Source organism: Sebastes fasciatus, chromosome 4 (assembly GCF_043250625.1).
Source record: "Sebastes fasciatus isolate fSebFas1 chromosome 4, fSebFas1.pri, whole genome shotgun sequence".
NCBI classification, from domain to species: domain Eukaryota; kingdom Metazoa; phylum Chordata; class Actinopteri; order Perciformes; family Sebastidae; genus Sebastes; species Sebastes fasciatus.
In genome coordinates, this window is record NC_133798.1 from 35,428,030 (window position 1) to 35,572,208 (window position 144,179).

A 144,179-nucleotide genomic window follows, 5' to 3' on the forward strand; every position below is an offset into this window, starting at 1 on the left:
CTTAAAGGATAATTCCAGGGTGGCGTCTGAAATTCCACACTAACATGCTATTTAGTGCGCTAAAATAGTATGTGAGATTTTTTTTGTATGTCCTTAGTATGAAACCAATAGTACGTGAATTGCATACTATTTCTGGTGAAATATTACAGTATGCAACTTATGGACACTATGGCGGCATAAATATCCCACAGTTCAATGCGGTAGTGACGACATCATTCATGACAGATGTTGACGGACAGCTCTGTAACGTCAATAGTAGTAAGTGTATCACTTAGCGAGGCATATTATATATTTTAAATTAATTCAGACTTTGATTGTCACAAACAGGTGTTTTGGTCACACGAGGTTGGCATGGGTTACCATGGTTACACATCTCCAACCGGCAAGGAGGCTCTCAGGGACGACGAAAATTACTGCTCAGTGCGTCTGAAAAGATACTTACTGCTGATTATACACACAAAAGTATGTTGAACTATAGTACACATATTGGCTATGTAGTGAATAGTATGCGATTTCGGATACTGGAGCCCAGTTCACAACAACTTGGATCTAACTTTTCGCTGTCGTTCCTAACCGTAATAATGGCACGGTACTCACCAAAGTTATTTGCGAAGATCTGGGAACTTGGCGACATCGCTAAAAAGTCATTTGGGGAACAAACATGAACCTTTTTGGTAGCGAAAACAAAGACGAGTGCTAAAATACCCACACATCACAGCTTACTGACAAACCCTCTGCTGGTTCAACTTTGACTTGCTGTGCAATGAACCGATCATTAGCAACATGTTTCCCTGAACTCTTTAATACCACTACTTCTTTTTTTTGTTTGGGTACAAATTGAACAAACGAGATATAACCAAGCGGCAACCTCCGGTGCTGAGAAGCCAATGCGGAAGTATGAAAAACTGTAGTTCATCGAATGGCCATTTGAGGCTGGCACCAAAAGCAAGTCAATCCCCATAGACCCCCGTGTTAAAATGCCCAACTTTACAGCAGAAATACACATGTTTACTGCCTGGTTAGGCTGTGTCATCACTGCCAGAGCCACCCACTTTGAGCTTCACAACGGCTCTTCAGAAACGTATGGATGACGTCACAGAGACTACGACCATATTTCATACAGTCTATGGATATAACATGTAAACTGTTGAGCTTTAGAGGTGCTGGTATAGGCATCTGATGAATTTAAGTCCAGTATTCACTCTCTTTTAGCTCTCTCTCCACCAACGTCTAAGGAGAATTTCTGGCTATTTAGCTGCTACATGCTCCACTATGTTCACCAGCTAGTTGCTAACTTTGTCTGTTTATAGTTCAGTGCTACACAGATAGCATACAGAGGGTTTAATTTAATTTTTTCCAAAGTAAAGCTACCTTCTGCATCTGGAAACTATGCTGATGAGACGCTACAGAGCTGAGGTGGACTGGAGAGTCGGGAGATAATGCTCTGTGGGTTTATCACTTCAAGCGACTCCTTTCACATACAATTAGCCACGTGGTCCATTATTTACATGAAAATATTGATTATAGCCGCATTAAAGAGTGATTTAATAACAGACTAAAGACCAGGACACTATTGAAAAGTGATCTCAGTGATGCAAAAGAATGTGAAAGCATCTTTCTTGTGGACATGAACATTTAAAAGGAAAAGCACTCACACACACACTCAAACACACACAGTACAGATGGCAACAGGTTGTTCACAACGACACACGTTAATCCCTCTTCCAGCTGTCTGTGTGTGTCCTTCTGACTGAAAGGCCTCTCTCTTTCTCCGGGACCGACTGCAGCGACAGGCCTGTTTGAGTCTCACCCTTCCGGCCCCAGTTCAACACATTACACTGCTCTCCTGACCCCCAACATATGGCCCCGGAGACCCACCTACAAACCTTCTCTCTCTGACAGCTGTGTGTAATCACAGACTGAATGTAACATGTGGTCTCAATGAATCTCAGAGGATATACTTGCACAGTGCATGCACAAAATATCAGTTTGGTTTGGTTTCAGATTGTTGTGATCATCATAATAAACTCAAACCAAGTACCAGTAACCAGTAAACCCTCAACATCTGTTGTTTTACTGTTGCATGCAAACATTGTAATCCTCTGATTTATTGCCATTTGCTCAAACTCTGACTCCAGTAGATACACATTTAGTGCTTTTTATGGACACATATTTGCCCATAATGTCAACAAGATGATCCAAGAACTACATATAATCTACATATAACTTTATTTGATCTGTCTGACAGGTAGACTATGAATGTATATCTCAGATAAGAGCGATTTGATCACAGACACAGTTTTAAAAACGTTAAAAAAAATTGTAGTGGCAGACAAGTAGACAGGAATAATCTTTAAATCTGTTTTTCATGGATTAATTTACACTGAAATTCCGGTTAAAAGCCGTATACTGTAAGCAGGTCACTCAGTGCAAGTTGATGTCACCAGTGAGTTCCTACATGAAAGCTTTAACATTTGCAGCTCGGGCATTTTCTGGCACACATCAAAGTGACATGTTGTACAGCTGAAACTGCGGTTTTATTGGAATAAATACATGAATGCCACCCACAGAAATGACTCAACTGAAAGACATCACATCGCCAACACTGTTTGATTCACAAGACATCTGAGAACTGCAGCCAGCAACTACACAGATCGCATCAGTCGCCTGCGATTGCAAAAGCACTCTCTTCATATTTTTAATAATATCTCTATAAGGGATGCATGTAGCAACTTACTTTAAAAACTGTCCTGCAGTGCACCACTCAGTCGTTACAACAAGCATTCACTTGTAGTTATAATCCACCCAGGTGCTTGGTAATCCATCATGGAAACACTGTGTTATTTTGGACACTTTGGAAAAACATTAAAAGCGATAATTCCATGTTTTATGAACTTATTTATCTAATGCCTACTAAACAAACAACTCTTTAATATGACATGTTTTGGTGAATGAGATTTCCGGCAGACATGTTGACTCTCTCTCCTCCAATCACAAGCTGTGTTATCAGGTGATGAACCGGTGTGCAAAACACTGAGCCAATGACTGTCGCGCATCACCGATTTACAAAGGTGATTGGAGGGATGCTGCTGTGTTTAGAGCATTTAGAAATAAACTGGAACAGGAAGCAACCGTCAAAGAGTAAATAGATACTTCAAGATAGTTATCTGAAGTGTATTGAGCTACGTGAAGAGCCAGCAACACATTGTACCTATCTTTTACTTTTCTTTTAGAGTTTTGTGAATAAGCTATATCTTTAAATCAAATTTTTAACAATGTGGTTTTGTGCTATTTGCCTCATTTATTATACAGGTACAGTGGGGTCACATTTTCTGACGACAGCCGTCAGAAATGGTGACCTCATGTGTTTATGGCTCTCTGCAGTCACCGGTTCAACTTGTGATAAAAATGTAGCCTAAATAGTTCTGTTTGTCTGTGTAATAGAGTTTTTATTTTCGTTTTGTTTTTCACCTGAGGCCTTTGGGCTACAAATGTGAAGATAGTAAACTTTTGCACATAATTGTTTTTTTTACAGAAAATTAATAAATTATTGAAACATTCAAATTCTGTTTAACTTTTTCTTATGACATTTCTCTCTCTCTCTCTCAAAACCCAACCGTTCGAGGCAGATGGCCGCCCACCCAGAGCCGGGTTCTGCCCAATGTTTCTACCCGTTAAAGGGGATTTTTTTCTTGCCTATGCCGCACCTAGTGCATGCTCATGAGGGATCTCTTGTTGGGTCTCTAAATTATAGAGTACCGTCTTGAGATAACTTCTGTTGTGATTTGACGCTATGTAAATATAAATTGAATTATTTACATATTCAAATAGCCCGTGTTGTGCTGAAAAAAATTATATCAATTACTTGCTTGTGCCTTATAGTACTGAATTTATATATTAAGAGAGTCGAGGCCCCAGTAATAGGAAAGATACGGCTCAGTCCCCAGAGGCTGCACCAACTATGCAGGCTAAACAATGTCGGCAAAATGAGATCAAATGGAACAAACTTGCGGATAGCTGCATCAATTAGGAGGGAAGTTGACTCCGTGGAGGATTAACTTTGACAGCAGCGATGCACAAATCAGGCAGAGAGGTTTTATTTTCAGGTCGTGACTTCTGCACTGACGTGAGAGATATGAAGGTAAGGTGAGAACAGCGTGCACCGAAACACCACGTTTGTCCTTTTTCAATGCCACTTACTGCATGTCGAGAGCTGATGGAGTCTGTAGATAATGTAAAGTCCAAAGCAAACAGGCATTTCTCTTCCACTGAGGCCGACTCGCCCGTCAATAAGAGCCAAAGCCAATGTCAACACAACCCAGCTCAGTCTTATATTGAAGGTTAACAAGCAAACCGAAACTCAAAGAGGCTGCAAATAATGCTGACTTAATTGCTTGATGCTTTGCTTGTAAAGTCACTTGGCTTATCTAGAACATTTTCTGTACGGTGACGTTTGTGACAGATGAGGTGAAACCTCTGACAGAGGCGATATCTTTTTTGGAAAATTTATTTCAAATGAATTACCAAACAATTGTCTTTAGCAATTATGACTCCCTTTGTTGGCTCTAAATCCAGATTTCTTCACTGATATGTTGAGAACTGCAGCAAACTTTAAAAGCCAAAACCATCAGATGTGATACTTTGTCTATTCCTTGATTTTCAAAGTTGAGGAGTTCAAGCATTTATCTTAACGGCATCTTAAGAATGGTTCCTCCTCCTCCCTGCCTTGTGTGTTTTCATTCCTGTTGGTCTTCAGGGAGCGAGGAGGATAACATCCGCCAATCAGCGGCTCAGTCTTTCTATCTGGGCCAAACACATGCGTTAAGAAACACATCTCCATCCAAAATCTGAAGCAGGAACCCAGTGAGAGGCCTGTTGTTAGAAAGAAACGTCTAACTAAAGCACATCTGTGGGAGTGGGCAGTGGGAGGTGTCCATTCAGTATCAGGAGAAGGAAACACCACAAACACTCCTTCAATGTCAGAACATGAAGTCCTGCTCCAAGTTGTTTTTAACTCCTCTTAATAAAAGCTTTTACAAGGCACGACAACAAGATAGAGAGCTATTCCCAATGGCTAATGTTTGATCTTCAGGTCAGGAGTTCACATCACAGATAATAACTCACACTTATGCTGGTGAAGTCAAGGAAAAGAAAGATGCATTTAGGCTTTGACATACTTATAGTGTTGAACTAAAATCTACTTTACATCTGTGCTGTATAGAATCCAATAGGTTTGCTATATTACAATAACTATCAGTTTTATCTTTGCTTTATTCAATTAAACTTCAGCTAAGGAAATTTGCTACTTTTAGTTTACTTTCAGTTTCAATTTAGGCATCTGTGGCAAATAAGACAATCAGCTTTGTTTAATTAGCTTTTCTGTTTTTGTCAATTTGTTTATTAGGTTCGTGTTAGCAATAGTTTACTCTTTAAGCACAGTGAAATACAATATCCCTGTTGTATTCATTTCAACATATATTGAACTTGAGACTTGACATCAGCGACTGCTCAGAGACCATGACATAAACAGACACATGTGGAGGAACAGCTGTGCCAAGCAGCTTATGAAACCTGCAGGATGAGCGGCTCGGAGTAGAGTGGAGGCCGACCGGTAACACCGGGAGAAGACAGGAGAGCAGGAAAATGTAAAAAACTGAGAGAAACACTGAAAGCAAAGGCCATTCACTGGAAAGAATGACGGATGGAGAGAACCTTGTTAAATTCTGACGAATGGCTGCAAGAACTGTTCTGGTTTCTTCAAGGGACTGTTTGCACCCTAACACCACCTGGTGGTCCAAAACAGGTATAGCATCTGTTAAAAGCAGACAACAAAAGGTTGACAAAAAAGAAGTTTCCCTGGGAAAAATGCAGCACTATCTTTTATTATAAATAGCTAAAGCATAGAAAATGCTGTGAATTTCTCTTGAAAACTGTATTTTAATACATCTCTTCTAATAAAATGAGTGTCTTGTCTCTAATGTCCAAATAACATTGTGTTTTAAAAGTAAATACCCATACATTATAATGAATTCAACAGCATGTATAGTGTCATTATGTTGTGCTGAAAGGTACCATAAAATAAAATGTTTACAACACCAAGTTTTCCTTTGAAAAAACTTGTTCTGAAAGTAAATAAAATATAAAGTGTGACTCTAAACATGCTATAATATTAACCACTGCATGGACAGCAACTAATAAAGCAGACAGCCTTTTCTTTTGTTACAATTTTCCAGCTAATACTGTGTTAGTAAGGATTTCTTGATATTTTCAAAACAAAGGTTAAAACATGCTTCACAATAAAAGCCTTTAGCACGAAATATCAAACACACAGGCACAAGAGCAAAAAATAGAATTAAAACAGAAATGGCAAAAACATCTGTTTAGCAAAACAAGAGCATATGCTATTTTGTCAATAGATTTGGCAGATCTAATCATGAACTATTCCAAAGTTTCTTGGCAAAAACAGCAAATGCACCGTCTCCCTTCATTTGAAGTCAAGATCTGGAAACATCCAGTTTCACATTGGTTAACCGACATGAGAGACTTTAAATATATATGGGCAGAAAAATTCAGAACTTCACCTTGTTGTTTAGTAAGAACTAAAATGTCATATTTAGTTTTAAACTTCACTGGGAGGCAATGACGACAGACCAACACTGGAAGTAATGTGCTCCCTGTACTTTGTCTGTTTTAGAAGACAGACTCCTGCATTTTGAACCATCAGAAGAAACTCCAGCTCAAGAGTATAATGAATTACAGTAATCTAGGCACAAAAACATGGACTCATTTCTCAGCACTTTCAAGTGATGAAACATGTCTGCGTTTTGAAACATTTCTTAATTGGACAAAAAAGCGAATTAAGAAATGTTTAAAGAATTAAACAAGCTTTGAACAGTAGAACAACAAAGCCACCGACTGAAAACAATGCAGGGTTTGTTGCATGAACGTTTTTTATTTCCATTAGTGCCGAGAACAAGCTCAGAGGCATTCTGCAGCAATAGACATTTCTCTTGTTCCAGAATCTAAACATCACTTTGTATTATCATTATTTTTAAAGGCACCTGCAGTTTACATATTACAGTTTAATCTCTGACAAAGCACTTAACTTGATGTATGGGGAGTGACAGAAATAATAAATAAGGAAAAAAGAGGGGTGGTGATGAAACTCTGCCATGAACTCAGCCTTCGGTAAGAAGAAAACAGAAGAGTGACAGAGTGGAGTGATGGACACCTGCACAAACACACACAAAGAGACACACAAACAGACACACAGGCATAATTTGTAGTTGATCAATCTAATTAAATGTAGTTACATGTACATATACCTTTGACGCAAAACATGATATATATATTTTGAGACGTTAATAAAGCCCAAAAGCCTTACTCAAAAACCAAATATTTACACATAAAACTGGTAAGATGTGGATGTGATGTCCCGAAGGAGAAACCAATACTTTTATTTCAGCTATCTGTAAGAGATGTCACTGGAAATACACAGTCTCCTGAAACACATCACTACCTGAGTTCTGTGCTGTCTGTACAATCTATACCCACATTTCTAGCTCTCAAAAAACTACAAAAATATAAGATCAATAGACGATTAATACCGCAAAGAAACTATTGTATATTCAGTATATGACTAACAAAGAATAAGGTGTCATCGGTATATAGTTTGAGAAAAGAAATGTACAGCAAATAGTCAAACACTTTTTAGAAAAAAAATAGTTGTCTTTCTTTTCTTTAGTGGATACCGACGACACCTCATGACTAACAAAGAATAAGGTGTCATCGGTATACGGTTTGAGAAAAGAAATATACAGCAATAGTCAAACACTTTTTAGAAAAAGAAAATTGTTGAGTATTTCTCTTCTTTAGTGGATCAAAAAGAAAACCTCATTGTACACTTTCTACTTTACCTAAGTACTTCATTCAACAACAAGATAACTGTCACAGGTCAGAGTGATAATAAAGACGTCCAAAGAGGAACAAAAAGAGTCAGATTTACAGTAAACCTCTTCTTAGTTTCAACATACAAAACAACTCTAAAGAATAAAAAGAACCTCATGATTTCAATATATGACAGTCTGTATATTTAGCTTAGATATGGAATGCTTAAAATCAAAAATAGCTGTGAAAACTGAAAAACAAAAGTATTCATTTTCTTCATCAATGTAACCTAAACAGTGGAGCATTTTATTCATTATCCCCATCCCAGCACCAACCAGTTTTTATGATTTCTTAATTGCAGACTTGGAAACTGGAAACATCCCAGTTTCAGATGACCTCACTTCTTCCTGTCAGCCAATACGGATGTGTTGAAGACCAGTACTACCAAAATACCTCCTGCCTGTGGTCTACAAACTGTACTGCGTAGTTTTGCGGTCAGTGCTGTGCCAGTCCAGTGAATATTTACAAGCACTTTGGAAGCATGCAAAAATAATAACATATGAGAGATGATGACATAACTCTGAGCTAAATTCAATCAAACCTGTGCAACTTGTCGCAACAAGTTTTTCATTTTAAAGTTTTTTAGTATTAAACCATCTTCTTTACACACAAAAGTAAAACTACTGAAATGTTATCGTGTGATGACATTAAAGTAATAGTTTGACATTTTGGGAACTAAGATTATTTATTCTCTTACCGAGAGTTAGATGAGAAGATAGATACCAGTCTCATATCTGTCTCTTAAATATGAAGCCAGGAGACAGTTAGCTTAGCATAGCATAATTGGAGACAGGGGAAACAGCTAGCTTGTTTCAGCGAGCCAGGTTCAGGAAGTCACTGCGTCCAGTCAAACATAACCCCCCATAAAACCACAACTCCTTGTTTTTACATTATTGTTTTTGTTTGGATTATACAAAAGAGATATAACATGTTGACTAGTGAGCTTCAGCAACATGTTCACACTCCCAACTCGTCAAACAGCAGCTTGGTCAGTGGTCATACGCGTCAAACTATGACACTCTAAGTACCCCTCTAGCATCAGTTTTCATGAGTTAATTTCCCCTCATTACATGCATGCACACTTTTCAAAATAAACTTCCATTTTCACAGGAAACAACTTCAGAGATCGTGGTTTGGGTTAAAATAAGTATGTTTTTTACATTATTAAGTAGGCTATGTTACGTATGCGACGTAGTAACGTTGCGAAAGTTCTGTGTTTGTTTAACCCATCCATCGCCCCGCGACCGCCACCCCTGGTGGAATTGATCACCCTTCATACAACGTAACCTGACTTCCTCCTTTCCCGCCATAACTACGACCATGTAGAGTGTTCTAGTATGCGTAGGGCCACTGACCAAGCTGCCATATTTGATGAATTGGGAGGGAGAACGGGCTGGCTTTCGAGGCGCTGGTAAGTGGATATTTTTTTTTACCTTTGGATCAAAACAGCCTAGCTGGTCCCCCTTTTTCATTAGATTTTCATGTTTAACAGACAAATATTAGAGTGTTATCAATCTTATAATCTAACTCTCGGAGAAAAAAAGTGAATTCACATATTTTCCAAAATGTTGTACTATTCCTTTATACTGAATTTAGCCCTGAGAAACATAATACAACGGTACCTTAAAAACATTGAAATATAAAAGAGAAAACACAAAGAGGCATCTTCTCAATAATACAGCATACATTTACCTCATCATCTATGTACAAGGCTTATCAACTTTCCTGATGAACCAAAAACTAAAATCGAACCACCACAAAGACTTGAAATCACCTATCCACTCAAATGAATAATATTGGCCTATGATATCATATGGAATACAATGACAGAGCACACCCAAGATACTTTTTGCAAACACATGGCATGTTTATGTCTTCATTTGTGCCCTTTGACAAAGAGGAATGATAAAACTAAAATAAATAGACATGGCCTGAGCCTCCTTTGATAAGAAACTGCCTCTTTCTTTGCCAATAAGTATTCAGTGTTTCATTGCCTGAGAATTTGTCCACAGTTATGTTGAGATAAGTAAATAACCAAAAAATAATTTTCATTTAAACTGGTGTGGCAAGAGGTCTTTAATACTGAGAGGAATGATTTGAGGAGACTTCCAAACACTTGAGGATCACCTCCCTCTGTGTCTTATCTCAAAGTGTCTCAGACCCAGTACTGGTTCTTTTTCAAGGCCGGGTTCGTTGTCCGACAGTGCTGCAACAACTCCGGATCTGCGTCTTTGCCGTCCATGTTGGACATGGGGATGTTATTGGCCGGGTCAGTTTTGCGAAAGGTTTCTGCGCTTGCCACCTCTCCGTTTTTGGGCTTGATTGCTGCCGTCTGGACGTCGTGCTTGCCTGTCTTGTTTTTACGGATCAGGTAGTAGGCCAAGATGGCCGCCAGCAGCACGAGGAGAAGGATTACCAGGATCGGAATGAGAATAGACCAGAAGTTGCTGCGGCGGGAAACATATGGTTTCCCGTGGGAGCTAGTGCCAGAAGATGTTGTGGTGGGGGCATCTCCGTTGGGCCAGTCAGTGTTGCCCCCCCAGCGGGGGCTAGCTGGAGTGGAACGAGGGGACCCAGCCCCAGGGAGGGCATTGCTGTCCTTCGATGCTTCTGAGGGAATCCTCAACAGAGTGACAGGGTAGACCCCAGAGGCATTGTAGGGGCCCGTCTGGAAGGAAAGCACACATTCTGCAGGAGGAACCCCATGGGCTTTGAGCAGGAAGCGGGCCTCATCCTGACTGACACCACCTCGTGATCCAGAGGCGCCATTTAGGATTTCCATAGCTACACGGCCCTCATCCAGCTCCTTCTGGCTGAATGTGTCCACCGGCTGACCTGCACCAGGACCTCCAGACCTCACAAAACGAGCCCCCTGGGGCTGTTGGATGACAGTGAAAGTAGGGGAGGTTCTGGTCTTGTTTGCCAGGGGAGTTGCATCCAGGAGCTTCCTGTCCAGTTGAACAAGAGCACCTTGAGGTAAGAGAGGATCCTGAGCGATGTTGGCCAGAGGCTGGACCGTGATGTTGAGGACAGAGGAGACATTAGCAGCCCTGCTACGGGCTACAAATGCAACACTGTCTCGAGGGGAAGTGGACTTAACAAAGCGGACACTGACTCGGCCTTCTTTGATCTGTTTCTGGGTGAAGGCGGATGTAGGCTGCCGGTCTACCATGACAGCTGCATACTTGGGTACACTTGTGATCTTGTAAAGGATGTCTTCCTCAACAGGGCCCCCGGTAGTGGCCTTCAACATCTCCTCAGTCACCAGGGTCTCATCATCGCCTTGCTTCACCTTGATCTCAGGGGCTTTGTCAAGAATCAGGGTGTGAGCGAGGATGCCGATGTGGAGCGTGTGCGGCTCCGTTTGGTGTTCTCCGTCTGACACAATGAATTCCATAGAGCCATCGGCGAGGCTGCCATAGCTGACGAAGCCCACCTGCCCACGATTGACCATCTCCTGTGTGAACTCAGAGATGGGGTCCATTGTGGTTAGGTCAACCAGGCGACCGTTGCTAGGGGCTTTGGTCACTTTGAAGTGCACCTCATCTGGCGGGCTGTCCTCGTCCTGAGTGTTCAGATGCTTCTGGGTCAAAATTGTCACGGAGCTTTGAAGAACCTCCAAGAGCATGTCTATAGTGACTAGTTCGGGGGTGTCAGAGCCCCGCCGTTTGATTGACACATTAAATACCTCCTCCAGGACCACGGCTTCGGCAGGTGAGGCCACACTCTGACCCTCAGACTTTAGACGGGCTCTGAAAGAGAAGCTGTCAAAGGAAGCCCCTGAGTCATCATGGAGATACTCCAGCTTTCCTTGAGTTACATCTTCCTGCATGAAGGATGGGGCATTACGGGGAAGGTCCTGACCACCAAGGGTGATACGACCGTGGTCAGGGAAACGCTTCATCTCAAAAACCACATCGACATCGCCTCGCTTATCTTCAGGTAGGATAGCAAGAAGGTTGGAGGCGTCAAGAATTGAATCATCAAAGGCTTTCCTCTGGCCTTGCACAATTTCCAAACCTGAGCAGAAACAATGAAAACAAACAGATGTTTTATGTGTTATCAAATCCAGTTTTCAAAGAGAGTTTATGTTCAGTTCTGTCGATATTTAATTATGCAGGTCAGGACATTTATGCTGTTAGCACATTAGGAAAGAGACGTGGAGCAGGGGGCTTGTTGTTTAGGCAGCAAAAGAAGCAGGGGTGACAAGTCCCTTTATGACTTTGGATTATTCAGGCAATAAAGAGTTTATAGTACATAATACGAAATTTATTCTTAAACTGTATAAAAAACCAAAGCTGCAAATTCCCATCTTAATGGCAGATTAATCAGGAATGTACATCAATGTGAGTTTGACCAGAATGGACATGTTTTTACCATGGAATGATTTGCAGATATTTTGGATTCAAGAATGACTCAATTGTGACTGCTGGGTCTTAAATAAAACAATATATTCGAAATAAAATCTCTTCAAAACATTGCAAACTTGGGAAAATAAAAACACTTTAGAATTTGTGACATTTGCATGAAAAACAGACATGTTGAATTAAAGTATTAGAGTTTTAGTTGATCCCATGTGGAGGACAAGTCACATGACTGCAGTTCTTCCCATCAATAGAGAGCTGCAGGAATGAGTCCTAAAACACGGAAATGAGTTCGCCATTTTAGCACTTCTGGTTCCCTCATCTCGAGTCAATGAGTTTTTTGTTAATGGGTTTTTGGTTGGATGCATGAAATAAGGTCTGTGGTTAACACAAGCTGAAAAGATTTTAACGTTTTGTTACACAACATAAAATACGTCCGTAAATACCCCACACGTTGTTGGGGATATTAATTGTCATCACGCCGGCCTATAAAAATACGTCATCCCTGCAGCACTCTATCTAGGGTACAACTCACAGCCTTGCAAATGTATGTATCCTCTATGTTAACCTACATAAAACTATACAACCTTAAAGTGATACTCCACCCAAACTGTACCGTATCAGGGGAACAGGGTGTTGCTGTAACAGCTAATGTGTGCTCAGTCAGTCTGCACTGTATGAATAAAGGTTAAATAAATACGTATCTGACGTATCTGTTTAAATAAACCACGGCTGCAGCTGGTGAAAACGATATCTCCACATTGTAACTCTGGAGCTGTTATTTTAGGCGGAGCCCTCTTTAATGGTTTAGCCACTCGTCTTTGCATCTCAGCATCTGCGGAAATCTTTATGCAATAACTACGATTGTGTTAAAGTATTTCAAAGCCATGTTAAAAGTCCATATAAATGAAAAACGCAACTGCTTTATTTGAGCTGGATTTAGTCTCTTCCTTGTGTGTTTGGTGACTGTATTTCCTGTTTGTAGTGTTTTATTTCTATCTGTAACTGGTGTGCTGTCTTGGCCAGGCCTCCCTCGGAAAAAGAGATTTCTATCTCAAGCGCCTTCCTGGTTAAATAAAGGTTAAAAGAAAAGTTGAATTAGTGGTAATTTATTTAAATTTTGATATAAGATGTTACCTTTGTTCTTCCACAGCTGTGAGGAGATGTTGCTGTGAGCAGCATAGTAAGAGATGGTGATGGGCAGGATGTGACGGACATCCGGGGCTGGTTGGGACGACAGCGTAAGATCTATGGAGTCCCTCACCACCCAGAAAGGATCCTCAGGTATCTGGTGCTCATAGTAGACCGCTCCGGACTCCAGCTGTGTGTCGGGGGAAACAAAATCAGGAGATGATGAGCTGTTATCTCTTAATATCGCAATTTGCATGTTTTACCATATCGAATAAGATGATCATATTTGGAAAAATAAGATAAAATATAATAGAGACAGCCAAGTTAACTTTATTATATCCTGGCACGTCTTTTGGAAAAAAATAAAATATTATTCAGTATCAGTAAAATACCTAATAGGACACATAAATTGAGTATTTTGGTCAAGCATCTACTATCAACAACTATAGGATTTGATCTGTCAATATCTCGTCAATATGAGCTTGATTTTTGACCTGCCGCTTGTCACTTTTTAGTGACTTTTTATTTGGTTTGAATTGAGTGATTTGGAAGACAAAGACATTTTAGTTTGGTAAAGTATTTTATAGTTCTTTTTCCCAATGACGTTTGTAAGAACCACAGCAAGCTGGGAGCTCGAATGGCTGCAGCAGTGGTTTGGCTCAGCTGTACTGGGATCCGGGTTTGGTAACTGGAATGTGACGGCCTGAGTTTGCTCTCTGAGGTCACTGTGTCCTAAACTCTACTCTTTTCTTACACACACACTCACTCAAGCAAGAAAGAGTCTATTCATGCATGTGCACACACACAAACACACACCGCTGAATAACTCAAATCATCAGATCGTGTTTTCAGCTCGACGTAGTGTTAGATTTTTCTGTCACACTCTGAACAGGGCAGTTTGCAGGGAAAGAATTTGTTCTCATGCTCATCCGAGCACGGTCAGATGTCAGGAATGGAAATCAGATGAGAACGAGAACACACTGCCACAATCGCAGACAAACACTGGGCCTATACGGTGCATGAAGAGTGGTGGTACTACATGATCAAGTTGTGTATCCCATAATCATAAAACAAATCCAGCAAATGCTGAAAATTACAATCCATAATGTTCTTATTTTATTTCTATTGTTTATTTTTACAGGGACAGCGCACAATTAAAACTAATTGCACCAGGATTAGCTAAAGGCTAATTTGCATCTGTTGTCCCTGGACCCACATGATAAATAATACACTACATAAAACAACACAATACAGAAAAGTCCATTAGTTTGAGATGGAAATAATAGATTTGCACGATAAATACAATAAATACTGTACAAGGCAATCATTAGTGGTGACACTTTTGTGCTGACTTTAGCCAAAGCTTGAGGCTGGTTTTAAATACTGCAAAGCTTCCAGAGTCTCTAATGTTTGTGGGTAAGGAATTCCACTTCCCCAAGAGTTTAAGAAAGCAGATTGACCCAAGTCTGTCTTTCTGAACTTTTATTTTTTTTTATTTTTTAGATTTTTAGATTTTTTAAAACACAATCTGGATATTTGGTTATGTAATTTTAGTAAAGTGAAATAGAAGTGCCTCTTTGCTTTACAGACAAGTAAAATAAATAAAAAAATCGTACTCAATAAACAAAGTAACTCTGAAATCAGGGGCCACACCTCGATGAAGGGTTTTGTAAACCATTAAAAACCTACGGTATTTTATTATACTGCAGGACCCAGAGTGCCTGGAGTTTTCTTTTTCCATGTATTCTGAATATTTACTCTGAGGTTACTTTGCCAACTGTACAGTAAAAATTAAATAGGCTGTAATAAATCCCCTGAAATCTCCTCATTTGCTATGTATCATTCTTTGCCTGTGCTCCAAGTGTATATTTAAATCCTCTCCAACCCTATCCACTACAACTTAAAGTCAGCAATCTCTGTGTAAATAATAATAATAATAAAAAATCACACTCAATGAACAAAGGAACTCTTGATCCTGATGAAGTGTTTTGTTGAAAAAACACGTAGGTGTAAAGCATTAAAAACCTAAGGCATTGTATTACAACCCAGGACTCAGAGTGCCTGGAATTTACAATCTCAATATTTACTTCTGAGTTTACTTTGCCAACTGTACAGTCAAAATAAAAAATGCTGTAATAAATCCCCTGATATTTGTTAGGTATCATTCTTTGTGTCTATTTAAATCCTCTCCAACCCTGTCCACTACACACAGTAATTTTGACAGAGATAGATGTATTTAAGTATAATACAATGAAATGCAAGACTGCAGTCACCCCGTCTTAACATACAATCAAGGGTAAAATCTCAAAAAGCTAAAAGCTTATTAGAATGGATGCTCATGGTAATGGTGACCCTAAACAACACAACACCACAAAGTCATGTTCAACGAGGCCCCCTGCTGGTGAAGAACAGGAACATGCTGATGCTTCATATTGCACACATGCACAAAGTGGACTGCAGTTATAGATGGTCTGTTGATGTTTAGTACAAACTTAAGTCATCATGGAAAACAACTACAGTGTGTGTGAAGCAGAACTCAATTAACAGTTAATAATCTCTGTTGTGTGCACAGTTGCTGAACATTTAAGTACATTTCTATTAGCTACCAGGCAGTTTAATGGTCTCTCAAAAAGGAAAAACACTTTCTTTGGTATGTGATTTAGGTGAGATTGAGGAAGGTGAGGACATCATTTACAGTCATACATTTTCTGTCATGTAAACAAACACTAAGTTACGTTTGTTTTAGTCTTGAGTGAGCTTTACTATCGAGTTTATGGCATTGATTTTTCTGATATAAATAAAAGTCAATGCTGAGTAAAATATAAGACATTACAGTTTAATTCTGAGCAGACCATTTTAAAAGTGTTGAGGCGAGTCAAGAGCTGCAACCCCAAGAATTTAAATTACTTAATTTCCACCTCTGGGAGACGGGGTGAGATCTGCGGCACCAGTTTGTGTTTGAAAGGAGGATTAGCTGCGTTTTTATGCATTAAAGCAGCATTATGACTTCTTATATGTCTGTGTGATGGTCTATACAGCAGACGACTGGAGTGCCTTTAACGGCTACGACTGCTTAGTAACGGAAACCTGCTATTAATGTTAAACCTCAAAGAGGAGAGGATTTATTTGAAAAGAAGAAAATAAATAGTTGAACTTACAGTGCTCCCTTCATGCAACTGATTATTAAAGAAAAGTTCCATCAAAAGATGCTTATTATAAGATTTTTCATTATTTTTCTTCCTTTAATGTGTCTTACTGTTTACTAATAATTTATTATTATCATTTAAGTTTAATGTAGAACATTCATTTTAAGAAGGGAGAAAGGGAAACTAATTAAATGTCTCATAAAAGAAATACATCCCAGAAAGACACACATTTAGCGTCACACATGGATAAAGTAATTACCTGTGTTTGTGAGAAGCGGGTAATTTCCTCATACTGGTTCCTGTCATTGGCCAGGATGAGTCTCCCCAAACGAGGTGGGCGGATTAGAGAGTAGCTTATCTCATTTCCATCCTCATTAGTTATAGCCCCCAGATTGGCACTGGTGATAGACTGTCTTGTTCCTGTGAAAACACACACACACACGGTCCTCTGATGTTGAAAATGGCCTCTTGGAAGTGTAGTTGAGCTTGTAAAATTAGAGTATAGAATTGCCTAAAACTTTAGCGGTTACAGTAATTCATGCACATCACTGTGTGGAAGAATTTCCTGATGGCGAGAGTTTCATTCCAAAATTTTACTCAAGCTTTCAAAAAATGTGAAAACTCATCTCCTGTGTCATGCATGAAAGTAAAGTTTATTATGAATAGAGCTGAGGTTATTGTCTGTGCTGACAAATCGTTTCACTTCTCAAAAGTTTCATCTGGAGAAGTTATGATATTTTTTAACCACTGAAAATAAAGTGACATTTTATTTCCAAACTATTTAAACTGACTTGAGACAAAACAGCTTCTCTTTGGTGCACTGGAACACTTTAGATCAAGTTTGGACTGTAAAAGGAAGAGTAAGCTTAAAGGCACAATGAGTAGGATTTTCCTAAAAAACTAAAAACTAAAAATAATCCCTCTCAGTCATCACTTATGACCCACTAGAAGTGTGTGGCGGTGTACGTATCTGCAGAGACCCTGCAGCCCTCAGCCTAGATTTTCTTATTTTGCTGTGTTCGGGACGTTTCTGGGCATCAACCTCTATAAAAACGTAGCAATCAGGTGCCAGATCGTAAGCACGCATCCAAGAGGAAGCTATGAAAACAGCAGACACAGCGCCAAAAAACGCAAATATAGTGAGGCGAAACGCCAAGCGGACAAAGATCGTTTCAAAACGAGAGTGAATCTGGGGTCGGCTTTCACCTGCTGGCGGCACCGTGACCCTCGTTCCCTCTTTTAAAATGATATGTCACTTTTGTAAGACACAAAAAGACAATTTTTTTCTGTTATGAATGAAATGAAACGAGTGAAATGCACTCTTGTTGAATTCAATACACTCGGTCAGCTACAAGCTTCGTTTGTCCGTTATGGCAAGTAGCTTCAAGCTTGTAGAGGTTAATGTAAACATAGATACCGTGTAACTGACATTAATCAGTGTGTTTGCTGGCTTTATGACTTTATTCTACTAGTTATACTTGAACATGTTTCAGATACACATAATAACTGTTTTTAAAACAACTGCCTCTGGAGAATCTTGACAAAATGAAGCGAATTCATTGTGCCGTTATTATTATTTATTATCTTGTAATTACCACTTCTGGATCTGAATCTATATCATAAGATCAAAACTAACATCCCAGACCAACTCTGCATTAAATGTAAGAAGGATAGACGCACACTATATCAATGTTCATGGAAATGTCCTGTTATCAAAGATATTTGTAGTAGTTAACTTGGTATATTTCCTACTGTTTGTAACTTATGGAGTGAGAGGAAAAAGAGGTTATATTTTTGTTATCTGCACGCCCAATATTAAATTGCTGTGATTTGGAAAATCCACTAAAACACAGGACAAACTGTACATCATTTTTAGTTTCTTTTTTGACCATGTTTTTTTTATGTCCGACATAGATACAAAACAGAAAAATAAAATGTTTTTTTAAAAAGAAAAGACCTGTTATTATATTGCAGCAATGACTGGGTTGAACGAGTGACCACACACCCGTCACCGTGGTAATCTTTCCATCACTGCCGTCTTTAGAGCTTAAAATCTGAAGGATTTTGGCATCTTACCTGGAAACACCATGAGCTCTTCCTGCGTTACCATGGTGATGGTGAGAGGCCTGGCTGTGACAACAAATTGGTAGAGAGGCGACGTGTGCTCTCCGTCTGTCACTGTGAAACTGAAACCACCAGACTCCTCACCTGGGGGGAGCAGAAGAGGTTGGATGTGACTTACGGTGGATTATATTTCAATTCACAATATAATACTTATTTATATCTACTACTTATTGTTTATTATATTACTAATTATACAAGCACAATGTGATCTAAAACTTGCTATACTGCACTTTTGTAGCCTTGACGAAAATTACACTTTTATTTAAAACAACAAAGGGACAAACAAAGATTACTCTAAAGTACGTTTACTGCCTCATAACACAAAATGTCTCTGGCAGTTTAATAGGGTTGTTGATCATAACCATAGACTATATATAAAGATAGACGACATGACAGCTCCCCAAAAGTGAAGCCAAAACATCTGGATCGCCCCCTGGTGGCTGGCTGCAGTATAGCTCATAAATCCCGCCTCCTCCATGTTAGCAGATGGGACATGAGCCAAACTAAAAAGTCCAAGTACACGTCAAATACATTTTTCCCAAAGATGTTTTTTTGTCATTTTAGGTAGTTCTTATCATGTTGATGTTTGTTCAAGTGTTCATTTTCTGATAAGTCTGGTTTTAATTAGCTATTTGATGCTATAAAAAGGGAGTGAGACGTCATGATTGACAGCTGTAGTCGCGAAGCTGGATGTTCGGGAATTATACGAGAGAGGAGATGTAACATTTATATATTATGGTTAGTTGTTGTGTCTTTCTAGCCAAACAGCTACCGTGGAGCTAACGTAGCAGCTAAGTGGCTAAGCCGTGCTCGGCTTGTGATTGGCTTGGGCTCCAGAGCCTGATCACTACTGCAGAGACTGTGGCTCCACATGATGTCAAATTCTCAAGTTGGCATCTCCTGTATCCGGTATATTTTGGCTTCACTTTTGTACAGTGGGAGGAAGTGGAGACGCATCGTCCATCAGTGACTTCTGCTTAGACACTTGTGTAGAACGCGATAAGTTTAAACAATGTTGTTGTAATATCAGCATTTATCTAAGATAGAAGCCAACTAATATACAATACACTAATGCAAGAAAAAAACAACACTGTAGTGGCCTCACCCTCGTGAATGAAGATGACCTCCCCTTTGTTGATGTGAGCCTGCGTGAAATTTAGGACGCCCCCCTCGGGCGCCTCTTTCAACGCCACCATCCCACTGGTCGGGTTCTCGACGTGGTAAACCAGCTGCTCTGCAGGGGTATCGGCATCCTCTGTGTTCAGCATGCTGGAGGTGATATCGGCTTCCTCTCCAGCAAGAACCTGTCACATATCAAAGACAGAAAGAGAGAGATAGAGATGAAAAGACATCACAGATTACCCAGCCTGAGTTATGTTTGGACGATTGGATGTTTGGATTCAAGGGATCAGGAGGTTATTTGAAAATTATTAGAGATCGATTAGTGTATAATGTGTAGTGTAATCTCTTTTAAATCACTTCTTAAAACCCATTTTTATAGACTTGCTTTTATGTAATGTCGTCCTTTCATCATCTTGTTATTGTTTTTTTTTATTTTTATTTTTTATTTGTATACCCTTTTCTCTTATCTCCCTAAAAAGTGCCTACAGAGCATTAGAGCTCGGACCTCTCGCCTCAGAGACAATTTTTACCCTCAGGCGGTCAGACTACTAACAGTAGCGCTAAATGAATGCAGAGCTGTTGATTGGTTAATGGATGTTTTTATGGTTTTTAGGTTGTTTTATAATTTTATTCTCAGGTATTGTCTTATTTATTGTAGTATTTATCAAGTGTACTATTTATAGATTTTAAGGGCTGAGAGAGAGCCAGGGTAAAATGCATTTAATTGCATTTCACTGTACACTGTACTTTTAAATGCATATGACAAATAAACTTGAAACTTGTATTTATTTAATTGATATGTTTTTTTATTGTTTTTATCTATTGTATGGTTTTATCTGTGTTTACATTTTACCTTAGTCTTGGCTTTCTGTTGTCATATTGCCTTTTATCCTGTATCCTGCTTTTGCTTGCTGTGTCTGTCAAAGCACTTTGTAAACTCACTTTTTAAAGGAGCTATATAAATAGAGTTATTATTATTATTATTATTATAAAAGACAATATGATGCTGTACATTAATGTACATCTGAAGTCATTTCCAAAGTAAAAGAAACAAAGAAAAAGAAACCAGCAAAAAAGGAAGAAAAGAAATAAACAAATGAAGAAGAAAATAAGCACAAAAGCCGTCTTACAAACAGCCACCTCCAAAGAAACAATTTAAAAGGTTAATTATTTCTCCGTGGCAGTCTAGACGCTCCTGTTATCACAAGATGGAGCACAGCAGCGCGGGCTGAATGACTCTCCCTGGGTGGAGGGGCTTTAATGGACTCCTAATGGTCGGCTGGCTGAAAGGAGCATTAATTGAAAGAAATGGACCAGATCCCCAGAAAGACATTCTTAAATAGCTGGAACCAGTTGGGAGAGTTGAGAGCTGAGGGTTTGCCCCGCAGTAAGAGGCACGTATCGATCTGGAAAGCCATTCGCCCTCTGACACCTCTCTCGCTCGCGCTTTCTCAAAGACTTCAAGATGAAGAGTGAGAAGCCTTCCGGCAGGAGGATGAGGAGAGCGAAAGACTCTGGATATGAAACCTTCAGGTGTCAATCACTGAGAGTCAGTTATATTTAGAAGTTCATTTACGCTATGTGGCACGTATACGCACACATCATCCATGTAGAACACACACTGTACGTCAAGAGTTGAAGGTGGTGTAATTAACTTTTTTGGTGAGTTCAGTTCGTCTTACTAATTCCCTAAGCTAACTTTAATGACTTTCAGTGACCTTGGAGAGTGGGCACGAACTTTTGGCATTCACTCGTGGGTTGCAAAGAGTGAAAAAGAGAGAGAAATAACATAGTTAAAGCATGAGAGCGAGAGGTTTTCCAGCTGTGAAACTGCGAGTTAAAACTTAAAATTCAACCTGTCTAAAGTCTGTGTTGCATTCTGGTCTACTGAGGATATTACCCACTGAGAAATAAGAAATATCTCTACCTCGTCTATGTAGATTTCTCTCCAGATTAATGCTGCTGCAAGCTGCTTAGTCATATTACTGCTTACTGTCTATGCACAGTTTTTCATGGGAATTTTTTAAAATGCACCACCAACTGTCGCCAAATAAGCAAGAAAGCAAGAAAGGCATCTGGTACTTTAACTGCAGCTGTTTTCAACAGCGATTAAGTGATTTAGGGTGAGCTCTCTTGGTAATTTACTGTAATAGCAGCATAAATACTTAATTTAGTATTTAAGTTCACACTCTAGGCTATATAATACAAAAATAGATCAAGACACGTACGATTTAGTTGAAAACAATATAGCACGGGGCACCCCGGTCGCTCAACTGGTAGAGCAATCCTCTCTCCCCCCTTTCATGACCATCACTATCACTATCAAATTAAGCCAGAAATAATCTTAAAATAATAAATATAAGAAACCAACATAGCATCAAGGCAGCGAGGAAGTGTAGCAAAAATCACGTCTAAAAAGAGCCAACCGAGAGGCCTGCCTGAGTTCTAACTGACGACTGATGACGTCTGTATTCCAGCTCTTGGAGCAAAATACTTTTCAGCCATTAATATCTATGTCCACATTTAAAAATGTGTCTACACAATTACAGATGTATGTACACATTTACAGATTTATGTACACATTTACAAATTTGTCTGCACATTTACTAATCTCAATACACTTGCAAATCTGAATACAGATTTAGAGATTATTTTACACATTTACAAATCTGATTACACACGCGCGCGCACGCGCGCACACACACACGCACGCGCACACACACACACGGATTGCGATACAGTTACACAACTCTCCACACATTTGGAAAGAGGCCCTATAGATGTATAGCGTGTTTTAGCTGGTATAATGTTTAGCATGTCCACCTTGGTTTAGTTTATTAGCATGCTGATTAGCACTAAACCTAAAGCTGAGGCTAATGGGAATGTCATTAGTTTTTCAGGTATTTGGTTGTAAAATAAAGTGAACGAATTAAAATTTTGACCAGGTGATGGAAGTCCACAGTAAGTTCAATTCATCCTGAGGGGGACTTGGATGTTTGCACCACATTTCATGGCAATCCAGCAAATATTTGTCGAATTATTTACTCAAAAAGATGTTAATCTTATGGTGGCGCTAGAGGAAAAGTCAGTGGATAGCTGTTAGGATTTCTTTCTCATCCAACTGGAGCGACTCTGTTAATGTGGCTAAAAAACCTGTGCTTCATTTCTTTTTTTCTCCACACTTTCAAAGTGAGTTAAATTCTCTGAGACTTTATTCCTTATAATGCAATCACTGTCTCTTTGAGTCCTCTATGTCATCTCTGGTATTTTAAACCCATCAAGACTGTTTCAATAAAACAAATGTGTATGATTTAGTTGCCTTGCAGTCCACTGCTCATAACATCCCACTCAGTTGACACTCCATCAAAGATCCATCATAACACACAGCATCGACAGTTCACAGCCATAATCCTCCGTAACACACTTTGTGCTTCTTTTGCTGGTAGATTGCATCTTTGTTCCTTTCCAATGATAACTTCAATACCTGGTGATGACTTCACAGACAAGTAGGAAGTGAAATCAACAGTACTGTTCGTGTTTATAGCACAATTTCTGCTGCTGCAGTCTTTTATAGCGACTGCAGAGGTAATGAAAGTAGGCTCTCATATTATGAAAGTCTTGACTCTGAATTTCATGTGTGTGTGTTTGCTGAGTTTGCATACAAAAAAACACAAGTAAGACATAAACAATATGCAAACCAATTACACTTTGTGGCCTCCCGTACCCTAATTCAGCAGTTGTATGACATGATCATCACATGTCGCTTGGGTTTATTTATATCTTTACTTATATCTTGGTAATGTATCCCACCTAAAATATGTCTGTATGCATACATTAGGCCTACATAAGACATACATTTCCACACTTTGTACATATATTCGGTTAATAAGATTTATTTGTATAGCTATTGCTACAAAAATAATTGTAGACAAATATAATATTGCATACATTCTCCAATAATTTTATTAATGATCTGCTGGCCTACAGATTAGATTAAATAATATCCAGCAACGTTTTCTTACCATTAAGCTAGCGATGTGTTTACACCATGCATGAGGTGCACACCCAGACTCATCAGGAGGTGGCGGTACACGATAAGAAGTAAGTGTACTCATGTGGTACTCAGTACTACCCATTTCAGGCACTGGTGGCCTCTGGTTAGATCTAGTAGTATATCCGCTGTTTTGCTTTACAGCACAAACAGGATGAGGATCTTCTACTGTGACTCTGTACAAACTTGATCACGCAGGATGAGCACTGATTTACAGATCAAAATACATCTAGATGTCTAAATTAACCAGACTAAATCTGGCTGAAAGGTAGACATTTTTATACGCCATCAGCATTTACAGTAAATGACTGTAATCAAATTTAGCCCTGAATATAATTTACACACTGAATTTAGTCATTTATATGCCTACTGGGCTGCCTTGGGTGCCGGGGTGTAGAGAGCACAGGTGCTGATGTTTAGATGTAAGCAGCTAAATTTGGGATAATCCCTGGACCATCAGCTTGGAGGGGATTGAGGCCCGCTGCAGACGCCGGGGACCCCCAGCTACAACCCCTAAAGTACAACCCCGACATCTAAAGAGTTCAGCAGGAATTTGTGAAACACTGATTGATACCAGAAGTCAGCAGCTCATCCCTGTGGTTCCACTAGGACTGCTGCACACCCCGCAGAGACTCGTTACCTCCGGGGACAATAACCTTTCATGTGTCAGACACCTCCATGACAGAATGGGGGTAACCTGCCTGGATGAGCTCGGTAGGTGGCGTGTCACCTTCAGACGAAGAGAGTCTCATCACACTACTGGAAATGATGGTTCTGCATCACTTCAAGCCACTGATAGGGTGGCGAGGATATTTCGGGTAGAGCTGACAGCAGCATCATACCAGCCCACATCAACAAACAGGGCAGCATTTTATCCACTCCGCTGTCGAAGCCTGCAGAGAACCTGCGATATCAGGCCTCGGAGAATCTTTACCTCCTCAAGGCAGTTTACATCTCAGGGATGCAGAAAGCAGAGCCTGATAGTTTGTCCGGGAGCACGCCCCTGGTGGGGGATGCAGACTCAACCCAAACATTTTGAGCCAAATCTGGACTCAGTTAGGGAGTAGATCTGTTTGCCTCAAGGCAGGACACCCACTGGTACCATAAACAAGACAGACGCTCATTGCTTTCCCTTCCCTCTGTTTTATCCCTCTCCTTATCGAGAGAGACACGAGAAGCTAATATGATATGCAGAGATGACTCAGCTGATAACAGCGCCACCCACCTGGCCAATTTCTCAGCATTAAGGAGCCCTGTTGCATCCAAAACTAGTGTTACTATACCTCATCATCATTCCCCCACCGCTACTGACAGAGATGATGCCGTCGAAGACTGAGAGTGGGAACAATCTCCTTTCAAGAGGCAACAGAAAAACAGAAAATATGGTCTTCATTTTGAGAAACATTTGCTCTGATAGTACCACAGCCTCGAGACAAAAAGCTTCTAGTCATCTCTACCAGGGTTTCATTTGTTTACAATAACTTTATCAAAACATTGAACTGGATTTTTTTTAAAGATTCACAAACTAAATCAGGTTCTCTGTGAGATTCCTGAAAGAGAGTAACTTCATAGCAGTGGTCAACCTCGGGTCTGAAAAGTGAAGCCAATCCTGAAGTGTTTTAAACTTCTATTTCTCTAAGAAGTCTGATTGTATAGAAGTCTATGAGAAAATGAGCCTACTTCTCACTTGATTTATTACCTCAGTAAACATTTTAACATGAGTTTATGGTCGCTAGTTTCAAGTCTACTTCAATACAGCATGATGTTCATTTAGGAAATTATGGTCTCATTTAGAGTCAAATAGACCATAAAGCAGGTGATGCTTTAGGGCGTTTATAGTCGCTACCATGTCGTTGTCCGGTCTGGGAGTTGTCCGTGTTTTCGTTTTACAACTTTAACCCTTTCACAGTGTGTTTTCAGTTCATTAAAGTTAATTGTTACATTTTTGGTCGCCTGAAAATGTCTGTGGACTGCTGTTTGAAGCAGCTGGTTGTTTTTGGCAACCAGAAATGACACTCGAGGGTGGAGCTAAGTACAACCGAACGCTGAATAAGACATTTTTAGGTGACCAAAATGTTACAATTAACTTTCATGAACTGAAAACACACTGTGAAAGGGTTAAAGTTCTTGCACAAAGATGGGGACAACTCCCAGACCGGACAACGCCATGGTAGCGACCTGTCAATCACAAGGTAGCCACGCCCTAAAGCATCCCCTGCTTTATGGTCTATTTGACTCTAAATGGGACCATCATTTACTAAATGAACATCATGCTGTACTGAAGAAGACTTGAAACTATAGCGATTGAGACCATAAACTCATGTTCACAATGTTTACTGAGGTAATAAATCAAGTGAGAAGTAGGCTCATTTTCTCATAGACTTCTATACAATCAGACTTCTTTTTGCAACCAGAGGAGTCGCCTCCTGCTGGTTATTAGACATTGGCTTCACTTTTCAGACCCCGGAGGTTGCCCACTGGCTTAGAGGATGTGGCAAATGACATCTATTTCTACTTATGAATTACTTTTGTACAAATAATTTGTCAATAATGAATTTACATACAAGCTGAAGACAAAGAAATATATAAAACAGCCTTAATTATAGTCTCAACACCCATACTGTAGATATGATCTCCGGTGGAATAGACCTGCAGAGTTACAGTAAAATGCCTTTGACTGTTTTTGTCTCTTGTCGCTATGATAAATTACTTTTCATTTATTAATAAATTGTGCATTTTTTAACAGAAAATGTGTTGAATATCTCAGAGCAGCTGATGACGATGAGACAGTGCTTTATTATTTTGACACACATGATTATACTAGTGTGTTATGTCTATGATGAAGATGATAATAATCCCCATGCATGCAACACTCATTACCTATTGTGCTGAAACACAACTTTGCACACCAGACTGTCATTGGTAGAAATATAAAATATTTCCCAAGCACAAAACAGAATTTACACTGTTAAATAAAACAGCCTTCTTAAATAATAAAAAGGTGTCAATATTCAAAATGAGGTCACATAGGTTCAAGAATTTGTCAGTACTAGTTCTGATCGTTTTTTTTTATAGTGCAGAACCCAACCCTTTCCACTAGATGGCCCCGTCAGCCCACTCTACACTGCAGCGAGGCACCAGGCAATCTAGGGCAGGTAATCTGAAAATGGCCCTGCAAATTGATGGTTTATATAACAATCAATGCATTTAGCACCTAAGAGGATGGGCTGCAGATTCAATTTGATTGGACACAATGGCTGATATTTCATTTGGAGGCAGTAATGAAGGAGCTGCTGCCATAGGCGTACGGCTTAGTTTGCCGATGACTCAACAGGATACCACCATCTTTTAAATGTTTGAGACTCTGAGGGGCGCCAGATGTCTGAAGCCGTATCCCCAAATAGCCTGGGCATCCGAAATATTGGCTGATTTTGTAAGTACACGGGGACACCAGAGTGTTTTCAGCTCTGTATTGGGGAGTGGGGAAAGTAAAGGCAACAACAAGACAGATGTCAATGCCTAAACTGTAGTCGAAAAAAAAGGGAGAGAGTTTCCATTTTGAGATCAGCTCTCCATCTGCAGCTCTGTTATTTCTCTCTGAGACACAGATTTGTGTAACTACCCAAATACCTGGTCCTGGTGTGACATCTCTCCTGCTCTTTGTTTGGATAAAACAAAAATACTGTGCTTCATCTATCACTCACTGGTCATGTGCACAACATGTGAAAGACTCAGATGAGAGAAGACAGTAGATAGATAGAGAGATACACAGACAGACAGACCGACTGACCCAGAGGGACAACTATTCTGAGATACAGCCGGTCAAGTAGAACCAGACAGAGACGAGTGTAAACCTTAATGAAGACCAGCTGTATCCTATAGACCGGGCCAACTGGGATCAATGGTGAGCTTGAACAGAGCCCGATCACGGCCATATTAGTCATCATGCCTGATCATCTGCTGCAGAGGTCACTACACTCACACGTACACTTCCTGCTTTAAATCAACCCAAGTGCTGCTGCTGCTGCTGCTGCTGCTGCTGCTGGGCCAGCCCTGGCTCAGTGTGGGGAGACATCCACATATCATTATGTTACACTCTGCAGCCGCAGCAGAGGAGGCACAGGGATTGGATGCCGCCCTCACTCTGCCAGAGAGCCGCGGTCTCGTCGACCATCTTGGTTTTCCAAAAATACGGGTTGCCAGGGAGACGCGGAGCCGCAGGCAGAGCAGGGAGGGCTGAATGACACAGTTGGTTTCCAGCTCTGTGAGCTGATTACTGCTGGCTTTTTCCAACTGCCTGCCTACTCGTACAGTAGAATCTACTTAATCGATGCTTCAGAACTTTTTCTTTCATGGCTGAATCAGCTAGAGAGCGTGTCCCAAACACACTCGAAAACTGTGATTCAATTACACGAAGAAGCTATTGAATGAACACCTTTCTTTTTTTACAACAAACGGTACTGATTGTGATGTTTTTTTTTAGTGATAGAGCGTTAAGAGAGGAAATATAAGTGAGATCTATCCACAATGTAGGAACAGTACAGTGAGGCAGTCTAACACTTTTCTTTTCAACTTGATATATTAAATGTATTTTTGTCTCTGTACTTCCACTTTTAGATGGGTAATTTGACAGAGCTTTCATTGTGTACTTGTTTTAAGATGTGAGTGGGTTGGATGGTTAACCACTCCCGTCACTGGCCTATTGATATACTGTAGAGCGTGGTTTCCACTTTTATACTGACAAAGATTCAACTGGGATTGAAACGTTATCTATTTCAATAAATATGCAATTTGGAGTCAAAAAGTTATCAGAATTAACAAATCTATTAATTACAGCTTACTTCTAAATCAGTATGCTGTAATTTTACTTGGTAGCCAATCACAATTTAACCTTCGTTAGTCTGGTGGCACAGAATCCAAACACATAATGTGAATAGGTAAAGGGGACATATCATGAAAAACTCACTCTTTCAGTGCTGCTGCTCATATATATTTGGGTATCTGGAGTTCCTACCAACCCACAAACTGTGAAATCAGACAGCCCAGTCAGTTTTTTGTGGGCTGTCTATAGCGGAAAACATGTGATTCAAGAAGCCATTCAGATTTGTCTCCCCTTCCTGGGGGCTTTTCTCAAACCGGACACTCCCCACTCCCACTGAACTCAGTTTGTAGTCACACTCGCAGCTGAATGAAGCACCCTTCTGTAAGGTGGAGGAGGGTATAGATACAGTACAGTGGCAAGCTTTGGGACGAACTTCCCTCTCTCCAACTGTGGTAACGTTTCATAAACATGGTATCGTATCAAGCGGAGGGGATGTGCAAAGGTTCACAGTATTAAGAATAAAAAGAATATGCAATATACAGATAAAGTAAAAACTTGCTTCTGTGTTGGCATTTCTTTTCTTTTTGTAAACATCTTCTCATTTTTAAATCAGATGTTTACGTGCTTGGTTTTTGCAACAGTCCCTGTAAATATATAACACTTTACAATCAAATTAACACGTCTAACGTTTTCTAAATTTGATCCTAACTACAGTGTAACATTGTCTGGCAATATTAAATATATATCTTAGTTTGAGCAGTTTATGTTTGTACGGGTAGTTGCACGGAACTCACATTTGTGTGGAGCGTGTTCCATGACGAACACAAAATGCCATGGCCAATAAAGTCGGAATAGATGCAGGCTCGCTGTTGGAGGGTTATATAACCCACTTCCACTCCCCGCTAATTGGTTTGGGATGACACTTAATATGACGGACCCGCCACGCGAACATGCAAACGGAGTGGAAGTGGGTAGGGAGAGGATGTAGGGGGGTGGTTTGAGGAAGTCCTCGTGTCAGTAACAGGCTCATTAGTATATATCGCCCACAGCTTGAGAACTATCTTTGCAAAGGTGCACCGTATTTTTCTCACCTGCCAATCAGAGCAGACTGGGCTTCTTAAAGAGACAGGCGCTATAACGGAGCATTTCGGACAGAGGGTGACTACAGGTATATTAAGACAGACAGTAGGAGAAAGATAATGTGTTTTTGAACATTAAAGCATGTAAACATGTTTTATCAGAAACCCAAAATACAAGTATGAACCTCTAAATGAGCATAATATGTTTCCTTTAAATGCTGAGTTTAAATGAACAAATGTGTTTTGCACAACTATGTTAATCAGGCATGGGCAACAATTAAAATCAATTAGTTTTATCTTTTAATTGTGATAATAATACCCTCAAGTTAGAGTGATACACAATTGTATTGTAGAAATAAAACAATGAGAAATTAGAAAATAATAACTAAAGGCAATTACAGACTGAAATATTCTTCCATATTAGACATATTTTATATTCTAAAATGTCATAATTTTATGAAAGTTGACTATTCAGTATGGAATTTTGCACATAATGCAATAACGGATATCTTTGAGATACAGGGATAATACTGTGATAATAATATGTATGTTCCCTCCGTTCTTGTGCAAACTGCAATATCAGCAAATTTGGGAGTCATTAAAATGCACAGATACTGTATACAGTACCTGAAACTCTGCTTGACACTCCATTGAGTGCATACAGTAGTGAATCACTGCCCTCTTATACTTATGTGATTCATTTGCAACACTTTGGAGCAGTCAAGCTGAGGATATGCTAATCTACTTCTATTTTATGGCTCTTTATGAAAACAAATACGCTGTGGAGGCCACTGCTGTTCCGATGCAGCATGCATCATCATCTGTGAGGTCAGGATCCTTCAGTGTCTCGGTAAAACATTCACTGCATTTATTGTACTCGCAGCATGAAGTGAATTTAATTCTCACTTCATACAGGATTCATGACAGCAGACTGTAACGCTGCAGCTGAAGCTATACAGTATAGATGTGAGAAAGTTCATACGGAGTTCAGAGTTTATTAATTCTTAAAACTTTTAGATTTTATATCAGCTTGGACCTCTAATGGAAAATATTCCTTCCAACACAAGGTCTTTTGATTGTTTGGACTTCTAAATTAGCAGTTAATCATTAAATTCACATACTACTTTGTCAGAAAATCAAACAAAATCAAGAAGAGGAAGAAGCATAAAGCAGAAAAGCTTAAAGGGATAGTTCGGGTGTTTTGAAGTAGGGTTGTATGCATAGGTTGGGGGTTCATAAAAAAAAAAAGCGCCGCAGAACAGCTGATTCATAAAGTTGAAATGAAGAGTTATACGATACATCCCTATTTTTCTACAAAACCTAAATAAGTAGGCAGCTGGCTGGAGGGAGATCGGCTGAATGTTTCTCACTTGCTGTTGGCTATATTGTAGCCTGTCATTTCCAGTAAATATCACAATATTAAACGTGTGTTTTCTGTTTAAAAACTAGGCAACAAACATAGGAGGAGTGCAAGTATTACCCATCTTTTAAGTGTTTAAGCCTATGTCTCCTGTCTGATCTCGAGCGCACAGCCGATAGGTACATGCTTTATTTACATGACGTAGCAGAAGTGCATATTTAACGGATTCAGGGAGCATCCAGTGTTAATATTTATATATATATCACTTTCAGTTCTGTTCCCCGTCGGAAAGGAGAAGGAAAGGGCCGTCTGATGGCAAGATAAAGCGGTGTAAACATTCTAAATATAGCGTACACTTAAATGGATATTGATTTTTGTTCTTTTAGTTGGCTAAAATATGTTTTTCTGCTGTCCCTGTCCACAGCACTGTATTGCTTTGCTACGGTGTCGGTGGTCCTGTCTGTTTCTCCAAACTGGGGGCATGCCGACCGTCATCTATTGTAGGTAATACACCTACTATGGATAAGTACCTCAAACAACCCCACTTCAAAACACCCAAGCTATCCCTTTAAAGCACTGCGAGGTAGTTTTTATAAAATGACCCCTTTTCATCATGTCAGAATCTCTTTAACCATTATAAAGCCATTCATCTGCCGTTCTTTCATATGTTGTGTGGCTTGGGTATCAGACCAATCATGCAAAGTCTGGAGCAGGTGTGGGAACACAAACAGCCTGTCAATCACATGCACAAGTTGGACTAGTTCCAGCATATTACCAGAGAGGAAGCAAACACACCCTACACAAAGGTAACATGAAATAAACTAGAACTGACATAAACCCTCAGGGAAGCAAGTTATTTCCTCCACAGTTTCGTCTATTTAGAATAAAATACTCCCTTGTTTTGAAAGGTCACAATAAAAAAGTTTGTTCTTTCCTCCTTCACACAAAGTGCCGCTTATGGTCAGCTTGGATCAGGTGAAATGTGCTAAGGGAAAAATGTATCCAACAAACTGAAACTTTACTTTTTTTTTATCGATTTTCCTGCAGCAACAACATTGAGTATGTTAGAGGGAAGCTCAAAGTAACAGAAAAAAAAACACTTTCAAAGAGCAAAACATTACCTCCAGTCCCGTGTTACGTGTCAGTTTTGGCGGCTCATCGTTGACTGGTATGACAGTCACCGAGATGGTGACAGGGAGGCTCCGCCGCTCAATCTCATAAGCCGAGGCAGAGAGTGTAAAACTGTCCTCGGTACTCTCGGTGCTGTCATGCATGTAGTAGACGTGTCCAAGTTTCAACTGCGGGAGACAAAAAGGATCCAGTTGTCACTCAACTCTGAATCAGACCTGAATGGTGGGAAACAACATAAAATAGGCAGAGCCTGGGTGGGCCTAAAAGGTGGAATACAATTTTATGGCTGTGTCTCTTAACGCCCATATCCAAAGAACACTGCTTTTGAGAAACCACAAAGCCATCATATCCTGGTTAACCTGAAGAAACACAAAATGATGACACTGTTTCCTTCTGAAATTCTTAATTTTTTTATTCAAATATTTTGTTTCACAAAATGATCATCTTCCCCTGACACAGGGAACTCCAATATATTTACTCATAATAGTCAGTTTACTGATCATTTTGGGTACTACTCAGCCTGTGAAAACATAATGTATAATGCCTTCTGTGGCTCCGGGGGATCTAATTATTTCAGCTTTGGCTACAACTTTTATAACAGAAAGCCTGTGTTACAAAGTGGAGCTTGAAACGTGGGCGAGACAGGAAGTATCTAACAAAAAGATGCCGTTGGGACTAAAAGTCGAACTATTTTCACCAATGTCTTATAAATCTGCCTCGTTAGTCCTCCAACTTCATGGAGAGCAGTAATAACCCAATTATATCCCTTTCCATCCCATATCTCTTATACAGCGTTCGTAGCTATACCTACAAAGAGTAATGCACTGTAATTCGTATATATCCCACAAAATCAACTTGTATGTAATCCATGTGATCATGAACCAGGAAGTATACAGAGCAACAAAATGCAACATAGCAAAAAGGGCGAGATGGATGGATGGGTCAAAAAACACCAGACATTTGCCCAGGAGGCCGGTGTTCGTACCTCGGGTGAAACCAAAAGTCAACGTTGATTTATTTTTCACGTAACTTCTGTACTTAAGTAATGCCACTTTCTGAGTTATTTTAACACAAACTATGATCTTTTCCAAAACCTAACTAAGTCGTTTTATTGCCTAAACATAACCAAGTTGTTTCCTGTGAAGACTGAAGTTTAGTTTGAAAAGACTGTATGCATTTAACGGGCGGGAAAGTGCATCACGTGTTGCTGAAAAATCGTAGGAAAAACGCACACAAATGAGTTGCATCTCCATATACAGTACATGAGGATTATTCTTTAAAGTAAAAGTTGGTCCACTCGAATTGTTAACTTGCTTGATCTTTTTTGGGCATTTCACCACATCACAGTATTACCCAATATAATCACAGATAATGTGAGCATGTACGTAAATGTGTTTTTTTTCGTTTTCTTGCCTCGATTCAGTTAGCCTAGCTTAGCATAAAGACTGGTCTTTTGTTGTTATTTGTGAGGAATAACCATCGGGGTATAACCATAGACTGTATATAAGAAGTGGATGTAGTCAACGTAACGTCATCCATTGGTTTGTGGACTGCCGTTTGGAAACCTCGAGTTCTGCATTTTAGCCGTCGCCATCTTGTTTTTTTGCAACCAGAAGCGACACGAGAGGTTGGAGCTAAGTACAACCGAACGCTGAATAAGACATTTTTAGGCGACCAAAATGTTAATACTGACTTTCATGAACTGGAAACACACTGTGAAAGAGTTAAAGTTCTAAGATGAAAACATGGACAACACTGTGGTAGCGGCCTGTCAATCACAGGGTAGCCACGCCCTAAAGCATCCCCTGATTTATGGTCTATTTGACTCTAAATGGGACCATAAGTTACTAAATGAACATCATGCTGTACTAGAGAAGATTTGAAACTAGCGACCGAGACCATAAACTCATGATTACAATGTTTACTGAAGTAATAAATCAAGTGAGAAGTAGGCTTATTTTCTCATAGACTTCTATACAATCAGACTTCTTTTTGCAACCAGAGGAGTCGCCTCCTGCTGGCTATTAGAAAGAATGCATGTTTAAGGCACTGGCTTCACTTTTCAGACCCGGAGGTTGCCCACTTGATATAACGTGTTATTGAACTTTAGAAGTGCTGGTAAGCAGATTTCTCTGTCCTCTCTCAGGCTAGCTGTTTCAACCTGCTTCCAGTGTTTGTGCTAAGCTAAGCTAAGATAACTCTCTCCAGACTGTAGCCTAGTATTAAACAGACAGATCCCAAATTGTCAAACAATTCCTTTTAGGGTCTATGTTTCTATGAGATGACAAAACATAATACGGTTCTGTTCTAACAGACCTATATTTCTGTACGGTATATCTTTTGTTGTCCTTGACAGATAATATATGTTTTCAAAGTTTGGAGATTAAGGCTATAATCAGGTCCTAAAGTCTGGCAGCAGCACATGAACAAGGAGAATCTCCCTTGTGGGACGAAACCTTGAGGGACACCAGATGCACAAAGGAATCAGTCATCCAGTGTCAAGTGAGTAGATGGAAAACAGCACCTGCGGCCGGGCTAAGCCAACTCTGCTGCCTTTCTGCATACAGAGGAGGAATCTCAGCACCCAGCATCCTGGGTTATTGTTTCTCAGTCCTGTAGTCGTATCTGGATCACATAATCTGCCTACACGTAACATTTTCCTCTGATACTTGATGACAAATTTACTGGATCCTTCTCTGCAAAGAGGACAGTTGGAACTTTGTCTTGACAAAAGCCGCTTCAGAGGGCAGGAAGTGCCAAATGGGTCCCATATGACGGGCATCCTTCTGGAATAACAACCCCCATCATCATTACTGATCGGGGAAAGTCAGGGGAGACAATCAGTCTGCTCGCTGGCACAATAAACAGTGGGGGGTTGTTGGACATGTGGCATTCAGATTTACTTCAGAGATTGATACAGGTGTTATTTTATTGTCAGTTTTGATTGATGTAAAATCTCAAGTTCTGTGTGCCTACTGTATTTTGGAAAATAAGCAATATAAACCATAGAAACTTGCACCACTTTGTACCGAAAACATTTTGTACTTTGTGAAAAATAAAAGACGCCTGTGTGGACTTTAATAGGCTTTCCACAGATGGGAGACCTAATTGAGACCCGATGGAGAGCCGAGCCTGATTAAAGCCAAAAGAAGTATCGGAGCAAAGTGTTTCAGATTTCCCATATTTCCTCAAGTTGGATCCCACTCAACGCTGCATATGTTGCTGAATGTGTGCATGACTTGATTGTTCAAAGCTGGAGTAAATCATAGTCAGCGGTTGGCGAAATGCCTTACATCGTCTGACACAGATTCAATGTTTATGTGACACATCTGGGCCACATGGCACACAGAAGAGTGACTTTACATTCTTGAGATCTTCTGTTGTTCATGTAGACACTCTCAAACATGCTCAGTTTTTCTCACGATGTCACTGGACACTAACCTCAGTGATCTACCCCATCTGATGACTTTATCGCAAAATTACTACACACACCAGTTAGTCCAGTGCCCAGACAGCTTTAAAACTTTGGGGGGAAAAAAAGCCTAGAATGCAGAAAAGTACACACACATCCAACTTCAATTTTGAAACAATTACGGTCTGGTTTAAATGCTGCGCAGACTGAGGCTTGGACATTTATCCTTCAATGTGGAACTCATTTGGGAGAGCTGCCTGTGTTTCATTCTCTGAGTATAACAGTAAAAGAAAACAGAAATAGAACACACATAAAAAAAAGCAGTAGAAAGAAAAGCTTTTTTTTCTCTGTGACATTTCCATAGCGGCACATGATGATATCTATGTTCATTTTTGCTACCAACGTAACCGTTGCTACGCACCAGACCCATTCGAGTTGCTCATTGGGATCTTTGAGAGACAGTATGAGTGAGTCTGGCAGTAGCAAAGTGCGGGACGCTTGTGTGCACTCGCACATTATTATAGGAATATACCGGGCCAGTTTATTTTGGCTTCAGGCGGTCCAAAGGCATCGTCAGTTTTTCCACAATGCTTCAGCAAAGTAGAGAGGAGTGGAGGCAGGCCGGGGCTAGAGCTATAAGATATGTGTCTAACTAGCTCCAGTAAACTATGTGGTCCATTCAGAATGCATGAGGTTTTTTTTTTTTTCACCGGTAACTACTCATGCATTTTTAATATTTTCCTAAAGCTGGGGCTCTGAACCACAGGGAAACAGACCAGATAGCTGTGCTGCAGCAGCTCCCAGATTCTCCCTCCTCCTCTCTCTATCTGGCACAACACAACAAATCCAAAACAGCATGAGAAGTAACCGGGGGAAAGTTTCATGGTGAAGCCTTGCTGTGGTAATCCTCCTCAACAGCCACCGTGATCTAGTCGTGAAAGGAAGATGTTATTCTCCCTGGAGTTTTTAAAGACAGGATCAAATACGGATTATTGGGGTTTTTGGGGTCTTCTGAGAAGTTTTTGGTCCCAGACTGACAAAAATATAAAAATCTCTGTCCACAGTTCAAGTGCTTTGAAGAAATGATTTATCAAATCTTCTTAATCCTTACAATGTTTGTTAGAGGATCAAATGCTTTTGGTGGGTTTGGCAATGCATGTGGTACACATGTGTTAACAATTTGGTGAAACCGACCATTTTGGTAAATAAAAAGCCTTGCGTTTTATTTTACAAGGTTCCGCCAGTAAGAAGGGCAAAAACAAATGTCAGAGTTTTGAGTGGAAAACAGCGAGGGGAAACCAAATGGAAAAACACAATTCTTAAGGATTTAATATGTTCATATTTCTGTAGGTACTCCTCTATATGCTACAGTAGTTTCTGATGATGCTGGTGTGTCAAAAGAAATTCTCTGCAAACATGCAATTTGGATGGATTTGTATAAAATGGTACATGCATGCACCAAATATAATGTATTTCACAATAATGCATAAATAGGAGAGGACTTTACCCAGCGGATAATCAATATCACGCTTTCATATCATTTATCAGCTCATTTACGCTACACAGGAACAACGACAATACGTGTCACTCTCTACGCGAACCGTACATCTCGCCCGATCGGTACTGCGCATGTGCAACGCTCAACAGAGATGAGAAAGAAGCGGAAATGGCCAACGGATCACTCGTTGGCTACTGTTTTATACCGTTACTGCGCTTAAACAATTTATTAAAGCAATTGTTATCTATTCCTCGATTTATTTATTTAAGTTCTTTTTTTTCAATTACTGACTGTCAAACTAAAAAGAAAGAAAGCTCTGAAAGTTCTATTGGTGAGTAATGAAACTTCATTTGATTGTTGATTAAAAAGTCTTTGAGACTTAGCGAGGGAAGCGATCATACAAGAGTTTAAACCGATGATGATATACTGTACAAGACAAAATGCTGTATTATTTGAATGAGGAGCCAGGCAGATGCAATTATTTAGAGATCTTTGGTGATATTTTTTTGTTGGAATATGTATCTGAATTTCTGTATTTCTTTCATCACATCATTACGTACCTCTTCCCATGTGAAGTACGGAAGTTCGTCTCCATCCAGGTAACGGATGTCCCCATGCTGCGGTGGCTCCTCCACAACAAAGTCGATGTTTGCCGAGCTGTAGAAGGGATGCGAGATGTTGACAATCTCTGCGTTGATCACCCTGCTGAGGCCTTCCTTCACTGTGAAGTTGAAGGTAATGAGGGGGATGAGCCGGGGCACGATGTTCACAGAGACGTGCAGGTCCTCCACCGAGGTAAAACCGTTACTGACATCAACGGTGAAGGCGTCATTGCCCTGAAACAGATGGATGTTCAAATAAGTTATTGATATCCTAAAATAGACTCCTCAGAGGCTGAGGTTGTCTTTTTGTCTGATTTTAACCTCAGTGGGAATATGAAAGAGAACAAGCTGCCAGATCTGATTTACTACAGCACAGCAGGATTAATGAAATCACAATGAACCTGGATGGATGCAGACACATAGAGAATGCGTCCCTGATCAATGTCCTCTTGAGAGAAGGAGTGAATGTAGTCGAGGACAGGCGAGGCGGTACTGTCCGAGCTGTTTGTCATCTTGACCACGTGGCCGAGGCGAGGAGGCGCTTTAATGGTGAACACCATTTCTGTGGGAAGAATATCAGCTTGATCCACCTAAAAGGCAAAAGCGCACACTGTTAATTTAGTACTTAACATCCTAATATGTCATGTTTTTTTGTATAATGTTCATCTAAATGTGGTTTGTGTGTAGTGCAATGATTAAGCTTTCTGGCTAATTAAAGGGCGGGTCCATTATTATTATTATTTTTATTCTGTAGCCTCCTAGTGGTGTCCCTTAAGTATTCAAACCTGAACATTCAAATTTTGTTTGTAAAGTATGTATGTTTTAGCGTCAAAATGCGATTTTCCAGAGCCCCTCTAAAACCTTTTTCCCAAATAACCTGATGTAGGTTTCTGCATACGCTAAGCAATGTAGTGCTGCGTGGACGCCACGTTAGTTGGGATCCAAAAGTCACACCATAACACAAACAAACTACCCGATCGATGCAGCGGTAGACCAGCAACTCCTGTGTCCTGCAATGTAAAATTACTGTTTTTGTGAGAATGGAGTCTGGTCTGGAGGTGTTGAAGACAGTGATATAATGGTTCCCTGTCAGAAAGGGCTGTCCTGACGGCGAGGTAGAGCTGTGAAAATATTCTAAATATAGCGTACACTTAAACTGATATTGATTTTTTTAGCTGGCTAAAATATGTTTTTCTGCTGCTCCTGTCCACAGCCGCTTTATCGCGTCGTTAGACAGCACTTTCCGAGGTAATCAGTTATTAAAAATAATAATTTTACCTTGCAGAATACAGGAGTATACAAACAGTCCCCTCAAAAAAATTCTGAACTAACCCTTTCAGTTGTTTCCGAATTTAGCACAGCTAATTGTTCACATTGTTCATAACCTTATTGATTAGCTTACTTTGTAACCCAAATCACTGCTTTTTGCTAACGGCGGAGAGAGAGGAAATAGAGGAACTACTCACAGCTGACAAAAATACCAGAAGGTTGTGCAACTACCCCAGTTACAGTTGGTAAAACAAATCAAATAAACTAATAAAACTTTGAAAAACTGTTTTGGCAGTGGTGTTTTAAAGTTGGAGTTATAGCTATTAGTCATCTGGAGTCTCAGTTCCTTTTAACACAAGAACAGTATTGTAAGTTAATGTCAGTACACCACATTATTTGTTGTATGTTAACTACCAAAATAGGGCACACTGTGAACTTTATAACTACTGGTATAAATATAGCATATTGTTTCTTATTGGAACACTGTGACTGTATGGTGAACAGAAACTTTAAAAAAGACATTTGTGACATTTGGTAACATTTAAAGTCATGCCGCAGATTTACACACAGGCAGATTTATGGTCATCCCACTGCGAGAGATTTAATAAACTCTCTGGAGCCTGAAGCCGGGGAGTGTTTAGCAGTCATGCTTGCGTTTCAGAAGATCATACTATTTTCCATTTCATAGTAAGGACATACATTGGAGAAGCTCCCAGAAGCCAAGTCAATATTTTACCTGTTGTAAAGGCCATTCTGTCAAGGCTTTGTTCAATACATATTTCAGCAGTATGTGTACCAGGTGTCTGGGCTCTTCTCCAGTCAATACTGCAGACTTAAAATGTGTGCACTATGGTGAAATTAAAGTTTAAAAGAAAGATTTTACTTTCAGAAATGCCCCTAATTATATTCTTAAAGTCAAGATATATATACAGAGAATGTGTTATGAATGGGCCGACAATTTAAACCTCATTAATTGCATTCATGATGAAGTGCGGGGCAGACTCATCTTATAAATTACAGTGGGCTTCAGGAAGCTCCTCAGGGGATACTTAGTGCTCTGTTTTCCACACTTAATAGACTGTAATTTAGTACATAAACTAGATTAAAAGCAGCAACTGCACAGTCATATTTAGCCCTGCTTTCATGTGGTTATAACTTAGATTAGAGACAGGGTTGCAAAGCAGGGCGGCATGCTCGAATGAGTCATGTGGAAGATCTATTTCACAAAGAGAAAATAAACTTGAAAAAGACAAAGAAAATCTGTCACAACATCACCGCCAAGTTGTATAAATATTAAACTCCGTCTTGATGAAGAAAGACAAATGAGTGCTTTATAGATTAGATGTCAGCCAAGCAAATTAATAATAGATTGGTGAACTGTAGCTCTATAAAAATCTTCTACTTAGGAAAAAACAAATCAGTGTTGCTCAACATACTGTAATGAACATTACCTTGAGATTATCTGAATTGATTATGGTGTGCTCTCCCTCATAGGAAATGATGACCTCATTGGTGACCACCTCCGGCTCAGAGAGGTAACCTTGCTTGAATATTTTAATCCTGAATGTGCCCTCTTCAGAATGTCCTCTTGCTTGGGCGGTGAAGCTGAAGGAGTCCTTGGACCTCAGACTTTCATAATTGTGCTCATACGAGACAACGCCTTTTTTCAGGTCCTCCTGGGTGAACTCTGAAGCCTCGATCCCGCTCACAATAATCCTGCCATCGCTGGGCGCCGATGTGACCTCGAACTTGATCTCGCTGTCGTCTCTGATGTCCATGTTGGAGTCGGCGCTCAGCAGGGTGGTGTTAAGGGTCTTGGTGCTTCCGTGGTCGATGACAATGATCGTGTTGTTTACTACTCGCAGGTAGGGCTCGCCTGCCTGGATGTCAAGCAGCGCGGTGGTCTTGTGGAAGCCGTCTGACACCTGCAGCGAGAAGCGCTCCCGGTCTGCTCCGTGGTGAATGAAGAGGATCTTCTTATCTCGCAGGTCGGCTTGCGTGAAACGGAAAAGGGGCTGCGAGGGATTAGATGTAGAGACGATGTTGCCTGAGAGGATTCCCTCGCGAGCAAAGACAATTTGGGTGTCGTTGAAACCTGTGTCGTCGTCCTTATACTGGATGACATCAGTTGTTAGCAGACGCTGGCCGTGGCGGACTATATTGAGCTCTTTGTCCACAACCCTCATAGGAGCATGCTCATTCTTGGACTGGATGGATATTCTGAAAATGCCGTTCACCGTTTCCTCATTGTTTGAGTTTTCTGCTCCTTGATCGTATGCTGAAAAATGGAACTCGTCGCTGCTTGTCTTGGAGCCATCGTGCTTGTAAATGAGCCTTTCAAACTGGAGGTCTTCATTGCTGAATACTCTTATTGCCCCCTCAAATCTAGGCTGCCCGGATGGGGAGTCCCTTATCAGTCGCCCATACTTTGGCTCCTGTGTGACTCGGTACACAAAATCTGTAGAACCTGGAGAATGCATCCAAAGGTAGTGTTTGTTCAGAGCATCCTCACCGCCCTGCAAGACCACGAGCCTCTCATTGGTCAAAACAGGAGCATCTGCATTGGCGAGGATGGTAATTGGGAAGGTGTACAGAGGGGAGTACTGATCGTCAGCAAACACTCTGAACTGGAACTGGTCTATACTATCCACTGCTCTTTGCACACGTGATCTGTAGCTAACAGCGCTGTCCAAAATGTCCTTCTGTGTGAAGATGTCCCCCTCAGCCAACGCTCTGTCTGACAACTGGAGACTACCGAGTGTTGGAGGCTTGACAATAACGTATTTTACAGTTTGTGGATCTGTGTTTTTCCCTCTTACTTCGGCTTGAAGCTCTGCGAGTCCGATTGTTTGCTCTTCGCCTGCCTCCATCTCCAGTGGGACCAGGTTGGAAACTTTCACTTGTGCAGGGACGATCTTGACCAAGAAGGTGTTGTTCCAGATCGAGAACTGCCCCAAGTGGACGTCAAACTGAATCCGCTCGCTCACAACGTCTTCTTGGTCAGTCGAGTCCGTGCTGACGTATCTGAGGTGGTCTCGATCCAGATCGAATTGATGGAAAGTTGTAACCTGCTTGTACATTCCATCGCTTGTCATTATCTGTAGTTCTCCAAATGTCAAAGGTTGCGTGATGTTATACATGATATCTCCATTGCGAGGATGAGCAATGACAGCCAGATTTTGAACACCAATGGACGCGTTGCTTCCTTGAGACAAGAGAAGGCCAGTGTTGGTGACAACAGTCATATGTGGCTGTGCCACAGATAACTTAAAAGTAGTGGAATGGCTTACTGACTCTCCGTCAGACACCTCCAAGGTAATTCCAGCAGCACTACCCCCTCTGTGTATGAAATAGATATTTCCATCTTTCAATTCCCTGCAGGTGAACTCTGAGATGCTCCTTCCTGGCCGCTGACCGTTTTCTAAGTAACCAACTTCCATCGAAGGCTCTGAGGTTACAGTTATTACTAATTCATCACAGCGGGTGTCAGAATCTGTGATTTTTATAAGGCTGGGACTCAAACGAGTTCTGCCGTTTTCTGTTATGGTGATTTCTCCTCCACCAAGTTGTGGTATGTCATTGACGGGAAGGATTTCAACCGGGAGGACGTAGTCCTGAGGAGTTTTTAAGCACTCTGGAAGGTAACCGTTACTTTCAGCAACCACCTGCAGCTGAATTTGATCTGCATGCCTTTCATTTCCATCATGCATATACTTGATTTTGTCATTGACAAGATCAAGAAGAGTGAACTTTTGTGTGCGTCTTGTGTTAGTGTTCACATCAACCAAGCCATACCAGGGGTCATTCTGGAGAGTGAAGATTATCTGAGACTGACGCACTCCTGCAGCACTGAGGTCAAATGTAGGACTTAGGTTGTTGACAGAAAGTAAAGCTTCCCCACCTTCAGGCACGAGCAACGGGGCGACATCGAGAAGTTTCGTGACATTTTTGAACATGTCCGGTGTGTCGTCTGTTGGGTAGCAATGCTGATCGATGACATCCATGTCGACATATCGGATGCGAACAGGTGGAGAAGTCGTGGTTGCGTCGGTGTCATAGTAACTTGAGTAGTCGTAGTCCTCTCCTTCACATTTAACATGAACATCTTTGGTCACCAAAGCGTCCTGCAGGCTTCGATCCTTCTGATTTACTTTGATTTCCCCCAAACAACCGATGAAGGATTCGGCTGTCATTTCCTCCTCTGCACGACTTAAGGAGCCGCTCTCACGAAAGACTTCCTTCATCTTCCCCTGGATGCCTCCTAAATACAAGTTTCCAACCAAGTCCAGATTTTGTGACGAGTCAAGAGGGAGGGAGGAAGACTGGCTGTCTACATTAAGGACAAAAGAATCCTGACTGACTTGGACCTTAACTCTATGCCACTGATCATCATCCAGCTGCACCTGGGTATTGTCCAGTACCGCCAAGCCATTCCCGAGGTCCAGCATACCTTTGAGATAGCCTTTCACAACACCAACAGCAATAAAGTCTGAATCTCGGCCAGGGTGGAAAGCCAGTAACGCATCCTCGATGGTGGTTTTCATTAGGATTTCCAAGACCCTTGGAGCGCCACTAGCCCCGCTCCAGGTGGGGTAGGACACAAAGGAGTCAGGAGTGCTGAAACTAGTTGCCTCCCCATCACCAGCCTCAAACTCACTGCTGCAGGATTCCTTCGTGTCGTGGCATTGTTTAAACGCCATGCCCAGAATATCAAACTGGTGGGATTCAAATTTGACCTGAGAAATGCAGCCGCGGAAAGGGGGAATGTAGTTGCTGAGGTAGGAGGCATCCAAGTCTCCTGTCCCTCCGAGCCAAATGCCCAGGTCTATGTTGAGCTGTTCGCTGTCGTCATCCACGGGAACATATGTCGGGAAGAGCTCATCAATCGTCATGGTGAGTTTGCCGTCTTGCAGCGTGAGTGAGATTTTGTGGTCCAGGAGGTTGTTCAGCTGTACTCCTTGGGATGAGGTCAGCGTCACCTCGCCAGCCCCCATGTTCATCCGAGCCTAAGGGAAAACAAAAACATTTAATATATTATATTAAACTTACAATACATTTCAACTTTTGTACATGCATATTGTGGCATATGGAGTATTTATTCTTGTGTATTTGATTGGTAGAGTCATTATATAACAAATAGGCAGCACATGGATTAATGTATCCTCATACACAGGAAACAACTTGATTAGGTTTAGGCCACAAATCTACTTAGTTAGGTTTAGGAAAAGGTCGTGGTTTGGGTTAAAATTACTCCGGAAATGGTCTCCTGGGCAAAAGTCTGGTGTTTTTTTTACCCACCCATCCATCCCCGGCCTCCTGCCTATGTGGCATTTGTTGTGTTGACGAACTTATTTTGTGGGATATATACAATTTACAGTGTATCACTTTTTGTATTTTTTGTACAGCTACGAACGGTGTATGAGAACAGCTTGAATGGATGGGATTCAGGGCTAATGTTTACAGAGAATGCCTTCATGTTTGTTCAATCCTGTCAGTATTTATGAAGAAACTCTCTCTTGAATGCAGAATCCAAATATCCTTATCCATGCTCATGACCATTTCTGGATCCTCTCACTTACCATTTATGGGGGGCTAATTCTTTGACTCAAAACATTTAAGTTTAAGCTTAATTGTATTGTATAACATTTATGATCTTGGTAGTGTACCCCGAAAAATTCCTCAGGTATGCTCACAGTGTTGACTAAGCTATACTTTAAAAGTTTCACTGATAACATCAGAGAGTTTTGCTTAAATAAAGTTTAATGACATGATTCAAATGCTTGACAGATAAGGCTATTTCATTTTTATAAGGCTTTGAGTCTATTTGCTCAGTGCATCTCACATCACTCTGAGGAACAGAATGAAGAAAGGTAATATTTCCTTTTATTACACATACCCTGAGATTTCACCTCATGAAAATACAGAGCTTATTGTGCTTTCTGGGAGAAAATCGATATGAATCTCTGTGATAGCACACCTGGTGCTAATTCTGCTGTTTCTCAATGCTGTCAAACAATTAATTATAGATGTAAAATGTCATGGTTTTCATTCCAGTGGTACGACTAGAGAAGGCAACAGAACAATCAAATCAACTTTAGGTTGTTTTCAGGATGGCACCTATGAAATGTGTCATAGTCTCGAAGCTGAATGGCTCTCAAAACAACATTTAATGTCACACTCTTCACTATCTATTGTAAGACTTTTGAATGCATTCAAAACCTATGAGATATTTTGCAGCTAAGATGCCCCAAAGTAAGTAATTTCATATGTGATGTCTTGGGGATTATAGTAGCGAATGAATCAATAAGTTATTATCTAACTGAAATAATAACATTGGTGCCATTTTTATGTTATTGAGCATTTTCACTGCTTTATTTAATGCTTCACCAAAACAACACAGAACAAGATGCTATACACCTACTGCACTGGTAAGTGAGTTCACAATAATGGAAATAGTTTGCCTTGACATTGAATTTACATACATATTTAGCACTCTAGTTAAAACATGTAATGTATGGACGTACATCTGTATGAAAACTAACACTGCATGTGTTTTTAACCCATGATTATGCTAATTGTTGAAGTGTTTTTCCTAATACCGGTACTTGCTTTTCCTGTGATAAAAAACATGAGCAACACCACTTACTTAGTTTTCTTCTACAATTAACACTGAATCTGTTTGTGTATTTAAGGCCATTCTTTCAAACTATATATTTCTTCAAGTCATGCAGGTTTTGGAAGGAGTTGTTGGAAACACTTTATTATAACCATCATTTATACAGTATATGGTAAATTGATTGATTAAACTTAGTTCATAGTTATTTTACTGTTAACAAACAATGAAATGATAATGAATAATGTTTATGCTATAATTTCTGTTATTTTATCATAAATTTGGGTAATATGAAATAATTAGTTTGTACGTTACATATTTTATTACAGCTGATAGGAGACGATGACAATTACATTCAAAACATCTATAAACATTACATTGATAGATTGACCAGAAAGTATTATAGACAAAGTACTATCTATCTATCTATCTATCTATCTATCTATCTATCTATCTATCTATCTATCTATCTATCTATCTATCTATCTATCTATCTATCTATCTATCTATCTATCTATCTATCTATCTATCTATCTATCTATCTATCTATCTAATGTTTATAGATGCTTTACAAAGTGTTTATTAACCATTATAAAAAGGTATTATAATCATCAGTTGAAACTTTATAATAGCCAAATAATGTTTATAAACAGTTTACAAACCAATTATTAACCATTAAAAAAGTGTTACAAATATCTGGTCTATCTATATATCTAATGTTTATAGATGTTTTACAAACAATTTCTTAAAGGTTTACAAATCCTTTTGGAATCATTTTATAATGTGTGCAACAATAAACTGTTATTATGACATAAATTATAGGATAATTATTAAACATTAAAATGATAATTTCATGGTTTGTTAACAGTAAAATAACGATTAACTAAATTTTAATTAACTATCCATTTTCCATTTATAAATGATGGTTATCATAAAGTGTTCCCGTTGCTGTTTTAGCCCAAAAAGACAGACATTGTTGTCTAATGAGCAAATTTAGTGATCATATTTTAACTTCTATTTTATTTTCATTCAAGTAATTCTAAACTATGACAAAACAAAGTGATGCAACTGTGCTCACACTTATTATTTCAATCTTGGGCACAGCGTCTAAAAACATTTGAGTTTGTTAACTGTTCACCTGTATTTTCCCGTTCTGGAGCTCAAGAAACAGGTAGTCCTCCATTCCTGCAGCCAGCAGCAGCAGGCCACTTCGCCGACTCGTCTTGATCTGTAGTGACAGGTGGAAGGTGGAGACATCTTGGAAGGCTTGTAAACTGCAGTAGCTGTCCCCAAAGTAGGATTCTGTGAAGAGTGAAAATAGGACATTGCATATAAAAGATAGGAAAGAGGCATCGAGTCGGCTTAGAAGTCAAAGGAATGCTGCATAACTGCAACAATCAGTGACTTTCACACACATACACATATTTTCTTTGACTGTGCACTTTTGAATAAAAACAAAAATGCCACCTTTGTCCATTTGTCATTTCAACATAACATAGCCTGATCTCCCAATTTGCATTCTCTACACTGTGGCAACATAACATGTATCACTACATTGGGATAACACAAAGAGACACCTGCATATGAAGCTATAAACTCATCCTACAGCTGCTGGATGGCAACTCTGAATTCCAATGTGCAAGTTTGGAGAAACCAATTACTGTATATGAGCATTTTTCTGAGAGTCACGTTACAGTGCAACTTGCTCAGGACCGATTTCTATATTATCAGGTGTCCTCCAGCTGTTACTGGCTGAAGAGGAGCTCCTCTGGCCTCAAAGGGATTCTCTCACTGAGACATCAGTCATTACCCCTGCGGAGGTTTTCCGGGCATATAGAGTCTTGGGGTGCAGGATTTCCCAGGCTTGAGCTGTCTCGTTTCCAACGTTATGCAAATTCAGCCACCTGTCGCGGACTGTGCTCAGCGAGGCCCTCGACAAAATGTAAACCGTGGAGGAAGTCAATTATTTCCCAGTGCACATGCTCTGAAATTAAACTGGACCGCCTCCAAGACCCCGTTTCCTCAGCATTGGTTTTCCATGGCTTTAGCCAAGAGATGTAGAAAGGGGGCTTTCCATTAGACACCCACTCGCCCTCGCAAGGCACAAGAGACAGAAAGTCATTGGAACACAGCGAAGAAGGCAGTCGTCTGATCACACAATGTTGGAATAGTGAAGCAGAGACAGACATTGCTGTGCAAAAGTTAGAACATTCCTACGAGATCATGTGGACCAAAATATTTCCTCAAAATCAACAGTAGCATCCAGCGGCCTAGCAGGGCGGTGGGCTTGATGCCACGAGGCAAAAAAATCTCACAGAATAACTTCTCAGACACAACTGAGTCAGAGAAAATAAGACACCAAACATTCACATTCATAGCTATAAATGGAAAAAGTATTTCCTCAAGACTCTGTTCGGAGGTATCCATGTGAGAGCAAATGTGTGTGTGTGTGTGCCTTTAAAAGGGCAGCTTGCGTCTGTGTTGCATCTACATTAATGCCACGCTGCCAACTTCAAAACACCGAAGGCTACATTTGTCCTTTGGTTTCTCATCCTGTAAATGAACCCCTCCAGATCTGCAGCAAACACTGGAAATGTGAACAAAGACAATCATTTTGATGTCAGCAAGGACGAAAAGCAAAGCTTTTATCACGATGCCCATGCTTTTTGTGATTTCACTAAGAGGCGTTTGCTTTTGGTTCCAAGGCTGCTCTGTCATGAACAAAGACAGTGATGAACGGTCTCAGCACAGGGCCAAATACACAGAGACATTCGATTATACACTGCCGCACAGCACAGGCCTCCTGCAGCCAGAGAAAACACCATGCTGGTGGCTCTAAGAAATAAATATCACAGGAAATTGTTTCTGACATTATCGCATTTTTGCACTTTGCAATCCATATTGTGTGCGTTCTAACAAATGAACTGAAAGACATTAGAGAAAACTATCAAAACTTAGGATTTTTCCTGGCAATTCAAAACGAGATTGGAGACGAACATGCAAATATCATTTGTATTACTGATTCGAATGAAATTATCACAGTTACACATCATTCATTTTCAAAATGTCACTTTTCGGAGGCTATTGTCAGCTGGTACCGTCTGTGCCGGAGGCTATTACGGTTCAGTTCAGAGAGTTTCCAGTAAGGCGAAGGTATTCCAAATGAAAGACTAGTGCTAATTGCACGGGAGCCTTCAGGCTGAAACTGAAAAATGGGGGGAACAGAATCTTTTCTTACAGGCAATTGCATTAACAAAGAAAATCGCAATGAGCTCCATGGTTCTTAAACCCGAGCTTTTGTTGGATTGTTCACTGAGCATGGGGATAAAAAGCTGAAGGAGAGAGCGATGCCAAGACAATTCTGCCTGGGGATTTTCTGGTTCGAATTCAGCTCGCTGCTGTTGCCTTCAGGAAGAGGAGCACATTTTCTAATGATACACACAATAGCCCTACTCTCTACAGTGTACCTGGACCTGGAATTCATTAGTTCCCCGGCTAAGCCGTGTAAAGCTCTGTCTAGAGCAGGCTTCATGTAGGGAAAGCACATTTTAAATATGCTATCTGTACAAATGCCCTGCTCTGTGACACTTCTTTTGTCTCTGCAAAGGTTTAAGCAAGTCAGACTGTTCTCATACACCGTTTGTAGCTATAGCTACAAAAAGTACTGCACTGTAGTTTATATATATCCCACAAAATCAATTTGTATGTAATCCACGTAATTGTGAACCAGGATGTATAAAGAGCGGCAAACGCCACGTAGGGAGGAGGTCGGGGTGGATGGGTAGGTCTAATAACACAGGACTTTCACCCAGGAGACCAGCGTTTGTGCTCCTTGTGAAACCAGTCCCGTAACTTCCGTACTTAAGTTATGCCACTTCTGGTGTTATTTTAACCCAAACCACAATCTTCAAAAATGATCAAAGTAGTTTTGTTGCCTAAACCTAACTAAGAAGTTTTGTTGCTAACCATAACTAAGTCGTTTTGTTTTCCTTAACCTAACTAAGTAGTTTTGTTGCTAACCATAACTAAGTCGATCTTTTCCTCAACCTAAGTAGTTTTATTTTGAAAAGACTGGAGCAGATATTGACACATGCTTCACGTGTTGCTGGACAATCGTAGGAAAAGCACGAAAAATGAGGAATATCTTAATCATACGAACTGTTGTTCGAGGATACGTTGAGCAAGTTAAACCTTTTCTGTGCTCACACTGTTTGACAGGTGAGCACAGAAAAAGTTACATCATGAAGGGCTTTCTAGGAGGAGGATGTACATTTCCTGTTGTCTACTGCAACATAACACTCAGCTATATTGTCCATCTCCCAGGGACTTGGGTCTGGGCTGATGGGATCTAGCTGACGTGGTTTCGCTGACAAGGCATCATTATCTGTAAAGGATCATCCCTGCTCCTTAAGAGTGTGAGCCGGAGCTGTGAAGCTGCTGCCACACTTCGGTGTCAGTCTGTGTGCGGAGGTTTAACCACCGAAGAGGACAGTCTCTGATGCCCTTTAGCTACCACACCCCTCCTCACACTACTTTATTGTGCGTCAAGCAGAATCCTGGTCTCCGGCCAATGCAGATGGCTATAATTTGATGACTGGCTGCGCTTGTATTTATAATGCTCCGAGGAAACCGAGTCTTCCTCTCTTTCACGAGCGGCTGAATGAATTACCCTGTTGTCTTTCTTTCCCTTTCCTCCTCCTCCTCCTCCTCTTCTCCATCCTCTTTTGGTCTCAAGCTAGCGACACATGTCCGGAAAAGCTATGGGGAAGAGAGACACGCTGACCACAAGAGCAGGAAGATCGGAGACACTCAGGCGACTTTGTGTCCTGTGACTTGACTGTGCCGATGAGTCAGAGTCACTTCAGGCGTATTTTAAGTGAGTGTGAAGATGCGCCTTTGGGATGCTTATTGGTGTCCTGATTGTCTTGGTCACCAAAGAAAATACCTGAATCTCAAGCACAATATCATGTCTAATGGTGTCTTAATGGTTTGATGTTAGCGTGAACTGAAACAGAGCAACACACAATACTATTATTTTATCAACAGGATGCTCCTCATTTGCTTCAAATAATATGATTTACTTGTCTAAACATGTTTTGCAGAAGTAAAGGATGCCCAGTGTGTGTTGCCCTACTTCCATGTTTCCATGGTAACGCAGCCTGGAATCCAAACAAACCACCTACTTGTGTAACCCATGGTTAAACCATGGTGAGCTTCACTATAAATAGTGGTTATGTTGGTCATTTGTTTCCTTTGCTGGGCTGTGTCTGTAACAACAGGGCACACTGGCTTCTGGATACAATTATATGAAGGATAGGGTGTTGGTAACCATATATGGAGTTGGAGAGCTTTTAAGGGTGTAATGGCATTTACAGGACCATATGGCAACACGGTCATTACTATGATGAGCAATTACATCACTCACAAGGGTCAACAGCACTTGTGTTTGTGATAAACAGTTACAGTATGTCTGCAGATAGCGTCCCAGTGGACTATAAAGGACATGGATTATAATATATGAATAGTTGCACGTCAGAAATCTAATACTGCTGGATCAATTCAGAAAACTGACCAACAATTTTGATAATTGATTATTTGTCATTTATCAAGCAAAAGTGCCAAACATTTCAGTTTCCAAGACCTTTGGGTTTAGGGTTTAAGTTTTTTGGACAAAACAAGCAACTTAATAGCAAAAACAATTGATTAGTCAAAAATATAACCCACAGATTAATCAATAATGAAAGTGATCTTTAGATCTTTAATCTACAATCATAGATATATCTTCTGTGTTAGAAATCGTGCACTACACATTCATTCAGTTCATTGTATTTTGTCAGTGTTTGGACTTTCTTCTGAAATACCAGAGCCAGAGAGTCTCCTAGTAATGACGTCTACAGTATAAACAAGTAATTATGTTTTTGAGAGAAATGCATTACCACCTGAATTACACTTTTTGTCAACTTAATAAATTGCAAAATGTTTCTACTGAACGTATTCGCAAAACGTTCCCAGACACCATATATCTTTTGTTTTCCCTACATCCACTCTTCCAATGCAAATGTCACTCAAAGCACTTATCTTAAAGTTCCTCTGCAGACACGCTTTACAGTTTGTGAAATTTCTCTGCTGGAAGCATCTACACTTCATCCTCACTGAGAATTTCTGGACCACCACTGCTCATGCTAGGTTGACGATAGTGTCTACAAGGGAGCCAGCAAATTGGGGAAACTCTTGCGAGATTGTTAAGATTAGACATTCAACCTCGTATGGTTAAGGTTAAGCATTGACCTTGAATAGTTAAGGTTAGGATAGGTTGTCGGGCAGCGAGTCTCATAAGAGTTTTTGCAGATCTCAGATCAGATTTCGTAATTTGCGGGTTACCTTCTAGACTCGATCTTGGCTGGTGAAAGAGCAGTGCGCATGGCGGCACTGAGCTCCACGACCGGCTCGCAATCTGCAGCGATAGTTCAGACGTCTGGTCTGTTTTCTCGGAGAGATTCAGCCATACATTTATGACTCAGATGAGGAGACTGTTGTGCACCAACTAGCAGATATACTCAGAGATACAAGTCAGTATAGTCTAGGTCTGACATTTTAGGAGGACATAAACATGAGAAAAACACATTTTTGAGTGGACGAGGGGATCTTTAAGAAAAGATTAAGGTCTCGGTTATATTTGGAAAAAGTTGAAAGTGACTTGAATTGTGAGACAGGACTTGTTTACAGTATTAACATTTATCCAAAAACCACCATCTTTCATCAAATTTAACCAAAGTACTTTTGTAGCCTCAACCTAACCACACCCTGAGGCCTGCTCTTTGTACGCACACCAACCCGACCACATCCTTCTGTGGATGAAAAATAAAAAAAACCTTGAAAAGATCCTGCCACTGAACATAATCCATGCGTCAATTACATAATTGGCAAAACAAATTAATAGTATATAGGCAGTGATGTAGTGGTCGTTGAAGAGGTGGGTGTGCTACTAGGTAGACGGGTAGGTTACCAAGGTGGAAGTCGGTATGTTCTTCTACATATTCCAATGGCTTTTTGGCTGATACTGTAAACCGCTAGTATACCCTGTAGACCCTCCACTACACCACTGTATATAGGTAACACAGTTGCCAGAGCATTCCTGTGGACAGTGGTTACCATGTGCAACATTCAATGATAATTATTGGAAAACCAGTCAGTGATAAGCTCTTGCCGCTTCAGTTTTTGTTTGGTAGTCAGCTTGTAATATGCATTCAGATGAATGCATATTACAAGGTACCAACTATGGACACTGGAAAACCAGAAAGCCAACAACAATTCCCACACTTATCCCAGCACACTAAAGAAGTGATGCAACATGTTGATGCAACATGTTTACAGACCTGACTCTGAATACAGCAGTCTGTATAAAGAATACTGCTAACTGCAGCACTGTTAAACAGCGGAGAGCAGAGCCACAACTCTGCATACCTTGACAGCGCTGCTTTATAAGGACCCCCCCTTCCCCGCTGACTTTTCAGAAGTCACCAGGGACACACTTTTACAAGCTTTATAGAGCCATTTCTCAGGCCAGACTATCAGTGTGAAAGCAAACACCACATCATTTTAGTCCTCTTTCAAATCCCCACCTACCTCTGCATCCCTCCGAGACACTCCAACGCTCGCCAGAGTGAAGAGGTACAATGCATTAAAAAAACAGGCTTGTGGAGCCTCAGCGGGTGGCCTCCCTGGCAATAATTAAAACTTTTCAGGCGCCCTCTCTGTAAAACTTGCACTTACACAACAGACAAGGGGTGGCGGCAGCAACGAAAAATTATGACCTTTCCTTGTGAAAGGAGAATGGCAGTGTAATGTAATTGCGGCTTAGGAAAATGGACCTGTGAGAAAAGGGAGGGAAAGCGTGGAAAGGATGTGAAAGACTCAGTGTTGTCTGGGTTTGTGCTGTTAATGTGAGAGGGGGTCTGAATGGTTTCTATACAAAATGAATAGGGAAAAGCCCACTTTCTTTGGAGGAAAAGGCCTTTTTCTCTAACTTGTTTTGTTGAGGACGACTGACTTTTACTGGATTGAGATGAGATTGAGAATGGGAAATCAGAGAAGTGGAAGGTTATAGAGGAGTAGCTGAAGAACACACAGCATCCAATCAGATCATTGGAAATCATTGTCTTATACCTCAGATACTCGCCATGAACTCTTCTCTGAGGTCTGTAAACTCTCTCGCACGGCTGCCAGTGAAAACATTTCCATCAAATGTTGGCTGCGTTTCAGGTTCATGTTAACTTTGCTATACCGTAATGTCAAAGGCAACGGTGAACAAAGAAATATTGTGCTACCTCAAAACTACACAATGGGACATTCTCAAATGTACAAGTCGTGGCTTCAGCTACAAGGTAAACATCTTTCCTGAAACGCAATATTCCAGCCGAATAAGGCGTGCGACGAACTCGCAGTTTGTTGGCTCATCACACTCATCTAAAAGACTCATAATGACTTTGGACTGATGATCTCACTCACCTAACAACATTGTAAGGCAAACACAGCAGTGAACAGAAGCATTGTGGTGACTCAGGGCTCTGCTGTAGTTTATGACTGGCTAATACAAAGCGTGCCTCTGTCGACCCAGCCGAGCTACGGAAGCCATCAACCGCCAAGGTCCCAGTGGGTGGGTCCTGTTAAAATAATCCCCCCGTGACATCAGAGGACTGACCCCCCTTCATACTATTTCAACCTATATCCCTCCTCACACCAACTGACCCCCCTCCATGGCCATTCACACACATTTTCTTTTGCCAAATTCTCGCTCTAACAAGTGATTGTTTATACACTAACTGTGACTTTCTCTGTTTCCCCTCAGCTAGAACAAGGCTGTTTACAGACCGAGCTGAAGGACATTTTAACACACCGGTAATGAATTCCAGTGTGAAATCTCACCATGTGAAAAGTGTGTCAAGGGAGACGACAGGAAGGAAGAAAGTAGTGCCAATAGCGATGGGAATCACGTAGAGACTATTAAACGTAAGACTTTTACAGTTTCTCATCTTGCGGAATACAAAGTGTCTCGTACTTTTGTACCTTTACACCTGACTTATCCTTATAAATCTAATGAAAGGTCAATAAAGGACTTTCATTATCCTACAGTACTTTATTCTAAAACCGAGAGCGCTGCATGTAACGCACGACTGCTCTGGCTTTGTTCCACAGCACTGACGGTCCAAGGTAATTGCAGGAGGAAATTAGACAGCAGTTAAGTACAGCCACTTAAATTTCTAATATTTACAATGTCAACACAAAATGGGAGAACGGAGAGGTTCTGTGCCTGTTGCTTACATCTGCTGATTAGTACGGATAATTGAACTAAATTATTTTAATGTTGGTTATTTTAGGCCACCGGTGTAAAGCCCTCATTTGCCATATGATGCAACTTGGGTTTTAAGGGCTTTTCCCATTTTTCGTGCCCTGTACATTTAAGCCTTAAACCACCTAAAATGCATCAGTTTCCAAAAATGTCAACATAGTGTCTTGCATTTAAATTGGCAGATGAACTCTTCATAATTGTAGCTTGCTCCTTCACTCATAACAACACTAATTAGTTTCCCCACAACTTAAATACACTACTTCCTTATGTCGCGCTATCACCACCTCACAGCTCAAAGGCATATTTAGCAATTTATTGGCAAAGCAATGAATGTTGGGAACGTAATGAATGTGAGTATCTAGTTGGATTATACTGCAGGCATGGTTTGCAGGAATTCTGGGACATTTTGACATGTTTTGACACGGGTTGGGCTTCCAATTGGAATCCATTCTAACTAACCACAGTTGAGCTATCCAAGCTATAAAACGTCAAGGATGAGTCCAATATGTCTTTGACTTTATTTTGTTATTCTTGACATGTAGATATGTGTGACCTGGGGTCCTCTCTGTCATTGTGTCAACTAAACTAAACTAAAAACAACAGCTGCCGTCTGTCACAAATCAGCAAGCTACAAACTGTAATTGTTAAAAAGCCAGGAAATGCATCTATACCATACCCATGTCTGGGCATTACTTGTAGAGCTGGAGCCAGGATGTGATTAGCGTAGCATAAAGACTGGGAGCAGGGGAAAACAGCTTGCCTGGCTCTGTTTAAAGTCCAAAAATAGCCTACATCTACCAACACCTCTAAAGCTATATTGGTGCTATACCAATAAGAAGTTGGTGCTTATTCCATGGATGTACAAAGAGAACTGGATACAGCAATGGGGGCGGGGCGGGGCCCCGCCCCCCGCCCCCCGCCCAATGGCATCATATTACGGGGATGAAAGTTGTAATTCCACCGTTTGGCCGCTACAGAAATTGGCTTCAAAATTGGCCTCAAAGTCCGGATGTCTTCCTGGGGGCTTGGGCGGCACTTGACGTGCGTCATATGACATATTGTGGCACTGCGGTGGCAGTGTGTTTTCAGTTTGAGCTATTCGCCTCCAGCTTCATATTACTGCACAGGCATGTGAGTACTGATCTGAAGAGTTGTATTGTTCATTTTCAGCCAATATACAAAACAGACTTCTTGTCTTGGCTAGAAAGCCAATAAATGTATTTCCATAACTTATTTCCATAAGTTTTCCATTGACAGCATTGAAGAGAGCACAAATATTTGATAGTAAATAGATGTTCAGTGGAGTATTCCTTTACTCCTTTTGTGTGGTTTTCCAGCTTTAACATAAGCAGTAACACATTCTTGATGTAGTCCTTGTGTTGTGACTCAAACGCCCCTCTACAGTTCCTGGTACTTCACTTAATGTCGGCATACTGCACTGTTGAGGTTTTTGTGTGGGATTTAATGTTTCCATCATACCAGCACACTGTTGCACACTATTGAGAGCGTCTGAGGCATTATTTAAACTGTCACAATTTTAAGTATGAATGAGCAGAGAGCACTTGGCAGCACTACTGTATGGTTTAGTCTCGTAATTTTCCACCATCACCCTTTTTTGGCGGTATTGAAAAGGTATGTCTGCATGTTTTCTGTAGTCTGCCTCATTCACCGTTAACAGTCATTTTGAACATATCAATAGCTTCATTCAGCCGTCGCTCAGAGTGCTCTTATGACTGCAGTTATGAGTGCGAGTGCAGGCATCAGTCACTCCACCACTAATTATCAGCACGACATTGGCTTTTCAGTGGGCTGGAAAACACTTTGCTGAGCAGCAGCCCACCGTCATAAATCATTCCCCTTAAACGTCAGCACAGGGGAAGGAATTTAGGACCTGGACCTCCGAGAAACCCCGCTCAGCTGGGGTCCGGTGCGGGGAAACACTTGATAGAGATGGGGTTTAAGTTGGGCTTGGCTGCTGCACGGGCTCCAAATATTTCCCAGACAGATCTCATAAATTAACCAACTCTCTCTTTCTATTTTTCTCTGTGTTCGCCTATTTTTGTATTTATCTCACATTAGGGTCTCATTTATCAAAAATGCTGGAATCTTTGTGGATTTTATGTAGACCTTGAGACAGATACCTGTGCTGATATGATAAATAAGTTTTGGTACAGATATTACAACACTTTTTAGGTACTTTACCGTGAGAAATATAAACATGTTTTTCTACAAAACTTCATTGGACAGCTATGACTCAGGAGGTAGACGATTGTTGGTTTGATCCCTGGATGCATGTCAAAGTGTCCTTGAGCAAGACCCTAACCCCAAGTTCCTCCCAATGGCCTGGTCAGTGCCTTGCATGGCAGCTCCAATGCCATTGATGTGTGTGAATAATGAGATACAATTTGTGAAGTGCTTTGTTTGCTAAGGTAGCAAAGAGCTATATAAATGCTATTTGCCTATTTAACAAAAAAACCCCCAAAAAATATGATTTAAAATAGAGACCATCTTGCGATGGGATCACACCAGTCGCAACGCCAAATAGGTTCAGGGGCATAAAGTAGGAGGGCCAATAGCCCCTTCCCCACTTTCTACCCCCAACTTTTAGCGCCCTCTTGCTTGGACCACTCCCATCTTTGAACTCGGCCTTCATTTCGATGTCCACTACACACCTGTAAAGTTTGGTGATGCCAAATCGGGCCAAGGACATCAAGTGGGTGTGCCAATTGCCCCTTCTTCACTTCTACCACCTACTTCTGGCGCCCTTGCTCGGACCACACCCATCTTCGAACTTCTGTGGTAGTTCCTGCTACAGTAGGTGTCTCCAGGACCACATTTTGCCATGATGACACACACAGACTCATAAGGTGAAAACAAAACCAGCGTCGCTGTTACGGCTAGTAACTAGAGTGTTTAATACGTGTTTGGTCAAACAATAAGTAAACAAGTGCCTGAATATAATCAAGCATTCAATACCAAGCTTATATGCTCTATACTCAGTGATCCTGGCATACTTCAGGCGGTTTCACAAAAGTACTGAGGTTCTATACTCTGTCCTAGTTTTATGTTGAATTCAGTTTCAAATTATGCACAAAAAAGCCAAACAAAAACAAATAAAACATCAGAAACGTCTCATATTCCTCACCTCATTTAACCCTCACGTTGATCTAATGTCTAGAGGCCCTTTGTCAGCCTCAAGCGTCACAGCTGCACACTTTTCCATGACCAAACTTGATAGTGAGGCCTTTCTATAAATGAGGCCCTCAGTCTCGCTGTGCTCCGAGGAGGGAAACTGTGATACAGAAGCTGCAGTGAAGGGGCCTCCCAAAAACCCATATCCGGCTTTAACCTGGGTTTGCGAAGTCAGTGTGTGTTTGAGATCAGAGAGTCACATTAGCCCCATAATGAGAACCAGCTGAAGGCACACAACACCAGACTGACCCTCTCCGGCTCAGACTGACCCCCCCCTCACCACGTCACCCCTTCCCCCCCAAACCCTGGAGACACCTCTCTCTCTCTCTGTCTCTCTCTCTCTCTCTCTCTCTCTCTCGCTTAACTCCTCTGCATTTAGTTCCAAATAAATGCTTTATCCAGATGCTGGCTCTCAAACCCATCCATCAGCCAGCGTTACTCTAAACTATTCCAGTGCACACACCCAACGACAGAAGTACATTGTGCAAACATAAACACTCACCCATGCACATACTAGTGGCCATGAACACACACACTCTCTCCACTATGAGTCTCACAACCTGGCAGTCAGTCCTCCACTGCTGGCTGAGTCAGCCCACCGTCTCCCGCCATTCACATAAGTGTTTTCCACCAGGCTACCGTTGAGGAGGCCCGCCCTGCTCCACCCAGCCCATCCAGCCACTTTTTCTCCCAACAACAGCTCAACTCTCATTCGGAAGAAGTTAGGAGCGCTCTCCACCCCCCCTCCTCCACCTCTCTTTCCCGACCCTCTGCCCTACTCTCAATCTTTCTCAATTCCCGCCGCTTTCAACCCCTAAATAAACAGCCTATAACATGGAAAGCCCGGGAACTCTGCGAAGCAATTTAAACAGCACTCCAATGTTCCAGCTGCAACTTGTACATCCATTTAATTTTTCCACAATTTGGTTTCATTATTTAAGTACTGACTTGGAGACGGATAGCTCTAGTTTCAGTGGAAAATGGTGGTAGTCGGTACATGAGAAAACCCCCTTTGGGGATTTGGATTTGAAACAGGCTCCTTTTTCTATCCTCTTTACCACAAACAAATATATTTCTCAGCTAATAAAAGCAGATTCGATTTGAAAAATTTAAAGGAACAGTTTGTAACATTTCAGGGGATCTATTAGCAGAAATGGAATACAATTTTCATTAGTGTATAATCGCCTGAAACTAAGAAACGTTGTGTTTTCGTTAGCTTAGAATGAGCCCTTCATATCTACATAGGGAGCGAGTCGTCTTCACAGAGTCCGCCATGTTGCTCCGCCATGTTTCTACGGTAGCACAGAACGGACAAACATTGTTTCTAGAGAGAGCCTTTTGCGTTTTTACTTTACCTGAAGGCCACCGTAGTTCTCCGACATGCATTTGAAACTGCGGTAACGTGAGCTGCAGAGGGCAAAACCGTGGTACCGCCAGCCGCCGTCTGACTTCCGTTTCTCCTAAAGTAGTGTTGTTGTTGTAAGGATGGCCTCTGAGCGAGGTGAATGGCGTTATCACGGTTTTGCACTTGGCGGCTCACGTTACCGCAGTTTGGGAAAGGGAGGAGTGAGCAGAGGAATACTCAGTTGGTTGCAATCTGCAACCACACCACTAGATGGTACTAAATCCTGCACACTGTACCTTTAACAATCTACAGTATGTGATTTTGAGCTTCATCTTAGTTTATTTTTGTTATTGCAGTAATATTATTGCATTATTACTAACCTAAAGTAGCCTATGACTCAAAGCAAAGCAGTCAAAACAGTAATGATTATTTGAAAAGGCACTAAGTGGCACAAGTGGGGATTTGGTCCAGTGTGAAAATGTGTACTTTGCTTATTTAACCTTTCTTTAAACAGAGTGTGAATGACTTTTTCCAGGAACGCCCTGCTGCTCCACACAGTTATATACACACACCTGCAATGCTATGAGAGGTAAGTTTTTTGCTCAAGGTAATGAAGAAGGAACAAGCACCGCTCTTTGCCATCTCTCTCTCCCAGATTTGTCAGGTGGTCAGGGGATCAAATCGTCACAAGTCGTTTCAACATCTCAATAATCTCCGTCCAAAAAATATTTGCTCCATCTGCCCTGTCCTCCTCACACATGGCACATGAGGCTTCAACATAGAATACACATTGAACCTAAATACTGGTCTTGTTGGGCCTAAACACTCATACCACATCTGTGGTGATGGTTTAAACATGTGGTGGTGAAATTGCCTCGGGGGCAAATGCTGCGTCCTTGCCAAATCATTCAGTGACAGCAGCCACTCTGCACACCGCAGTGGGCCCTGGAGCGACGTCGTGGCAACATGCATCCTCCAACACAAGCCACTGTTTACTGTATAACTCACGCCCTTTGGCAGCTGTGCTGTGTACAGATGTAGCAGAAGTCCAACAGTGTAATCTATGATAGCTGCACCAACCTTCACCTTGCTGGTTAAAAAAAAAAAAATGAAACTCTTTTTCTTTACAGCCATCTGTCGTAGTATTCAAAACAAAGGATTTGCATTTGTTGACAACAAATTCACCAGACATGTGTTTCCCGTCAAAAAAACACACAGAATTTCACGATGCTTACTGGAATCTGTTTAGATGGACAAGTTCTGTGTTTAGCGACCACTTTTACTCGAGGTCTAAATACCTCCAATATGGCTGCCAGACATTACTTCACCTGGAAACACTTTATTCACTTGCAGCATTTGAGACAGAAACAGACATCTTGGCCACTACAGTCTGGGATAAAAGCTGGGTGGGAAAGTTCTACTTTGACTGCTGCTGCATCCTGTCTAAAATCCAAAGGTGTTATTTGAGACAGGAAGGTGCAGATAGGAGGTTTTGTGGCTGTATACAAAGTGACTCTAGGACAGTCATTATTTGCATGACCCGCAAAAGGTCACTCGTCAGGAAAACGTGAACAGAGATCGCCCTAAGCATTTGAACGAACAACAAATGCTGTCTTTTTTTTTTTTTCCTGTCGAATGTCCTCAGAGAAAGGGTAACTTGTGACAAGGGTCATGAGTCAGTGCCACAAGTTCATGTGCATCATAGCTCACTGAATCTCAGGGATGCCTCAAAGACAGAAAGCACAAAAAAAATTCTGAAAAAATTTAGAAAGACAAAATGTTCAGAGAGAAAGAAGTATGATGAAAAAGACCTGGAGAAACTTGGAAGCATGCTTCTGGGAGGCTTCTTGAGAAGTACAAAGAGTGAGTGTAGAAAAACTGAGAGCTACATCAGACAGCCTTTTTTCTTTTTGCTGCTCTTGTAAGTTGGCACAGAACTTCTGCAGATAGACAGACAAGGTCCCTATTACATCCAATTTGCATTTAGATGACAACAAGAGCAGGGCGTTCGAATGGGCTGTTGTTCCAACAACTTCTCTGTGTACCCAACAGATGTAATTACGAGTAATGCACCTCATTGCCTCTGACTGATTAGTGTTATTTCTTTTTTTTATCTGAGAGAAGTTGCTCATAATCTTCTTTTGTGTAACCCCCCCCCGCCCCCAAATGTGCACGGCTGATTCAACTAAATGCTCATCGCTGTGTTTGAGACGACCATATGTGTCGCAGACGACTGTAGAGAAGTGAAACTCCCTCCCATACTGTGCCACCCACCTCGAGGATGACAGCGGATCAGTGCAGCTATTGTTGGGAGGTTGACTGCTTCTCAGCTACGGGACTGATCTATGGAGGTGTGGGTCCTGAAAGTGAAACTGTTGTCAAAGATCTGTCTAAGTTGCCAGAACTCTGGATACAAGGATTAATCGTCTGTGACAGCTGAATGTAGCCTTCAGGTATGCTCAGACGGTATGACGCATATATCCAAGATCTTAAAAGGGAAAACAACAACTGCTACATTAAGAAGAAGAAGAAGTAGTTGTGAATGATATATTGATCAGACCATAGATTAATGAAGTGGGAAGAGTTATTTCAGGAGTCCAGGGTTTCGGCAGTTGGAGCACTTTAAGGACTTGGATGAACTAAAAAACAAGCATGTACATAAAAAGGTATGAGACTCCCCTGGAGCATTTTGTTTAGACATATCCAACTACTAAAATTCTGTCGCTAAAGCTGAATGTGATTTGTAGAAAGCTGAAACACTTATATCAACTCCCCTTCTGATTTTGGGTCTATTACTGTACTGTACATGCACTCTGCTACTATCGTACAGGATATTGTTCTCAATTGCAATAATGAAGCATTCTGAATTTAGATAAGCTGACAAATATTTAGTTCAACAACAACATATTCCATGAATCTTAGCCGCAGCCGGTTAGACTGTTATCAGGCCATTAAATGTGCCTCATCAGTGGTTATAAGCCTCATAGATGTGGGTCAGTTGGGCCCTGCTACACCCAATAGCAGGTTTTGTCATCTAATCACATGGTCGATCACCAAAAGAAGGAATAAAAGAACACGACAGCGACCTCTAGAGACTGTAGTAATTATGACAACTCCGGGGTCTGAAAAGTGAAGCCAATGCTGAAGTGTCTTAAACTTGCATTCTTTCTAGCAGACAGCAGGGGGCGACTCCTCTGGTTGCTAAAAGAAGTCTGATTGTATAGAAGTCTATGAGAAAATGAGCCTACTTCTCACTTGATTTATTACCTCAGTAAACATTGTAAACATGAGTTTATGGTCTCAATCGCTAGTTTCAAGTCTTCTTCAATACAGCATGATGTTCATTTAGTAAATGATGGTTCCATTTAGAGTCAAATAGACCATAAAGCAGGGGATGCTTTAGGGCGTGGCTACCTTGTGATTGACAGGTCGCTACAACGGCGTTGTACAGTCTGGGAGTTGTCCGTGTTTTTGTTTTACAACTTTAACCCTTTCACAGAGAGTTTTAAGTTCATGGAAGTTAATTATAACCTTTTTGGTCACCTAAAATTTTTTCTTATTCAGCGTTTGGTTGTACTTTGTGTCACTTCTGGTTGCAAAAAAACAAGATGGTGACGGCCAAAATGACGAACTCGAGGCTTCAAAACGGCAGTCCACAAACCAATGGGTGACGTCACGGTTACCACGTCCACTTCTTATATACAGTCTATGCTATGATGCTTATAGCGAGCAATAGCATACATTTAATGGCCTGGTAACAGTGTAGTCGGATGGCCAGGCATTGGTAGGCTGTTGAAATCTCATGAAAGGTTCCGTAAGCGCTAACAATATATTCATTGTTTTATCTTTTTTTACTGCGCAATACAGTAGATATCCATTTAGCTTGGAATCATGGCGAGAAAAAACAGGAACATGTCCAATGCCCCCCGCACTTGGGGAAAAGGACAGCTGATATAAAGCCTCCACAAGACTGACTAAAGCTAGTGGAACATGAGCTAACTAGGATGGACATTTAGCTCTCCACATCTGCTTTCAGCGGACACGATCTGCCATTCTGCCCGATCCATTTCTCAACTTTCTCAAGGCTTTTGTGTCTCAAGGCTGCTTCATCAATAAACTATCATAGCATCCATTACGATTTACCTGGTTTATGTTTCAGGGCACATGTTGTTTAAACTTGTCTACACTGTGTTAGAATGTATCTGCTAATCCAAACTGTGTGCATCTTGTGAGCCTTTCATCCATCATCTGTTAGACAAATCTTTAATCTTGCCACGGCGCAATTACGTGTACTGATTGAAGTGCCACACATGGGTGAGTAATTTGATGGTATAAGACATGCCACAGGCACAGATGGCCTGCACAGATTCTGTGCATAATACCGGAATCGCTACACATAGTTTTACATACAATGCTGACAGCTCCTCGGCTATATTTAGATTTATGAACACATTCGCCCGTCTCAGCGAGGTGCTGGATGGCTTTTTGCCCACTTTGCGTGGTGAATATTGACAAGGCTGTCAGACTTTGATGAATCCAGGGGGTCAGAGGAGCGCAATGTTGAATCACAGTGTCAATGAGAGGGAGAGATCATCAACAGGGGTGAGTGAACTGAGCACTGGCGAAAAGGGAAAGTGAGGAATGTGTTTTTTATTCACTGCTAGAGGCGAAAGCTCCATCGAGACAGCCACTGTCTTGACTGAAGACTAAAACAAAGCCCATGACTAAAATCAATGCTTGCCTTCATGAGATCCTGTAGCCCAAAACAGAACAGAACCTTATAGAGGCAAACATTGTGTTTATTTGTTTTCTCCACCCCGTTAAAGTTTGGACGAACCCCCAGAGGGTTTAAAAGTCTGTCCGTGAACCCAGATATTGATTGTATGAAAGGTTTTACTTGTTAAGTGTGCGTCTGTAATTCCAATCCGTCCACAATGTTACTTCTTAACACTGGTATAGGCTATCTCTACTTTTGAATACAGCCTCGAACACAAAAACAAGCACAACCGAACGCTGAATTAAACATTTTTAGGCAACCAAAAATGTTAATATTAACTTTCATGAGCTAAAAACAGACTATGGAGGGGTTAAAGTTCTAAGACGAAAACACGGGGAACTCCCAGACATCACAAGGTAGCCCCGCCCTAAAGCATCCCCTGCTTTATGGTCTATTTGACTCTTAATGGGACCAATGGGACCATTTACTAAATGAACATCATGCTGTATTGAAGAAGACTTGAAACTAGTGATTGAGACCATAAACTCATGATTACAATGTTTACTGAGGTAATAAATCAAGTGAGAAGTAGGCGCATTTTCTCATAGACTTCTATACAATCAGACTTCTTTTTGCAACCAGAGGAGTCGCCCCCTGCTGGCTGTTAGAAAGAATGCAAGTTTAAGGCACTTCAGCATTGGCTTCACTTTTCAGAACCCGGAGTTGCCCTCTGCTAGTCACGTTGAAGGTACTTGGTCCATGTGTTTGTTTATTGGATTAAATCCAAAGTGGCAAAAATGAGACTCGTATTTTAGTTTTGTCTTCGGCTCCGTGAGACGGGCCTTTGGCAGGTAGCTGTAGCAACTATCAGCGCAGACCCCAGCTCCGGGAGTCACAGCGGGGTTGTGGCCAGCGGGTGCAGCGCTGGGTCTAACCTAAAGGCTGCAAGAGAAAGTTGGCTGGGAGTCAGGGCAGTGCCCTGGGATCAGACCCCCGGTGCTGGGTTCGCGCTGGCCGAATTCCTGTTACTACAGCTCCACTAGTTGAAGGTCTGGCTCCCGGAGCTGCCCCCCCCTCTCCTCCCGGTGAAGTATTCTTCTTGTTTCTGCCACTTTGGATTTAATACAAACTATCAAAACCTACCAAAACTGTATGTACAGTGGCACAGTAAACACAATATAGGCAATTTTGCATATTCTTCCCCTGCTGTTAGTTAGTAGTTGGCTTTTTTAGTATTTCTTTTTTTTAGAACCGATGACTGTAAATTTAGATTGTATGGACCCAGTAGTAGAGGTGAAACGCTGCCCCCTATTTCGTTGGAGCATGTGGCTACATCCTACACACTGAATCAAGCGAATATGCAGTAAACACTACTAAGCTACGATCAACTGTCAAGCTTACTCTTGGTAAATGTTTGAACAATGCGTCCTTGATTTCAGACAGAAATAGACAAAAGCAGGCTTCTCATTTCTGGCTGGTAACCGTGTGTTTTGCCGGATGTAATGATCAACTGCTGCTACCAGATTTGAATCAGCCGTCTCCGACTGTTTTAAAATGAGGAACCATGTAAAACGGTTTTAAAAATGCAGTTCTTGGCTACATACGTGACTTATGCTAAAAGCCTCTCCTATAGGCTATATGTCCCATGCACATGAGTGTAAGATAAGAGATAATCCCTGTTTAGATACTTATCTTACTGTAGAAATACATTTGGACAGTTATGAGAGCGAGTGTAATTTCAGCATACTGTGAAATGTAATTCTATTCAGTTTGTTATGAAGTCGGACAGTATATGAGCAGCATACTAAGAACACATTTTCCACCTTGTGTTTAAAATATGTAAAATGAATTTGAGTGTACTTCTCTGCTCCTACTCACTGTGGATCAATGAAATTATGTCATGTGATGGCGCCATTACAGATAATGGTCCCTTCTGGAGCAAATGTTCTGTCCTTCACCTTCTTTCTTCTCCATTTCCCTCCTAATGTTTTATGAACATGTGCTTAACATGCTGCCATTTGGCAGACATTGGCACCCTGACCACATGTCATGTTTAACAGTCTTGCAGGCCAATTATACAGTCCTATATACACTGGATCGTCTCTTATTGGTGAAAAGTAGACTTTCACTTCCCGATGAAGCATTTCTATTTTATATTTTAAGCTATATAGACTTTGAATATTGACCGGCAGCTACAAATGGTAGCAGAAGGGGGCTTTAAACTTTAAGATCTAACTTTGGTATTCAGAAATCTGTAAGCTGCACCGACTAGTCTGTGATCGCTTCATATCAAAGAATGCCAAAAACGATAAGTACGGCCAAAGATCTAACTCTTTTCCAAACAGACCGCTCACTGCTGTTTATGAAGACTGCTTTTTATTTTGCTCTTAAAGGTTCAATCAATGACAACCACCATAGCTGAATTTTACAGGGTCTTAAGATGCAGCAAATGAATGAGGACTCTTGTTTAGAAGCACAGAGTCGATACATGTGATGGCCTCGGTTTCTAATTTCATGCCTTCTAGTGTGTATCAAGATAACATTAAGATGATATCTGTGCAGGGGGGGATGGTTGTGGGTTGTGTTGACTTGATTGACAGGTCTTTAAGGATTCAACAAAGAACCATTATGACTCCTTATGAGCCACCACCTTTGTTGTTTCCCAAATTTGAATCTTATGACTCAAAGAAATAGTTAAAAATTGAGAAAGTAAAAACAACAGCGGCATCACAGTACAGTTCATCAAAAAGACAGTACAGAGAAGTCCCATATAACCAACATCACCATTTTTCTTCTGCAATTACTGATATTCCTCTCAGTTAAAAAGTGCTAAATACGAGAATCAGAGTGTATCTATTGCCTCCACTCGGCTCTCAACATGGCGACGGCTGAGCCAAACGTCATGATTGGACTTGGAGATAAGTACGTAAACTAAGTAAAACACATACGGAAACAACGTAAACGGGACAACCGTCACTACAAAACATGTCACAAATGTCATTAACGTAACTTACAAAACAAAACAGAGGCCTCGAACACTGGCCTTCCGGTTGAAAGTCCTGTGTTTGTTGGACCCATCCACCTCCCCACCGGCCCACCATAAGTGGCTTTCTAACGTTTTATACATCACCACTTCATAACACTGCACCTTCATGCAGGCTTGTAATATTCACGCCTCGTCGAGGCAAAACGTGACACTGACACGCTTTTTTCCGGTGTACAGACGGGTATATTACACGCTTTGCCGTGAGACTGGGCTGTACAGAGCCCCTTTAAAGTCCCACTGTAGTCACATTAGCTCAATAAGCAATTGATATTTTAATGTACAGTAATAACTTGCCTAATGTAGCTTTAAACAATACAGAGATTTCACAGTGATTCACTTTAATCAATGCCTATTGATGTAAGACTTTTTAACTTCCTCGGCTCATTCATAATCACAGTGTGTGTGTTGAGGACTATTATAGGATAAGTGATTGTTAGAATAAACTCGAGTGCCTTTAAATTCCTCCTCCAGCAGACACAGAGAGAGGAGCACTTCAATCTGTGTAAAAAAAAAACCTTGATCTCAATCATGGAGCCAAACATCCAAAAGTCAGGAAAATGGTGATAATCCCTTTTTAAGGTTAGATTTTTTTTGGGGGGGCTTACAAGGCTTCAGGCCGGCTTTCTCTGTTACACTCGCTCTTCTTTCGACCTCTTGCAGAAATCCCCCTTGCACACCTGTATGTGAGACGTTCATTGTGATTCATTAGTTGTAACTTGAATGTTGGCCGTATTAAAACTTCTTGAACTTTTTCCAAGAAGAGAATTATCATGCTTTATGTTCCATCTGGCTCGTTTTGGAAGAGGGAAGAGTTTATGAAGATTAAACTTTTCCGTTCTCTTTTCGCCTCATTAAAATAAGACTGATATACTTTCACCTGTAAAACATGGTGGGGGGGGGGGAGGCCTCCTACAGTACAAACCCAAACATAAACTATCTGCAGATGTGTTCGCTGGTGCTCACCGGCTAAGTAAGCAAACGTCACGGAGTGTCAATACGTGTGATGCGCCACATGGTCTGTACATACATATATTACATCTCCTACCTCACAGGGAGATTAAATTCCATGCCAGAGGATATGATAATCATAAATCTGAGGATTAGCTTTCTGAGTATTTCACAGATCTGGATGATCTGTCAAGCTGGCAACACGCTTCATGTAAAAAAAGTCTCTCACAGCCTGAAACATCAGAGAAACAAAATGATAAAAAAACTCAGTTTCTTCATCACATAAAATACATCCGCCACAACATCTTCTAACCATGATGAAAGGAGAAATTAGATTTCATAGTAAAATCTTTTTTTAATTCAATGAGTAAAATTCATTAATTTTCTCAAAGAGGCCTCTGTCAAACTGAAGCTTTGAAGAACGGAAACATAAAGTGAAGTGTTCAAATCAATCGACTAATGGAGAGGCGAAGTCTTTATCAGCCAGGAAGCGAAAGAACGAGCGAGAACCGTTGCTAATATGAGTACATCCAAGTATGAAACACACAGGCATCGTAGCTTCAGAGAGAGAAACGTCACTTACGCGACTTTCGGGTGTGTCGTCTTTATAATTACGTGTTTTCACGGTCTGATATTTCAACAGTTTTACAACAAACTTCAACCTTCTTAACTTGCAAAGTTATCTTTTAGATTGACAAACATCACGTGTGATTCATGTCGCAATTCAAACGGGATCAAACAAATATCTGTCTCTCGCAGTTGATATTTTTTTGGTCCCATGATGGTCCACTGGGAGGGGCGGGACAACGGCTCTCTATCAGTCAATCAGCTGATCATCAGAAGTGGCAGACAATCAACAGACATGAATCAGACTCTGCAGACCACTGAAACATGAAACAGACTTCACTCATTGTGAAATGAAGACTGGATTCAAGGGCTTATAGCCCTATAACGGGCTAATATAATATGGTAAATTTGTTTAAATGTTGTTTTTATGATTAAAAGACGTCACCGACATCACCTGTGATGTTGTTGTCTGCTTATTTACTCCGGTTGGAGTTTGCGGATGAAATGAAAACAGCTTACAAAACCATTAATTAACCATCCAAACAACACAAGCCCAGACCCAGTCGAAAGCTATCTGAGTGTAATTAAAATTCCTCTGGATTTAAATACATTCTCGGGTGTGCATGCTAACGGCCCTTTTGGGAGCTTCTTGGACTAATCGGAGAGAGACTGAGAAGTGTGTTTCCTTTTGCTAATGGGTGAACACATGATTTCACAGCTCCCAATGCGATTATACCCTTATTAGGGTCAGACATTCATAAAGACGCATTATCACGCAGTTTCTTTTCCCCATCATGTGTGTGGGTGATATCATTTCTATCTCTTTTTTGGTGTGTGCAGACTTTTCGCTTTGATTCCAGTGAGTCAGTCCCTTTGAACCAATTTGTAAGCCACTGAGCGCTTGCACCCGAACTTAACCCAGACTTAATAACAAGCAAAAGTCTAACCGAAAAGACAAAAAGGCTGAGAGCCTCTCATGGCTGGTTTGATGCTGTAAATGTTCAGATGGTTCAATTTTAACAGACTTAGAGGGATCATGACATGGGTAGTTTTCTGACGAATTAAAAACCGCTAATTTTGGACAAGACAGCTTGTTCACACTGCTGCTGTTTCAGGCGAAGAACATCACAGGCAACATATGTGTTGACGTCAGGAGGTAGCAAGGAAAAGGCTGGAAAAGGCAGATCATCAGGAAACCTGCCTCTATTAAAAAGTCATACTTATTTGTGACATCAACACCCATTTTCAGAGGAGTTCAGTGCCTCTCTTTTAAATTAAACTGCTAAAAATAAAGAGCCACACTTTCCAGAATATTGGCAGCCCACCTGCAGAGATAGTTTACATTCGAGTTAATTGAATAATGTGAGAGTGCTCGGTGATGGCAGCGTAATTAACGGTTAACAAGCCGTCACTGCAGATAGCTGGCTGCGTATGTGTCTGTCTTTCTCAGACAAATGAGAGAGAGTGCTTAATGCAGTTTGGTCAGCAGTTTCTTTTTTTAATAGCTGTATGGCAATTTGTTTCCTTTCTTTGAGTCATATGAAGGGTGCGGTGCAGATAATTATCAGTAAGTTCTTTGTTTGATTGTATTTGTTAAAGCTTGGGTAGGTTCGAGCCGCATTAAATGGTTAGATGGGTTATTACAGTCCTGCAACAGTCACAGATACAGGATATTTTTACTGAAGTCAGTGTATTGTGTAAAAACCCTGACACACCAAGCTGGCGGTCGGCCGTCGGACAGTTTGAGGCCGTCGGTGAGCATCTGATGACCTAGTTTTTGCGGTGTGTGTCCCGCACCGGCGGCTCTCGTCTGCCCGTGTCGGACTTTTTTTTGGCGATTTAGCGTGTTGAAACGGCGGCAGAGCCCTTTGGTGAGAGAAATCACTCTGATCGGCTGTTCAGCTTAAGTGAATGAGATCATGAAAAGAGAAACGGGAATGAGGACAGCAAACCAAGAGGGCACACAGAAGGCTCCTCTAATTTCTTCATCTTCATCTCATCTGATCATTCCAATACACGGATACATCTGGCAAAATTCTGCTGCTTGAGTGTTGACCAAGACCAAAAGGAAAGGACACATTATGCCTTTTCTAAAGTCTTTACACTGGTTACCTGTTAGTTTTCCTTTTTATTTTAAAATTATTTTATTAATTTACAAGGCACTGCATGGCCGTGCACCCGACTTTTACTCTTTACTACTATTTATACTCTATTTTACTCATTTTGTTTCATGCAGGTTCAGAACGTGCGTGCTAACTGGCCGTCGGCTGTAGTCTTTGTGGTGTGTTAAAGTGCAACTTGTCAGCCAAGACAACGTGAGGTGATGCAACAGTCAGCCTTCATCGCCTCTAGTTCCTTGATGTCAGTTTGGTGTGGACGGGCCTTTATAACTTCTAATGTAAACCTTACAGTAACATTGTCGTAACTTTACCTGATATAGGCCTATTGATATGGGGCTTTTTTGAATACACGGATGAACTGGTAAAGAGAACAAGACTGCCTTCACCAAATACATAATGATAGTCATTACTGAGAGAAATCTACATTAGTTTCAAACCATATTTTTGGTTTGTTAAAAAGTTTTTTCACATAACAACAAAAGGATATAAGGGCATAAATATGGATAAAAATAAAAACAAAGGAACTGAATGTTTTGGCAGCAACCAAAGTGAGAAGCTTAAAAATGTATGAAACATCCATCTGTCTTCATGCTTCAGATGGCCACACACATGAAAAACTCACACATGTATAAACACACAAGGATCCCCCCATTTCCTGCTCTCACAGAATCCTCCCGATGAGCCACAGACACGCTCGATTCAATCCACTCAGGCGAAAACTGGCACAAACACACACAGCCTCCGACGCAGATAAAGGTCCTCCTGATTAAGTGAAAGCATATGCATGTGCCGGTGGCATGAAGGTTACAGAGGAGGGTTTATGACTGCAGGGATGTCAGTTTGAATCCCCAAATGAGTCGGGGGTTGACTGATGCCGTTTCCTCCCACTGGAAAGCTCCAATGAGTTGCCTTTGAGCAAGACACGTACCGCTGGTGACTCCCCAGTGTGAATGTGCCTAATGACATGAATGTGAAGCCGGGTGTTGCTAAGTGTTGAAGAAAACTCCTGATCTCTGAAGTGCTCATCGCCCTCCGCACCTGCCATACGGAGAGTATATCAACATGAATGGTTCTGCCACGTGAAAAACAAACATACTGTACATGTGGGGCGTCGTGAGCAAACATAAAGTGACAGAACTTTAGGAAAAGTGAATTGCACAGAGCCTTGCAAGCACAACTGACACCGTTTAGCGTAGCTGATGACATGGAATGTGTTTGCTACGTCTTACTGCGTTCGTCATTTAACTCTGCCAAGCGTCGAGGTGGTTTTGGATCGGGGAGAAGAAGGCTCTTTTTTTAAACATTTATAAGCTGCAGGGCGATCCTGCTGCAAAAGGGAGGGGCCATCCAACCCAGGCTGCGGAGAAAAACCGCCTCCCCACCAAAAAAAAGCAAACTAAACAAATGGCAGCGAAAGTTATTTTTCAGATGGCTACTGTAAAAGGAGTCTTTGTGTCCCTCAAAAAAATCTGCTCCAAACCGACACTTGACTCAGAGCAGCAAAGCAAAGGAAAGGACGAATGGAAAGAAAGAGTCAAAGAGAAAGTACGCAGTGTACCCAGTGGGAGGAGGGGATTTTCTGGTGAGCAGCAAAAGATGTATTTTGGGCAAAAGGAGCTCCTTCTGGAGGCTTCTGATCCGCTGTTTCACCAGAAGGCCTTGGCGTAGTGTCAGGGCGTTGGTCGTGTTTCCAATAGCGTCACTTTCTGTGCGACGGCGGCCTCATAAGACCTTAATAATGTGTTTTATTTTTAACTGCCTCGGTTATCTGATGTGGCAGCGCTAACTGCGACAGTCATGTTCAATGAGAAGCTGTAGTTAAACTAAAGAACACACAAACTACGAGTGGATGTATTTTGACAGACAACTCGATGGAGGAAATGTGCTGTACCATTTGTCCATGAGGACCAAACCCGAGTGCACTGAGCACTTCTCTTTTAGCCGCAGTGCTGAACAACTGCTAATGGACATCAATGCTCTGGGCTGTTGCCATGCGACTATACAGAAAAGACATTTGAAGCAATTTGCAACAAAATTATATACGTGGAACTTCAAGCCTTTGGTGCTCTGAGCACTTAACAACATGCTACGCTCTCAGAGCTGTCAGGAACATACAATAAGCCGTCCTTCCAACTGAAAATACTGAGAAAACCTGGACAGCATATACAGACCCAACCCTGTCTCCTACAGAATTACTAGGCCTGCCTCCTGAAAGTCAATGAGTCCAAACATCATCTGTGACCCCTCAGTCGACTGGAAATTCTTGAGTCGAGCCGTTGTTTTCCTTTTTTAAGAGGCTGGATCTATGAAGAACTTTGTGCTTTTGTGAACAATTTTGTGCTCTTGTAAAGAAATTAATCATAAACACATCGGTTGTATAGATATGAATGGTGATGACACAGCAAAAAAGTCACACCCAAGCATGGTAAACGAGACGGGGTCCGTGTTTCAAGACGGGTCATGTCAGTTGCCGACATCCCCACTGACCGGAAGAGGGACAGACCGTCCCCGTATGACAGTCGTGCCGGGAGTGGCCATCCCTCCCCGCAGGGAGAGAGGGCACAGCGAGCACGAACGACCGGGCGATGGGTGCTGCAAAGCTCACGGACGGAGCCGCAAGCCACCTTCCCCCCAGGCCTTTCAAAGCCAGTCGTGGCGCTGGGAGAGGTCCCACTAGAGGATCCTTCCACACCGAGTGCTCATCCCTGACCCGCCGAGTTGAATCCCCCGGGTAGACTGAGCAGACCACACCGGTTGACATGTGAAAATATATATTTTCAGTTCATTTTAAAACTGACTGCATTTGACCATATTTGATGATGTTAATGTGATTGAAATCATCATTAAAACTGATGCCAATATATTTTCTGATTGCCAGATAGTCTATATGAAGAGAAAAAAAGGAATGAATAGTCAAATCTTTGTATTGAACAGTCAAATGAAAAAAAACTGATCTGGGTACAGCCCTAAAAAATATGTTCCAATACAACTAAACTGCATTCTCAGTTATGTTTCGAAGGACACATATTTTCTCCCGGATTACGGTCGCAGTTTTAATGTTGTAAATTGAAACAAAACAAAACAAAAATGCAACAAAATTACTTGGTTATGTTTAGGCAACAAAACTGCTTAGTTAGGTTTAGCAATAACATCATGGTTTGGCATAAAATAAGTATGTTTGTTACGTTATTTACGTTACAGACGTAAATTAAAATAAGTGAACGTTGCAGCGTTATTGGCAAGTCTGACAGACCTGCTGAATCCCACAATACAAACAGCCATCTGAAAATCATTCACTTTGTATTACAGTTCACTCAAAAGGTCTCACATTTCTTCTTTACAGGCTTGTGAAATCAAAAATGTATCTAAGTTAAGCCATTGACTGCCTCTGCTTAATAAGCCTCTGTTTAATATGTCAGCGTGAGGCTCCTAGATATTATAATGGGTGTGAAACATATATGTAACGCAGCATATGCGGAGGCTTTTCAAGATTCATGACACCGGTCCTGTGAATCCGATGTAAATGAGTTCTGGCCTTTAGTGATGAATATATTCACAGTTGTTTATTAGAATATAAATGAGGTTGAGGAATTGAATTCCACAGGCTAAGTGAAGCAGCCCATATATTTCTGACTACTAATGAGTGCTGTTCCGAAATGCACTGATTCTCGATAATCCTGCCAAAGGCATCCGATACCATCCAGCTGGCATTCAGATGTTCTACAGATGTGGTCGATTCGCTGAGAATAAGGCCAATGGAAATAAAAGCGTCAACAACGCTGCACTGCACAGTATGGAATGCGTGCATGATGCGTTATATAAAAATAAAAAAAAAACGCTTTATGCTGTGTGGCTTCCAAGCCAACAGTTTGGATATGAGTAACACTGTCTGTAGATACAATAGATACAATAGTCCCTTTGTTGTTGAGTGTCTTGGTTCCGCAGAATGCTGCTGGACACATAAAGTAAAATAAGGTGACCTGTAGTTTGGTACATGTCATCTACATACGTATATGTTTATTATAGCAGAAATTACAGAAAACCAGAATTGAAGATAATCATCTTTCCGGAAAACATCCAACATACATGCTCTGGTATAATTATATAAGGATGTGCTGCTGTACACTGACTCAACTGTATACTGAGAAAAGTATTCATAGCTTTATGTCAAATGTGAGTTATGCAGACACGTCTGGGACATAGGCAGAAATAATTTCAGTTAGTTATTAATATCATTGGATGAGGCCACAAAATGACTGTACGGGCTAAAAGTAAAGGCCTTTACACACTGGGGACGTTTTTTTCATGCGTTTAATTTACAGCTGATTAATAATTAATTAATAATTAACCTAGATTAATTCGCACATCAATATTTTTTTCAAACGGTTGTTTTTGTCATGAATACTTTCACACAGAACTCAAATATTACGCTACGAAAAAGTGCCACATTTTTTTTCGGATCGAGGTTGATTTTTTTGAGCTTTCACACAGCGAATAAAGGCATCAACCAATCACGTTGTGTGGAATGGAGTGAGTTGTGCCTATAGTTGTGAAACAACAACACGGAGGCTCCGTAGTCTGAACCGAGATGGCAAACTTTATTACTCCTTTCAACCTTGAAAAAGGCAGCGCAGACCAGATCCACTCCTTCCATTCTTACCTTTCACAATAAAAGCCCATGACATATAATATTCGCAGGCAAGTATTTCGCATTTTCGTGTCTTTTATTCGCCATGCCCCCAGTGTGTAAAGGCCTTAAGGTGGGGTAAAAAAGCAAAGAGAGAAACAGGTAGCTATTATTATGAAGTCTTGAATTGAAAACCGTTGTCAAAGCTGTCTTTGTTATCTGATTTTAATTTCATTGTGTATGCCGTAGTTATATACTATGTATGTATATAATGTATATAAAATGAAGTCACTGCATTCATATTTTTGACATCTATTTTGACGTCCTTGGCGTGTGAGGCGGAGGCAGAGGAGAGCTGACCCAGAAGGGCGAGGCAGGGTGGAGCTGAGCTGCTCCTGTTGGATTTGGCAATAAAATGTCCAGCTCTGCACCACCACAGCATCCTCCTCACACAATGTGTGGATTCACTAAAATCATACCATGTTCCCATATGAGACTCTGAGTTTCAGTGGTTTAACATTATTTATCTATATTTCACTCAACAATGCAACGGAGCCCCTTTTCTTGTAAACAATATATTTCTGTAGCTCACTACTCACGGGAAGGAAGTATATTCTAACTGTAACACAACACACCTGCTCATAGTTAAAGTCTCATTCATAAATCCAGTACAACAGCCTAAATATTATCCAACTACTCCCATGTTTCTCGACACAGACAGTCTGTTTCGGGGCCACTGAGTTTGTTCCAAATGACCTCACCGTGGAGCGATTCAAGAGTCAGCAGCGAGTTCACATGGAGACCACCATCAATAGTTTAGGTCTGAGGAGGTCTGCTCCAGAATGAATCATACATCTGATAGAAACACTTCACATAACCCAGCATCCAGGACAAAAACCTTTGGAAAAAAGCTGTCTGATAGTCACGGTGTATTAGATCAGTAAGGGGCTCAAATGGAATATTTGACAGGATGGGTACTGCACTTACATGATGGACTTTGGCAGTATGCGCTTTATTCAGGTCAAAATTTTAAATCATCCAATACTTTGGTTTATGACCAAACAAACCAAAACCTAATGACATTCCTATGTACCTCAGTTTTCCTTTGTGTTAAGTGCTACGCAGCAAATGTTAGCATGTTAGCACCAGCGGGCTACCTCTGAGTCTAAAAAGTGAAGCCAATGCTGAAGTGCCTTAAACTTGCATTCTTTCTAACAGCCAGCAGGGGGCGACTCCTCTGGTTGCTAAAATAAGTCTGATTGTATAGAAGTCTATGAGAAAATGAGCCTACTTCAAAATGGCAGTGCACAAACCAATGGGTGGCGTCACGGTGACTACGTCCACTTCTTATATACAGTCTATGGTTAACACACTAAACTTAAATGAACATGAACATCACACCTGCTTAGCATCAGCATGGTAGCCCGTTGGGAGCTAGTTAGCATGATGACGTTAGCTCAAAGCACCGCTTTGTCTACAGTACATAAAGCCTGAGAAAAAAACAGCATGGATCATGAAGGCGACACTAAAGAGGTCAGAGAAACATAAATATTAGTAGGAACTGTTCTCTTGTGGCCTTGAATGTCCTTGCAAAGTGTCATGGTGATCCAACCAGTATTCATAGAGATATGTTGCTCTGGACAAAAGTAGCCTTTTGGACAGACTGACCTCACCATCCGGTTACATTTCTGGCCCCTCTAATGGGGCGGAAACATAAATCAATTGAGTCTTTGAGCCTCATATTAGCTTATTCGGAAACTTCTGAATATATTTTTGCACGAAACAAGGACTGTGGATTTAGTCCCACATCTCTTACAATGGAAACACATTTTTTCTTCCAGTATTATTCGTATTGCGTACAACAAAGACTCTTCAGCCAAACTGAATCCTAACTTCACTGACATCTCTATGCAGCTGTTTTATGTTTCATTCCCACTTGAGAAGTACTGTAGAGCTAATTCCCTGCATCAGCTTCCAAACTGTATCCACTCGGCTCAACATCGGGGCTCAGTGTGCACCAAGACAGATGTCAGGTAAAGGCTGAACATTCCCTGGCAGTAATGCACTATTTAAAATTTCCAGACCTCCAAATCATGTTTTTATTACTAAAGGGTATACTGGATCTTACCTCTCAGCAGAGCACTATAGGTGTCATGTTTAAAACAGTCTATCTGGGGGTGAGCGTTCCCAGTCAAACACTGGGAAGACATTTTTGGCAAGGTAGAGTTGGCTGCTCCTCAGTGCATGTTCAAAAAGTCAGCCAGTTATGAGAGCAACTAAAGGTTTCCCATCAGAGGAGAAAGGAAGGTTACAGCGATGCTAACATGTGTTTTACAAGCATGTACTGTTAGCTGCAAGCAGAAGTGGTATAGCTTGAAGTGGGGCCTGTTGCCTATTTTGCAGCCTCTAATAACGACGTCCATGATTAACCTAATCAGTGATCTATTATTCAGGACTATTTTTTATTGTGTTTAATTTCATTCATTGTTGTCAAGCTGATTAATTTAACTGGCGTTAGATGTTTACTTTCAATTACCATGATAATTGCAATCCCTGATGATTAAAAGGTCCAGTGTGTACGATCTGGCGGTATCTAGCGGTGAGGTGAGGAGCAACCAACTGAAGCCTCTCCCGTGTGCTAAGCGTGTTGGAGAGCTACGGTGGCCAACACAAAAACGCAAATGGTCAGCCAGTGCATTGAGTGTGTGTGTTTACATGGGAAGTGAGTGGTGAAGCAAGAGAGAGAGAGCGGCGGCGACGGGAGCGTTATCGAGTCCAGCCCAAGCAGGAAAAGTTAAGTTTGGTTTGTGCGTTCTGGGCTACTGTAGAAACATGGCGGTGCAACATGGTGGACTACGTGGAGAGGGTACTCGCTCCCCATGTAGGTATAAACAGGTCATTCTAAGGTAACGAAAACACAACGATTCTTATTTTCAGGTGATTACACACTAAAGAAAACATACTTATTCATATTTTATTAGATTTCTGCCAATAGATCCCCCGAAATGCTACACACTGGTCCTTTAAGTGTCATGTAAATGCAAGGGGAAAGCAGAAATACAGCACATGCAACCTTTAAGATAACATGAAAGTCTTCTCTACCTTTGACAACCATGTTCAATTACGTCTGGAAATGAAATCCACAGTTTGGCAAGGCAGTGAACCCGGTTTATTCCACTTTCTGCTGCCAGGAAAATATTTGTGCTCACAAGTAGCTGCATGTTAGATGACAGTGGGATTCCTCTGCAACAACAGCTGCTGAGCGAGTTAGTGTTAACACTTCCACAAATATGACAAATTACTGAAGGCAAATCTGTACTTTGGCAGAGATAGGAAAACGTTAACAGTGTTATTTTTTTAAACTTTTCATATTTCTCTCACTATGATTGATTGTATCAAATCTTATTTTGTCTTATCAGTTCTCTGAAACCTCCACCCCTCAACAAACTGGTGTGCTATCTGGATGGATAATGTCTGGTTGCAGCTGTAAAACTGTTTTTTTTTTTAGATGAGAATGAAATCTAATCATGGGAGGATACTCCTATTTTAAAGTTTGGACCTCACTTTCCAGGGATTTCTATTTTAAACTGAACTCTCTTTCACTGTCTGCTAAAGTAGAGTAGAAGCCTTCAGGCCCACCCTCCTTAAACTGGCCTCCCCATCCATCATGTCTCAATTGAGTCATAATTTAAACCTGATTAAAAGTGCCTCCTCTTCACTTACAGTCCTACACCTCCCATTTGAGACTGAACTCAGGCTTATTAGTCGATTCAATAAAGGATCATAGCTTTTGGATCCATCGGCTGATGTGGAAGCAGCACTAGGTGAGTCGCGTCAATCGCCCGCTCAATTGCAAAAGCACTTAATATTTTGAGTAATATCTCTGTAACGGATGCATGTAGAAACTTACTTTAAAAACTGTCCTACAGGGCACCATTCAGTCGTTACAGCGAGCCACCGCTTGTTGTTATAATCCCACCGGGTTTTGGAAGTCCATCAAGGAAACACTGTGTCATTTTTGGACACTTAATTCAATGATTCAAGAATAATAATTCAATAATTCAATATTTTATGTAAATATTTATCTAATTCCGACTAAACAAACAACTCTTTGACGTTACTGTTTCGGTGAATGAGATTTCTGTCCGACATCGACATGTTGACTCTCTCCTCTTCAGTCACCAGCTGTGTTAATTAGGTGGTGAACCGTGTGCAAAGCACTGCGCCAAATGACGGGTGCAAAAATGTCGCATTTACGAACGTGATTGGAAATATTTAAACTTTGTCCTGAGCATTTGGAAATCTACTGCAACATGGAAGCGACCTTCAGAGAGTAAATAGATATCAAGATAGTTATCTGAAGTGTATTGAGCTACTTGGAGACATTGAAGGAAGTGACGTTGACGGCAAAAAGGGCAGAGAGCCGCGAAATAATGCCGATTCTATTGTGATAAATATGTAAATAGTTCCGTTTGTCTGTGCATAAGTCTTTATTTTTTATTTTTCACCTGAGGCCCTTGGCTACAAATGTGAAGATAGTAAACTTCTGCACACAGTTATTTTTTGTAGAAAATTAACAAGTTGTCGAAACATTCAAATGACATTTTACTTGTTCTTTTGACTTCTTGGTCTTATGTGAAATCACTGCAGCATATATATTCAAATAGCCCATGTTGCGCTGAATCTCAATTACTTGCTTGTGTGTTGCAGTACTGAGTTTACACACGTTTATATATTAAATGTGCAAAATTCCATATCTAGAGCATTAATATAGCAGCAAACAACTATCTGCAATGTAAAGACATAGAGGAGTAATGTCTACCTGAGCAGAGAATGAAGTCGCTCTCCGTCTGTCTGTGTTGTAATCCGAGCTTCTCCTTGCTTTGTTGACATAGCCGGGCCGATTGAGTGTTCGTGCATGTGAGTGTACCTCACTGGCTAGCTCACGGCTGCCACTCTGCACTACTCTCATACGGAGATTACAGCTGATAACGTCATGAAATATATACAGCGGTATACATAGCGCCCCCCCTCCGCTTCCCCTTCTGGTTAACACTGTTATCTCTGTCAGCACTTTTGCTGTTGCAGTGTTAGCGTTGTTAGCACCGTTAGCTGCGAGTGGCCTAACTCTGCTATGTATTGATAAATCAATGGCGCTGTCCGGGGTGCTGAAGTAGCAGACAGACTTATAATTGCGACTTTCACAGATGGGAATCGGTTAGTTCAAGTGTTAGTTCAACACCTCGAGGATCTAAACCCTTTTAAATTATTTAGGATTTACAGCAAAATACCAAACACCAGACTTTCCCCTAAATAAACTTTGACTAAATGGCCATCCGGTTACATAACACATTTAGTTTGTACTTTACCACACATCTATAAGAATAGTTTATGCATTTAATGGAAAGAAGGGTAAAAGAAACACCAGCTAATTTTTCTAATAAATGAATGTGCATTAGAGAACCAGGCAGCCAGAAAAAGTGAGTTCAATGTTCCCCCCTTAGGCTGACCTTAAACTAATTGCCATCCGATGGTTATTGGTATCCTTATGTGTAGCAAAATGCTCTCTAACACTGCAAATTAGCTCAACAGCCTCTGGAGGTTATTAAACATGGGCTGGACCACATTTCTGTTAGATGTGAATATCTGAACAGGCCACGTGTATCATTGGTTGAAATGGAAGTTTTCTTGTTGTGGCGACGTCCCCATGGTGTTTAAATCTACCGTCACTCCCACTTCAGAGAGCTGTAAAAAAAATTAATCTGAGAGCTTTGCACTTAAGCTCACCAAATATAAACCAAACTCAACAATGTTTAAAACATCCAGAGTGTCTACTTTGTGGTCACTTATAGAATAGACAAAGAGAGAAGCTTGGGAATGCATTTTTGGCCATAAAGCGACAGGATGCTCCGGGGTCACGCGTGGTCAACTTCCCGACTCCGTATCTTTGCATTCCCTAGGGTCTATTCCCATGGCCCCGTCTGGCGCACTATGATGCATCACATTGCATAGCTGGCCACAAAAATACTAGTTGTTGTCGGTGCACACTCCTCTCTACTGTCATCTGCATTTCTTCTGGTTTGGCCGATCATTTGTTGACTTCAGCTGCTGTTGTCCGTTGCTCAAAGATTCCGATTTGTTTTCTCATTTCTCCTAATCTCTTTTTCTCTTCCATACAATAGTTTACATTCCTCTGTTTGTTTAATCAAGTATCATTTATCAGCTCAATCTCCCCAAATTTGTGAAGTTGAGAGTGGTGAACGGATGTTTTACTTTATATATTAATGGAAGGAACAGAAAGCAGCACACTGTTAACTTTGATACAGTTGTTTTAGTTTGATTTCTGTGGATCAATGTTTCAGCACATCTTGTCTCCTTCAGGAAAAAAAAGCCAGTAATTGTCTGACTGACATGTTAATTGTGTACAAGTGGAGTTTCAAATCACTGTGTTCACAGAGCAATCGACGTGAACAGTCCATTGAGAGGTCAGTTAAAGCTTAGTCAGGCCTAAAACATCAATACGTCCACCTTCTGAGAACCAGCAAAAGCAAAAAATCACAGAGTAGGAAAACATGAGTATACCTACTTTCAATTTTAGCATATTTTGTCCTTTGCACTATATATATATCAGAAAGACGATTTGTTAATGCATAGAATCAAACATAAATACAGTAGATGGCATAGATAGAGTTGTGAGTGTGCTGCTTTCTCTTCCTTTCTTTAAAGCAGTAGTTCAACTACTGTACCACTGCTTCCACTCTCATACTGTATCTGTGCAGCACATATAAAGCCACTGCCAGAAACCGCTTAGTAGTTTAACACAAAGACTGGAACAGGTGGAAACAGCTTTAGCCTGATATTACATGCTGTTTTAACACTTTTTAAAATGGATTCAATAGATGAGATATAGTGAGTTTTAGAAGAGCGAGTTAGAGCTATGATCGTGGCCCAAAAAAATCTGTCCCCACCCTACATGAACCCGCATAGCTTCTGTCCAAGCCCAACCCGAGTCCGAAACCACGGCAGCAGGAATTAATAGAAATCTATATTCGAGCTAAAGTCAACTAATGTCTCTTTAGCAGACATTTGTGACACGATCTATGACAAGCGCCTTCTCCTTCAGTTCTTCCCTGATTACTTTATTTCCTGTCTCAGCCACTCACTATTCTACATGCCTGAATGTAGTCATGAATGACATTTTTTATGTGACAAACAGCAGGTGATAGAATCTAATCAGCGAAGGAATAATTTAATTATCATATAATTGACGCCCACAACACATAATCTGAGTGTGTGCTCACTCCACGATTTTCTGTGAAACTACGCAGAACTTTTTAGCATCTGTTTTGCCACAAGTGTGTGAAAGATTCAACACATGATTGCACAAGGAGCTCGGTTGTCTGGCTAGGCGGACCAGTGACGTGTGCTTCAGCTCCGCTGTGCAGCTGTTCTCAGCTTCATGCTACTGCGGCCGGCAGTACAGTCAGTCAAACCAAACTTCAAGTGACACATCGTCTCCTCCGGTTATTTTAAGCCTTCATAACCAAAGGGGGATGACGACATTCACTCGGGCTCCCGAACACTGGGATCTGTGTGAACCACAGCACACGCAGAATACACACCCTCACACACACATAAACACACACACACACACACACACACACACACACACACACACACACACACACACACACACACACACACACACACACACACACACACACACACACACACACACACACACACACACACACACACACACACACACACACACACACACACACAAAAAGCCCCACCCTGGATCCCCTTTCCTCCCCCTTCAATCTTTCGTCAATGCCATGTGAAGCAACATGCTCTGTTGTCCGTTCTCCCGTCTAGCTATATTTATCTTGTGCAAGCTATTCCAGACTGTCATCTGCCCGATCCCAGGCCTGGTGCTACCCATCAGCCCCCTTGATTCTGTCTGAACCCAGCCTGTAATGAGGCTGTCTGGCGTCAAATTACTCAGAACACTTCATGGTCCCTCGGCGGTGCTGATGAAGATTTCCAACACGATGGAAGTTGGCGCTGATTTGCGTTCATGTCAGCATGCTGTGAAAAGTGGCCCTCCTACTGTAGCTGCAGCCTCCCGCTGCCATGTTGTGGGACTGATAGAGCAGGAGACTTGCTGCATGGATTAAAAAACGAGATATTCATGTTCATTTTTACTTTGAAATAAAGAAAATAAAGTCACTTCATTTGTGAAGTAAACCACCAGGTTTCAAGTGTTTGCCAGAATCTCTAAACTTTGTTGGTGTCAAAACTTTGTCTGTGACCAAATGCACTATATAAAACTATTTTATTTCTCTCAGAAGATTAATATATCATAGCCCCTTGAGGCTTAAAGCTCAATGCTCTTGTCTTGGAGCAAAGGCTAATAACATTTGGAGTCAAGAGCTAATTAGAAGCACAAAAAACTATTAGTTTGGCGTCGGATGTCTCATGATTAACCACAGCGGCCTTGTGCTTGTGAGTCATGCACCCTCTGGGCTGGAGGGAGTCCCCGCACCCACAGTGGATTTCTCTATATTTAAAATAGTGAGTCATATTCATGCGCCAGCTACTGTCTCCACTGGACTTCTCTGAGGGATAGCGCTATGTAGAACAAAACTTAAACACATGTGAAATGCAATATACAGTACATGAATACTAAAGGAACAGTGTGTAACATTTCGGGGCATCTATAAATGAAATATAATATTCATAACTATGTTTTCATTAGTGTATAATCACCTGAGAATAAGAATCGTGTTTTCGTTAGCTTAGAATGAATCCTTCATATCTACATAGGGAGCGGGTCCTCTTTACACAGTCCGCAATGTTGCTCCGCCATGTTGCTCCGTCATGCTTCTACAGTAGCCCAGAACGGATAAACCAAACACTGGCTCTAGAGGGAGCCTTTCATGTTTTTAAGAACCCGACACATTGAAGCGACGGTCGGACGTCAGACAGTTTGGGGCCGTCGGTGAGCGTCCGTCGGCCTATTTTCTTGGTGTGTCCCGCACCGTCGGCTCTAGTTTGCCGGTGTCTGAGTTTTTTTGGCCGATTCAGCATGTTGAATTGGCGGCGGCGCCCGTTGGTTCAGCTTAAACGAATCAGTGCACGAGAACACAAACAGATGTCAAGAGGAAAAACACGGAAGACTCTTTTCATTATTTATCTTCATCTCATCTGATCATTCCAACACACAGATATTTTCACAACGATGTGGCCATCTGGAATGAAGCTAGGTGGTGAGTGAGAGTGGTGTGAAAAATGGTCAGCAAACGACGCTTTATATCATGTATGTATCATAACCACGGATTGTATATCTGCAGTCCTCGGTGTTCCGGTTTCCCCTTTTTGAATGACAAATACAGACTACAGCCGTCTGCTGGTTGGGAGAGTGATTGCATCTCACGCAGGCGCAGGACGTACATGGTAGTTCGCCGTCGACTAGTCTTTGCGGTGTGTTTGAGTGCAACTTTTTGGCCAGGACAAAGATGACATGGGGCGACGTAGATGGTGGCCTCCGTCGTCGACACCGTAGTTCTCCGACACGCTTGTGAAACTGCAACACAGCAGTAACGTGAGCTGCAGAGTACAAAACCGCGGTACCGCCACCCTCTGATGTCCTCTGAGCGAGGTGAACGGCGATACAACGGTTTTGCACTCGGCGGCTCACGTTACTGCTGTCTTTGAAAGGTAGGAGTGAATGGAGGGGTATTCAGTTGGTTGCAATCTGCAACCACATCATTAAATGCCGCCAGATCCTACACAATGTCCCTTTAAAGACGATTTACAAAGACTTTTTTCATTTGATGTGTTTGAATCACTACTGTGTGTGACTTCCTGTGTATAGAACTTGCTAGAAAGAAGTTCCCTATGTTTGAGGGTTGCTAAGAGAACAAACATAAAACACTCATCTGATAACAAACCGGTCTCTCAGTGCCCGTTTCAGGAACTACTTCAGATCTAACACTGAGCATTCTTCAGAAACTCGGCTAATTGCGGCACCCTCGCATTCTTTCACTGCGGTTGTTTTGTCTATATTAGGCAAGAGAAGTGGAGGGACAATTTGATTAAAGCCTCCAGCTTTGGCTCGGTACTACCTGACTGAGCCGACTCCAGATGTTGGAGTGGAAAGCTCAGGCTTTTCCTAACACGTCTCAGATGAGTCAGCCCAACGCTGGAAACATTTCCCATGATTCACGCTGCTTTTCCAGTGCCTGAGCTGCCTGTTCTTACCGCACTGGCCACATCGGTCTGATTCCACTGATCAGGACATGTGAGTTGCATGCGATGGAGAGTGTTCAACAAAGCCAGCATTGTTCCTAAATCTGATTTAGGCATTAATTTATATCATATGATGTAACATAACAATATCAGATGATATGACCAGTTGATAACATTGACGATAAACAGGAAGGGAAGATCTTGAGAGCTGATCTTGGGGGTAAACTGAGTAATTCCATAGCAGCCCTTTGGGGGTACGAAGACATTTTCTCTTTTTCCTTTTAATTTATTTTCAATGGATAAGAGAAACAATGGCAGCCAGAATAGAGCTGATTCCTCCCTATTCAAACAAAAATGATAAAACAGACTATTCTCAAAAAAAAAAAAAAAGAAAAACCCATAGAGGCCACTCATATCGAGACATCTGGTCATGCATAATTCCTGCTTATTGAAAACTTGGCAGTTCTGTGATGATGAGAATTTTCTCTGGAGTTTTCATTTTGGGCACTAAACTCCCCAACAGCTCTTATCAAAAATAAACACTCAGAGTTGGGTTGCTGCAGTGGGGAAAGAATATAAGCCCGTCTTTCTTTGGGTCATAACACACACTTTGATTTTTAAATGTTCCGCTTCAGGTCTTGGCCTTATTGTGTTCCTACAGGTATCCTGATGTGCCACATGGTGAATCTAAGTAGGTAGTATTTGTCTTTCTGATCTTTTGCAGCACAGTTGTTTTGTTTTATTCTTATTTTACTGTATTATGTTCAGTAATTGACATTAATCTTATTCTTATCCATATCCTGCTGCCTGCGGCTGCAGTGAACCCAATATCCTCAAGAACATCATGAACCAAATCTAATCTACTTTCCAGATTTCCGAGTATGTCAAGCTTTTGGCCAAGGACATCAATTTTATAGGACTTTGTCTCAAGCACTTTTGCTGCGTTGCCTGTTGGATTCCAAGCTCACTTTGTATTTAGTGCCAACAAATGCTGGCATGCTAACGTGCTAAACTAAGGTGGTGAAGATGGCAAACAGCATACCTGCTAAACATATGCACATTATTATTGTCACTGTAGGCATGTTAGCATGCTAAAGGTAGCTAAAAAAGCTCTGCTGTGCTTAAGTAGAGCCTAACGCAGCTGTTAGCATGGCTGTAGACTCTTTGTCGTATTATTATTGTAGATGGTAAGCAATTACAAAGTTAATCAAGGAGTGAGAAGTATGATGAGCGGAGATCTTTCTGTACCATGTCCACACATTTTGTGAAAAATATGGTAAATGAAAAATACAGCTGTTAAACTTTATTATCCTGTTCAGTGGGCCAACACAAAGAAATGTGAAAAGTCCAAGAACTGTAACTGTAAAACTCCAAGTATTAACAAATGTGACGATAATGCTAAATGTTGGAATGCCCCTCTGCAAGACATTTACTGTAACTCTGTATTCCTCTGGAGTAAGTGTTGACTATTTCCACCCATGCAGCTCTATTCCCCGCGCTGCTGCTGCTACTGCTGTAGGTCAGACTGTGTCTTTAGAATTGCCATAAAATTGCATGGCGACAAGGCAATAACAGTTTAACAACAATTTGAAATCCCAAATTGCCACTTACAGACCTGAAATCTGGGTGTAGACCATCCGTCACTAAATTGCAGCAAAACCCCCTTCCACCGACTTATCTGATTGACGTGGAAGGGGTTAAAACAACACGGGAGCACAGCATGAGATGGCCTTTGACCTTTCCACCTAAGGAGAGAGAGTCTGGGAGTCTGTTTATGTACAGAAACTCTTTTGTGTACACATCCAGGGCTAAATGAGGTCTGTGTGTGGGCTGCCTGCCCGCTCTAAGCAGATCATGGCCCTAAAATATAATCCGAGCAGCCCGCCGTTGACAGCCAGCAACCTCAAAGAGAGCAATGTGGGAAAGATCATCTGCCAGGGGACTATAGAGTCCTCAAGGCGAGGGACATGTCTCTTTTTCACTGTTCTTGCATCACAATGAGAATAAACTGAGTTGTGATACGTGCTTTCGAAGCCGCCGAGTCCTCTGACAACAGCGCCTGTGATACACTCAGAAGGAAGGCAGTATTTCTCTCTTATTTTGGAAGAGTTGTGCATCTGGCACATCTGTAGCCCTGTGAAGGACAACTTGATAGCTTCATCGCATGTTTCTGCTGCTTAAAGGGATTCTTCTGATTTATTACAACTTGGATCTTATTTTTGTAGTTTGGCCATTATCCCTGTCAGTAATTATACCATAAGAGAGTCAGACTGGCTTTAAAGAAAACCGTATTCAGGGCCACATTAGCCAACTATGGAGCCTTGGGGTAAAAATGTGCTAGTAGGCCCCTTTTGATCCACCATTTCTCCACATCTCTTTTCTTTTTCCCTGCACATGTATTAACAATTAGTTTGGCACCCTTTAGCGTCTATGGGACGCACCAAGCTTCCAACAGACTCCGGTGTAAACCCATCCGCGTCATTATTAGACAGTCAGAGCAACTGACTGAGTATAAAGAGCGAGAAAGTCTGTGTAATGCAGTTGGGAGGGGAGGATGGAGAGCTGTTAGTGTCCCGTGTTTAACCAAGTCAACGTTGACTTATTTTACCGTAGTTTTGTTACGTAACTTCCGTACTTTACTAACGTCAGTTATGTAACAAACGGGTGGAGTTTGGATGTTTGCATGCGTGGCTGTCCTCGGGGTTCTCCGGAGTCCACCCAACACCAAAACATGTACCCCCTCTCCAGGTGCAATGAATTGGGGGGTTTGTGTCTGGAAGGGCATCAAGCATAAAACCTGTGCCAAATCAAATACGCGGATCATAAAATCTGATTTCCATACTGGACGGGAGCGGCAGAAAGACGAACAGTTACATAACAAAGTAGTTATTTGATGTAGGAAATATACTTATTTTAACCCAAACCTGATTTTTTTCTGAAGCCTAACCAAGTACTTTTGTAAAACCTAACCTAAAGTAAAACTAAGTAAACCTACTTTGGAAATTTATTTTGAAAATAGACTGTATGCAAGTAGCAACCACACAGGGAACCCGGAGGCTTTGGGACTCCTGAGAGTCTGGGGCCTCGGAGCTGTTGCCCAGTCAGTTATCTAGCCTTGTACCAAGGTTAGACACATTTTTTGGAAGAGAAAACAAAGATGAAGATTAAAATGACTACCCAAAGTGTCAGTTGTAAACATCCATCACAGTTTACGGACCGATTTACTGGATCAACTTTGACCTCCCATACTAGTCGTAATCATGTGCGTTTAGGGTTCGTTCACTTTCAGTTTTACCTCCTAATAAAGGTGTTTAGATAATGTGGCTAAAGTATTGGCTTATTTACCCCGTCTGATTGTTAGACCATTGAATTTTCTTACCCTGTTTTTGTAGGGATGTAACCGTGTTTCAAGATCTCAGCATTGACTTGAGTACGCTATCATAACTGATACAAATGATGGCAAAGACTGAAAATGAGACCCACGTTGTAATAAACTGGAATTATCCCGTAGTTCAGTGAATTAAGTGATAAAGCGGTCATCAACTCTGGCTTTTCTCAGGCAATCTTTTGCATTTTACATTTCTAGCTATCAGCTGACATGCTTATCTGACTGCAGCAGCCCACTGTGAGAGAGCAGCAATGGTTTAGTGTCTTGCTCAAGGGCACCATGACAGGAGTTACTGCTGTTACAGGAGTCAAACCTCTCACATTGCCATTATGGGCCCGACAGTGTAATCACTGGGCAGACTGCTGCCCACCCAGTCGCTGCAGGTCAGATATAAGATTCTACCTGTGATAACAAGATGGAGTTATTGAGAGGAAAGGAGCCGGGTGAGGCAGGTTGCCCATACAGCTAACTTTAGATTCCTGCGATGATGTTTGCTTCGGGCCAGAATCCCCCCAAAAATAGTTAATAAACCATGACTCACTGCAACTTTCTTTCTGAAAGCGCCGGGATAAAAACCAGGCAGGCAGAAATGAGGGAGGTTATATCAGAAGTTTTATCAATATTGATTGTCTTCCATGCTCAGAAAAGTTGTGAGTCTCATTTTCATGCAGCCAAAAGGACGAGCTTAATGGTCAGGATGTCGTCCAGACTACAAGAATGACTCTTAAGGTGTAGAAGAAATGCTCTTGTTCTGCAGCAGAGCAGAGTTTACTCTCTTTTAAAGGTTCTGTATATACAACATTCAGAGCATTAATATAGCAGCAACTATTTTCTATGTAAAGATACAATGGAGTAGCCCTGTCAGCACTGTAGCCGTTGTTTCCACTGTTAGCACCTTTAGCTTAGCCGTCGCCTTGTTGAGAGCTGTGCGGAGGCAATCCCTCAATCATAGATTTGCTCTGACTTCCTAAAGGCCCCTGACACACCTAGCCGACAGTCAGTCGTCGGACAGTTTGGGGCCGGCGGTGAGCATCCGTCAGCCTAGTTTTTGCGGTGTGTCCCGCATCGTCGGCTCTAGTCTGCCCTTGTCAGAGGTTTTTCGGCCGATTCGGCGCGTTGAATCGGCGGCGGAGCTCTTCGGTGAGAGGAATCCCTCTGATTGGCTGTTCAGTTTAAGCGATCAGTGTACGAGAAGAGAAACGGAAGTGAGGAAAGCAAGCCAATGAGTAAAGTCAAGAGGAAAAACACAGAAGGCTCTTCTCATTTTTCATCTTCATCTCATCTGATCATTCCAACACAAGGATGTTTTTACAATGACATGAACATCTGGAATGAAGCTAAGTGGTGAGTGAGAGTGTGTGAAAATGTTTCATGTACGTACCATAAAAACGGCTTGTATATCGGCAGTCCTCGGCCTTCCGGTTTCCCCTTTTGAATAACTAATACAGACTACCGCCGCCCTTTGTGGTGTGTTCAAATGCAACTTTTCGGCCAACACAAAAGTGACATGAGGCGACGCAACAGTCGTCTTTCATTGCCGCTAGTTTGTTGTCGGCTTGGTGTGTCTGGGCCTTTAAACTATTCTAACAAGATCTTTTTCAATCATGGAATGTGTGTTGCTGTGTTTTGTTACAGATTACAGCTCATATTTTGTGTAAAAGTTTGTGATGGAAGTGTGCACTGAAGTGATTGAAAATAATATGTAAAACACTCTCCTTTTCTCCTCATTTTGCACAAAGCTGAAGTGTCCTCTTCTCTTTTGGACATTCAGTTTCCACAGACAGAAAGCAGGCGAGGGACGGCGCATTCTGCTCTGCATTTATAAACACTGATTTTCTTGTTTGGATTCATTCCAAATGCCCCATTTTTATTCTGTCCTAACACTGCGTCGTGTTTAAACTAAGAGGTGAGGGGAGGGTCACAAAGTGTGTCTGTGGGACCAGCACAACCAGCACCAACACTAATCTCATCAATTTCCCAATGCAAATATTGGACTTATTAATCTCCTGTGCAGACACTTGTAGTCACACCGTTCGCCCAGCCAACTCTCGAGGAACACATGGAGGCCTTGTATGCAGACACTTCACAAAGCCCAGGAAAAATTCATATTTATTTCTCCTTGTTACCATAGTGACATTATACTCCAGGGGAGATAGCAGGCTCATATGCAGTCTTGGGATGCAAATCCCCTCGTTAAGCTTTGCAATTGAAAATGCAAACACATTCAGGAGCAAGACACTCACAAATATGCATAAACCATTACACAATGTTTGAAGTAGCTGTTGTTGTCTTATTATATGTTATTTGAGCAATTTAAAGCAAGCGTTCGCAATTAGGTACGTGATATTTCAATCGATGCTCTTACAGTGTTATCTAGTAGCTTTTTCACATCATTAGTTCTGCCAACAGAGTTGGAGAGGAGTTTTGTTTTCTCTCCACTCCGTCTGTTTGTCTGTCTCGTCATCTGTCGGTTCATATTTGTATTTTAGAAAACGTCAATATTTTATAAATGGATTTTCAGAAAACAACACAAAACAAAAGAACAAACAGGAGACTCTTTAGAAAGGCTGTTAATGGGGCAAGAAAGAAGTCATTAACTCTTTGCACTGTTGGGCCAACAGAGGGGAGTGGACGTGGACGTGACTTCCTCAGGAGCACAAAACTTCCAAACAGATTTACATGACAACCTCAAACTTTGTGTGCCTATCAACAGACAGCAAAACAAGAAAAAAATACTTCTATTACCAGGCCAACCAAACAACATGTAAGCACTGGAGAGCAATTTATGGTTTGGAAATAACTGCCCCTGCCAATTTTTCCCAAACCTTGGTGAAGTGGCGGTTGAAGTGCAGCCTTAATGGTCACAGAGCTGCAGGCTGTTCTAAAGACTCTGAACAGGAAGATGTCATGTCCAATTTCAGACGGAGTCACGATAAAGTGAGCATCTCTTGATTTGAGAGGGAAAAAGTGCTCTTGCATGGCCGCTGAATACAGAACCCCGCTGGTCGTCCCTCTTAAACTCTATGGTGTAATGAAATTCACAGAATCTGAAGGGGTTGGCAGGTATTCAGCAGGTGAAGGATGGTGTTACCAATCACAGGTGCAATGTTGAATTAAAGGTAATCTCACATCTTAGCGTACATTTTCTTCATATGTTCTAAATGCAGAGAAAATGATAGAATAGATTTTCTCATCCCGACTCGTCACATACCGCCGCTTTGTCACGCGCCTTGACGTCACTTTATTTTCGCCATCAAAACCACCATAGTTACCCTCGGTGTCACTTTAGGTTTAGGTAACTAAACCACTATAGTTAGGTTTAGGAAATAAATACATGGTTGGGCTTAAAGCTACTACATTTGTACAGTGAAAATGACACTTAACGTTGTGAACACGTGACAGGAATGATCAGCTGATTGTAACGTGACGCACGGGTCACGAACAGCGGTCTCCTGGATGAAAGCCTTGTGTTTGTTGGACCAATCCACCTCGTCTCCCGCCCTCCCGGTGTGTCTCTTTTGCTCTTTAAACTACATCATCACACTCCCGGCGCACTTTCTCGGATCGTTTAATGTTGCCGCGGATGGGCTTACATTATAATGGAACGGCCAGTATGCTTCACGTCGTGCGCTGCGGTATCGAACGGCGGTGGCCGTGACAAAGCCTCGGTATTTGACGCCCCTGGTAATGAAAACTTGCTGGCTCACACACTGCATCATAATTGTTCTTGAGGCTGCTATGTGGGTGGAAGAAACACGATGGCGTAAGACTGTGGGAAAGTGGTAGGTAGCATCACTGAAGACAACTCATGGAAAATGTTATTATTACAGGGGAAGGCTCCCTGTGGTCATGATTTGATTCGAATGCTACTGAGCAAGACTTTCCTGATGGTAGAGAAATATAGTAAGAGTCAACTGCACAGTGACTCTGTAAAGAAAGGTGCCAACGACTTTGAATAATGCCCAGGCATCTGGACGTCATGTGGGATGCGGCCTGTGACATTTGAAGATTGTAAACACAGGGAAGAAATGAAACCCTCGTCGTTGGTGGAAGAGTCCCCCGACAGCTTGTGGCAGGCATTTTGCGGAGCGATGGGGGGGGCCCAAAATCTAATCAGCGACTCGGTACATCTGGTCAACATTAGCAATTAGTTCTCCGGGGTCAGTGGGTGAGTACTGTTCACACTGAGGCAGATCGTGCCAGCAGATAATTAGATGAGGAGAAATTGTTCCCTCGTACAGTTTTATTCCGCCATCCTTTTGATTAGAGGAGCGTTTGGTTTTAGATGTGTGGAAACTTACATCTACTGCACCATTTAACCCATCAGTGCTAACTATAGCTACTGTATGTACATCTGCATTCCTGCAAAAAGTTTCTGTGCAGTGTGACCACACTCACTCAGTTGGCTCAGCTGATTGTTTAGTGGAGGTGTCGCCGTCACGCCAATCAGTGTGGTTTTTCTATAACTGAGCAAACAGAAGGGGCCGGTGACTCGTCTCATGCTCGTGGTGAACAGATCACAGTGCAGACGATCTGAATTCCGCTCTCCAGCTGAGCTTTTGATTCTGTGCCACTGAAACAAAGCGATGCTCCCCCCCCGCCCCCCGTTCACATCAAGCGACACTTTTTTTTTTTCACTTTCACTGCCAACATGAGACACTCATGGAGAGGTTTGCCCGGACTTAATTGGAGTGGAATTTGCAGTGAGAATTTGAAGATCTGACAGCCGGGGGAAGACAATGGGCTCAACAGCTGCTCTAAGTCCAAGGCCGATCCTGCCAACTCGCCAGATGTACAATTTTGCGCTGAGGTGAGCTGGTTAAGCTGTTTGGAGAGACACTGTTTCAGCTTCCCATCCACGTACTGGATTTGCCTCACTGTACATCCCACTCTCACTGTACTCACACGCAGGAGGAATGATAATAAGAAGAACTGCTGCATCATGTCATACTGAGAGACGTACATCTGTAGCTGACTTTCCTCCTGCACTATGGGGCCATTGTATGGGCCTCCCAGCATCCCCCTCCCCAGAACACACACACACACACACACACTGCCTCCCTCACTAGCCCCCTCTCTCCTCTCTCCCCCACTTTCATCTCTCCTCTCCGGGTGGATAAGGAGCAGCTCTGCCTCCACCTCTCTGAAAGAGCCATTCATTGCTGCCGGCAGAGGGACCTCAGCTCACCTCCCAGCCACTGAGGGATTCAACTTCACTGCCTCCTGCCTTTTGGCAACGCGCTCTCAATGCAAACATTCTGAAGGTAAATGCTCTCACACACTCGGCCGGGCACACACTGAAAGGCAAAGAAGAAAAAAAAAAAGCCGACAGATGTTGTCTCAGACCTTGGACCAGAGTCAGACCCTTGGCACATCTTTCCCCCTCATGTATTGAGTTTCATCCAAAGAGAAAGAAGGTTTCACTGCTGAGCAATGAATGGTACGAGGACTGAGAGAGTGGACAACACAAAAGTAAATAAAATAAAATAAAGAAGACGTGGTGTATACAGTAGAGTTTGTTCAAACTTTTTGCTCAGTGCAATATTGATGCAGGTTAAAGTTAAAGTTTGAGGCATTAACTCATCAGCTTGCCATGCTCTGATTTATGCGTTGGGGAAGCCTCAGACAGGGACAGTGATCTGATCTCTGCTCTCGTGCATCTCTGACAGAAGAGAGGAAAGGGAGAAAGGAGGGGGGGGGGGACACCCAGACAGGACACTAGCAGAGTGATTTGCAGTGTGCACTTACCTCCGTGACCGGGACTGGGGAGGCAGAGCAGCAGGGTCAGGAAGGCACCGACCAGGACCGAATGCATGGCTCTCATAGTTTGCGTGCTGAAAGTTAAGTCCTCCACTCTCAACGTTAAAGACACTCCATTCAGAAGGGACTGAATGAGTTTCCAGTTTTGGGACCTGCTACAGGATACTCCTCCATGTGAAGGGGCAGGGCTGGGGAGGGACCATGAGAGGGACGCCCTCTTTCCACCCCCCCCACCAGCACACTTATACACACACACACACACACACACACACACACACATCTTCAAAGACGGAAAAAATCATATCCTGCCTCTCCCTCCTGCCCCTGCACTTACACATTCATTCACATACAAACAAACATCACACACACACGTATACATTCACACCAGGGCTGTCAGTCAATTAAAATAGTTAATCACGATGAATTAATCACAAATTAATTGCATTTTTTATCTGTTAAAAATGTACCATATAGTATTTAATACTCTTATCAACATGGGAGTGGGCAAATATAATTGTTTTATGTAAATGTATGTATATATTTATTACTGGAAATCAATTAACAACACAAAACAATGACAAATATTGTCCAGAAACCCTCACAGGTACTGCATTTAGCATAATAAATATGCTCAAATCCTAACATGGCAAACTCGAGCTCAACAGGCAGACAGACTATGACTTCCCCAAAACTGCATGTGATTATCATAAAGTGGGCATGTTTGTAAAGGGGAGACTCGTGGGTACCCAGAGAACCCATTTTCAGTAACATATCTTGAGGTCAGAGGTTAAGGGACCCCTTTGAAAATGGCCATGCCATTTTTTCCTCGCCAAAATTTTGGAGCGTTATTTAGTCTCCTTTATGATAAGCTAGTATGACATGGTTGATACCAATAGATTCTTTAGGTTTTCTAGTTTCATATGATACCAGTATCTTCACTTTAGCTCTAAAACTGATCCTGATACAACCTCATAAATATCGATATATAAGTTGAGTTATGGTTTATGTCCAGGGGCGTTTTTTTATCGCGAGTGATCGCCTCGGTTCCCAGAATTGGACGCTTGATGGGCTGCCACTAGACACAAGGCACTCGACACCTGATTGGATGAACACTTTCCCTCGTGGGCTGCTGCTCCCAGCTTTCAAACCGGAACCAACATGGCGGGTCGTTTGGAAACTTTCTTCTCTTATAACACGAAAATAGTTGACAGAAATGTGTTTCTGAAAACATTTTATGCGAGAAATAAGCCACGCCGTTGCTGAATCTGTCTTTATTTCGGATCGACAACAGTTGCGTGGCTGCTTACATAGGGAAGCGTGGAAAGGACGGAGGCTGTGGACACGTACCATAAATGCGTTAAAGAAATTAGTGGCATTAAATTGAATTTGCGTTATCTTTGACAGCCCTAATTCAAACACACTCACACATATCAGTTCTTCCCCTCAAATCAAACTCCCTCATCCCTAGCAACACTACCTCTCTGCCTCTCTCTCTGTCTGTCTGACCACTCCTGGATTTGTAGATCTTCCTTCCTTTTGTCTCACTCAGTAATTGGAGTGGCCTTTGGAGACCAGCGGCTGCCTTCTGCAAGGATAAACCTTTTACTTTTAATTAAAGACAAATCAGGTTGCCCAACTCTCTTGGCACTTTATCTTCATCGCTTTTCCCTTGATCAATGTCTCCTTCTTTATGTTTTTGTTCAACAAACCTGCTCCCGAAGCTAATTTGCTCACACTTTAGCGCCGAGTCGAGGTGTGTTGTGTTGGATTCGCATTAAGCATCTGTGATCTATTGATAGGGCTGGGACAATGGAAAAGTTTCACTGCTCAAGTTATCTAAGGCACTCACAGAGAGAGAGACTTTAATGGTGGTGAGTGCTGTTGCTGATTGTTCTCCACTTGGCTTTTTACTTTCTTTCTTTTTTTTTTTGGGTAATGAACATGCACACACTCCTCACAAGGATTCATATTTTCTGGTTGGATGCTAAGATTAAACCTGGAAGTTCACTCTCAAAGCCTGAACGTTCAATTTCACCTGTCTCACAGTCAGCTGCTTGGCAAATTATTTCTCCTTCTCTCCGACAGCTGAAATGGGAATACAATTAGAATTTTCTAAACACTTCCTCTGAGGTGTGGAATAACTTTACAGCAGTAATTCACTGTCGAGCTCAGCCCATGCAGCTCAATGAGAGCTTTTCTTTTTTCTCAACTGAACAAACAACTCCTCAGAAATCTTCAAATTAACTGCATACAAAAAATTAGGGCTGACAAAGTTAACGAGATAATAACGCATTAATGCAAATTCGTTTTAACGCCACTGATTTCTTTAACCATGTCACACTAGTTTGTCGCGAAGGAGGCTAAAAAACACTCCAAACTTGTGCTAAATTTTGGCGAGGAAAAGCTGGCATGGCCATTTTCAAAGGGGTCCCTTGACCTCTGACCTCCAGATGTGTGAATGAAAATGGGTTCTATGGGTACCCACGAGTCTCCCCTTTACAGACATGCCCACTTTATGATAATCACATGCAGTTTGGGGCAAGTCATAGTCAAGTCAGCACACTGACACACTGACAGCTGTTGTTGCCTGTTGGGCTGCAGTTTGCACATTATGATTTGAGCGTATGTTTTTATGCTAAATGCAGTACCAATAATATACATACATTTGCATAAAGTAGCGTATTTGTCCATTCCCATGTTGGTAAGAGTATTAAATACCTGACAAATCTCCCTTTAAGGTTCATTTTGAACAGATACAAAATTTGCTTAATTTGCGATTAACTATGGACAATCATGCGATTAATCGCAATTAAATATTCAAATCGATTGACAGCCCTAATAAGTTAAACCATTCCAACACATGAGAAGGAGAGGGGCATTTTACATAAAAAGTGGATGTTTTTTTTTTTTTATCTCAGAAACTTGCACATTGTAACAGAAAAACATCCAAAATATCAAGTTTTAATATATTTTCTCTGACTGAAACTGATATCCACACAGGAATATGGCTTTCATCTGACTCCTCTGATCTGTGCAGGAAAAAAAAAGTTCCTCTCCTTCAAACAAAATCTGAATATGTCTTTTTCTTTGGATCAACAGCACCTCCAGTGGCAAATAACATAACAGCTCGACACTGAGGTGGCATTCATGTGTTAGGAAAACAACAAACACAGCGAGAACGAGGTGGACAGCTCATCTCTTTACTCTGCGAGCGTTTGTAGCTGTAAGAAAACCTGTAAAATAACACATGGCACCTGTAACGCAACACCATTTATTACAGGCAACCTTTTGTGACACCACAGCCTCGCTGATTATTTCAGCATGACACGAGCTACAATTAAAATGCTCTCTCTGAGCCTAAGCCAACCGTTTGCACCGATGACATACTCTCGCCTCCCTGGGGATGCATAAATCGCCCTGGAGGGATGTCACCCACTGATATGAGTGGGCTCCTGCAGTATGCGAGAGAGCACAGGCTGCCTTATGTAATCCACAACACCAGTGCCCCCCCCGCCTCCCTTAGCATAAGCACTTCAGCTGATGCAAGTAGATGTGCGTGAACCCGCCTTTATCAAAGGAAGATGATGCAATTCACAAGATTTGTGTTGGGTTTAATAATGCATGGAGATGCTTTGATTAAAGGTGTCCTGTGGAGTTTTGTTTACATTCAACTATTCTCACCCAAATATATTATATGTATCCTTAAGGCTTAAAAACATGTTGAATGCATTTCCCACCTCATAAAACATCTGCGAATCCTTTTTAGATCCTTTGAAACCTGTATTGTTTACTTCTTCTTCTCATCCTCTTTTACAGCTGCGTTGCTACATTTTACCGTGAACTTTGAATCAAGTTAACCCCCCCTCGCTCATCTCTGTTGTGCATGTGCATACTTGTTGTGGTGGAACACAAGATAAAAACAAGATGAACACCCACTTATGGAAACATTACACTACAAAAATAGTGGTCAAAAACAGTCTACGTTTAAGTTGAGACTGTCCCGATCTCTTACATTTCTTCACAAAATTAATTCTAAATCCTTGTTGAAGTTGAAATATTTATGCACTTCTGCAACAATATATAGTATTTGTCTTGATTCTGCCATCTCACCATATTACCTCACAGTTAAAGCTCAGTAACTTTCCTGAGCTTGGAAGAATTCATATCAGATGTCATTTCTCTCCCAGTTGATGTAATATTCACACAGAGCAGTAACTCGGGACATTTTGCCGAAAAATATCACCTCTCAAGTCATCTCTGGCAGAGCGAAGAAGCTCAGCTTTCACCACACCGTCTCAAATATCACCTTGGTGTGTTGCTGCAGCCGTCTGGCCAGACCGCCGCTATGCTCTCAAAGCTCCAGACTTGATTAAACCGCAGCAAGTCAATGTTTTTCTAAACCTTTTTTTTTCCACCACTGTCAGGATAAGAACTTGAGCCAAATGCCAGATAATCACAGCGGTCTGTTTTGATCACCATGATTTACTGCTTTTAAAATACGCCGTAATAATCAAGTGGTCTCTGAACAAAGAGCTTTAGAGGCGTTGGCAGCAGCAGGGATCCTGTTGAGGGGAAATAGTTTCATTATAAGAGACTCTTAATTTTGTCCAGGAGATATCACTTTTCTATACTTTTTTCAGCCCACTCACTTTTTGTCTCTTTAGTACAGTATAATAAGTGGTTCACTTTTCATCAGCTCAATTGTTTGATTAAATTCATACTAATCCATGCCTCCACTGTATTTTTTCTGTCCTTTCCATGACAACCTTAATTCAGAATAAACTGAAGCCACCTGCAGAACGTCAACACGCCCCCCGTGCGGTATATGCCTCCAGCATGGTTGCTGGACAGGATTTTATGAGTGGAAAAGTTTTTTTTTGAGGAGGTTGCAGGTTGGGGCCCCTGTCATTATACAGCAAAGATAAACACTTTGATGAGTAGCTGTGAGAGAACGCAGCACACCGAGAGGCAAGGTTCATGTGACATTCAGTGTATACGGCGCAAAGGAGGTTTCCTTCAAAATGTTATCTGTTATCGATCAATGATTATTGTAGAATAGTCTTAATAGATGAAACGGTGGAAGGGTAAACTAGTATACATAAGGTGCAGTGTGTAGGATTTGGCGGCAGCTAGAGGTGAGGTTGCAGAAAATCCAACCAACTGAAGCTTCTCCCATACACCAAGCATATTGGAGAACTACAGTGGCCAACGTGAAAATGCGAATGCCCCTCTCTAGTGTCAGAGTTTGGTTTGTCCATTCTGGTCTACTGTAGAAACATGGCGGCCAGCTTCATGAAAAGGACTCGCTACATATGTAGACATAAACGGCTCATTGTAAGGTAACGAAAACACAACAAATATTATTTTCAGGTGATTATACACTAAAGAAACCATACTTATTAATATAACATTCCATTTCTGCTAATAGATCCACTTAATTTTTACGCACTGTTCCTTTAAGTCATTTATCAAGAGTGGTTATAGCTTCCCCATTTGACACTTTCTCCTGTATTTCATCATTGTCAACTGAATCTCTTTGGGTTATGGACTGTTAGTCAGACAAAACACAACATTTGAAGAAAGCGCCTTGGACTCCAGGACATTGTGATAGATATTTTTCAATACTTCCTGATATTTCATACACTAAAGATCAATTGATACATCAAGAGAATAATCCGCAGGTTAATCGATAATGAAAACAATTGTTAGTGGCAACCCTATTACAAATTGAGCCAAATGATAAGAGTTATTTAGACAATAATTAATCTCAGTCAATAACTTTGAATTTAAAGGTGCTATATGCAAGCTGAGCATCGTACAACAGTTCGTATGATATCTTATGAAAAAGTTATTCCTCCTTTTGCGTTCGTTTTCCTACGAATGTTCAGCAACACCTGTCAATTTCCACTCATACAGTCTTTTCAAAATAAACTTTGTAAGGTTTAGGCAATAAAACTAGTTATTTAGGCTAAGGAAAATATCGACATGGTTAGAGATTAGCAAACAAAACTACTTAGTTAGGTTTAAGGAAAGATCGTGGTTTTGCTGGAAATAACTCCATAAGTGGCGTTACTGATAAATAAATAAATCAAGGTTGACGCCTGGTCTCACACGGGACATGAATGCCAGTCTCTTGGGCGAAAGTCTGGTATTCTTTGCGGTAACCGCAGTATGAGCGCATTGCAGAGTGGCGGCCGTGAGATAGCCAGTGGGGCACGCTCACATGCACAAACATGCACTAAAAGCATGTGCAGCCGACCCAGCTATGTCAACAAAGCAAGGAGAAGCTCAGATTACAACACACACAGAGGGAGAGTGACTTCATTCTCTGCTCAGGTAGACATTACTACTCTCTATCTTTACATAGCAAATAGTTGTTTGCTGCTATATTAATGCTATAGAGCACCTTTAAAGTCATGTAATCTCTGCATCTGAATATATGTTCCACTAACTTTCTGCTCTAGCTGCTCGTGTCCTGATGCACGGCAGAGATTTTATGAATTTTAAGTGTTTCTGTCCAGGAACGAGCTCTGCAGTCCAGAGAGGAATTTGTCACATACAGTATTAAGATAAGATTAGCATTCTAGCGTCTGTATATAATTCTGTACGTGGGCTCACTGCCAAATAGCTAAATATGTCCTGCACTGGAGATGTTAACAGGCTTATATGGATACATTTCGGTGGAATCTTGCTCCAGCTAAATCTATTCTAAGCTGTGAGAATCTATGTCCGCCCAACCCTCTGAGGTAGAGGTGTCACAGCGTGATTAACGGGCCTGACACTGTCACAAAGGTGTTGATTGAACTCAGATGTTTGTGTCAAGCAGGCGGAATGAAGCTCTAAGAATTATTGGGATTAATTATTAAGGAATTTTAATCAATAAATGTCCAAGGCTGCGTGTTCACAGCAATTTTCTACCCTGACTGACAGTCGCTGATAAAGTCGGTTCACACACAGGACACATTTTCAACTTTCAAAAGGAGCTCCCAATGACCAACAGCCAACATTTTCAGATAATAAAAAAGCATGGCAAATATAATTTTGCAGGCTTCTATTTTGTGCTGCAACATTAGCAGACGCTAGTTACTTTCTTCCCGCTGTAAGCCTGTCACGGTCCTTCTTTGACGAACCCTCGGCGGTGTCAACTTAATTTGCTTGTCTCACCTCAGCTAATGCACGACACCACTGGCAAAACGGTTGACTCATTTGCGGGCGTTTACACATGTAACTCCTTGTCTCCTGTATTTATTAACGATGCTAATTCCTATGACAATATTTGTGTCACCTTCAGTTTTTTTTTTTTTTTTCACAAGTTCAATAATCACTCATTTAGATATGTTTGCTCAAGGAGAGGAGAGGATTAAGCTTGCCAATCAAATAATTCCAGAGCAATTTAAAGTAACTTGATAATAAGTGGTTGCAGCCTAAACTGTGTTTTGGCACTCGCTGTAAACATCATTTCAGGGTCTTAATCTCTATTAGCATGTAGTTTTCAAAGGCACAGGGCTCCCTGCGCCTAAATCCTCACCACATCCAGTTTGTTTATCTTTTCCCTGACAGCTTTGTGACTTTGAATCTCCGTCCCTAATGCAACGCTCGAGGGCGCATTGTCTGCAGATAGATGGGAATCCTCAGGTATTAAATGATGCTTGCGGGGAAACAAAAAAACACAGAAATAAATTAAACACAAAGATGCATGGAAAATGGGGGATAAATAACTGAGCAGAAGTGCTAATGAAAAATAAGTCAAAATAGCACACACCAAAAAACATCTGACAATTTACTAACCAGGTTACCATTTGAATCGGTACCGAATTTGTCAGAATTTCAAGGTGAAATTCTAACATATGCTCGCTTTTGTTGCAGAAAAAAAACATTCTCCAATCTTATTTCTTGACACACTGCGAGGCATAACATCACAGCTGATCGTCTAAAACTGGATTTTCCCTCCATCAAAGCCAACAGATCATCAGTGTGACAGAGTGGGACAGAAATCTTTCTAACAATCAACTGTGTGCCAGTCAGCATGTACACAAAACTAAATTTGGAATTTCATGCGCCGTTTCACTTGATAAAGAGGAGGAACGTCAGCGCGTTCGAGCTGCTCGCACATGAACTTGCTAAATGGAAGGAAGGAAGGATGGGGAGGGAGGGTGTCGGTGTTACTGTAACGCTGAGTCCCCCTGCTGCGCTCTGAGCATCGCGGTGCTTTAAAGCAGCAAACGTGCAGTACAGAGCATGTGAAGCAGCTGGTTGTCTTTGGAGAGGGAGTGATTGAAACATCCAGAAAAGAACAGTCAAGGCACGCGGGACTGCGAGGCGGCCTTTTTTATTTGAAGTAAAAGAAAACATCCTTTGATTTCTCACCTGGAATCAATAAGTAATGTATTGCAGCATATACCTGAAACAGCACAAACAGGAGAGGATTGCAAGCTGCTTATGAAACCCTCGCTTCTGCTGTGTAAAAATTTAATCCACACAATTCGTATTCGAAACTGAAAGTTATTTACTATTTTTTATTTTTTTGTCTTGAAAAGTTTTTGTCTTACTCTTGTGTCGACCCAAAGTGTTGTTGTGTTAGTTTGAAGTTATGTCAGCGACGTGATTTCCGTACTTGTGTTACGTTGTTTCCGTACATATTTTTACTTTGTTTACATACTTTTTAGGCCAACCGTGATGTTTTTCCTAAACCTAACTATTTTTAATAACCTAAAATCGACACAATTCTCACCCCCAATTCGTCAAGTCAGCATCGGAGACTGACACACGGGGTACCCTTCTTTGTTATTTTTAGAAAGCGAATCAATGTACGCTTGTTACATGTATAATGTCCTTTCAAAATAAACTTCTGTTTTCACAGGAAGTTAGGTTTAGGCAACACAACCACTTAGGTAGGGTTAGGAAACGGTCGTGGTTGACATTAATGTCACTGACTATAGCGACTCACGTGAATCACAGAGCTGACGATACTAACGACTCACGTCACTATCGTGACTAACGACTCACGATACTGATGAGTCACGTGACTAAAGACTGAAAGTCTTGTGTTTGTTTGACCCATACACCACCAATTATGGTCACAATCGCTAGTTTCAAGTCTTCTTCAATACAGCATGATGTTCATTTAGTAAATTATGGTCCCATTTAGAGTCAAATAGACCATAAAGCAGGGGATGCTTTAGGGCGGGGCTACCTTGTGATTGACAGGTCGCTAACACGGCGTTGTCCGGTCTGGGAGTTGTCCGTGTTTTCATTTCACAACTTTAACCCTTTCACAGTGTGTTTTCAGTTCATGAAAGTTAATTGTATATATTTTGGTCACCCAAAAATGTCTTATTCAGCATTCGGTTGTACTTAGCTCCAACGTCTCCTGTTACTCCTGGTTGCAAAATACCACGGTGGTTACGGCCAAAAACCAAGATGGCGAACTCGAGGCTTCAAAACGGCTTTCCACAAATCAATATCTGACGTCACGGTAACAACGGCCACTTCCCGTTCGCATGAAAAGACGCAAGGCAGCGACCAATAAGAACACCTTTCTTGCTTTTGGCGTGTCATTTGTACGCCATGTAGTCTGTACCTGTACTGACGATGTAAATATGCTGCTTATAGCTGGCAGGAGGGAAGGTGGATGGGACCAACAAACACAAGACTTTCAACCAGGAGACCGGTGTTTGAGACCGATGTTTTGTTTTCGAAGATGCGTTAGTGGCGTTTTTGACGTGTTTTCCGTACTTCTGTTACGATGTATCCGTATGTATTTTACTCAGATTACACACTTAATTTAAGTCAAACCATGATGTTTTTCCTAAACCTATCGAAGTGGTTTTGTCGCCTAAACCCAACTGCGGACGTTTTGTTGCGTGGCATAAAAATGACACGAAGCAAGACTAAAATGTGTTCCTATGACATACGGAATGTCCTTGTAATGTCGTGCTATTTATACGCCTTCCCATGAGATCAGGTTGATATGAACAAAGAAGAAAAGGCATAAGGATGTGAATAAACTACGATAAAGGTTGTAAAAAAATTAAATAAAAAACATCCAAGATACACGGCCTTCATACTGGTAACAGAATTCATGTTGGCTAGAAATGTAACCTTGATATGGACTGGCAGTTCCACAGATGTTTTCTCTTTTCAGATTTCTGTATTTACTGTCTGGTGGATTCCATGATTATGAACTCATCACTGCTCTCGGCAAGACATCAGTATACAGTATATGTAACTGGACATATTTGTCCTCCAGTATATCCTCAATGCTTTCTTTTCATTCTTGAGAAACACATGTCTCTCATTTTGCGCTCAAGCAGTAATTAAACAAGACATCGCATCACAGAGTGGCACTTTATTAGCTCCTGAATCGAATACCTGTATTTATATCATATATAATGTGAAGTGACGGCAGATGTTTGAATGCCAAGATGTGGGCGGAGAGACGCTCAAGGTCAGCGCGCAGCCTCGGCCATACCGGTGAATACACACGCAGGCAGACAAAAACACTTGGCTCGCAGTTATAATATTCAAAAAGAAAATGTTGTTTTTCAATAATACAAAGTACAACCAACAATGTGTTAATGGAAGAGGCTGGAGGTCAAGGGGATGTGCTTTCATTTTCTTTTTCTCTTCTAATATTCTTATGGTAACTAATACTTTAGAGAAGCAGCCTCATATCATTTCTCCAGCTTGTCACTGGTCGAGGCTTTCCTCTCAGAGGCAGAAATTAGCTTCACGGTGCTCATAGGAGACTTAAACGTCTTAATTACCTTCTATTCTGCAACCTTGATTGAGGATGTCATGTGGAGACTCAGTATCGTTCACTTTTTAAACATTTGAAGGAACCCGTTGGGAGCCTAAAAAAATGTTCGACTGCCTTTTGTGTTTTTGCGCCCGACTTGTTCAGACACAAAAGACACACTCAGATACAAAGCTTATAGCACGGTGCGACAAGGCGATTATTAAAAAAAGAAGAAGTTCAGTTTCAACGCTCTCAATGATTCTGTGCATCCTCTGTTCTTGTATTCTCTTTTTTGAGAGGTGCTGGCACACATCCAAAGCACCTCCCCATCTATGCTTTGTGAAAAAAGGAATGAGGGTTTTATACCGTGAAGGAAAGAAAAGTTTCATCCCACGCTGTCTGAAAGTTAAAAGCTGCACAATGTACCGTTGCAGGAATACAGAAAATATACAATATATTGGACGGTATGAACATCTGCAGCAATTAAGTGGCTGTTACTTGATCCTATCATGCAAAATGTTCTGATTGCAAATAAGCACAGCTCTGAGCCACAGTAGTAGGTGGGCTGAGATGCAGCCGCTGCACCACTGGGGAGTGAAGCAGAGCTCCGAGGTCAAGAGAGCACTTAGCACTGCCCTCTGGTGGAGGATCAAATGAGCTTTGATGACCACCCATCAGGCCGGCACACACTCCAAATGTGTAATTACAATGATTGTAATGAGCAGATTGTTGCAAGCAGGTTTCTCCTATAAAAGAGTCTGATGGATGACTCACCAGAATCTGCTCCATGGGAAGAAAAGTCATATTAAATGCTTCACATGAGACTTTTAGTGACACGAAACCTCTCGTGGAATGAATCAACCACGTCAAGAAACATTGTGCTGAATAAACAGTGATTTCCGGTGTTTTGCATGCAGGCCAGACTGAGATGGTCAGGTCAATCTGTGGTTTCTCTGGGAACAAAAACAGCGCAGGATGCTTGTAAAATGAATTCATGTGTTTAGTAATCTAATTATTGGCCGCGGTCAAAGGTTGTCATCACTAAACGGCAACTGAATGAGTCAGTGAAAACGATCTTGTCACACATGAGCTGTGAGACTGCCGTGTATGGAAATGCATGTACCCGTGCTAAAATTAAATATTTTTAGCTGATGTTGATTTCAGCCGGTTTCATGCTTAAACCTGCAGTAGGCAGAATGTTTTTGGCATAATTGGGCAAAAAAATCCATAATAAACTTTCAGCATATTGTAATTCAAGTGCTCTGAGAGAAAACTAGACTTCTGCACCTCCTCATGGCTCTGTTTTCAGGCTTTAGAAAAATCTAGTCGGTGACGGGAGACTTTAGCTAATCACAGGTCATATCAGAGAGAGAGCGTTCCTATTGGCTGCGCTCCAGCTGGTGGGCGGTGCTTGGTATTTCCTCAACTGTTCTCAACATGGCTGCTGGGTCACAAACTTTCCAGCCAGAGCAAACTTTCTCATTTTACAGCTAAACAGTACACTACAAGATGTTTTTGAGAACATTTGAGGTGAGAAATAGGCATTACAGTAACAGAATATTGATTCATATTTGATCAGCGCTGCCTAGTTTGACCGTTTGATCGGAGTTCGCGAGTGATTGACAGCTGCCTCAGTTGAATGAACAGCCAATAGGAACGCTCTCTCTCTGAAATGACATGTGATTGGTCAAAGTCTCCCGTCACGGGCTAGATTTTCTAAGGCCTGAAAACAGAGCCATGAGGAGGTGCAGAAGTCTAGTTATCTCTCAGAACACTTGAATTACAATATGCTGAAAGGTTATTATGGAATGATTTACCCAATGATGCCAACATCATTCTGCCTACTGAAGCTTTAAATCATTTTAGCAGACGTTGATTTTAGCTGGTTCCATGCTTAATCCTGTTCTGTTATTAAAACAAATCTCATCACAGCTCATAACTTCAGTGACATTTAACTGTGCTGTGGATTGTGCTTTCATGACAGCAATCAATCTGCCAAAGGTTGCAAAAAGCTGCCTTTCTTTATTTTATGAGCTGTGTAAAACCATGTGGCAGTCCGTCCACATTTCAACAATGCAACATCCCAGAGTTATAGAGGAGGTCCTGGTAGGTACCACAGTGAGATTATGCAACGGGCAGCATGAATGGTCTCTAAATCACTGTTTTAAAATGAACTAGATGGCCTCCTGTGGGCTTCTGTCGGACCCTGATGCCTTGAATGATACTGACGGTGATGAAGTTTGAAAGGTGGCTTTTCTCACAAAAGTGGTCCCCTGTGCAAAGACTTCTACGATGCAAACGCATCGACTGGGCACAGACGCACTTACAAATGCTGACGGGACATAATAATATCCTTCTTTCTTGTCTCTCACACTCTGTAGGATATTCATATGGAAAATACTGAAGGCCCAAAACACGGTCTCTCCTCACCTGAACCTATCTAAAGCAGGGGCCTTCTGGGATGGCAGTGTTGTTGTTGGAGTACCCAAAGTGCATCAAAAATATTTTAATTTTAATCAACAGTTCATGCTGAATATCTGTGCAGAGGTGAGCTGACACCCAAAGATCAAATTATAAAATATGAGCTTCCAAGTGTAGGGCTGGCCTGCCCTGACACATGTATAAAACATATTCTTTTAAGGAAATAAATGCTATATGGACGGTTTTGTATGTGTATGTCAACAACAAACAATGCATGTTTTATTGCTGGTACTATATGTCATTTTAAATAATATTTTAATCAATGTGCATGCTGTGATTGTAATGTTTAAATGTTTGTATCCTTGAATATTGTCTTTGTCCTTTCTGTGATGTTGCAAACGGAGCTGCTGTTATGCAAAACAAATTTCAGACCTGTCTGACAATAAAGTATTATCGTATTATCGTATCGTATGTGCATTGTGTTTATTAGAAAAAATATATATATTTTGAGTTTTCTCATCTTAAATATTTGACTTGGCAAATCTTGTATTTACTTTTATGTGTATATATGTATATGTGTGTGTACAGTATATAACTTTTACTGTTTATATTACTATTTATTATTATTAGTTTGATTTAATATTTTTATTCTTTTTTATTGTTTTATATTATTATTATTATTATTATTATTATTATTATTTTAGATGTTGGGATCGTGGGGTGGGGCGGGATGGGATATACAGTAGCTATAGCTGAGAACTACTGTAAGGGATCACAATTCAACAAATAAAGAGTATGAAAAAAATATATTTAACTTAAAGGAATGATAAAAAAAAACCTGGAAAATCGAGTCTTAAGTCTAGTCTCAGTGACTTAAAAAAACTGAGTTGACAGTTGAGCAGAAAGTGGATTTTTCTGCAGACTTTAAAGGTATAATTTGCAACATTTTCCCTAAAAAACAATGAATAGACTCATACAAAAAGAATCCCTCTCAATCATCACCTATGACCCACTAAAGTGTGTGTTGGTGTCTGTATCTGCAGAGAGCCTGCAGCGCTCCGCCTGGATGTTCAACATGTTCTCATCCCAACTCTTTACATACCGCCGTTTTTATTTTCAGCATCAAAAACACTATAGTTACCCTTGACGTCACTTTAAAAACCACTATAGTTAGGTTTAGGAAAGACATACATGGTTGGGTTTAAAACTACTACGTTTGTACAGTGAAAATGACACTGAACGTTGTGAACACGGGACACAAACAGCTGTCTCCTGGATGAAAGCCTTGTGTTTGTTGGACCCATCCACCTCCCCTCCTGCCCGCCCTGTGTATGTTTTTTTGAACTACATCACCACACTCCTGGTGCACTTTCTATGAGCGTTTACGTTTGTCGCGGATGGGTTTCCATTACAGTTCATGGAACGCCCGATGCGTTTCATACTGCCGCTAAAGGGTGCTTGTGCTGGGCTTCGGCAAAGCGCCTTTGGGCTCCACGTGGGGATCTGACCCCCAACCAATAACATATACCGCCGCTGTCACGCCCCTCGGTGTCTGATACCGAGGAACCCTTTAGCGTCTATGATACAAAGACCAACGGGTTGTTTCATTACTGTGTTTTTATGCGTTTCAGTTTCCCCTGCTCTTCGTCTCTCTCCTCTGCTTTGTGTGAGTGTGCTGCTATCTTTGTGTCAATTTGTCCGAGCGCTCTTCATTCACTCTCTAGCTCGCTCGCTCGACCACCACCTCTCTCTCTCTCTGGCTCATTGAGCCATGTAGGAGGGACCAACTTTGAATGCTGTGTGTTTACAAACAGCATTGCTACATGGTGTACCTTTAAGTACAAATAATACGGCTTTTAGTGTATTGAATTTGAAATGTAACTTCCAGTCTATTAGCATTCACTTTCACTCAAACTAATTAGTTCCTCCATTATCCATCACTTATATTTTTTAAGGCAATCGGTTGCCTTAAATTTTCTAAGTAAAGTCAACTTGTGCGGGTACACAGTGTATGTGGAGACGTGTATATGTGTGTGTAGGCGTCGTGCGAAATCAACACCCACTCCTGTGTCCCGCCAGCCTTGTAACTCAGCTCTATGAATACACCAATGCTGAGCCAATTTTTTATGTGTTTGTGAGTTATGGTGTTTTTTTCCCAGCAGACCTTGGATCTCTCTCTCTCTCTCTCTCTTTCTCTCTCTCTCTCTCTATCACTACATCTCTGTCTCTGCCTCTTTCCTCTTGCTTCCTCTCCCCGTCTCTTCCTCCCTTTCTCCTCAGCGCACCAGGGCCATTGTAAAACACTGGCCTGAGTCCCAAGCCCTCAGGAGGCTCAGGGGCTCAGGGTTGACTGATCGCTGGATTTCACCACAGGCTCCAAGAACGGGGATTGTTCAAGAAGCTTTTCCTTCCCACTGAGACCCCTGTGGATTAAGGATTCCTGGCTTCTGTTGCAATAATAAGGCCTCACACACTGCCAAAAGAAAATACTGCAGTAAAGCTCTGCACTGCTTCATTTGTAGATGCTGTGCGTTGCCACATTTTGCCCCTTATACTGTAGTTTAGTTCCTTTTTTTTTTTTTTTTTTTTTACCTTTTCTGGTACCTCAGACTGAAAGTGTTTGAAAAAGCCAACAATCATGTTGTATGTTTAATATGTATGCAATAAAATGCCATGAAATGGTTGATATTATCAAAATAATATACATTTCAACAGCAATAATTTGCATTTAATATCCATTAATAGCTTATAGATTGGCCTAACTATATTGAAACTGCATAATAATTTCTCTTTTATGAATATAACAAGTGAAATTTGAATCTGTTTTCTTCATGAATATTATGGAAGATTTCTTTTTATTTTATAGTTTGCAGCTGTAGAAACATAAACAAAACAAATAGCATGCAAAGGCATTATTTGCAGTTTGACTATTATTTCCAATTAAAAGTGAAACACCTTGAGTAAGTAGGTGCAGACTGTTAAGGATGTAGCTAAGCCTCTCGCCCACATACTGACATCAGTGCACATACATATATTAACACATCGACGGCCGTATATATCACATTATACAGACGCCAACAGCAGCTTTGCAGCAGCTAAACTGCTCCAGAAAAACATCCATATGTTCCCTGCTTCCGTCTTCACAAGCACTTTATTACTCACTCAGCACCCTCAGCTCAGTGCCAATAGGTTGAATCAGAAAGCTAAGAGTGAGCCAAATGCAATAAAAATGAAACAAATCCTGAAGCCAATAAAGATAGTAAGATGGAGCAAACAGGGATGGATCTGAGGAAGGAAGGAAGAAAGGGAAAAAGTATAGCTAATTAGCTATCTAATCTAGCTTGCACACTGACATTAGCTGTGTCTTTTCAGTCAGTGGATGTTTGTTTGTAAGGTGGTGCAGGTCTCAACACAAGACATGTCTCCATGCTCGTGTGGGACGCAGTTCAAAGTCTGTGACTCTTTGATGTCACCATCAGCAAATGATAGATACTGGTGACAGTTACTGCTATATGCAAATAAGTTTAAAAACAAATGATTTGATTGGCTGTGTACAAACAATAAGTCTGTCTGGCCCTGTCTCCTAAAAAATACGTTCCCATATAACAAAACTGCATTGTGAATTATATTTCAAGGGAAACATATTTTGTCACAGATTACATTTGTTTTTGATGTATGTAATGCACAAATATGTTTGTAATCATAGGCCATGGAAGTCTGCGCAGGGAGGCGGTCGCCCAGGAGACCCAGGAGACCCGTGTGAAAACGTTCCCTTATTCTAATTTACGTCCATAGCTTAGTAACATAACAAACATAGTCATTAAGCCAAGCCATGATGATTTTGGGCCAGCCATACAAACGCAAAACTCTGTCTCTGACTGAGTGATGAAGTTACACGATTGGTCGGCCGAGTGTTGGAGTTTCCTCATTGGCGGTTGCTCTTTTAAAACGAAAAAGCGGAGAACAAATGAGCCCGTCCAGCGCGACGCGTCCGGCTCACGAAATAGGACTAAGTCTTCAAACTAGCAATCTTAAACTAGTTCTAAAATGGAACGAGATTCAGCAGCAGCAGCAGCATTGCCTATTTCCCGCTTTAAGAAGTAGATTTTGGTGGATTGTTTAGACGGAATAACAGAAGGTTTACGAGCAGGCAACCCATGTTGTTTCCTGTTTGAAACGGCAAGAACCAGGGAAAAATCAGGTGCATTCCACGATAGGGTACGTCACCGACTGAATAGCCAGTTGAGTGGAACAGCGCATCCATTAGTGTCCTCACCGGACCTGGTGGACTTATCCCGCTGAATTTAACATTATAGACATGATGACTGACTATTGGTGTAACAATTAACCACAAATTCACAGACTGACTGTACTCCGTCCAGACATATACACGGTATTAATATATTAGATTTATATAGCGCTTTTTAGTGATCTCAATGACACTTAAATTGACCAAGTCTTGTTTTTACTAAACTTAACAAAGTAGTTTTATTGGTTTGTTTTGTTTCAATTTACAACCATAACCACGTGTTTAAAACTGTTTAAAAGTGCAACCTTAATCCGGGAGAAAATAGGTTCCCCTTGAAACATAATTAAGAATGCAGTTTAGTTGTATGGGAATGTAATTTTGTAGGAGACAGGGTTGGTCTGTCAACGGACAGAAAAACAAGAGCAAACTTCCAAGGGGAAAAAAAGGGACTGGAGCAGCCTTTAATTGTACAAAGGGACTAATGTTTTGACACTATTGTGTCTTCCTCAGTCAAAATGGACAAAGACATGATGCCCTATATGTCCAAAGTACATAAATCCACTAATAATCTTCCCTCCCGCTGCTTGATTGTGGCCAGAATCATGGAGCCTCTGTCACAATATGTTGACTTCTTCGTGACTTCAATGAAAGGCTGCAAATCAATCAGTGTGCTCCAGTCCCCTATTCCCCCTTGGACGTTTGCTGTCCTTGAACAATGGAGTTGGAGTGCAGTAGAAATTGAGAAATAAAGATATGACACAGAGGAAGAGACTGAGATTGGGACCAAGCCGATGCCGGCCGCCTCCACACGGTGGGCTCCTTATGTGATGTTGATTGGCTTAGGTACAGTAGCAGTACTTATTGCTAATGGCATATGCAGGCGGCTGCCATTGGGCTGCAGTTCCAGATGGCTCTCCGCGGTGTTTTTGACGCCACAGCCTTTCTCCATGCAAATTAGTGGCAAAGGCTGACCAACATTAGCTCTTTATGGGAGTCAGATTCCATTAACGCCATTGATTACATTATTGTAGAGCGCCTCAAACAGCCATTGCCCCCCTCTCATCATCATCATGCTGTCCTTCTAGCCCGACAATGAAACAGAAAAAAAAAAAAAAAGATCTGTGTCTTGGGCACAGTTGTGAATGCTCAAATGGAGCCAGCGTTTCAAGCCTGGATAACCAGTCAATACAAAGAGGCGTCATTCAATATAGAAGAGGAATAATACAAAACTGAAATGACAAAGTTGGACTTGAACAGCATCGCTACAGATGCTAAACCCCTCAGACTCTGGTGAACTGACATACTGCCAGTTAATTAAATGTAGCCCGTGACGGCTAAATAACGTCAATACAGCGACCGAGATTCTCCACGCTGAGGCTTTCAGAATGGATTGATCTTACCGGCCTCCACAAACATGAGCAGTGAATTCTAATGTAAGCTGGTGTGAATACAACGAGACACCGCTTCCATCACACAATAGCGAGGATTACAGAAGCCTATACTTTCCCGATCTCCCTGAGGTCAGAGGAAAAGTAATTGCTGGACTTTTGCACTTGATAAAAACCAAGCCATGAGACAAATGGGCGGCTCCATGGTTTCCCCTCAAAGTAAAAGCAGTTAATAATTCCTCTGTTAATCCGTTCTCCTTGCTTTGAGATCTCTAAAGAAGGACTTGAAAGACAATTAAGAGGAGGTGGAGAGGGAGAGAGGTGGATCGTTATTTCTCTCCGGAGAACGGACTGAAAGAAACTGCCCTCCGCAGTTCTTTGTGTTATTCTTTTATTTGGATTGTGATTCTTTCTACTGTAGACATGTCAAACATCAAACGGCCCCACATAGGTCTGCTGTTTCAATTCCCATCCAGAGACGACGATTGTGGAGAACTTTTACTTTCTAATGACTGCAAAGTACTATTGATTACTTAGTTTTCTTTAAGTACTGCTCTGTTCACTAGACTTATTTAACTGTCCCTCAAAAGCAGATCTTGTTTGCAGATAGTGTTAAAATAGCTGCAGGTGTGAATATTTGGTGTGTCTGTGCGTACACACAGGCAGCCATTCAAAGAGTTTTTCACAGGCTCTAATGTCGGATGCCAGCGGGTGCACTTTAAGAATAATAAAATATGAAAAACAAAACAATGTTATTAAGGTTTTTCACTCATCTGTATTATATCGGCACCATTCTCACTCCATCGAGGTTGTTGCATAGCGTGTTCTGGCATGTTAAATTCAGTCACATCAGCTCGCAGGATTCTTTTCAGCGTTGAAGGTGATTGCAGCTCCATCCTTGTCAGCCTGCACCCACAATCCATTAGTGAACAATACATGTTGCTGTAGTGCAACAACATTTTTTTCTATTGAGACTGAAAACAAACAGCGAGTCATTTGACATGTAGTAAGTGATAAGTATAGTCGAGGCAGGATTCTTTCAATTCACATATATGAAGATGTGAAGGCCACCAGCCAGGTCGCACTACATGGCGTATGAATGATGAGGTAATTCACAAGATATTTTGTATGCAATAATAACGCCATTCTTGCTGTTGCCATGTCATTTGTACGCCATGAATTCTGTACTGACTGCAATGTAAATGCATCTGCGTAAATATACTACGCTCAGAGCTAGTAACGTAGAATTAAAAGTGAGAAAGACTGCTGATGTTGGGTGGGTCCAACAAACACAGGACTTTCAACCAGGAGACCGGTGTTTGTGTCCCAAAATGTTGTTGAGTTATTTTGAAGTTACGTTAGTGATGTTGGTGCCCTTTTTTGTGTGCCATTTGTGACGTGTTTTCTTTCGTTACGTTGTTTCTGTACGTATTTTACTGAGTTTACGTAGTTATTTTAAGCCCAACTATGATGTTTTCCTAAACCTAACTAAGTGGCCGTTACCATAGTTTTGGTGCATGCCATAAAAATGACAGACAGAAGAGGTCTACAAATGCAACGTATCCTCATACTACGGTTCATGTGATTTCTTACGAAAAGTTATTCCTTATTTTTTTCGCGCATTTTCTTACGAATTTTGGAAAATGTGACGCATGTGCTAATTTCCGCTCCAGTCTTTTCAATATAAAACTATTTAGTAAGTAAAATATCGACCTGAAGGTTTCGGCAACATATCTACTGCACTTAGTTAGGTTTAGGAAAAGATCATAGTTTGAGCTAAAATAACACCGGAAGTGGCATTACTTAAGTTCGGAAGTTACGTGATAAAAATTCTTTGTTAGGTTTAGGAAAGATTGTGGTTACGAGACAAATAAATCAACGTTGACTTCTGGTTTCACACGGGACATGGACACAAGTCTCCAGGGCAAAAGTCTGGTGTATTTTGACCCACCTTTACACCCTGACCTCCTCTATAGGCAGCGTTTGTCGCTCTTTATACTTCCTGGTTCACCATTATACGAATCATAGAAATTTATTACGTGGGATGTATATGAATTATAGTGCATTCGTTTTTCATAGGTATAGCTACGAACGGTGTATGAGAACAGCCTGAATAATGACATGCAAAAAGGCTAAAATGCGTTCTCATGACTCGCGGAATGTCATTGTAATTGTGCTATTTATTCATCTTCACATAACATCGGGTTGAGGCTACAGCTACTACAGATATTTTAAGAAAATACATTTGTCCACTTCATAAATACAGGTCGAAGCACAGCACATACTGGCAGAATATTTATGGCAGAAAAGATCTCAAATTGTGGCCTTGGTGCCTTAAGGTAATATTCTTTATACTCGTCTCATAGCAGAAGGGGCATCTTATGTTGACAGACTTGGCTTTGCCTTTATGATTACTGTCCAACAGCCCAACCCGTCTTCTGTCAGATATTTTTGTCAGCAGCACCTGCTCACATTTGGGTTAGGATATGTTAGCTCTGCATCTTGTTGAGCATTTATTTCCAATCAACTAAAAAAAACAACAACCTTGCAGACTATCAGCTGAAACACCTGTTAACAGCTGTGCACAGCTGAATAACTCATTATATCTTGCTGCAAATCAACACGGGACTACTGAAATTAGCTTCTACCAGGTGTCTTACAAACTGACAAACTCAATCCGAACTGTGCAGCTTCTCACTTTCCCCAAACCAAACACCTCACCTCACCTCACTTCAGCAAAATCAAACATACGCACATTGAAAAAACAAACAAAAGCCAAACAAAAGAAAATGCTCTTTCGAAGTCACCTCATCAAATATCTATGAGTGAATCACTGGTGAGAAGCTGGATAAAAAGGAAGGCCCCGTTTCGACTTGCCTAAGGCTCTGCTGAACGAAGGTTGCGCGCTCGGTGACAGGTTCGGCGTTGATTTTGTCCGTGAGCTTTCACCTGCAACACGAGGGAGCAAACAGCAGACTGACTACTCACAAATACAAATACAAGGTGGACTAGTCAGCCGCTGGCAACTGGCTGCATCATCACAACACAGTGTGGGAAAGTAATCAATTAGAAGACAGATACCACGGCACTGTCCACTGTGCTTTGAGGACGGTGATTAGTCACTTTAAGTATGTGGGAAAGACTGTTTTGATTTCCTGTTTTCTAGTGGTGGAAAGTCAGTATTTACTCAAGTACTGTAGTGAAATACAATTTGAGGTACTTGCACCTCCTTGAGTATGTATTTTATATTTCTTTACACTTTTATTACACTACTGGAAAATATATATTTTTAATCCACTATACATTTATTTGACAGCTGTAGCAAGGTATTCTTCAGATTAAGATTTTACATACAAAACCTTTTATAATCTTTACCTCCACAGCTCTTATTACAACCTTGTGGTACGACCCCTCTGCATCGCCTCCGCCAATGACAACAGTATCTGAGCTGACCTGCAGGTATGGCATCATCAGCTGATTATTCATGCAAGAGGTGGAACAGCCCAGTTGCACAGCAGTTGAAATAATCACAACATTTAATGTCGTGATTTGTGAATATAGACGCAGATTTAAATAGTTTTTAGTGATGTCAGCACGACATCAATTCGTATATAATCAACGTAATTGTGAATCGGGAAGTATAGAGAGCGGCAAACGCCACGTAGGGATGAGTCAAAAAACACCGGACTTTCGCCCAGGAGATCGCTGTTCGTGTTAAACCAGAAGTTAACGTTGATTTATTTGTCACGTAACTTCTGTACTTAAGTTACAGCACTCCCTACCCCCCAGTCTTTCCAAATGAATGATAATCTGTAAAAGATAAAAATAAATTTGTCTACATGTAAATGTGGGCCTTTCCAATTAAATATCTATATTTGCCAATATTTATTATCGCCCACATTTCACATTTACAGTAACACACCCTGAGAGTTTTCCATAAGCGCCTGCTGTCTGCCAAACAGTTACTTTATTATATGCATTTTTTAATACAATAAAAGAGTTTTGATTAACAAATTGAGATTTGCTATACGTGTACATTTTACGACCAAAACATGATGAAGCATGATTTTAGAGAAAGTTCAAGGACATTGAAACCTGAAAAATCTGTCCACGGACTTTTAAACACCTGACAAAGTACTGTAAACCGCCTCTGTGGTAGCTCCTGCTACAGTAGGTGACTCCAGGACACATTTTACTATGATGACACACACACACACACACACACACACACACACACACACACACACACACACAGACAAGGTGAAAACAATGCCAGCATCACTGTCGCGGCTGGTAAAAATGTGAGAGTACATCCCTCATAGGTATATACTTAAAGAATAGGCAGCTTGACAGATCCATCAATATGTGTTACGGCGGGCCGGGAGTGGATAAATACCAATCCCCCATAAGGACGTTCTGACACTTTGAATGGGATTCTGATATTCATGGTCAAGGTGTCCACGTTTCAATCTCACATGAAAAACGAAACACTAAACTCACTGAGATGTTTGGGTGAATTATGTGAGAGAGGTGTTCGGAGAGACACAAAACATTCTCAGCTTTAAGCCGGAGGAAGAGAGAGAGAGAGGGAGAGGGAGAGAGAGGGAGAGAGGGAGAGAGAGGGAGAGAGGGAGAGAGAGAAAGAGAGAGAGAGAGAGGAGAAAAGACACAAAGAGACAGAGGGAATAAGAGGACGTATGAGGTCAGGCAGCGCTGGCAGACTAAGCATAACAAGTACAGTATCTCAGGAGGAGCAGCTTGTGTGTCTGAACTGCTCTGATATTAGGAACTGAAACGGTGTTTGATATTTACTGCTATGGGATATAAAATCCATCTGGGTGTTCTTTGGCTCATTAAGGGAGAAAACAATGAGAGTTAGGGAATATTAAATGTTAAACACACTATGGCAAGACCTTTTAACATTTAATAGCAATTGCTTTTTGACTGATTAGAATTACAATCCAACATATCCATGTTCATTGTAGATATCTGTACCTTAATTACAGCTAGTCAACTTGTACCATTGATTTCTATTCAAACTCAATTGCAGTTATCTATAATTCAATTTTGACGTGTTATAAACCCAAGTCGACCTATAAATCAAAATGTAAATTATTGATGTCAACAATTGAAATCCCACCAGTGGCAATGTTCATTGTAGATATCTACAATTGTTCTTACATTACAGATATCATAAATGGCAATATCTAAAATTGAATTCTGACTAGTCAAAAATTTTATTATTGATATATTGGCTTGGAATTGTTACAAGTAAGAGTGTAATTTCAGATATCTGAAATACAATTGCAACTAGTTTAAATTATATTCATACTAATAACAATTTATATTTATTCGATATCTACGATTCCTTTTATAACTAGTCAGAATTAAATTTTAGACATAAAAAAATTAATTTCCACCAGTCATTAGATATCTTCTGTGACGTACTGTATGTACATATCCAAAATTAATATCTTAATTTGGACTGTATATCCCAAATGCAATTGTTTATACCTGAAATTGGAAAATTACATTTCCACTATAGTCATACTCTTTTTTTTTTAAATGTGGTAAAAAGTTGTAGATATTTGTAATCATTACAAGTGTAAAAAGGAATTACTGATATCTATAATTAAATTAAAGATATATGTAAATCAGTTTTGACTCGTTAAAATGTAATTTCTAGATGTGAAAACATAATTGTAACATGTCAAAATAGTTTTACGGATATCTGCAATTAACATTTTAACGAGTCAAAATAACATTTTGACATGTCGAAATGTCATTTCCAGTAGTGAAAACTAAATCGCTACTAGTCAGCACTGATTAAATGCTAAAAGGGCTTGCCATAAACTTTTTTTACATGTACATTCTGAAATACAGAAAATGCAGTGTACTGCGAAGCTTTGCTAATCTTAATCTCTAATCATTGTTTATGGATTTATTGTACTGCAACGTTAAAGTGTTTCTATTTTGGTTCAGATACTCAGAACACAGAATGACATGACATGTTATCAAATAGATATTTGACACGACATAGGAAAAGTTTTATTTCCTGGACTCTGAACAAAAAACAGGCCCACAATAAGCGAGAGACTGCAGACTCAGAGTCTGCTCCCAGACTCAGCCTCCCGTCTGTCTAACCCGGTGCGGTCAGTATAAAGACGTGTGCGTTCACATCTCCACGGCTGTCTGCTCTGTTTCAGGAGGGAGAGAAGAAAAGTGGAGACAGTCCAAATTCCCCCTCAGGGCACATCTGGACGGTGGAGTTCAATAGACGGAACACTAATTGGCCTTACTTCCTCTTACATTCTTTGTGACACAAGTTTTTTCGTAGCTGACCGCGCTCTGAAGGGGGAGCTGTTGCTTAAAGCTCTACCCACCTGCACCTCGTGATCAGCAGATCACCAGGCAGCAGCGTTTGTCTGCCGAGAGACAGCTTGTCACACCGCAGCTCACGGGAGCTCGCGGTCCTCATTTGCAATCAGACTGCCGGGAGTTTAAGCACTTAACCTGATGGAGATATAGCTCAGCAGCTCGACTTTGGTCTCCTTTTTTCCCCGCCGCTTTCCTAACCTCTCTTTCTGTCACCTCTTCAAAGCTGCAGGCTTGCCAATTTCATTTATAGCTGTCTCTCACAATAATAGTAATTGTTTTAATCTCCGGGGCTCACTGTTTCCACTAGTTATCATCATTTGCATGATAATAAAACAGACAGGCATTCAGCCAAATCATTCCAATTTTTCTGAAATGATATTTTAGTATTATGAAAAGGTTGGGCAGCGTCATTATAATGGAGTCTTTATACAGCACCAGATCCACGCCCTCTGTAAGACCTCATGGCATTTCACAATCTTGTCGCTTTAAGGAATGCTAAACTAGTCCTTTTGATAACTGTGACATTTTTTAAGCTTCCAGAGAAATATATATATCTCATTGCATGAAAGAAAATTAATCTGTTGATGTAGGACAAGCCCCCAAGAAGAGCGTTTTGGCACAGTGGCCACTACGGTGGCTGACAAGGGCAAACTACAACGGCCCAGAACATTTCCATTAGGAGAAACGTGCTGCAGCTTCAGAAATGATTGCAATTCAAAAGAATAAACAAAAATCCCAGAAAAAATACAACAAAAGAAACATGCTGCAAATGAAACAAATGTGCAACAGAGACCCAAAATACAGTAAACATGCTGCAAATACAGAAACAATACAAAGTCAAAAACACCAACCAACCCCGACCCGTGTGAGAGAGAGAGAGAGAGAGAGAGAGAGAGAGAGAGAGAGAGAGAGAGAGAGAGAGAGAGAGAGAGAGAGAGAGAGAGAGAGAGAGAGACCAGACCAGACCAGACCAGACCGTTCTCATTCCCAGGACGTCAAATACCGACGCTTTGTCACGTCGGCTTTCGATACAGCCGCACAAGGCACCCTTTAGCGACTTCCATTATCTACAATGTAAACCCATCCATGGCAACAGTAAATGCTCAAGGAAAATGCTGTGGTGACGTAGTTTAAAGAGTGGAAGAGACACACAGGCCAGTCGGGAGGTGAGCTGGATGGGTCCAACAAACAAAAGGTTTTCATCCAGTAGATCGCTGTTCATGTCCCCTGCATTACGTTTCACTTTCACTTTACAATCAGCTGTACGTTCATTTCCCCTGTTCACAACGTTCAGTCACATTTTCACTGTAAAAACGTAGTAAAAAGCAAGTGTTTTTGTTTAATTGACAACATTAAGCGCGTGTTTACTGCAAGAGAAAAGTGACGCCGAGGGGTCTGACAAAGCATCAGTATGTGACGACGTGGGATGAGAACGTGTTGAAGCATCAGTATGTGACGAGGTGGGATGAGAACGTGTTGGACGTGTTGTTTTGAGACGTTGTAGCCTCAGATAGAATGTCAACTTGGTAGAAAAAAATCCCTTTTCCCGTACGTAATCATTTCGAGGAAAAACAACGGTAAAACAATAAAATATGACTGTCACAAATACACTGAAATTCTGTTTTGTATTTTCACAATTAAGACTAAAACTAAAAACTAAAACTACATGAAGAGCCATGTCAGTACATTACTGCCGTGCCATTCATGTGTCATGAGAATGTGCTGGGCCCAATAATATCTGGTCCTTGAGCTTGCTTTCTTCATGAGTTAGATGCTAACTGTGTTCGTCTGCCATTGGATGCTGGTCTGGTATCGGACAGTGTGTGCTGAGCTGGTATCTGACAGTGGGTTTATCTGAGCTGGATTGCTGAAAACATCCACCTGCTGCTGCTGGAAAGAGGGTCCGTTAAAGTCAGTAAATGTGCTGTTAAACCAAACAATGAGCCAAAAAAGGAAAACAAGATTGAAAAGTTTAATGTAACTGCTAAAATGATACCCTCTAATGTGGTAAACATTTACTGGAGTTATTTCTTTAAGATTTATGTGTTGTGTAATGCAGAGTTTTTCAAAATGTTTGAGGCCAGGGACCCCTCTTAGGGGAAAACATTTTCCTAGGACCCCCTCTTAATAGTAAAACCAATTAAGCATAACGCTTACAACATTTGTACTCTTAGATGCCATTGGAACTATTTGAATACTAATACTTTTCAACCTAAATACTTGACATGTTTCATAGTGATACACAGAAACACATTTCAATTTGAATCATGTTAAGATAAGATAAGATAAGATAAAATAAAATAATCCTTTATTATTCCCATAGCGGGGAAATTTGCAATGTTATGGAATGTTAATACTTACTGTATATACCTTTAAACAGAGGGTGATTTTATTTAAATTGCACATGAACTCAACTTGACAGCATCTATAGCCTACATGCCAAGTAATTGATCTTAAAAGCTTTCAGAAAATGAACAGTAACAAGACTGACATAGTCCTAATAAACCCAGACGTTTAAAGTCACCAGTCTAAAGCTGACTGTCAGTAAGTGCTTCAACTTCAAAATAATGAACTTATTGCTGTGTGTCACAATCATATCAGAGTTTTTATTGTTTCAAAGCTAATGTGGGTGGGAGTAATGGAAACAATAGGCTTGTTTTATTTGTGCAAATGGTCCCCAATCTGTAGATATGCACAAATCATTTTGGACCCCCTGACAGAATGTCACGGACCCCTGGAGGTCCCCGGACCCCGCTTTGAGAATCACTGGTGTCGTGTTCACAATATTAGAACAACAGACACACCGGCTTAATTCTGACACTATATGTCAGGTTGAAGCCTGAGTGATAGCCAGCATATGTCCTGCTGAAGTGTCCTTGAGTGAGAAACTGAATCCCCACCAGCTCCCCACAGGTGCTGTTCTGTGGCTGAGTTTGACCTCTGACCTCCATGTGAAAGTTAAGACAACATTTCTAAATGAAAGAACCTTAAACCAATAAACAGGAGTCAGCTTTCCCCCCCCCCGATGAAGAAAGACATCTTGCGAAGGTCCTTCTCCGACAGACAGTGACATTCACATTTAACAATATATGCTGAGACACCAGAGACATCCTGCAGCCGAACAGAATCACGCTGAAACAGATCTACTGTGACATGCAAATGAATATGTAAATGACAAATTTTCAAGCCTCACATCCACTCAGCTGAATTAAATATCTGGTCTCGAAGCATGACGAGTGACTTTTTCCAACGCGGACCTGGGAGTTTCTCTGAAGAGATGCTACAGTGAGAACAGCTGTTTCCCCTAAATTACAATATCTGCTGTTTCCTTAAGGTGCAACACATCAAACGTGGCCGTTATTCTGGGTCTTGTTGGTTTAGTAGTTAGAATTATTTTCTAAGGAGCACAATGAGTCACACTGTTGTCAGCAAGATGTTTGAACAGGAGGCTGTCAAAAACCAGGGAATTGATTTTAAAATTCATATTAGGGTTTCTTAAGCGCATGGGAATAAAGCCACAAATGTGCCATTTCACCGACATGACAGGTGGTTTCACAAGAATTTAACCGGCCGCAAGGCATCTCATTCCTGCAGCTCATGTAAACATTATTAAGCTGTTTCATGGAGGGGAGATTAGTCGAGTATTACATGTCTTGTGTTTATGTGCCGTAATATACAAAACGTCCTGTCACAAAACAGACCAGGGCTGACTCAGGAGTGTTTAAAGATGCCACAAAACGTTTTGGAGAAAACGGCTCCGGTGAAATGGAGGTAAGACACCACTAGCACTTTAGTGTTGGCGGGTTGTTGTGAGTCAGCCGGTAATCACTGAAACAGATTGCACTTTTTCTTTCACAGCTCAAAGAGACTGGAAAAAAAAAATGGAGCTGCCATCTTTTAGTCTCAAGGAGATTGTCCTTCTGAGTCAAAGCGTGATTCTAGTCAGGAAACAGCCGTGTGAACAACAATAACATGCTGCATCTCCATATTCAGCTCTGCGGAAAACAGAAGTAAACAATCTGAGACACATTTCTATCATATCACTTCTCAACGATAGAAAGTAAATGTATGTTTAAAAGCCTTGGAGTCTTACTTTGGAAACATCATGCTTAAATTAATATATGAATTAAAGTGCAATAACGATGAGCAGTAAAGATTCTAATGTCTGAGTGACAAAGTAATGACAATATTTCTGCTGAGAGGAATCAAACTCTTCATTATACTTTTACTTTTAGTATTAATACGGTAATTTACATTGTGATATAATAGGTGATTATGTTGAATTTGTGCTTCAACAAGATGGCTTAATTTTTGTCATAATAAATAACAAATTATATTGTGACATAATAAAATGTCACAATATAATTAATGTCACAATATAATTAATGTCAATTGCCACCATCCATCCATCTGCAACCGCTTATCCCGTTAGGGGTCGCGGGGGGGCTGGAGCCGAACCCAGCCGACATTGTGCGAAGGCGGGGTACGCCCTGGACTGGTCGTCAGTCCATCGCAGGGCTGACACATAGAGATAGACAACCATTCACACTCACATTCACACCTACGGGGAATTTAGAGTAAAAAATTAACCTAACCTGCATGTCTCTGGACTGTGGGAGGAAACCGGAGTACCCAGAAACCCACGTTGACACAGGGAGAACATGCAAACTCCACACAGAAGGGCCCCAAGCCAGATTCAAACCTGCGATCCTCTAGCTGTGAGGCTACAGTGCTAACCACTGCACCACCGTGCAGCCCGTCAACTTCCACCAAATACCAAAAGTTTGAAAATGTTCTCACCAATAGCGATTGTCTAAATCGGGATTACTTAAACCTGCAGTAGCTGAATCTTTTTGCCACTTGGGAGCAGCGGTTAATAAATTGTAAACACTACATTGACCTATCATCACCTTTTAAAGGGTAACTTTTTCAACCTCGACCCTATTTCTCCATGTTTTTGTGTTTAAGTGACTAATGGGGACAACACTTTTTGAAATTGGTCCAGTATTGAGGGATAACGCCGTAACCGGCAACCGCTAAAAGGGTTGCAATGTAATCGCTCAAAGCAATTCCACACCATCAACGTAGGTCCACTAAAAGGGCTCGTTTTTGCCACTGAAAGGCTCAGATTGTTATTATAAGTGTCTGGCAACATAATGGAAATAACCCTACAGAGAAATAATACCTTTTCATTTACCTATCGCTTGATCCAGGTCTGGTGCAAAGTCAAAAGTCCAAAGAAGCACGAGCTGTCACACAATCTGATTGTTGCAATGTTGTAGATACACCAGCTTTAGCCAGATTAATTACTTTATTTGGAGGCAAAACCTTAAGTGAGCATATCCAACATGTCAATAATAATAATTTATTGCAGAGGAAAACTACATCACTAGATCAAAGTTGAACTACAACAGGCTTTTTTCACACCAGACATTTTGACTTTTAATTCTAGGAAAACACAGGTGTTACTAATAACCCTAATGATGGCTCTGTGCTATTCAAGTGTCCTGGTGACAGTGAGCGAGCATGCGCAATACCAGGAATCTGAAATCAAAGCAGCTAAATGGAATACAGCCATCATTCATTTCATTATTTACACCTGCGCTTTACTGTGACAAGTTCAAAATGTCTTCCATGAAAAAGACTAGACGACAGTTTGGATACTATTTCTACCGTTCCTCCTCCAAATAAACCAGATTTATTTATGAAATCTGACGTGACGACCCGATACGGGATTATGAGTAGATGTCGATGTTAAAGCCAGCAGGAGATTCTCACACACAGATTTGAGGAGCATTTGACTTCATTGACCATAATGTGAATGTGATCTGATGGGTAATCCCATTTTATATGCAACGTTTCAACATGAAGATGGTGTTTTGGCTGCTAGAGAATATAGTCGTATTCATGCCTGACAGCACTGTTATAGGCTACGCAGGCTGCCTTTTAAGTGTCTTTTACACGGGGGGAAATGGTCGTTAAATGCGGCTGTATGAATTCTTTTGCTGAATTGGCTTTTGTTTATGTACTGTATTCAGCAGAGGTATTGACTCATGCCATCATTTGGTACTGATGCACTTCACCCTGGCTGACCCGGAGGGCTGTAATGATTGTATACAGGTTCTTTGCATTTAAAAGGAACAGTTGATTAATTTCAATTCAGTATATACAATATTAGATTTAGTGACATATAAATGATTTAATAATAATTGATTCTGAAACACATTATCTATCTCACATAATTTGCATCAGCACTAACATGTTAACTGTTAGTCATCAGTCAATATTCCATATTATGTAATCCTGTCTTGTCTATATATTCTACTAAAACAACCGACCAGCAGCCCCATAAGGCCCTTATATTAATCACACACTATAATAGAAAAGTGATGGACAAAATGAACAACATGCTCGTCATTGTACTACAGTATTATTAAAGGATTATCAATGTAAAAGTTATCTGAAGAATTGCACTAGAGGAAAAACCTCTGAGGTCACTACAATTTTCTTGGCACTTTGAACATCCACAGCACATTTCATGGAAATCCTGCCATTTTTGATATGATCAATTAATCCTGCGGGAGGCAGCATATTTTTGGCATCATTGAGCAAAAAGTCCATAATAACCTTTCAGCATATTGTAATTCAAGTGTTCTGAGAGAAAACTAGACTTCTGCCCCTCCTCATGGCTCTGTTCTTTAAGGCTTTAGAAAATCTAGCCCGTGACGGGAGACTTTGACCAATCACAGGTCATTTCAGAGAGAGAGAGCGTTCCTATTGGCTGTGCTCCGGCTGGTGGGCGGTGCTTGGTATTTCCTCAACTGTTCTCAACATGGCGGCCGGGTCACAAACTTTCCCATTTTACAGCTAAATAGTACACTACAAGATGATTCTGAAAATATTTGAGGCAAGAAATAGGCATTACAGTAACAGAATATTGATTAATATTTGATCAGCACTGCCTAGTTTGACCGTTTGATCAGAGTTCGCGAGTGATTGACAGCTGCTCAGAGACGGCAAGGCTCCAGCAGGGCTCTGATTGGTTATTTTCCTCCAGTCTGTGAAATCTTGCAGATGCCATTAGGAGCACCGGAGGACACAGAGGCATATGTTTTTTTTTTCAGATTACCTATCTCATGCACTACAGTCAGGATATAGTGACCGTTTTATAAAAATAACTTTTTTTTTAATCATATTTGATCCATTTCTACCCACTGCAGCTTTAAGTGTGTTAAAAACCATACGGAAATACAAAAATAAAATACAGCAAAATTCGTAGAAAGCCTGGGCCAGAGTAAAAATATTCAATATATTCAGAAACCTATACCTTTTGAAACTTGACAACATAAACATTCTAAATGGGCCCCCTTTGTATTTCCTCTTACAATGTTTGTTAAAGCAGTAGCTTACAGGAAGTAAACTTGGACCAAAGCTGTTGCCCTACAGAATGGCAATGAAAAAAATCTGTTGACAAAATAGTTGGATGGACCCGTGGGTCGGACAGACCAACTAACGAACCAACAGAGCAGCATCGGGCTTCCTGAAGACCAGCTGCATGTGGAGCCCCAGCCAGGTGTAGCGGATATCTCTTGATTAGTGGCTTCATGCTGCAGTGTGATACTGGGTGGTCAACTCTCTGGGGGACAGAAAATAACGAGGGGAGCCACTGTAGCATCACAACAGTTAGCTAGCTGTGTTGAAGAAACAGCTGGAAGACTTAGCAAGTTTTCTAGTTGTGTTAAAGTGGCAGTAGGCACTATATATTTGGCATCATTGGTCAAAAATTCCATAATAACCTTTCAGCATATTGTAATTCAAGTGTTCTGAGAGATAACTAGACTTCTGCACCTCCTCACGTCTCTGTTTTCAGGCTTTAAAAAATCTATTGGCTGTGCTCCGGTCATGTGACCGAAACTTGGCGTTCCTTCACCAGATTTCACAATGGCGGCGGCGTCACAAACTTTCTCATTTTACAGCTAAACCGTGCACTACAAGATGAATCTGAAAACATTTGAGGAGAGAAATAGGCATTAACGTAACAGAATATTGATTCATATTTGATCAGCGCTGCCTAGTTTGACCGTTTGATCGGAGTTCGAGAGTGATTGACAACCGGCTCTCATGAACGGCAGATGGACAGCAGACCTCAGATCAGCTCTGACTGCTTGTTCTCCTCCGGTCTGTGAAATCTTGCAGATGCCGTTAGGAGCACCGGAGGACACAGAGGCACACCATTTTTTTCAGGTTACCCGTTTCATGTTCTACTGTCACGATATAGCAACCTTTTTATAAAAATAACTTTTTTTAATCATATTTGCTCCAATCTCGCCTACTTCAGCTTTAATGATATCAGCTAGCTACCATGAGCCATTTTTTTAAACTATAGTGGCTACAGAAGGTGGATTTCTGGACTTGTACAGCTGCTCTAAATTAACTGGCTGTGAATAGAAACTCAGAAACTGGACCTGAGCCCGGATACAAGAGGATGGAGTTGGTACAACTGTGCACAGGAGAAAAAAATGGACACTTAAATGGAGTCGTCTGTGGTGGAAGACCTCAACTCCAGTGGGAATTATGACGTGGTTTTGGGACAACTTTCCACCATGAAGGACAGCAGACTAAAATAGATGCTAGGTGAGTCAAAACACCCCCTTTCTCTCTCTCTCTCTCTCTCTCTCTCTCTCTCTATCTCTCTCTCTGCTAGCTGCTGTGGTTGTATTACTTTTAATGGGTAAAATGTGCCCTGTTATTTGCCTGGATGTGGCTGATTGTATTGTATTGTAGTCAGGACCATGGACAGGGCCTGCTGAGGCTTTCCCCATTATCACATATCAGTTGTCATGGTCATGTGTGATTTGTGATTGTCTATGCAGAGGTCTGGTGCTTAGTTGGATTTTTCCATCTTTGCATTAGGTGTAAGTTGCGCTGTGCAATAGCTCTATTAGCAATAGTAATATAGCCTAGTAATATGGTGATTATTAATAATGTGTCAAGGATTGTTGTGTGGTCTCTTATGCTCTGATAATGGGCTTTGGTATTCCAGTTTGCCAGATGTGGAATGTACATTTACTACTCAAGTATTGTACTTAAAGGTCCCATATCGTGCTCATTTTCAGGTTCATACTTGTATTTTGTGTTTCTACTAGAACATGTTTACATAATGTAATGTTAAAAAAACCTTTATTTTCCTCATACTGTCTGCTTGAATATACCTGTATTTACCCTCTGTCTGAAACGCTCCGTTTTAGTACATTTCAATGGAATTGCAATGGAATTGCGTTGCTAGGCAACAGTTTGGATCCATGTTTACTTCCTGTCAGCTGATGTCATTCACATACACTGCAACAGGAAATAAACTGGGACGCATTTAGAATGTTTATGTTTAAAACCGTGTAATGGTCTACATATTGTATATTTATATATATATATTTATAACGGCTTGTTTCAAACGCAGAATTTCTGAATACGGGCTGTGTGTGTTGAACGTTTTGATAGTTTAACAGTATTTATAAAGCACTTATACAAAAACAAGTTTTATAATATAAGACATGAAAATGTCATTTTTTACAATATGGGACCTTTAAGTACAAGTTTGAGGCAGTTGTACTTTCCTATTACCATTTTGCCATACTTCACTTTACTCCACTACATTTATATGACAGATACATGATCATATGACCAGCAAATAAATCATAATGCAACACTAATCTACCCAACAACACACCCAAGTAGTATATTTTTGTTATGATTGAGCCACAATTTTTTCTTTAAAACTATACAGCTTTTAAATGCATATTTTGTTATGAGGAAAAGAGGCTGCCATGACATGCCTGTCAGGGACTGTGCAGTGTTCCTGTGGTGTACAGTATGTGCTGCTGCTTTTATGTCCCAGTCCGCCCCTGGATATACACTATTGTTTTTCCTGCCAGGCTACAACAAAGAATTTCTATTTGTGATCTTCTGTGCAGTCTCTAAGAACACTATTGGTCTGTTGTCACCAATGTTAGGAAACGTCACTTCAATGAAATATGTAAAGACGGGGCACTTAAGAGATCTGCAATTATTAAAAAGTTCCTCAAAACTTTGGGATGTGGTTAATTTTTGATCTTACAATAGGACATGTACACATACGTGCACATAAAAAAAAAGACAGTGGCAAGAGCGAACAACATCTATCAGAAAAGGCACGGCACCGCTACAGTGAGTTTGTTTGCAAAAGGAATAAAAAGGAATAGACATTGCTCCTATAACCTATATACATATTCCATATTCTTTCCTGTTTGATATTTTATCCTGCACAGTTTTGCTCAGTGTTTTAGTTGCATTATATATCTTAATATCCATTACTATGCATTGTTTCAACGGATTCTTTTTCTCTTCATTATATCCTAATACTATTACTAGTATAACTACTATGATACTAAGTTTGCGAGATGCAGCTCCTGTCCTTATTGTTGTTGTCTACATATATTCACGTAATTGTGGCAGAGCTTGTTTTTCTCCATTTGCTGCCATTCACTCTTGTACAGTATGAACAGTAACAAAAACAACTTCCACCGGAGTGAAATAATCCATCACAGCAAACCCTGAGCCTAAATTTGGGTTTGAGGCTGTTTTTGTTTGTGTGTTATTTTATTGTGCTCGAGCGTTTTTACATCATTGCACGCATTATGTTATGCTCTACTTCCTGTCAATCACCTGATACCCACAGGAAGAGCTGGAAGTCTCTGTCAGCATGTGGACTTAATACTTTATTAACACATGCATGTTGTCTTATCTGGGGCAGCAGTTCATTTTAAACTATAGGTTTAACAACATAAAGATTGTGGTTTGAAGTTTACACAAATAAGGAAATGTTAATATATTTTTGATTGCATTTGGCATGCATTACCAACTAGACCGAGGTAGGTCTAAGTAGCAACTAGAAAGCAGCTGTATTGCCATCCGATTGATTTTTATTAGGCAAAATTGCCAGAAATGATCTGGTTCTGACTTCTCAAATGTGAATATTTGTTGTTTTTATATCCTCTATGAGTGCTATATTGAATATATTTGGGCTATGGTCTGTTGGACAGACAAAACAAGACATTTGAACACAGTGCTCTGGGAAATTGTGATCGGCATTTTATGCTATTTCCTGACATTTAATCGTCAGAAATGAGCAGCCCGATTGCATGAAAAGGCGTATGAATGACACGATAATGCACAAGTCATTAAGCATGTAATAAGAACGCTCTTCTTGCTTTAGGCGTGTCATTTGTATACGCCATTTAGTCTGTACACAGGGGACGTGGATGGATCCAATAAACACTGGACTTTCAACTAGGAGACCGTTGGTTTGTTTTGTAAGTGACACTTGTGACGTGTTTTGTAGTGACGCTTGTCACGTTGTTTTTGTACGTATTTTACTTCGTTTACTTACTAATTCTAAGGTCAACCATGACGTTTTTCCTAAACCTAACTAAGTGGTTTTGTTGCCTAAACCCAAGTGACTGTTTTTGTTTCCCCTTGCTGGTACTGCATGTTCATATAGGCATGTAAAATTCACACCTCCGCAAGGCAAAACGTGACACTGACACGCTATCCTCTGGTGGACAAGCGGGTCCCTGACATACTTCGGTGTGATATCAGGTTGAAATGAACAGATTAATCAATACTGTAAACACTAAACTAGTTCAACACATCTGGAGCAGTCCCGTACAGACAGGCACACGGTAGGAACCATTGTGAGAACACAGTCACAGTACATTGGGTTTCAAACGCACATAAGTGAGGAAAAACAATGCCATAGGTGGGGCCCTTAGGGTGCCGCCAGCTACAGAAAATGCTCAAGCTACTATGAAGAAAGATAGTAATAGCTGAGATTAAATGTATGTTAACATTAACAATGCACCTCAGGTTATAATGGCTTAGCCTGCCGTAGTTATTTCTGCAAAAGCCTGCAGCTGCTCCACCGACGATGAAGGGCAGACCGGCTTTTGGGACACAGAAGGTTTATTTGAGGTTTTTTTTTACACTTGAGTGAGTTTTATTTCCTTGTTCCACACTGTATGTCATGCTGCTTCAGTACACAGCGGTGGCATAGTGGCATACTGTCCATTGTAAGTCAGAGGTTGTCTTCCTGAACTGCACGTGATGCCCTGGTGGCCGTGCACCATGTCATGTTATACACACCATCGCACTTTAATTTAGGTATTGTCATATTTATATGTAAAATATGATATGTTTCTCATTTTCAGAGGAAATGCAAAAGTTGCGTAAGCCATATACATGTTCTATATGTAGCCAGGGAAATAAGTTCAGATTGACTTACCAGTACTTCCCTATTAATAATGCACTCATGTACCAAGAAAAATTATACAAGGTGGTGTTACAGCCACCTTTTCCACCCACACAGAAGTGACACAAGGCTGTCAAAAGGATAGAATCTCACCGCCGGAAAGCGGAAACTATAATTATAGTTCATGTGCATTAATGTACAAACTAATTTGCTAAAGTGTCAAACTGATATTTCAAAGAGAAACACAGAACTTCTCTTTCGTCTGTGTTGGTAGCACAGTTTCGATCATGAAGTTCACTGTTCCGTTTTAACAAGATCAATACGGGACTTCATCAGGATATCAACCGAGGTGAGTAAAGCAGCCGTCACAATAAAATATGTCCTTGAAACGGTTGGTTAATGCTGGTCTGTGGTCAAAATGAGGTCTGATCAATGTAAGTGGTACCTGGCTCCACTTTAATCAAAGTCATTGTGGAGGGAGGGCTGAGCCAGGAAGATATAAGAGCGAGCGGGGAAGTACTGTAAGGGAGCAGGAGAGATGTGTCCGATGCCTCGGGGAGAAAGACAGATAGAGAGATGGTCAGAACGTTAGCGAGAGATTGAGAAAGCAGAGGAGACACGGAGCCAGAGGAAACCAATTAGGACAGTGATGGGCACTTAAATCAGGCTGTTATTCAATACCGCACAGTCTGTGTGGGAGTATTACAATACCCTGAAGCCTGATGGAGTATTGCTTGTCTCTAGTTGACAAGGGCTTAAAAGGGGGATAATACTGATTTTTAGCTTTGTGTGTTGCTCTTACACTCCAAGAAAACAGTCTGTATTAGTGAACCTTTTTCTGCAGCCTCTTACAGCCAGAAATAAGAACAAAGCTCATGCTGCCTTCTAAGCTGCGACGTGACACCTTCTGTACATATCTGCTCTGTACAACACATTTTTTTTTAGAAGATAAGCTCTACTATAAAACATTTTTTTAAATAATTGTAAACTGCTTCTATTTAGCATTACAGCATTTAGTCATAAAATACAACAATGGCGGTCATATTGTCAGCATTAGAGCTCAAAATGTGCTGGTGCCGTATTTATTGCAACAAGCATTTTCAGAAAGCCCTCCAGTATTTAAAGCTGCTTTAATCCATTTTTTTTGGCCACTTTGAGACAGTGGAAGAAGGCGGAAACACATCATTATCATTATTACGTGATAATAACAATAATAGAATTACTATGTTAGCTAGCAACTGCCTACTCAGACATCCGGCAGACACAAATCAATGGAGTTTATGGGCCTGAAAACCAAAATACCCACTCAAGCGTCACTAGCAAAATCTTTCATGTGCACCCAGTCACTTGATCTGTTATTAATATGAAAATATTGATTTAGTGTAGCTTTAAAATAATTAGCTGGTTCAGATAAGCTGCCTTCACATGATAAGAGATTTGCTCTTCACACACTGCGGCGCAGGGCCTCGCAGAGGCAGCAGGTAAAATAGCTTGAGTGCACGGACTGTTTCTAGGCAACAACAACAGTTGCAGCTGTTCTCATTGGTTGCGCTTTGAAAGGTCAGCGGCAGCTTAAGTCAAAGTTGAACATCTTTTAACTTTGAGCGTAGCACTCAGTGGTAATTTTGAGCGGTGCGCCACGCCAAGGGTAGTGCTGCCTTCCACCTTGGGCGGCACCATTGCACAGCCAGCGCATGCAGAGCGATTTGACCTCTGATCATATGTAGACGTCTTTAGAATAAATGTGGATTCCATCCCTTTTTCCACCAACTCCAAACCTTAAAGCTTTCTTAAAGTTGCTACACGGCATCAAAAGAAGCTCACACCGGATGCAAACTTACTTTTGACATGTAAGTTGGGACCTTAAAGCAGTATTTATTTATTTTTTACGTGTCTTGGGGGCAGCGGAACAAGTCGTAAACACAACATTGATATATCATCACTTTAGCCTATAAAGTTAGTGCCTAATTGGGCGGCAGTAGCTCAGTCCCTGTAGGGACTTGGCTTGGGAACTGGAGGGTCGCCGGTTCAAGTCCCCGCACGGACCAAGTAAGGACTGTGGACTGTTTGCTGGAGAGGTGCCTGTTCACCTCCTGGGTGCTGCTGGGGTGCCCTTGAGCAAGATACCTGACCCCCAAAGTGCTCCCCGGGTGCTATATAGTAGCTGCCAACTGCTCCTAGGATGGGTTAAATGCAGAGAGTAAATTTCACTTTGTGCTGTGCTGTGCACAATATACTGTGTGACAATAAACAGCTGATTTACATTGAAATTTTACAGTCACATCTAGCAGCAGATTGTCTGCAAAACTAAAACAATGAGCTATAAACACTCTGTAGAGCTAAGGGGGACTGCAGAGTCCGGTGATCATTTTCTGTGGGTTTGTCACTACAAGAAGTCCCTTTCTCATTACACATAGTAATGTGATTGATTGATAAAATAAACTATTGAATAGTGCAGCTTTAAATGGATCTATAATCCTATGAGGTGACTCATTTATTTGAAATCCAGACTCAATTTGAATTCTAAGCCACAAAGAGAAAAACATAGGAGTTTAAAGAGGTGGCTTCACTAGCCATTAGATATCTCTGTGTATTAGAGTACAGTACATTTTGCAGTTTGATACCTACTAAAACCTATTATAGTAAACTCTCTTTTCATCTAGATTCAGACACAATATTATATGAATTCACTCAGATTTGATAATGAGATGAGATAACATTCACTTTATTGCACCCTGCGGGGAAATGTCCTCGTCGTACAATAGCTTAAAATAAAAGCACCCACACATACCGAGAGCAGCAAAAACACCACAACAAACACAATCTACTAAAGAGCTAACAAATTAACTGCCTGCACTTGTTATCCATTTATCATACAAAGGATGTCAGTGGAGGCGTTTTAGCCTGTAAACTGATGCAATGTGATATTTGTTCATGCTCACAAAAACTGATTAGACTGTCCGATCCAAACAGCAACTTAATTAATTTAAGAACAGAGGTGTTTCCCTCCCCTTCTTTTTAAACAGGCATACTTGGAAAAGCAATTGAACAATATTTACTGTGACTGATAGACAATGAAATGCTTTAAATGAACTGCGAGCTCTGCAGTTCTCACAGCTAACAGCATAAACTCTGTGATATGTTGCAGTTGTAATTACCTCCAACACTGATTCTCCCATTGATTACCGCACTGCACCCTCTCGTGATAATACGTCTAATCCAAATTCAAACTGATATAAGCTGTAATATTTACTGCCATTAAAGCTGATGCACCTAATTAAACGTGTGCAGGATTCAGTCGTTGTTTGTTCTACTGGCTTTTAAATACCTTCACACACACAGACACGCACACGCACACGCACACGCACACGCGCACACACACACACTCCTTTCCTCCCACCCCTAGAGATCTTGCAGAATTACGAGTGTAAATAACAAGATATAAAGAGGGAAGGCTTTATGTGCAATCACCTAGGATCTGTGAGGATGGGCGCTATGAAATAAACAAATTTCTGAGATGGAACACAGCCAGCATCAGTTTTTATGCTTAAGTGACTTGTGTTTGTGGACCTTCCTCGCACACACAACCCCGTCAGATTGATCCGTTAGCGGAGCCAAAACGGGGAAGAAGCATATAGGGCCCATTGCCCTATTTCAAAAAGACATCTTAATTTGTATTGATTTGACCGGAGAGTCTGCCAAGAGCTCTCTGTATATCCCCTGTCATGTATTCTTAGTCCTGTCCTCAGCAGACCTATATTTGGGCACTGGGCGCCTCATTGCATGCTTAGCGGACACTTCTCAGGGATCAGCAGCTGGAAAAACCGCAGAAACGGATGCAGGAATTTCATCCGCCTTGCCACTCAAATGCGCCATAGTTGCTTTGTTAGCAGATGGCTCTTCACAGACACACGCACATAAACATGCACACACAAATCATCAGCTTCAGTTTCTAGAGTCCAGAGTCAAAAATTGCCTCTTTCAGCATGAGCTGAAACAAAGAAGCCACTTATAGACATTGTGCACTAAAGGAGTTTACTTAAATACAAATCATATTTAGTGGTGTTTTCTCTTTAGCGGCTCCTCCACTCAAGAAAGATACATAACCCCAAGTTGACATGTGTGCCATCAGTGTATATGAATGAGTATTTAGTATTTAGATTAGATCCTGATGGGCAGGTTGACAACTTGCATGGCAGCCTCTGCCATCAGTGTGTGAATTTGTGTGTGAATGGGTGAATGCTGACATGTAGTGTAAAACGCTTTGAGTGGTTGGAAGACTAGAAAGGCGCTATATAAATGCAAGTCCATTTACCATTACCAATTCTATATTTATATTAACTTGCGGCAAAATTTTGCAATGTTTTTTTTTTTTTTTTTTTTAATGATGTACTGTATGTTGTTATATGTCTTACGCCCTCTTTGCCAGGGACCAGAATTACAATTTGATGTCATGTGATGAAGAGACAAGTTTATGTTTTGTGCGGTGCATTCGCAGCGAAAATCTGTATTTTACGTGAATTTACTGACATTACCAATGTGATGTCAAGGCTCTGCGTAACATCTACTTATATTAAAAATATTAAAGGCTACTATATAATATTAATATTCGATAATTATTATATTATATAGGCCTATCAAGCTTATATAATATTCACAAAGACTTTCATGCTCTGGTGCCCGTGCGAACGGATCTCTATGCTGTGTAGCGACATGAGCCTCCTGAATTTGCAGCCAAAATGCCGTCAAAACTCTCATTTATAATTGCCAACGCAGCCTCCAGAATTGTCAGCTGGGAAAGAGGCAGAAAAAGGCACGGAGAAAACAAAAAAATTCTTAGTTCTCTAAGATTATTATCATTTTTTATGCTTTTTTATGCTGACTTATTTCCGAGAAATGTATGAGCACATCTCTGGTAAACAAGATTTAAATTGGCTATGTGTGATTCTTTGTGGAGAAACTCAGTTTTACAAATCTGTCAATTAAATCAACATATTTTAATCGGCAGATTTAGAGTTTATTAGACTAAAAATGTCTTTGGTCAAGGACAGCCCTACAAAAAACTCACAACCCCAAATCACAGAGATGCCGATTTGCACGGGACTAATATTTTCACACAACCTCTCTGTTTGGCAAAATATGGGAGGTAATTTGCGATTAAATCTTTACTTGACAAATTTACAGACATGGCAGTGATTAAGATCACAGACGATCTCTGCAATTATTACAAATTACTAGAGGTCCCAGGCACTAGTCCCGTGCGAATTGGGCTTTATTATCTGCATTGATAATATTGATATTTAACAATATCCATCTCTGGTAAAACTGCCACTGCAACAAAACAGAGGACACAATATTAACCACAAGAAGTAGGTTATTGGTTATGCCAACAGCCAGGGGAGCTGAGCAACTAACATTTTACTTGGACTTTTTGGGGTAACTTGGTTTCCACTTATATCTTTTGTCAGACAAAGTTTTCAAAAAGAGGTTGCCCCTGTTTAAATTGATTGTGATATTATTGATATATCTAATGATGTAGCTATAGAAAAATAAATATGGCTTCCACGTGGTCACTACAAAAGGTAATCCTGCTGTGTACGGGGCAGTAATGTCCCTCTGAACCTCGTGTTAGCACGCTTAGCCTTTGTTGAAACTGAATATCATACTCTGTAAACTGTTTACGAGGTAATCAATCTGCGGCGGCGTTATGACATTGTAATAGGGTTTATGATTCCAGCCAGTGATGACTCCAACAGCGTTGCGCAGACAGATCAGACATGGTAATCCCGCAGGGTAAAGCCGTCATTATTTCCATTTTAATAGGCATTATTGTCATTGTCAAGGTTACAGCTGCAGCTATGCTTGCTGACATTTTGTGTTTGTGAGGTGTAGATGATGCATATTCTCCCTTCACTGCACATGGTTATTGGATCCCCCGACCATATTTATGTTTTTAATCCCCTGCGACAAAAGTCACCAGAGGGAACCCGCACATATAACCAGCCATATCTGCTGCTAACAACCGAATCCAGGGAGAATCCGCATCATTTCACCCTCAGATATATAGAGCATTCGAGATAAATAGCTATACGAGTTTGTTTTGACTTTATGAAAAGTAGATATACTCCGTTAATTCTAGAGTGCCTCAAGTATGGCTGTTTCGTATCACAGGAAATATAACTGTCACTATCTTTAACTGTAAACTGCTCAGCACTTGAAGTGACAAACTTTAGATATGAAGATTTTGAATAATCGCTCATCTGGAAATTGAAAGCCCATCATTTTTTCCTCCTCAGGGCTTCACTTCCTTGTTCCTCAGCGGCAAAGCCTCATCTATCATGTTGTGTTTAATGGCAACCGCGTTGCAAAACGTTGAGGAAGAAACGGAAAGTGTGTGAAGATTCTAAATCTGGGAATTGAGTTGATGAGGTGTTCATAGTCAGAAAACTGCCTATATTGATTATTGTAAAGCTACACCAGCCACATTCACATACACCAGTTTATTTACAACTTTAACACCGTAGTAAAAATGCATTTCTGGTGAATACTCAGGCTGTGTCCGAAATCATTCATTCATTCACTTCTCCTTACTCACTATCCAGGGAGTTCTATATAGAGGGCTATATTGTGAGCTCAATGAAAACACTTTCGGACAAATACTCGTCAGTGATTTCGGGCACGGTCTCTCTGCTTTTAAGTTTTACCACTTCCTGTGCTTGGAATTGATTTCCTGCCAGTATCCATGGAATTAAATTAGGAATAATAGAGTCAATCTACTTAGTCGGAATCAATAGGGATAATACACTATTAACTGTTGCAGTGTTTCTCTATGATTTGTGCTGATGAGATGGGTCCATTTTTTTCATGCAAATATCCTTCCTAGCACAGCCTTAGAGATTCAAAAGAGGAAAAACATATACAGTGATGTAGTATAGATGGTGCTAGAGTATAGAAGTTAAACATGGATTCAAACCAGTGGGCAACCTCTTGGTCTGAAAAGTGAAGCCAATCCAGAAGTGCCTTAAATTTGTATTATTTCTAACAGCCAGCAGGGGGCGACTCCTCTGGTTATCCGATTGCATAGAAGTCTATGAGAAAATGAGCCTACTTCTCACTTGATTCATTACCTCAGTAAACATTGTAAATGTGAGTTTATGGTCTCAATTGCTAGTTTCAAGTCTTCATCAATATACAGCATGATGTCCATTAAGTAAATTATGGTCCCATTGAGAGTCAAATAGACCATAAAGCAGGGGATGCCCGTTATCCGTGCTTTTGTCTGAGAACTTTAAAACTCGAGGCTTCAAAACGACAATCCACAAACCAATGGGTGACGTCACGGTGACTAAATCCACTATTTATATACTGTTGTTTAGGTGTTGAAACCTCCTACTAAAAGTCCCTGGTTGTGAAGTTTATAATCACCGTTATATTGGTAAGAATATACGAGAAGATGCTTCAAAGGTTTCTTGCAGGTTTACAGTTGGATGTGGTTTCTAGAAGAACAGAGATTAACAGACATACCACTATAATTAACTATGACATAACACACAATGCAAATTGAATTAGCACCCTCTATTCATGGAATTGTAAGACTCACACAACTTAGGTCAAATTACACACATTAAAACACTACTAATCCTACTAAAAGGCATAAAATATAAAGCATACTTACATATTATTTGACGCACATAACTTCCTATACAGCCAGGTAGACAACCTTTATCCCACACATATGCATCAAAGTCACTGTAGTGAAGTAGCAGACCAAACTACAAAACTAAACGACCACTCCAAGTAGCAGATTGGCTCCTGAGATGCTCATTCACATGCTGTCCAATGAAATCGAAGGTGCTGCTGTGCCTGAACTCCACGTGAACTGCAAACCTTCTTAACATACAATATATGGTTTAAACACGCACACAGAGTGTAAAACTCCTCTACATTCGTTCAGCTATGGTACATTTGAACCCCACAATAGTTAATAAACGAATAAGCCAAGTTAGGCTTCCTCCTTTTTTTGATCTAACCAAGAAGACAAGCCTTACAAATTTATATCATGTTAGGTTTACTTTATGTCATGCGGACATATAAAAGTCTGTATAATGGAACTTGTCTGCACACAGTTGGAAGGTCATGAGTTATTGATAGACTGGTAGATTAATCATGATGCAGTCTGGCCCGGTAACAGACTGTTAGGAATGGAGTGTATGGAGATATTTTATGGATAATCATCAATCATCAATTTCATGAATCATCAAGTTCATTGAAGCGTCGCAGTTACGAGCAACAACACTTCTGAGTGACACACCGATACCTTCATATCATCGCTCATATTGTGCCCTAAGAAAGGCTCCTGGTGTTCAGGTGTATAGTCTCTATGATACAGTATAAAGTATGTTGTCATTTTGAGCTTTTAATAGTGGATCCGTGGCTCTCGGCCAATGGGCAGCTGGCAGCCAAAGCAGTTGTGTTTCTGATGAGGTCGAAGCGGGTACAAAACAGATGGCAAACGAAGCGCCATAATTCCTACCTGCAAAATTTTAACGGTATGTGATAAAGATTGTTATTAGGAATGAGCATATGTCATTTCCTACTGGGAATGCAAATGCTGAGAAAATTAAGAATTCTTGAAAAAAAAGTATCCGAAATGCAGAATAAGCAAAGACCTCCTGAGTCGTATAAATGTACAAAATCAACCCCTCATTTCACACCCAAACAGATGTTTTTCTATTTTAATGTGTACCATCCAGGTCAGGGTTGATTTCACTAGCCTCTGGTGCCTGATTAAAGATGCACCGCAGTGCATCTGCAATCTATACGACAACTTTGTGCCTTGGTATATAGCCCAGAAATGGTGATTTCTATGTCATTCTGCTATTCCCTTTTGTAAGTTTTAGCAAGAAAGCATCCCCCTTCCACACTGCTGCATGCTGCTCCCTGCCGCTGCTAGCAAAATGAAAGTAAAGCTACTTTCTTTGATGTAGATGCTGAGGCCTGTGATCTTACTTAGACTAATTAATTAATGACATTCAAAGCCTTTCATTCGTCATCCTGGCAGGTTTACTTACAGCCAAACCACGTTTGGTGTGTAATGATCAGCAGCTCTGGTTTTCACTTGACATCACCTGTCTCACTTTTTCTCTCTTTTTCTCTCAGTCTCTCCTTCAGTTCCAGCAGTTAAACCACAATTTATTCAGTTAGATGCTTGCGTCTCCCTACAGTGTGGTGGCTATGAGATCATTTTTAGATCTAGAGTGAAGGTATAGATATCATATTACACTAAAAAACTTAAGGAATCCATTGGTACCAACCACTAAATAATGCTCCAAAGTTGGACTAAATTTTGGCGAGGAAAAGCTGGCATGGCCATTTTCAAAGGGGTCCCTTGACCTCTGACCTCAAGATATGTGAATGTAAATGGGTTCTATGGGTACCCACGAGTCTCCCCTTTACAGACATGCCCACTTTATGATAATCACATGCAGTTTTTTGCATGCAGTATAAATGTGTTGTTTTCGACTATTCTACAAATTATGTATTTGAATATTTCTGTATACTGGGGTCCCTAAACAGTCTTGGAGTTACAGAAATAAATTGGGTATCACTGTAAAGCTGAGACTCTTGTGGATCCAAAGAGCCCAATTGTGTTAATGTGTGATGATGTTAGTCCCCATAGTAGCCATTTGATTGTAGTGAGACAATTTTTTGAAACTTGACCTCACTGTATAAAATGACCTGTGGTGACCTCTAGGATAATCACAGCCTCATCAAACTTTACAGCTACAAACTAGAGACCTAGAGAACATTCAGAGGATGGATGGCTTTCCTAGCTAGATTGACAATAAGGGGGTTTCTGAGCAGTTTTAAGAATAGAAGTGCTCCCCATCTAATCACCGAAAATGTCAAAAGTTTTTGATACCAAATCACAGCATGGCTTTTTCTACGTTGTTCCTCAAGTTTTTGGTGTCTTAATGTGGTATTTTGGAGGGATTATTGATCGATTTTTTATCAATTCTCGAGTGCTAAAAAATTGTTAAATTCAGCACCAAATCTGTGTAACAAATGGTATCAACCCCAAAATTGCTGCAACAACTTATGAGACATAGAGCATGGGAATGACCATCATATACGTCTATCATAATGCTCTAAACCCACATACACTTTTACAATTTATTTCAAATAATTAATTAATTAATCAATTCATGTTTATTTCTGATTTATAACTAGAACAATTTGACACACAGTGCTGAGCTGCATCTCAAATTAATCTTTTCAGATGATGTACACCACTTCTATGTGACATCTACTGCTGACCTGCTATCCCCCCCTAAAGACCTCCTGTACCCCCCTAAAAAGGACAAAAACGGGTCCATTGTTGGCTCTCACAGGTGTTAAGGGATGTCTGAATGTCCTAATGTCGCACTTGCCCTGGAAAAGTGATCACTTCCATCAGAATATATCCACATCATTCTTGCGAGCCCCCACGCCTAGATCTCTGGCACGGAGGTTTTTGAAGGGAAAGACAGGGCAGCTGTTGTTGACTGGCTGGATGAGACCTAGTTTTCAATGTGGCTCTACTCTGTCAAACCTGCCAGGAGAGGGAGATGGACTCTTACCGCGGCAGAAGTTGCATCCGGCAGGGGGTGACGAGGTGGAGCGGACAGCAGACTGACAGCTGCCATCAATCACTCGCCCCGGCAGCCAGATGCAGGTTGACAGGAAGGGGCACGTTGGCTAGAATGGCGATTCGTACACAGTTTACCGGAGATGTCTTTTTGCCAGCCGGTCTCTGGTGGAATGCTGTCTGTCATTAATCCATCCGACCATCTATCAATCAATTACTTTTCCAGGGTCAAGCCTGTATGTGACACGCTCCATTTCACAGCGATGTTACGGAGCTGTGGCACCGCTGCATTGATATTTTCTGAGCCAACAGGCTGTATTTGCCTGAGGAAGAAAAACGGCAGGTGTCTGACACACATCACGTCAGAGTTTGCGGCCAAAAACAAATCATAATCATGAATTACCAGACAATGCAATACACATTTCTTTATGCTTAAGATGGAGAAAAACTTTGAGTAACTATTCTCAAGCCTATACCTCGTGAATGTGGAGACAATGCAGCAGAAATGTGAAAGACTGGATTACAAAAGGCGAGTGAAGAGCTGAGAGAGGATGGACTGAGACGACCAGAAGCCAAATAATGCCAGTCCCAGTCCGGGGCAGTTGGATAGACAGGAGAGGGCTACTGCTTTGTCTCTGAGGAGTTTCCATTGGTTGGAGCTCACTGATGCTGAACACTCCAGACAGCTTGAGCTAACTCTCAACAAATCTCATTTTCTCAGCCTCCACTATACTGTATACCTGTAGGTAATTCTTCCATTTCCCCCAGGCAACATGCATTCATGTTTACAGTCTGGCAAACAGAGCAGCGACTACCTATACATGCACAAAATATCAAGTTTTTTGCCCTTATTCTGAAATAGACCAATATTCCTACTAAGCCATTTACATGAACAATTCAATTTTGAGCGTCAAACACTTAATTTCCTGCATTCTGGTGAATTTAATGCATTGATTTCTGCCTTTTCTGCATCAAGTTATGGTAGAAATGTCTTTATTTATGTAAGGAAAAACGTAGGCGCCAGGTGACAATTCGACATATAATGGAACATAATGCAGTACGGCTCTCAGTCACTCTGTATTGCTTTCAAATATTATCCTGTAGATAAACTTTT

The 144,179-nt window shown here is 41.0% G+C and overlaps 1 protein-coding gene across 1 annotated transcript; it reads right to left on the minus strand.

Moving 5' to 3' along the window:
* Nucleotides 1-6,932: 6,932 nt before the first annotated feature.
* cspg4 (chondroitin sulfate proteoglycan 4) lies at nt 6,933-95,132 on the minus strand. Its single transcript, XM_074633923.1, has 11 exons — nt 94,973-95,132; nt 46,810-46,973; nt 40,510-44,064; nt 38,191-38,379; nt 37,748-38,023; nt 32,268-32,444; nt 19,818-20,016; nt 18,665-18,796; nt 16,848-17,008; nt 13,449-13,632; nt 6,933-11,967 (listed from the first exon to the last, which is right to left on the minus strand). The coding sequence occupies exons 1-11, from the start codon at nt 95,046-95,048 to the stop codon at nt 10,103-10,105; spliced, it is 6,978 nt and encodes a 2,325-aa protein (XP_074490024.1). The 5' UTR covers nt 95,049-95,132; the 3' UTR covers nt 6,933-10,102.
* Nucleotides 95,133-144,179: the final 49,047 nt, after the last annotated feature.

Excerpts from the sequence above, each read along its gene's own strand:
- cspg4 (XM_074633923.1), bottom strand. The coding sequence starts at position 95,048 with ATGAGAGCCATGCATTCGGTCCTGGTCGGTGCCTTCCTGACCCTGCTG. Across the intron at positions 44,065-46,809 it reads TCCAGAACGGGAAAATACAG|GCTCGGATGAACATGGGGGC; the intron begins GTGAACAGTTAA and ends GTTTTCCCTTAG. Across the intron at positions 18,797-19,817 it reads GGTCATCTTCATTCACGAGG|GTGAGGAGTCTGGTGGTTTC; the intron begins GTGAGGCCACTA and ends TGCTCCCCCCAG.